The sequence below is a fragment of the Malus sylvestris genome, chromosome 14, assembly GCF_916048215.2.
Source record: "Malus sylvestris chromosome 14, drMalSylv7.2, whole genome shotgun sequence".
NCBI lineage: Eukaryota > Viridiplantae > Streptophyta > Magnoliopsida > Rosales > Rosaceae > Malus > Malus sylvestris.
In genome coordinates, this window is record NC_062273.1 from 23,628,213 (window position 1) to 23,733,825 (window position 105,613).

At 38.6% G+C, this 105,613-nt stretch overlaps 15 protein-coding genes and 2 pseudogenes across 19 annotated transcripts; 13 read left to right on the forward strand and 4 right to left on the reverse strand.

Annotated features, from left to right (window-relative positions):
* The first annotated feature begins 282 nt into the window (after positions 1-282).
* On the forward strand, positions 283-6,376 carry LOC126599559 (transcription factor GTE10-like). The gene is made up of 11 exons (XM_050265951.1): positions 283-619; positions 1,047-2,407; positions 2,514-2,562; positions 2,674-2,832; positions 4,284-4,357; positions 4,531-4,600; positions 4,691-4,771; positions 4,854-4,969; positions 5,086-5,152; positions 5,278-5,408; positions 5,490-6,376. Exons 2-11 carry the CDS (start codon positions 1,085-1,087, stop codon positions 5,859-5,861), a joined length of 2,442 nt encoding a protein of 813 aa, XP_050121908.1. The 5' UTR covers positions 283-619; positions 1,047-1,084; the 3' UTR covers positions 5,862-6,376.
* Positions 6,377-7,657: 1,281 nt separating this feature from the next.
* Positions 7,658-10,425, forward strand: LOC126599833 (3-oxoacyl-[acyl-carrier-protein] reductase 4-like). Its single transcript, XM_050266283.1, has 11 exons — positions 7,658-7,963; positions 8,054-8,202; positions 8,316-8,369; positions 8,689-8,769; positions 8,863-8,908; positions 9,000-9,094; positions 9,190-9,222; positions 9,314-9,448; positions 9,583-9,676; positions 9,896-9,978; positions 10,069-10,425. The coding sequence occupies exons 1-11, from the start codon at positions 7,804-7,806 to the stop codon at positions 10,099-10,101; spliced, it is 963 nt and encodes a 320-aa protein (XP_050122240.1). The 5' UTR covers positions 7,658-7,803; the 3' UTR covers positions 10,102-10,425.
* On the reverse strand, positions 10,339-14,458 carry LOC126599832 (protein PLASTID TRANSCRIPTIONALLY ACTIVE 10). Its single transcript, XM_050266282.1, has 12 exons — positions 13,639-14,458; positions 13,317-13,376; positions 13,206-13,235; positions 12,870-12,943; positions 12,687-12,768; positions 12,520-12,593; positions 12,330-12,396; positions 11,997-12,089; positions 11,655-11,831; positions 11,519-11,569; positions 11,208-11,359; positions 10,339-11,006 (listed from the first exon to the last, which is right to left on the reverse strand). The coding sequence occupies exons 1-12, from the start codon at positions 14,383-14,385 to the stop codon at positions 10,574-10,576; spliced, it is 2,040 nt and encodes a 679-aa protein (XP_050122239.1). The 5' UTR covers positions 14,386-14,458; the 3' UTR covers positions 10,339-10,573.
* A 4,600-nt stretch (positions 14,459-19,058) lies between these two features.
* On the forward strand, positions 19,059-22,511 carry LOC126600928 (uncharacterized). Of its 2 annotated transcripts, XM_050267636.1 has the most exons (9): positions 19,059-19,169; positions 19,352-19,872; positions 20,347-20,511; positions 20,628-20,726; positions 20,864-20,965; positions 21,087-21,203; positions 21,394-21,534; positions 21,645-21,932; positions 22,129-22,511. In XM_050267636.1, exons 2-9 carry the CDS (start codon positions 19,354-19,356, stop codon positions 22,417-22,419), a joined length of 1,722 nt encoding a protein of 573 aa, XP_050123593.1. In that variant the 5' UTR covers positions 19,059-19,169; positions 19,352-19,353; the 3' UTR covers positions 22,420-22,511. The 2 variants fall into 2 exon arrangements, with proteins under 2 accessions (XP_050123593.1, XP_050123591.1); XM_050267634.1 differs by having other exon boundaries at positions 19,076-19,872.
* An 884-nt stretch (positions 22,512-23,395) lies between these two features.
* On the forward strand, positions 23,396-26,653 carry LOC126600234 (lysine histidine transporter 1-like). Its single transcript, XM_050266801.1, has 7 exons — positions 23,396-23,578; positions 24,203-24,586; positions 25,304-25,697; positions 25,792-25,897; positions 26,028-26,119; positions 26,200-26,268; positions 26,364-26,653. Exons 1-7 carry the CDS (start codon positions 23,397-23,399, stop codon positions 26,460-26,462), a joined length of 1,326 nt encoding a protein of 441 aa, XP_050122758.1. The 5' UTR covers position 23,396; the 3' UTR covers positions 26,463-26,653.
* A 10,657-nt stretch (positions 26,654-37,310) lies between these two features.
* On the forward strand, positions 37,311-38,909 carry LOC126598530 (GRAS family protein RAD1-like). Its single transcript, XM_050264897.1, has one exon. The coding sequence runs from the start codon at positions 37,311-37,313 to the stop codon at positions 38,907-38,909; it is 1,599 nt and encodes a 532-aa protein (XP_050120854.1).
* A 3,886-nt stretch (positions 38,910-42,795) lies between these two features.
* LOC126600922 (nucleoside diphosphate kinase 2, chloroplastic) lies at positions 42,796-44,938 on the forward strand. Its single transcript, XM_050267626.1, has 7 exons — positions 42,796-43,082; positions 43,204-43,260; positions 43,539-43,625; positions 43,985-44,065; positions 44,189-44,301; positions 44,438-44,487; positions 44,587-44,938. Exons 1-7 carry the CDS (start codon positions 42,846-42,848, stop codon positions 44,652-44,654), a joined length of 693 nt encoding a protein of 230 aa, XP_050123583.1. The 5' UTR covers positions 42,796-42,845; the 3' UTR covers positions 44,655-44,938.
* On the reverse strand, positions 44,794-46,254 carry LOC126600923 (uncharacterized). The gene is made up of 2 exons (XM_050267627.1): positions 45,948-46,254; positions 44,794-45,556 (listed from the first exon to the last, which is right to left on the reverse strand). Exons 1-2 carry the CDS (start codon positions 46,039-46,041, stop codon positions 45,066-45,068), a joined length of 585 nt encoding a protein of 194 aa, XP_050123584.1. The 5' UTR covers positions 46,042-46,254; the 3' UTR covers positions 44,794-45,065.
* A 6,231-nt stretch (positions 46,255-52,485) lies between these two features.
* Positions 52,486-54,862, forward strand: LOC126600365 (cytochrome P450 736A117-like; annotated as a pseudogene).
* A 2,438-nt stretch (positions 54,863-57,300) lies between these two features.
* On the reverse strand, positions 57,301-60,346 carry LOC126600226 (26S proteasome non-ATPase regulatory subunit 6 homolog). Its single transcript, XM_050266792.1, has 8 exons — positions 60,088-60,346; positions 59,866-59,980; positions 59,073-59,163; positions 58,817-58,962; positions 58,504-58,723; positions 58,274-58,382; positions 57,891-58,059; positions 57,301-57,740 (listed from the first exon to the last, which is right to left on the reverse strand). Exons 1-8 carry the CDS (start codon positions 60,221-60,223, stop codon positions 57,566-57,568), a joined length of 1,161 nt encoding a protein of 386 aa, XP_050122749.1. The 5' UTR covers positions 60,224-60,346; the 3' UTR covers positions 57,301-57,565.
* An 8,247-nt stretch (positions 60,347-68,593) lies between these two features.
* On the forward strand, positions 68,594-69,103 carry LOC126599135 (zinc finger protein GAI-ASSOCIATED FACTOR 1-like). Its single transcript, XM_050265474.1, has one exon. The coding sequence runs from the start codon at positions 68,594-68,596 to the stop codon at positions 69,101-69,103; it is 510 nt and encodes a 169-aa protein (XP_050121431.1).
* A 3,993-nt stretch (positions 69,104-73,096) lies between these two features.
* Positions 73,097-75,510, forward strand: LOC126598436 (probable ubiquitin-like-specific protease 2A). The gene is made up of 7 exons (XM_050264803.1): positions 73,097-73,390; positions 73,898-74,183; positions 74,266-74,457; positions 74,551-74,682; positions 74,783-74,864; positions 74,940-75,050; positions 75,144-75,510. The coding sequence occupies exons 1-7, from the start codon at positions 73,255-73,257 to the stop codon at positions 75,213-75,215; spliced, it is 1,011 nt and encodes a 336-aa protein (XP_050120760.1). The 5' UTR covers positions 73,097-73,254; the 3' UTR covers positions 75,216-75,510.
* Positions 75,511-76,542: 1,032 nt separating this feature from the next.
* On the forward strand, positions 76,543-80,316 carry LOC126598439 (cytochrome P450 CYP82D47-like; annotated as a pseudogene).
* A 3,108-nt stretch (positions 80,317-83,424) lies between these two features.
* LOC126598429 (uncharacterized) lies at positions 83,425-89,536 on the forward strand. The gene is made up of 13 exons (XM_050264798.1): positions 83,425-83,740; positions 83,923-83,951; positions 84,071-84,173; positions 84,530-84,701; positions 84,857-85,042; positions 85,253-85,407; positions 85,570-85,846; positions 86,194-86,408; positions 86,628-86,726; positions 86,810-87,339; positions 87,471-88,237; positions 88,483-88,681; positions 89,209-89,536. The coding sequence occupies exons 1-13, from the start codon at positions 83,572-83,574 to the stop codon at positions 89,371-89,373; spliced, it is 3,066 nt and encodes a 1,021-aa protein (XP_050120755.1). The 5' UTR covers positions 83,425-83,571; the 3' UTR covers positions 89,374-89,536.
* Positions 89,537-90,314: 778 nt separating this feature from the next.
* On the forward strand, positions 90,315-94,286 carry LOC126598431 (elongator complex protein 3). The gene is made up of 9 exons (XM_050264799.1): positions 90,315-90,876; positions 91,104-91,173; positions 91,287-91,459; positions 91,604-91,778; positions 92,703-92,869; positions 93,040-93,259; positions 93,374-93,478; positions 93,715-93,867; positions 94,009-94,286. The coding sequence occupies exons 1-9, from the start codon at positions 90,404-90,406 to the stop codon at positions 94,165-94,167; spliced, it is 1,695 nt and encodes a 564-aa protein (XP_050120756.1). The 5' UTR covers positions 90,315-90,403; the 3' UTR covers positions 94,168-94,286.
* Positions 94,287-95,705: 1,419 nt separating this feature from the next.
* LOC126598433 (uncharacterized) lies at positions 95,706-97,790 on the forward strand. Of its 2 annotated transcripts, XR_007614825.1 has the most exons (3): positions 95,706-96,577; positions 96,662-97,482; positions 97,515-97,790. XR_007614825.1 is itself a non-coding variant. In XM_050264801.1 (2 exons), the coding sequence occupies exons 1-2, from the start codon at positions 95,787-95,789 to the stop codon at positions 97,284-97,286; spliced, it is 1,416 nt and encodes a 471-aa protein (XP_050120758.1). In that variant the 5' UTR covers positions 95,706-95,786; the 3' UTR covers positions 97,287-97,790. The 2 variants fall into 2 exon arrangements, 1 of the variants encoding a protein (XP_050120758.1); XM_050264801.1 differs by having other exon boundaries at positions 96,662-97,790.
* LOC126598437 (uncharacterized) lies at positions 97,710-101,154 on the reverse strand. Of its 3 annotated transcripts, none has more exons than XM_050264806.1 (10): positions 100,970-101,154; positions 100,394-100,419; positions 100,151-100,229; positions 99,852-100,061; positions 99,032-99,154; positions 98,882-98,939; positions 98,675-98,748; positions 98,401-98,489; positions 98,247-98,322; positions 97,710-98,129 (listed from the first exon to the last, which is right to left on the reverse strand). In XM_050264806.1, exons 1-9 carry the CDS (start codon positions 101,057-101,059, stop codon positions 98,253-98,255), a joined length of 819 nt encoding a protein of 272 aa, XP_050120763.1. In that variant the 5' UTR covers positions 101,060-101,154; the 3' UTR covers positions 97,710-98,129; positions 98,247-98,252. The 3 variants fall into 3 exon arrangements, with proteins under 3 accessions (XP_050120763.1, XP_050120764.1, XP_050120762.1); XM_050264807.1 differs by having other exon boundaries at positions 98,217-98,322; XM_050264805.1 differs by having other exon boundaries at positions 97,710-98,322; positions 100,970-101,153.
* Positions 101,155-105,613: the final 4,459 nt, after the last annotated feature.

Consider the following 105,613-nt stretch of genomic DNA (forward strand, 5'->3'; position numbering starts at 1 on the left):
GTGTGAGTTGTTATTCTACTCGAGAGAGTGAGATATGATTGTATTCTCAATAATTGGGTTTTTTAATGGGCCTATGGGCTGGGATGTTTAATTAATCAATACGATGTACACGGTAAAACAAAGCCGTCAGATCTGAACCTTGCGTGTGCGAATTTATTCATTTTTTGACCGTTGGATCGTCCAAGTGGATGATCAACGGCTAAGATTCCTTTTTAGCGGCGGGCGATGAGGCCTCGCGGGCCTTTATATATAGGCATCGAGGGAGAGGGAGAGCCCATACTCATCCAAGGCTTGGGATCCCAACTAACCCTCTCTCAGTCTCTCTCTCTTCGTTTTTTTCTTCCTCTCTCTCTCCTCTCTTTCTCTCTCTACCCGACGAAAGGGCTTTCTAGGGTTTCTGAGGCGCGCGCCTAAACGGCTCCCGCGACGAGATCCAGGTTTTGAATTGGGGATCCTCCGAAGGAGAATCTAGGGTTTTGTTTGACCAATCGCATTCAATTTCTCCTCCCGCGCATTTGTTTTAGCTTCGGGTTTTGCCCTAATCATTTGCGATCTAGGGTTTTCAGCTTTGGGGGTTTATAGAGAGAGCGAGAGAGACCCGAGTATAGGTTTTGCTCGTGTAAGTGTTTGAATTCCTTTTATCCTTCGTTGCTTTTTTTGTTGGGCTCTCTATTTCTTGAAGGAGCTTTCGATCTGAGCAATCGGAAAAAAAAAAAAAGCTGCTTTCTTTTGGGGTTAGTGGGTCGAATCCGAGTGTTTGAACATTCCCATTTGCTTAGATTTTCAGATTATTGTCAGAAATTGTTTGTTGATTTGTATATTGGCAACTTGTACAACTGCGAATTTTGAATTTCGAGCATTTGCTTGGACATCAAATAACCTGAAATTTTTTGGCCTTTGACAACAGAAAAGATATAGTACCAACAATTTGGTTAATTGGGAAATTTGGGGTTCTAGGTTTCGAACCCGAAGGCGAAAATTTGGACATTTTTGTATTTTGGGTGTCATTGGATTTAACATTGAGGTACTAAACTTAATTGCTACAGGCTACAGCTGATATGTGCAGTAATTGGGAGTGTATCTTATGGCACCAACTGTTCCAATAGAATTCACTGGACAGAAAGAAAGGAAGTGTTTTCTTTCGCAGATGATGGGAAAGTCACGGAAGTACTCTAAAGGGCAGTTGTCTGGTTTTGTTCCAGATTACCGGCATGCTGTTGAGACCTTGGCTGAATCGGAGGGGTTTGGAAGCTCAGGACGCGTAGACACAGAAATGACAGCTTCGGAGGATTCATGTGGGCCTAAAAGGAAATCCATTAGTTTGAATGTGGATGGTTATGATGGTTATGGGGTGCCAATGCAAGTATTGCCGTTGTCGCGGATGTCGCGGTCTGAAAGGAGGGATTTGGAATTGAGGCTGCAATTGGAACTTGAACAGGTACGGGTTCTTCAGAGGAGAATTGCTACTATGAGTTCCAGTGTTGCTGTACTATCCCCATCTAGTGATATTCGGAGTTGCAGTGATGGGAAAAAGAAACCTCCACTCGATAGATATCAAACATCATCAGCATTTTCTGCGCCTCAAGGTAAGAGAAAGGCTCCTCCTGGGCGTAATGGTGGCCGCACGAAAAAAAGCATGTCGAAACCTTTGGAGCCATCAAGGCCATTGGCTCCAGCCACCAATTCAAATGCTACGTTGATGAAACAATGCGAACAATTGCTGACCCGCTTAATTAAACATCAGTTTGGTTGGGTTTTCGAGAATCCAGTTGATGTGGTGAAGTTGAACATACCAGATTATTTTACGGTCATTAAGCATCCAATGGATCTGGGCACTGTGAAGAGCAAGTTGAATTCAGGCGTTTACTCTTCTCCATTAGAGTTTGCTGCTGATGTGCGGCTTACTTTCTCAAATGCTTTGACTTACAACCCTCCTGGAAATGAGTATCACATTATGGCCGAGACCCTCAGTAAATATTTTGAACAGAGATGGAAAGCCATACAGAAGAAGCTTCCAGGAACAACTGGTTTGCAGTCTTTGCCTTCAAGAGCAAGACCGGCTGTTCGTGAAGAAACCAATACTGCCCTATTGCCACCCTCAAAAAAGAAGAAAAGTACACCTGTTGATACTGCTATCAGGCCTGAATCTTTTAAACGCATCTTGACTGTTGAGGAGAAGGTTAAACTCACGCAGGAGCTGGATGATTTGCTGGGAGAATTGCCTGAAAATATTGTTAATTTCCTAAAAGAGCATAGCAGTAGTGAAGGGCAAACTGACGAGGATGAGATTGAGATCGACCTTGATGCCCTTAGCGATGATACCTTGTTCGCCTTACGGAAGCTTATGGATGACCATCTTTTGGAGAAACAGAAAAGGCAGGAGAAAGTTAAACCTTGTGAAATGGAGGTATGTTCATCTTTTCATTATATTTTAATGCGGGGATGTTTTCAATAGTTTCTCAACCCAACTTTTGCATCGATTTCTTATTATTGTACTCCTTTGGTTTCTGCAGATTATTAACGACTCGGGATTTAGCAACTCATCAATGCAACCCTGCAAAGGTTCATTTGCAATAACGGCTCTGTGAATTTTTAAATGTTAAAACTGTTCAAAAAAATTTCTTGCGCAAACTTATTTCTAACAGTGGAAATGGTATCACATTATGTACTCAGGCAATGATCCAATTGATGAGGATGTGGATATTCTTGGGGGGAATGACGCTCCTGTTTCAAGCTTTCCTCCAGTAGAGATAGAGAAAGATGCAGCTCACAGAAACAGTAAATGCAGTAGCGCAAGTAGCTCCAGCAGTGATTCAGGCTCTTCATCTAGTGGTTTGTCTTTCTCCACACTTCTCATATATGTGGTTTTAATTGTTTTCAATGTTCTGATTGTGGAGTTTGTTGGTCTTAGGATCTTCTTGCATTGGGTTGATGGGAACATTGCTTCTGTACTAAATGCCGTCTTTGTCTCTTCCTCTCTCACTCTCTCTTATACTCACACACGCACATGATGTTTGTTGTGCAGTGTGAGACTAACATTGCAATCTGCGATTGTTATCCCATCTCACTTGACCATTGAATGTAGTGTGAAGTTGCAGTCTGATTGTTATCACTGTCTTTCTAAACCATGAAAGTAGTTTCGACTGTCTTCTATTATTGTTTAGTTATCCTGCTTCCTCGAATGGTTTGTATTGCATTGCTGTAGTGATCTACGGAATTTGGTCAAGGAAAAATGGTATCTGAGTGCTCCTATTCCCAACCACCTTTTATCCATATCTTATGAATATGTGGTTGGGAAATAGGACATGTGGGTGGATTGGTAGCACTCCTGAAATATAGTGAGAGTTAGTACTAAGGTAAAAAAAATGAAAACACAAATAAAATTAAGTTCTCATGTTTTTGTCATTTAACCATATTACATTCATCGCATTTGAAATGCTGGTTTTGTGTTTCTATTTTTTTGTAGTTTGTTAGAATTATGTCCACTTTAAAAAGGTTTGTAGTTTGTTAGAACTATGTCCACTTTAAAATGGAAACAAGGGTAACTGAAGTTATATCCTTCTAGTTAAGAAATAGGTGTTTCTCTCTTTGAGCGTATAGTTGACTTCATTTGGTAACCGGGGCTTCATGGAAAAGTCTTGATAGCGATAATGAATGTGTTGTTGGAGATGTTTGATTAAGCTGTCTGAATAATTTTATGATATGGTCCTCTGGGTACAGAAATTAGTATGTTTACAATATAAAAGTGTCTTTTAAACTGAAAACATGTATATGTTAAAAGTTTACAATGATGCTAGACACAAATTTAGGGCAATATGGTATATCATGGGGTGGATTTGTTGTAACCTCATTAGTTTCACCCCTTAGTATATATCTTCAATTCAGTGATACTATAATTTGAAGCGTACAAAAAAGTTTGTATTTGAGGACTTTTCCATTTTTAATTTTTTTGCGATTTTAAAATAAACGTTCACATAAGCATGCATGCACATTCGCTCAATGTTCAAAGCTACAAATACAAGATATGAGTTGCTTTACAAGACTTATGATATTTATTAGGTCTGAATCAAACTATTGTGTTACTGGTGATCTTCCTAGCTGGGCTTGTTTTGATGAGCCGCAGGAGTGATTCCAGGAACATTTGTCTAGCCTCCTTTGAAACTATAAGATGCTTTTTGTTATCACAATGTTTCCATAGGTTCCAGCATATTATTCCAAATATAAATCATCCCCATTCCTACAATTTCGGGTGTTTGTTGCTGACATGATAGAAATTTTCACAGATTCTGATTCTGGCAGTTCTTCAGAAAGTGAATCCGATGATGCTAAAGCTCCAGCTTCTATTGGTGGAGGAAAGGTATACTGTAATATTTTGAAATGTGTTGATAAACTGGTTCTTCTGCCTTGGATATTTATTGTAATATATGTGACTTTACTAAGCATGTAGTTAGTATGGTACTCTGTCACTTCCCCATTCTCTCCTGTTTGTTTGTGAGTTGTGGAAAAATTTCTGACATCTTCATTTGGCAGGAAAATCTGGGTACTGGAGCAAATTCAGACCAAAAGAGAAGTGATATTGGGGATTCAGAAATTGGAAATAGTGAGTTGTGGATTTATGTTGCATTTTTTCTATTATTGAATTAGGTAGTTAAGAAGTTCTCTAAGAGTCATTGTCATGAATTTTGAGTAGATTCAATAAATTGGGTGGCCCCACTAGAGCAGGACGCCCCGTCTAAACCAAATCCTGTTGAGGAGGCTGGACATAGAGAGGGTAAGCATGAATAATCATCAAGAGAACTTTTCTGCTTGTAATTTTGGGGTACCATCTTACAAGTCATGCTGTAACATCGTAGGGGAGAGTGCTCCAACTGAGAGGCAAGTCTCCCCCGATAAGCTCTACCGTGCAGCTTTATTGAGGAATAGATTTGCTGACACAATACTAAAAGCCCGAGAGAAGGCACTAGAAAAGGTTGGTTTCCATTTTCCATGCTCGGTGCATTTTTCCTTGATGTATGCATCCAAAATTTTGTTTGCGTTTTTTTCATTTGAGATGTGGTCAGTTCTCGTCTAATATTTATGGTACAGGGTGAAAAGCTGGATCCCGAGAAATTGCGAATTGAAAGAGAGGAACTTGAAAAGCGGCAAAAAGAAGGTTTGGCTTTCAAAACTTTAGTTATCTTATCTGAGATTAGGTCTGCATTTCGTGCACCAGAAATCAAGGTGGTCAACAGTTTATTGATTGTTTTAAATATTCAATTTTACTTTGGGCGTCATTAGAGAAAGCACGCTTACAAGCTGAAGCCAAAGCTGCAGAAGAGGCTCGAAAGAAGGCTGAAGCAGAAGTTGCAGCCGCAGCGAAAAGGCAGAGGGAACTAGAAAGAGAAGCCGCACGTCAGGCACTGCAAATGGTAAGAATATCATTATGTCGGTGGAAGAATTCTACAAATCTTCTCTTAATTAAACTGCAGCTGATAATTGGGTTTGTGCAGATGGAAAGGACTGTTGAAATTAATGAGAATAGTCAGGTTCTAGAAGATCTAGAAATGTTTAGGGCAGTTGTTGATGAACATGTGCCAATTTTCACGGAGGAGACCACCCCGGAGCATATTCAGGATGAACTTGCCCGGCTTGGTAGTTTTAAGCTACAGGGTAGTAATCCCTTAGAGCAACTTGGTTTGTTCATGAAGACAGATGATGATATAGAAGAAGAAATTGAACCTCCCCAGAGTGCCCCAGAATCAGAACCAGAACCAAAACCGGAAAGGGAACCAGAACCTGAACATGAAGTAGAACGAGAACGAGAACCAGAACCAGCAAATGGTGTTGAAGCAAAAGACGTTGAAGAAGGAGAGATCGATTGATCTGTTTTTCTCTTCACGTTATTGTACCAACCGAGGAACAGAAAAATGGAGGTTCTGAGGTGCTGTGGGGCAGTGACTTGGGATACTTTTATCTGGAGTTGTTGGCCACAGTATCATCTCTTTCCTGAAAGGGGAAGAAGATCGACTTAGCCGGAGAAGAATTGCCAGCAACAGAAATTGAGTTCTGGGTTGGGTTTTCCAGCTTGTGTTATGTGAAACGATTTTTATGTTCTTCATACTTTCTCCAAGGGAAATGAAGGGTGGAATTTCGAACATAACTGGATTCGATCCAATCTTGCCCATGGCTGGGGGATGTATGAATCAGGGGAAAATCCAAATTTTTGTGTGTAAAAAGAAAAGTTTAATCTTAGGTAGAAGGGTCGGCTTAGAATTGTAAAATATCATTCTCCTCGGGACTATTTCGGCATTCTACCCATTTTTTACTGGGGAAAAAAGATGTCTTGATTTGTTGGGAGTTTTTAGGAAGGAATAATGGCAGATTTGGATTTTGGAAACGAGTTGGAAGATTTGGTTTCGTTTTCTCTCGTCTTCTTTCATTCATATATTTTGGCATCCTACCTGTATTTCTAAAAGAGTAAATTGTAGTAATGGTTTCTTAATATTAATCAATTAGAGCAATGGATTCTCAATTAAAAAAATTTATTACTATTGATTCCTTACTTTATCAAAATGTGTAATTATGGTCATTTTTGTCGACTTTGTCAGAATTTTGTTAAAATAAGTTATGTTGGAATGACAATTGCTACAATTGGGATCCCTCAACTCGTTAAAACGTGTATATATGGTCATTTTCGTCAACGAATTTGTCAAAATAAGTTATGTTTGAATGACCATTGCTACAATTCGATTAAAGTTGATGGATCATTGCTACAATTAGGATCTTTTAACTCATCAAAACGTGTATCTATGGTCATTTTCGTCAACTTCATCAGAATTTGTCAAAATGAGTTATATTGGAATGATTATTGCTACAATTAGGTTAAAGTTGAGGGACCGTTGCTACAATTGGGTTAAAGTTGAGAGATCATTTCTTTAGTTTAATTAAAGTTGAGAGACCAATGGTAATTGATTTTTAGTTGAATGATCATAACTGCACGTTTGATGAGTTGAGTGACCAATGATAATAAATTTTTAATTAAAAGATTATTACTCTAATTAAGGTAAAGTTAAAGAACCATCGCTATAATTTACTTTTTCTAAAATCTTTTAAGCTGCCACCCCCGTTACGTTCATCTCCACCTGCCACCCCAATGCTCCCATCATCCACCATCACTCCCGCCGCCATTGCTGCCACCGTCGCTTCCACTTTAGGAAGTATTTTTGCTCACCACCATTTAGTGTGGTGTATGCTCACCATCCTATTTATCACCATTAGATGAGTTTGAATTTAGAGATTTGTACTTATCTACTACACGAATCTCGAAATTCAAACTCATCTAATGGTGATAAATATGATGGTGAGCATACACCACACTAAATGGTGGTGAGCAAAAATGCACTCTCCACTTTACCTCTTTTGGCCCGGTTTCTAGCATCTCAAATGTTGACGCTGGGGGCAGTGATCGCCGCCACCTCCGCCTCCACCGCAATGTTGAACACGGTACTAAAATAGAAATCGAAGATCAGATCTGAAAGCTATTTTCTCGAATTGTCTAAACATGGGTTTAATTTGTTTTACAGTTTAACACGTAAAAAGTCGAAAAACGAAATAGTTATCAAACAATTCTCGCTTTAATACATTTAAGTCCATCAGTTTAAGTTCGATAATTTTCTTCCGTTAGAAGAAATAAAACGACGTCGTCTTGCAGATACGCATTGTTCACTCCTTTCTCTCTGAAGTCTGAACTCCGATTGATTCAATCTTCTGGCGACCATACTCTCCTCTCCTTCTTCTTTCGCGCCGGCCATTGTCCGACTCTCAATGGCGGCCTCGATCGCCTTCAACTCCGTCGGAGCTCCGGCGCGACTCTCCCGCCAATTCTCCCACCCGCGAAGCTCCTATCCGCTTCTCGGCGGGCTCCGACTGCGCCACGCCTCTCCGGCCATGTTTTCCAGCTCCTTGTCTTCCTCCTCTGGCTCTGGTACTCCAATCGCATTTTCATGTTATTGTGATGGAAGTTTGTATCGGAACAATTTGGCGATGTTTTAACGGAAATGCGATGAAATTGCAGGAATTAGGGCACAGGTGGCGGACGTTGAGCAGTCTAGCGCTGCTGTGTCTCAGAATCCAAAGGTGGAGGCTCCGGTGGTTATCGTCACCGGAGCTTCTAGAGGAATCGGCAAGGCTGTTGCTCTCGCCCTCGGCAAGTCTGGTTGTAAGGTCTCTCATCATCTTCCCCGTTCATCATTACCATCATCGTTCATCATATAACCATTCATCATCATGATCGTGATCATATTCATCGTTCATCATCAACATTTCAATGATTACAGGTGTTGGTAAACTACGCAAGATCATCCAAGGAAGCTGAACAAGTTTCTAAGGAGGTATGGTGCCTTTGTAAATGCCTGTATTTGTAAACAACGCAATTTTAGCAACTTTATGACTTGATTACATACCGATTGCTGACTGCATCGTAGTTGAAATGTTTGGTTAAAGGTCTCATTGTTAACAAATTTTATGGTGGTTTAATTAAAAGGAAACTAATGAAAAGGCTTGAAAACTTTGAGTTTTAATGATAAGGACAAAATAAAGGGTAAAGTGAATAGTACCAGGATTGACTTTTTAGTGTAAAAATGTGGTTTTTCGTTAAAGTGAACAGTACCGGGAGCTTTTCGTTAAAGTTCCCTTAATTAAATGCTGTAGATTGAGGCATCTGGTGGTCAAGCTCTAGCATTTGGGGGTGATGTTTCGAAGGAAGAAGATGTCACAGCAATGATTAAGACCGTGAGTTAATGTGCTCTTTTTTGGGCACGCTACGCGTTTTTTGGTTGAAATTACTTCTTGCAACATGATGTCATTTGAATCAAATGAATATAGGTGGTCGATGCGTGGGGAACGGTTGATGTCTTGGTAAATAATGCAGGTTAGTCAGCATCACTTTGCTTGCTGTATTTTAGAGTCCGTGTCTCGTCTTTCCTTCTGATTTCAACTGACTGGTCTACAATCCTTTTCAGGAATTACACGGGATGGCTTATTGATGAGAATGAAAAAATCCCAATGGCAGGAGGTTATTGATTTGAATCTTACTGGCGTGTTTCTATGCACGCAGGTGAGTGTTTGGGGGAATTTGTTTATCCAGTAATTCTAGTTGTTCAAGCTTACATTTGTCCGATTTCTGAGCAAGGTTATTCGTGCTTTCTGCAGGCTGCGGCAAAAATTATGATGAAACAGCGAAAGGTAAGCACGTACGTTCTTCCCTTGTTGTATCGTTTCAATTTGAAAAATCCTATTTGCTTTTAGATCCGCTTAGTTATTCATCATATTGCAGGGAAGGATAATCAATATAGCGTCTGTTGTTGGTCTTGTTGGCAATGTTGGACAAGCCAACTACAGTGCTGCAAAGGCTGGAGTCATTGGCTTCACGAAGAGTGTTGCAAAGGAATATTCGAGCAGGAACATTAATGTATGTCAGTGGTTACGCAGTTCAATCTTCAAGACGTTAAACATGAAAGCAGATAGATTTTAAATTTCTATCGTATTGCAGTCTTACACTTTGGGCCCGAAAGAACGTCTGTCTAAATCTTTCTTTTCTCCTAGGTCAATGCTGTTGCCCCTGGTTTTATCGCATCTGATATGACTTCCAAGCTTGGAGAAGACATAGAAAAGAAGATCTTGGGGAGCATCCCCTTAGGTGAGAACACAATCAGTTGGCTACCAGTTATTTAAGCATTAATATAAAACTTAAATTACTCATGTCATTTAAATAAGAGAGAAATTTCATTGATTCATAGGACGGATGATTGAAATTTGATTGACTCTTCTTCCCTTGTCCAGCTAATCTTAAATTCTTAATTTTGAAGATTATGACATAAATTAGATGAATTACGTATCAATTTTACGATTCTTTCAGGGCGATATGGTCAACCTGAAGAAGTGGCTGGACTGGTGGAATTCTTGGCGCTTAATCCCGCTGCCAGCTACATCACCGGACAGGTAATGTTTTCTTTAAGATCTGGTATTTTTCCTTCGATGGATACCGAAAGGGTACAGTATTGATCTAATTTTTCTGCTCATTCATTCTAGGTCTTGACCATTGATGGAGGGATGGTGATGTGAGGGGCTGAGTCCGGCACCCCTACGAGCTTCGTCTTACTTAAAAGTTTCAGAGGAGAGGCTTTTCTTTGCAGTCAATTCTCGGCAGCTTCTAGTTTCAATGAGGAATTGAATAGAAAAGTAGAAAGGATTTTGTTACTTATTAGTTTTAACGAGGATTGTTTTCGCTGATCACTCTGTATGTAAGCAAAAGAAGATTACTTTCGTGTAGTGGTTTCCATCCAAATCGGGCGAAGAGAGTTTGTAAAATTTGTAATTCATAACATATTGAAGCTTCTGTTATTTCTGGGTTGTAGGAAATGAACAGATATGGATGTTCGTCCCTAATTCCTCGAAAGAAAGAGAAACTATATCTATGCTGGCTCCTAGCAACAAAAATGGGACTCACCGTGCGTAAATCTTCTGCTCCTCACTTTTCTACCAACTGCTGTACAGATGACTTCGTTCCATCCGAGCCATCTTACCGGTTAGAGCCTTAATCCTCGAACATGCCTTCATCCGATATGCTTGCAGATTCGGTCCCGTTGACACGAGGCTGGTCCGACAAATCAACATTGGAGTCGTGTAAGAAGCTGAAATCAAAGTCGTCGTCGTCATCATCTTCATCATCGTCATTGAAGCTTGTCTCTTCTTCAATTTGTCTTGGTTTTATACCCTTAGCTTCTCTTTCCATCCGTTGCTTGATGCAATCGTCATACGACATTTCATACCAAACATTGCTCTTTCCCACAATTGCTTTGTTATGAGCGTCCGTCAGCCGCTCTTGCTTGCTCTTCTCTGAGTTCTTTGGTTCTCCCCAGTAGTCATACCGATACAGAGGGTTTTGCGGGTCATATTGATCCTTCCCAAAGTAACTGGATTCCACAAACCTTCCCGGCTCTTCAAGTGGTAAACCAAGAGCTTTACGGCTGCACAGAACGTCGCACCAGTTATTGCATAGTTTCAGGAAAAGCAATACAAATTAGCCACAGCCCAGTGAATATGATGCAAAGTCAACGACATTGCCGGATTACCACTTTAATGTTTAATTGCATTGGTGATATTATGGATTAAAAACCAGATTGTACATTTCTACAAAAAGTACAAAAATATAACACTGATGGCCATACCAGCTTATGTCTCTGATCAACGCTTCTCTTTCCTCGAAGGATCGGCGCCAATGTAAAAAGTCATACTCATCCATTTCATCATTCCGCCTCATATTGGTAACTTTGTATTCCTCTCCTCTCTCTTCCGCTTCCTTCTTTAGTGCATTACGTAGCTGCAGCCAAACATAAAAGTAAAAATAAATAAAGTGAGTGTTCTTTTCTTCAGCCAACTTATATATCGCATAGCAAAAAGAAACGCAACAGTCAATATAGTGCTTTGAGCAAATGTAATACTCAAGAATGTGAATCTAACAGGCAACGGAACAGCTGACCTGGCGCTCAGCAAATGCAGCCTCCAAGTCAAGTTCTTTAACGCTAGTTTTCTGCGTACAAAAATGAAGAACAATCAGTAAATTTCATATCATATATTCATAGAACACAATGCAATGTCACTGGAGAATCATTTACCAGAATCACTTTCGGTATTACAGTTTTCTTATACTGGGCTGTTGTATATTCAACATCGTTTTTTTCATCGTAATCTTCAGGATCAGATAACTCTGACAGTTTTTTGCCTTTGTATTTATCAGGATTAGCCTCCAAATCATTCAAAATCATTTGCTCAGCAACATGTATCTGCCACAACTGCATCAAGACGATAAAGCTAGTCAATGAGTAGCATGATGGTGATAGTGAAAAGTCAATTTTGATTTGAAGGACTCAAGACAAACAAAGAATATCCATATACATTAACCAAGAGTAAGGCACTTTAGATATAACACAACAACATTTCAGATATTAAAGATTTACCTTATCAACATAAGGGTGATTCGACAATAAAGGTTCCTCTACCGGATTGTCTTTTGGATCCTTCCTGGGGATAGGAGGCCTTCCACAATCACGCTGAAAAGTGAAACAGACCAGAGCAAAAGCATAAGCATGTGCTGATATTAAATACTAAGACTAAATGCTTCATAGAGCACTGAACTGTACGAAATGACTGAAGGTAAAAAAAATAAAAAAATAAAGACGTGATTGAAATTGTGAAACTGTGGATCCCCAGTTGCAACAATATACTAATGATAGGCATAATAACAGGGGGGAAAGGTGGAAAAAAATGAAACTTAAAGGAAAATCACACACCCGCAATTCATCGGGATTAGTATCTTCATCACGATGAAATATTGGCGAAAAGTCAAATCTGTTAAATCTGGAAAAGTGGACGGAAATATGAGATATCAAGAAGCAAATAAGCCTGAACAGAATTTAAACCTACGAGCATACTTAATCAAACGAAGGGGAGGACTGAAAGTCTGTGAGTAGAAGTACATACATCAGGTGGTCTATATTTGGATAAACAAAACGCATTTCAATGGGAAATCGGAAGCGGTAAGGATCTCTCTTTGCCTGCAAAAGAGACATTTAGTGAGAGAAAAGATCCACAAGAAATATGATAGAAAGTAAACAAACAATAGAAAGAAACTGAAGCACAGAACTCACCAGGATTTCAACAATGACAGGCATACCAACTTTTATGTGATGTCGGATCCAGTACCAATCATTATTTTTAATCGGGACCCACCTGGCAAGACATCAACACACATGAACGCAATGAACAAAAAACGTTCAGTGACAAAAATACTTTCAGTAACTCTAACAGGAAGCATAGGGATCGATAATCACCCATCATGTACACCTCCAATGTCAACAAATGCTCCTTGATATAGAGCAACGGCTGTCACCTTCCCTTCACAAATCTGCAATACACATTTTCCATTGTATCATCAACCATTATATTTCTTGCTACCAAAGACACTTCATTTACAGTTCTTTTAAGAATTCTCGACAAACGAATCTAATAATGAAAGTGCCATACAACTTAGCATGTTCTGTGTAACCGCAACATAATAATGCTGCGAGGATGACCATCTCAAGTTCTTAGCATTCTTTGGTGAGATTTAAAAGTTCATTTCCAGAATCACAACAAATAAAGTAAAAACAATATTCATAACAACTTACTTGTCCGGGATAATAAAATGGAAGTTCATACTGCACAGAAAAATGAAGACCATGTCAGAAAATTTGGGTAATTCAGAGCAGGGGCCAAAAAGAAATTAAAATCCATCATACCATGCCCTCTTTGTAGTCCTTGCCTCTCTTCCTCCTACCGGGATGGTAATCTTGGTCATACTGTATGTCATAAAAAATGCAGAATTTATGGCCAAATTCAACTAATTAGTAAATATCGAACTTAATTCAATTTATTCAATCCAACTATCATCCTTTTTCACCCAAATTTCCAAACTTTATACTCAAATCAAATGTGCTTGAAACTAAGTCAGAATTAGCCAATAGACGAGCTAATAATGCAAAAAAGGAAACAAATTAACAATACCAAATTAACCAAAAAACACAAAAAGATTAAACAAAAAAAGGTTTAATCTTTGCAGACCTTATAGGATTCCTCTTCCAATCGATCCTTATTCGCAGCGACCCACTCCTTATACTGCTTCAAGAACACCTTATACCTATCCAAGCACAAATCATCAGTCTCCATCGTCGCAATCGTCTTCTTACTCTCCAATTCATCCAATCGCACCCTCACCGCCTGCAACTTATGCGCCTCCCTTATATACTCCAGCTCCTTCTTGTCCACCTCCCACCCCCTCGGCGGCCAATCCCTCGGAGGAATCAGTCTGACGACCAGAGGAGCCGCCCAAACCGTCTTCAACGGCTCCGGTATATCTCCTCTGATTTTAAACTGTTCGCGGTAGTAGTCGTCTTCCGTCAGGCCCATTTCCTCCATTTTCTTCTTCCGGTAACTGGGTCGGAGCATCCTGAAGGCTTCAATCGCCGCCGGGGACTGGAGAGCCACTTCCTCGCCCTCGTTCAAGCTTTTTCGCGCGAAATCGGCCTCCGGCGAGAGAATCTCCTCCCAGGGGGCCCAGCCGCGCTCGACCCAGTTGCGCTTCCGGGCCTCGTCTTCGGTTTCTTTGTCTTTGGGGCCGAAGTTCTCGAGGAAGGTCTCGTCGACGGGGAACTCGTCGGTGCTGAAGGCCTTGGACTTGAAGAGAAGGGGACGCCATGGAAGGTGGTGATTTTGGTGGTGGTGGAGGTGCTTGGGGTGGGGATTGGAGAATTTAGGGTTTAGGGTTTTAGGGAAGGTGAAGAACTGGTGAGGGGTTTGGAGGACCTGCATTGCTGCGAGAGTGAGAGTGACTGAGAAGGGAGTGCATGTGAGAGTGTAGAAGCTCGGACTGAAAGACGTGTTTTATTTTTGGATTTTGGCGAGTGGATAAGGTAATTACCTTTTATTTTTTGAGAAACCAAATAATTTTTTTAAATGAAAACACATTACAAGTTACAACAAGAGAATTTTAACGAAAAATTCTTGAACTATTTATTTTAACGAAAAATCATAATTTTACATTAAAATAACAATCTTGATACTATTCATTTTACCATTTATTTTGTGCTTATCGTTAAAACTCAAAATTTTCAAGCTATTTTTATTAATTTTTCTTTACAACAATCTTAACCTTACACGTGGCATCTAAAACACCCTCGCTTTGGGGAAAGCCACAACACGTACGATTGGCCCTGATTTTTTACGCATGCCGGTCGGGTGCTGACCCGTGAAGGGATATAGAAGTGAGGGCCAAAGCAAATGAGACGCAACGCAGTTGGCTTTGAGTAAAGGATGATGAAGGGAATGGAATGTGAGAAAGAGAAGCAAATGAACAAGATGGAAGAGAATGGGTGTTGGGGGTTGAGGGAGGGTGGTTGCAGAGGACGCTGGAAATAAAAGTCGTGACCTCACAATCTGACAACCATAGGTTTAGAAAATGCAACCTAAAACTAAACAATCATGATCATAAGTTATACCTCAAAAGGTGATGCAGGGCCTAGACGATACTCAGAACAAATAAAACAAAGCTGAAAGGAAGAGATCAACTTATATGAAACAAGTTCATGAGCATGTGGAGTCGATCCAAGAATACAATGCAATGTGTTTTCCAACCTTACTTTGCAATGCGAGGGAACGAGGTAGTGGAACTTGATTCCTAAGCATTTGAGCTCTATAAAAAGGAGAGGAGTTAGAGAACAAGGTATGCGGTCAAAACCCCTTGACTAGAGAATACGGATTCAATTAACTAACTTGACTCTTGAGTGTTGGAGTACCTTTTGTAGGTACCCCTCACGTTAGTGAAGTTTTGGAAAAAATGACTTTCATGGACGCTTCTTGACGAAGAATTCGATGAACGTGTGGACAGTCAAAAAATTTGTGGAGGTATTTCTTTATGTAAGAAATCTCGCACCAACAGGTTCATTTCTTATACCTTTTTTTATAGGTAATTTGTAGTTTCTTTGTTTGTTTGAAATATGTTATGTGTGCAGGTTACAGATGCACTCCATTTTTGAAATTTCAAAAGAACCTTAGAAACAATAAATAATTCCTTTAAAAAAAACCGATTAAGATCATACAAATTTAAATCATAAGGACAATATTAGAAAAGAAAATTAATATTTAGAAAGAAAAAGCTGACTTATTAAGACAAATGTACAGTCTTCGGACCTATTTCAGTAAATAACAAAAAAAAAAAGACTATTCCTAATAAAGGGCTCACAAAATTGGGACTTACAAAGTTACAACTAGTTTCCTCTTTTTTTTTTTTTTTCTGCTACCTCAATCACAGATTAATTGTGTTAACTAATCTATGTTGTAGGTACCATATATATCAACATATATACTAGTATGAATTAATAAATGTATGGAAGACGAATTCCTTTTAAACTAGGTAATTAATTTTTATCTATTCTTGTAGATACCTCTATCATAGGTTAAATGTATTTTATCAACTTTTTTTTTTCCTTTTAAACTAGGTAGATTAATTTTTATCTATTATCGTAGGTACTTGTGATAGCTAATCTATGTTGTAGATACCATATATATCAGCATATATACTAGTATGAATTAATAAATGTATGGAAGACGAATTCCTTTTAAACTAGGTAATTAATTTTTATCTATTCTTGTAGATACCTCTATCACAGGTTAAATGTATTTTATCAACTTTTTTTTTTCCTTTTAAACTAGGTAGATTAATTTTTATCTATTATCGTAGATACCTCTATCACAGGTTAAATGTATTTTATCAACTTTTTTTTTTCCTTTTAAACTAGGTAGATTAATTTTTATCTATTATCGTAGATACCTCTATCACAGGTTAAATGTATTTTATCAACTTTTTTTTGTTTAAGGACATCGATATTTTTACACGAAGGGAGGGGGAGTTCGGTTAAACCACACAATGGGCAACCTAATTTGGTATCGAATTCGCCATACATGAGATTCGAACTTAAGACCCTTACTTCCAAGTGAAGAGGAACACCACCAGACTGTCGTACTAAGTGGCTGTATTTTATCAACTTATGGTATATGTATGATATATAATGACATATAATTTTTTTTTACCTATTTTCCATGAAAGTGGTTAGGTTTTCCTATATAAATATTTAAATTAAAAATTTGAGTAAAAAAAACATTAATCAAGAAATTGAATTAAAGTTGAAAAATAGGAAAACTGTACTAAATCCAACAGTGTCCCAAGAAAAAATTGACGTACGAATTAGGTGCAGCAAAAAAGGACAAACAATATTTAATTCTTATATTTAATCTTAAAATTGAGCAAAAAATAAGCCTATAATAAGGGAAGACATTTATTACAATTTAATAATAAATAAATAAACTGATGTAGATAATTAGTGTATGAAACTAATCCAAAAAAAAAAAAAACCTACGCAATAACAACTCACAAAATTAAAATTATATCAATTTTTTTATTTTTGAATTATAATATTATCTTGCCCATATGAAACTAAATATGCCATAAGATTGCAAAACTAAAGATTTCAACAAACATAAATAAATAGCAAGTGACCCTTTACTATTGGTGGAAAAGAGTTGAACTTTTGCATGACGGTATGTATTCGAATCCCATTGTTTGCTAATTGTTTGGGCTCAAATTTACACCATCGGTTTGTGCAATCGAGGCCGTTGAGTGAGCATAGCTCCCAACCGTTGGATGGAAAAGTGAAGATAATGTTGTTATTATTAAAAGATAATATTATGATTTTTATCATAATAATTATTTTTTAATATAAATGATCTTGACATATTCTTGAATAGGATAAATAGGGTGCAGATTATATCCTCGTAGAGACAGGCAGAACAGTTCAACTTAACTTGGATTTGTTAACAGTGTACCGTGTGGGTTAGAGCAACTTGGCTTGGATTCTTATCATGACGCATAGCATGGGATTTGCAAGACTTGTATAATGGTGAGATAGGAGACCTAAGTAAGCTAAGGTGTTGTCAGATGATGGACTTGGCCTGCATGCCATGTGAAAAGCTACCAATTATATATATATATATATAAAACAAAGATTGTCAATGGTGCCGTGTGAAAAGCTACCATATAGCCTGCATGCCTATGCCTAATTATATATATATATATATATATATATATATATATATATATATATATATATATAATGGTGGTTATTTTGATGGGCATTATCTGAACCAATCCAAGCGTGCATGTTATCTTGGGATGTGATAACTGATAAGACTAAGCATAAGGATCAGATTTGGTTGCATTTTTGGCTAAGTTCAGAGTCGTAGGAGTATAAGGATTATCTGACGCAATTTGTGGAAGAGTCCTAATACATGGCAGAAGCATATATCAGTTTATCAACCAACGTGTATATGTCCCTATAAATACGGAGGCAGTGCATCATTCAGGGGACCTTCAATTCAACACACAACTGCCCTGCGCAAACTCTCTCAACAACTTTGAGATTTTTATTTTCTCTTTTCGCTGACACATCTTCCGTTGGCATCAACAGCATTGTAAAAGCAACTGGTGATATCTTAAGTCGGCATAGATAGCTCTGTCACCGTAGAGTCAGCTGATCTCGCAGTATCTTCTGTTGGCATCAACAACACTGCGGCGAGGACGGTTGGTTACCTATCCAAGTCTCGGTCGAGAAGGATTCCTGAATCCTTATTGGTCGATGTCATCTCATCAGCCTTCTCGGCGAAGTGAGGTGTTACAAGTTATTACATTCGGCACATTGAAAGCCGAATTTGATATTGAACTTCGTAAGAATAGTAACTTTGTCTTCAGGTTCGAGAGCCCAAGAGGCCGAGACGTGTTCCTTTCTCGGCCGTAATCGCAAGACGCAGAAGTCAGCCGCGCACCCAACATCAACAAATTTTTACTCCTCGGCCGAGCTCGGCCGACGAGTTGGCACGCCCCGCATTTACCGAAGGACATAGTTAGCTTATAGATTACTCGGCCTGCGTGCCACGTAGGCTTGGTAGTTTTTAGGGTCAACACTAATCTAACAAAATCTATCATTTGTAAAAAAAGAAACATAAATAAATAAAGATTTTGTAACTGAAGTAAAAATATATAATAAAAGGGAATTGTTATTGACAATCCAAATTCCTCATTCAACACAACACTTCCCAAAAGTTGACGAATTCACACACAAATAGACTCCGTCAAATAAGTATTCAAAAAATAAATTAAAAAACCAAAAAGCCCGTCGACAAAATATTAAAGGGAGTTTTAACAAAACACTGCTGGTACTGTTCACTTTTAACGAAAAACCATATTTTAATTTTTAACTGGTACTATTTATTATACCTTTAAAAATGATTTTTTTGTTAAAAGAGAAGATTTTTTAGACATTTCGTTAGTATTCTTAATATTTAATGATTGAGAAGTTAATGTCCGGCCCGGCCCACGTGAGTCCGTTAACCCAAAGTCCGTATCGTAACAGCTCCGTCATTCAAATTCTCCCCAATTTTCGATCCATCCGCCAATCTTCCCCTCCATTACACAACCCCACTTTAAACCTCTCTCTCTCTCTCTCTCTCTCTCTCTCTCTACAGATCACTTTCTCAGCTACCTCGTGAGCTCTCTCTCTCTCCTCTCCTCTCTTTCTCTCGCTACAATCTGATTCCATCGTTTTCTTTGACAGCCTTCAAATTGGTTACCTTCAAACCCAAAGTCTTCACCTTCCATATATGAATCCATCAAATTTGTAAAAATTGATTGAATATTTGCTTTCTTGTTTTGTTCGATTCGTACCAGGAATGGCGACCTCGGCGTTCAAATCAACGACGAAGCGGACGCCGATCGGAGCGTCCAAGGCTCCGCCGGAAGACTCGGCTGCGTTTGATCGGAAGTCGTCTCACCGGCGCTCCCGCAGCCTGAGCTGCTTCTCTCGCGGGTTGCCGGAGCGGACGCCGGCGGCTGACGATTACGATGATAATCCGGTTCCCAGTAGAGGGAGGTTCGTCAACAAGGTCAGAGGCTCGGGATTCCCGGAGATCAGCCTCGACGACCTCGCCGTCGAGCTATTCGACTCCTCTGCTGACCGGAGCCGCTCGGTTGCGCGGAGCTCCGAAGCTACTCCTGCTGGCAGTGCCTCGCAGAGGCGTGGGAGGTCGGTGTCGAGGCACGGCCCGAGAGTTGGTGGTGGTGGTGGTGGTGATGTGAGGGGCGGTACTGGTAATAATTCAGCTGGAGGAAGGGTAGTTTCGGAAAGTAAGGGTAATTCAAGCCGAAGGCGATCGGTTTCGGTTGCCCGGTATCAGAAGAGCGATTCTGAGGTGAGAACTGGTGTCCTTATGCTTTTAGTTTTGCTTTATTTGATTTAAAGCACAGTGTAAAACGTTTAGTTACTATTGCTTTATGGCCTTATTTTTTTATGAAAACTAATGAAAAGGTTTGAAAATTTTGAGTTTTAACGGACAAAATAAAGGCTAAAGTAAATAGTATCAGATTTATTTTTTAGTGTAAAAATATGGTTTTTCGTTAAAATGAACAATACCAGGAGTTTTTCGTTAAAGTTACTTATTTTTTATACTAGTGCAAATTTGAATTAAACCTACAATTAGAATGTGTAATTAAAGATTGTTTAGACAGTATAATGCCATTGAACAAGAGAGTATTGGGATGGAAGAAATTGATATAATTTATTAATCGTGGATTCTTAAATTAAACGATTCTTGTTAGCTATGTCGGATTAGTGTAATTCTTCCACTCATTTATTTGTGGATCATTTGTTGTATTTTTAATGATAGAGTGATCTAGATCATACCCACAATCGCAGCACCGTTAAGTCGAGGAACTTCGTTAGTGGAAACAACCAGACACCCTTGTCCCGTAAGTCAACAGATTCAAATTTTAGACCAGCTTTGAGACGATCTCTTAGCCAGAAAGATTTTAAGTCCCATGATGGTTACTCTGTAAGTCTTAACTTCTTTAAATTTTGGTATTTTCATTTAATGCTGTTTAATGTGTTTTCCAGTCAGAATAGTTCTCAGAAATGAATTATTTGAGACAATTTATTTGGGCCTTGCAGAGCCAGTCTTCGGTCCTAACTGATGACGAGGGGACGGATGCTTATTCCAACAAAAATGGGGTTGAGAAAACTATCCGAGCTGTATATTCAGAGAAGAAGGTCTACTTTTGAACACATTATGTTAGGATAACCACCTCTGTGTAATTCTTTACATTAGTCGTTTTGTGTTATGATAACCACCTTGGTGTAGCTCTTTTATATTGGTTGCTTATTTTTACCTTCTTGTCACCCTTTAGGCAGAGCACCCTGCTGGTAATGATGTTAAAAGTGGACTTTATGAAGTAATGCGGAAAGAACTTAGACATGCTGTGGAAGAGATCCGGTCAGAACTTGAAATTGTATGTATTATAGCGTTCTTTATATCTTTATTGACATTTGCTTCATCCCTTTTGTTCGATTTTAGAGTTTTGTCCTCCTGTCATATGCTTCCTAACCTTGGTTCCTTTTTATCTTATTCAGGCAAATGAGAAAACTAAATCCGCTGTTTCAGCACCTGGTGATTTACGTTCTAACAGTAAAGATGTACTTCAGGCTGTTTCTTCTATCAGGAAGAATTACTCCTCCAAATTGGAACAGGTATTCACGTTACTATAAAGGCTTAGTTTAGTTAAGGAAGAGTATGTGGCCTTGATTATATAGATATAAAGGGCAGATCATTTATTGGTTTTTATTAAAGTTGTTAACTGAGGGTGCCGTATGCCATTTGAAAAAAGTTTGGCTACTATTTATCATATTTTTCTTTTTCTTTTTTCCATGTATGTGACAGTCAGAAAAACGAAAACAAGATTTATTAGCTGAAATAGTACTGGAGGAACAACATAGTAGGGAGCTCTCTAAGATTGTCAAAGAATTGCTTCCCGAGCCAAATAACATTGTTGCCGCAGACAAATCATCAAGAACCAGAAGGGTACCAATCTGTCTGAAACACTGCAGATTTGCATGTTACTGTGTTTTTCTTGGGATTTTTAATTCTCCTTGTTTTACTTTCTTATCAACTCCTGCTTTTCACTTTCACAGAGGAGTAACGACAGAGGTAGGATGTCTAAGCGACTGACTGAGGAGGCAGAGAGATACATTGAGGACTTCATTTCAAATGTGGAAGATACAGATATATCATCTATTGACGGAGAAAGGAGCGATACAAGTTCAAGTATAGGAGGAATAACAAAGCACGAAACTTATCTGAGTCCAGCCTTTTCTACTCCTCTTCCTGTCGCAATGGATGGGGTTGTTTTACCTTGGTTGCTGTGGGAGACTAGTAATGATGCTACGCCAATAGGATGCAAGAATAAGAACGAACCACAGGTGATAAATGATTAGCTCATCTCGCGATTATAAAGTCTAGCATAAGGACAGAGTTGACATGTGCACTTCTTATTTGTCGAGCCCATTTTGTCTACTATTGCAGGCTGATATATTCGTTCATGATCATACTATTTTTATCTTCGTTCATGGTTTTCTCTTCTCTTATCGTCTCAATTTCATTAAATTCATTTCTCAGGGAGTGATAAAAATGCAAGATCAAAGTAATCAATCTGTTAGCAGCCATGGAAGCTGGAGCCCTGGAATAGTTGACTCCCTGTCAATTAACATGGAAGATGCAGGAAGTAAAGTTGGAGGATATAGAAGCTACGAGTGCCAGTCACGCCTTGGTGGGTCAAATGGTTCACAGTTCGACATGGAAGAGTATCTCCAGCTCAAGAACAATGACGATTTACTCTTTGAAAGGTTGAAGCAACAACGGAGAATTAGTTCCGGTGGTCTCCTGCTATGTAACCGGATGCTTTTTTAGCACAATTGTTTACTTTCAGGTTGCTTATCACTCCATAGTAAACCAGTGATACTTTGTATAGATTTTTCATTTTTATCAGCCAAGTGTTTTTAGCTTTGGATTTGTTACAAATTTTATGAACCGTCCACGCGATTAGTGTTTGCACATCTTCTGCATACACTTAAGCGACTGAAAGGCCGTTCAAATTAAACGAATCCCAAGCGGTTGACAACTCTGATTCCTGAATCCGTGACTAGTGCGAGATGTACACTTGCAACTGACTCAGTTTTGTTACAGATGTTAGGAATAATCGTCCGTGGCTGTCCAAACCGAATCTCCGGCAGTTGACGACCTTAAACTCCGTAATAAATAGCTAATTTTTGGAGGGAGGGAGGGAGGGAGGGGTGGAGGTCATGCATTTCATCTTCTGAAATTGTTTCGTCTTCGTTCGTTCCCTCCCTCCCTCTTCCTCCCTCCCTCCCTCCCTTGACATTTCCTATTTTGACTCGATCCTTTTGGGAAAGATCTTCGCCTGAGATCGTGCATCAAATTTAGATCTGATTGCACGAACGCTTGACACGTGTCCCGAGACAATCAGGATCATAGATTCTGGGAGAGGAATTCCAGTTACACAATGACTCATTGAATAAAGATACGCTCCAGATTCCACAGCGGTTTTTTATTTTCTTTTGAATTCCGAATACTTTGTACTGTGGTATACGGTGAAAAATCACTAGGGTATATCAGATTTTTTTCGATCAAACGGCCGAAATTTCTTCCACATTTTTAGTTAAACAGAACCACTATACACAATTTCAATTTAATTAAGATACAAACTCCAAGTAACCAGTCACGTAATCATATTGGATTAGTGACCTAATTATTTGTCAAATTCAATCCGAAAAAATTGATATTTATTGTTGTTCAAGGAGATTTGTGGGATTAACAGTTTTGATTTCCTGCTGTCACTGAGCTTTTTTTGTGACAAAAAAAAAAAGATGGGAGGAAGTGGAGAAATTAGAGAGGAGCAGCAGCAGAAGGAGGTGCAAGATATCAACGACTGGCTGCCGATCACGAAATCGAGGAACGCGACGTGGTGGTATTCTGCATTCCACAATGTCACTGCCATGGTTGGTGCTGGTGTTCTTGGCCTCCCCTATGCCATGTCTCACCTTGGATGGTAAGCAACCCATACATATATATAGTTTCCTTACTTTCTCACTATCTCCATGGGAAGAATAAACATAAGTGATCAATGTTTTTATGTGATGATTTTGTGTTTGTGTTTGTGTTTGGGGACAACGTTGTGTTTAAGTTAAAAGTGAACTGTTATAGGGTTTTTTATTTATTTTTATGCAAACAAGGCCGTAGCCAAGAAATTTTGAAAGGGTGGACTCATTAATTTTTAAAGGGTGGTCATTGCTTGCTAACATGAATTTTGGGAGACGAATAAGGGAATATTTAAAGAAATCATGAAACGATAGAAATTTAGTACTAAGAATAAAGATCATGAGTGAATAATTAATGGTAATTAATTTTCTTTTTCATCTAAACTATCTATTTACAAGGAGAGGGATTCGAATTCAGGTACAAAAAGGCCAAGCACATTGAACTACTAGGTTATTTGGGGTGAATATCATTACAATATATTGTAATTTACTTTTCGAAAATGCAACATGAGCTATAGCCCCTTGTATACAAACGATGTGAATGCTCTTAACCGCTTAACCTACAAGCCCTCTTCTAAGCGTTTTTCGTTCTAGAAAATATAATCTAATCAATTATTATGTGTTTCTTGTATTAGGGGCCCTGGAGTAGCAGTGCTGGTTCTCTCATGGATAATTACACTCTACACCTTATGGCAGATGGTAGAAATGCATGAAATTGTACCTGGCAAGAGGTTTGATAGGTACCACGAGTTAGGGCAACATGCCTTTGGGGAAAAACTAGGGCTTTACATTGTGGTGCCCCAGCAACTGATGGTGGAAGTTGGGACTTGCATAGTGTATATGATTACAGGTGGCAATTCCTTGAAGAAGATTCACAGTACTGTGTGCCCTGACTGTAAGCCTATCAAAACCACCTACTTCATCATGATCTTTGCATCGGTTCACTTTGTTCTCTCCCACCTCCCTAGCCTCAATTCCATTGCTAGTGTTTCTCTTGCTGCTGCTGTCATGTCATTGAGGTATGTACGTATATTTCTTTATTTTTTGTTTAATTTTTTTAGGGATCTGCTATTTGCACTTCGAAAAGGTCTATCTGCTCTCCTTCTCGGTGTAAAAAATTGAAGACGAGAGCAATGCAAAACGACGTTTTCGAAGTGCTTACAACAATTCCGTTTTTAATAGATATATATCCAACTCTCTCTTGATGAGAGAGATGGAGAGAAGGGTTTCATGATCCTGTGATAGGGAGGTTTTCTTGGTACTGAAACCAATGTGTTATACTTTTAGGCTCACTTTGGTGTCAAGGATTGGATTAGAATGAATAACTGAGGATAAAATGAATGAATGACAACTCCCAAAACCTTTTCCAAGTTAATGGTAGACGATAGAGTAGTCGTGAAGAAAACTTATCCCTCCCTTCTAGTCGTCTCATTTTTTAGGGGATTGGAAAGGATAAGTTGCGTTCATGATTGATCCATCTCCTAACTTGGACAATTTTTTTAAGTTAGCATCCGCTTCTTCTTCCAATATACATCTAATCTAGTGAGCTATCCATTCTAGTCCAATCGTTGTTCAAAGCAAGCCCTTAATGTTAAGGGAACACTAGTTTCAATACAAAATTCTCTTAATCCATTTAAAGTAAAATAAAAAATTCAAATTCCATCTGGCTACAAATTAATCTGCAAATTCAGTTTGTAAATGTCGTTTTAACTGTGAATACTTGTCCAATTCAACAGCTACTCTACCATTGCTTGGGGAGCTTCTCTGCACAAAGGGGTGGAGTCACAAGTGCAGTATGGTCCCAGGGCTTCAACCGCTGCAGGGAATACGTTCAACTTCTTTAGTGCTTTGGGAGATGTAGCTTTTGCTTTTGCTGGCCACAATGTGGTTTTGGAGATTCAAGCAACGATTCCTTCCACGCCCGAAAAGCCGTCAAAAAAACCCATGTGGAAGGGGGTGGTTCTTGCTTACATTGTGGTCGCACTGTGCTATCTCCCCGTTGCTCTCATCGGATACTGGGTGTTTGGAAACCACGTCGAGGATAACATCCTCATATCGTTGGAGAAGCCTGCTTGGCTTATTGTTCTTGCGAATTGCTTTGTTGTTGTTCATGTCATTGGAAGTTATCAGGTACGCTACTATTTTAAATTTATGATCTGCATAAAAAACCTGTTGAGTTGCTGTTCTTTCTTGCGTAACAAGGTTTTCCAATACATATATGTAGGTCTACGCCATGCCGGTGTTTGACATGGCGGAATTATTTCTGTTGAAGAAGATGAAATTCAAGCCATCTTTGTTCCTTCGCTTCATAACACGTAATGTGATTGTTGGTAAGTAGCATTTTCCTGCTCGTTTATCTCATCTTAAATCTTGCAATGACTTCATATATAAGTCGTTCCATTGTAAGAGATGTGATCAACAATGTAAATAATATCGATACTCTGTGTTTCGCCGATCCAGCATTCACCTTGTTCGTTGGGATTACATTCCCCTTCTTTGGCGGGCTTCTCGGTTTCTTCGGAGGATTTGCTTTTGCTCCTACAACATACTATGTAAGGAACCATAAACCTCTAAATCCCAATTCCAATGCAAATTAAAATGTCTAAAATTTCTTTGTTCGATCGTTTTGCAGCTCCCTTGCATCATGTGGCTTGTCATCTGCAAACCAAAGAAGTTTGGCCTTTCCTGGTTTGCAAATTGGGTAAGCTTTGCTCTTAAGGAATCGAAGTTTATTTTTTCCTTTCATATTCTTTCATTTTTAAACTAACAATTTCGAGCTGCTTGTTGCAATGACAGTTCTGCATCATAGTTGGAGTGTCACTGATGCTTTTAGCTCCGATCGGCGCATTAAGGAATCTCATACTTCAAGCTAAGAACTTCAAATTCTACTCTTGAACATATGCAACTGGAGATCGAGTTTAGACAAGAAATTGTGTTATTTAAATTTAACTTTCTTTAATAATATTAGTACCTGCTTATTGCTTTGTATAATTCAGTATCCGTTCATAGCTAGTTTGGTGGATATGCAATTTAATACAGAACCTCTCTTATTGTTAATGGGAAACTCTTCAACAATATTATTTTGAGCTCTATCAATTGCAATTTTTAGATTCAATCTAATTCATTATTTGAAGAGAAAAAAATAATTTTCGACCGTCGGATCGAAGAAGGCTAAATATCTATTACGCTCCTGTCCATGAATCCGAGCTGTGACTGTGAGAGATTGTTTTTTAAAGTTACAAGGCATGCATGCATGTCAAAATTAGGTGTTTTCCTTTTGCTTTTGCTCTCTGCATTACATTCATATAATACCAAACATTTTTCTGTATATTCACTTAATTTGCATTGCATTCAGATTCCACTTTGATGCAATTGCCGTGAAGCCTGAATAATCTGGATTTGGTTTTTAATCAATTTTAGCACTGATAGTCTGAATTGAACCTGAGAGCATGTGAAGCAGCAACATAGAAGTTTAATAAAGCAAACAAACTTAGTTTTGATTGGTAGAGTTATATCTGATCTATACCGCAAAGCTTGCGGTCTTCTTGTCACGGCAATCACTCGGACAAGCGTGACAAGAAGTCTGATGCAAGTTTCAGAAATAAAAAGGAGCACCATTAAATATATATGTTTGTTCTCCGTCTATGCAACTAGTAATGGTCAGCAGGAGAGGAGGAGAATCACAGGAAGCAGCCGGAGTGAGTCTAATGAGAATACAACCGGTGAGGAGTATAATTAATCCTTAATGCTTACATCCTGAGTTCACAATTCACATCCATCTAAGTTTATTGGTACCAGAAGTTCCACCATAAAGCTAATTAGTTATATAGGAAGTAGTTACACTCCTTATAAGTCCTTGTAAAGTTTGGTCCATCACCAATTTGAGACTTTTGTCCTTCACATTCTCACAGCTACTGCTCCTTCCACATAATCAAACTACTCAACTCTTTTTTGAAAACACGCCAGAACATAAAGCAATCAAATAAGGAATTAAGAGCACATATAGCGCACGGCTAGTGTATTATTTTGTATCAAATATTCTCTGGATTATATAATTAATAATAATGTATAGACGCAGAAAACAAATACACTTGTTTGTTGACAAACTTTCTAATACAAGTTGATACTATCATTGTATATGAAATATTCACCTGTATTAGAGAATTGTCAATTCCGTCAGTTTTATGTGTCTAAATAACATTATTTAGCAACATAAAAAAAAAAAACTAAGACATATACCTAAAAATTAGGCTTAACCAATCATTGAGTGAGTAGTTTGACACAAAAAAAAAATCATAGAGTTAGTAGGGCAACTGAATTTAGTTAACAAAGAGCTAGGGAACAGTCCTAGGAATGAAGGAAAACGAAGACATCCACACTCTCTCATGTGGTGACTGATTTGTATTTTGGTGCCTTTAAAGAAAGAAGGGACTAAACACCAGCCAAAGCAAATGCCTATATAAATCCAAGGGTCAAATTAACCAACCCAAATGGCTTGTTCCCAGAATGGCCAACATCCCATATTCTGAAATATGGCCCCTTCTGCCCTGCATGCTAAGAATTATGAGTTCATGCACATGCCCTCTCCTTCTCTTACTTGTCCATTTCATTCAAATTTCAAAGCAAATATATCTGCATCTTCTGGTTGTGAAAGTTTGGTCCCTTTGGACCCTTCTGTTAAAAGAATTTTAACCATGTATTTTTCTCCATTTCATTTTATCAACAAGACACTATATCTTATGATTTATGCAAGGTATGTCCCCAATCATGTAACCCTAGATTTAGCTGTAAGTATAAAAGCCAAGTACCAAGATATTTCTAAAGCAAATCCCATGTGATATGTAACTTGTTTTATTGATTGTTGCAGAATCAAATCATTATAATGGTGAATTATTGTATAATCTTATTTCAGTTTTAGAAGAAATTTGTATATAAATAGATATATGCACCATTAGAATGATTTTTTTACAGGCTGTGAATCAAGATCATACATTCATACATGGAAGTGGAGGCTTATTTTGACATTCATCTTCAATCTATTGTGTCTTGGATTCAAACAATTTTTAATCCTCTAGTCTAGTGTAACTTAGAGAAATAGTATCGCTTGTGATTAAAAAAAAAATAACCATAAACACAATTTCATAAAAAATAAAAAATAAAACAATTCTTACGTGTAGTCTAAGAACAATACCGATTTTTAAGGCTCCTAATGTGGTTCCGTGGTTTCTTATGATGAATTAGAAGAATTGTCTCTAGCGACTTGTCAAATACGATTTATGTGTACACATATTTATAGAGAAGGAAATCAGGTTGTAGATATTTTAGCTTCTTTTGGGACAGATAGTTATACTTATTATTGGTGGTCCACGATTCCATTTTGTAGCCTCTGCTCATGCTCATGACATTTCTTTTTGGCCTTATTATAGTTTTCATTGATCATTTTTGTCTTTGTGGGTCTTGGCATAGTCCCCCTACATGTACCTTTTTCGTTTACTTTCACTTATTATCAATAAAATTGGTGGAAAAGGGACGAGCCAGTTGGGTGTTTCTGGGTGTTGTGGTCCTCACTCCTTTGTTGGAAGGTAGGTGTCTCGCATACGACCATTGTTGAAGAGCTAATATCGCCTAATCTTTCTTCATTTGAAAAAAAAAAAAAACATTACATTGCAAGAGAAGAGAAAATCATTTTGTGATTCATGAAACTAATTAAATCAAGGTCTGGTTTATAGATTGAAATTTAGCGCATGATATAGGGTAGAAAAATGTATGACATGTGGGTCATAAAATTAAAGGTTATATATAGGTAATGGAGGGAAACCTTCGGGCCCTATGGATGGAGGCTGATCAGCATGGAAGAACAAGAACATGAACACATGGTCTCATGGCCCTTGCACATGAAGACCTCTGTCACTTTATAGAACACGACAAAATACTAACTTGGGAAAGCCCTAACTAGTATAATAACGACCTAGACTTTCTTATCAATTATTGCATTGTCTTCTAATTATTTAATATTTTAATTTCTATAAAGCTTTCATTTTGTTGGTTTTTTGTTCTTCTGCCAAGTACTAGGCATGCGCAAATTGTATACTTTAGGATCTACACATATACATTATAAATATGAGATATTCTAAAGGCAGTTGCTTCGTCTGTAAATGTACGCTACATTGCATCAACAGTTGGGAGTCGCACGCTTTCTCCTAGGTCAAGCACAACCATCTTTAAATGGTCTTATACTTGTTAAGGGACTAGTTATACCTCTTAAGTCAGTTTATGTTGTACAGCTAAGAGATCATATTGGTTGATAATGATTGAGCATTGTTCCAACTACATTAAGAGAGAATCCTATGTGCCGGCTGGAATGCCAAATGGAAATGGTAGCTGCAACCTAAATAATAATGATGATGAAGATGAAGAGATATAATATAATACTAACAAGGGTTTCCGCATGAGGTTAAATTGGTTTACAATTTACGTACTTCCAGCCTGCAACATGACCTAACCTTGGACTTTAATCCCCAATTTCAAAAATTTAGGGTTTGGTAGTCAATTCCTTTGCACAGTTTTATTTTTATTCTTCATGTTTTTGAATTTCATGATCAACCAACTTTGCAGTGCACTTCACATTGTAGCTCGGTAAACCGTCTATCTTTAAAGTATCCATTCAAACATAATCATTGAGGAAAAAAAATTCCAAATTGATGATCATTTAGATATCTAATTACTGTGAAAACTTTATGTTATCATCCATTTAGTTTAATTGTAGTGCATGCATGTATGCGAGGCTGTTGTACTGGTGATTTTAAACGCATAAAAAGACCAGACACTGAAACATGTTGGCAATAATGGTCCCATCCATTTAACACAGAAATGTCCTCCTCCCACATGCAGTATTATCTTAAAATCTTCCCCAGGAACCCCCATAATAATGTATACCAAGGGCAATTTAGGCATTATCACAAAAGTTAGAATGCTTCCTATAAATTGAGAAGTGCATGTATGTCTGTTTCCCCAAGCAAAAATACCCTATCTCCATATTCTTCTTTGTCTCTCGATCGCTCTTTTAAATTCGTTATTGTTTAATTTGAAATTTGAATTTACGGTAAACTACCGCCTCTCAGCCCCCAACCGATTCTACCGTAACCAGTTAAGATGGTGTCTAAAGTGGAAGAAGCACTGAAGAGAAGGCAGCACCAGCAGCAACAGCCACAGAAGCAGCAGCAATTAGCAAAGGTTTGCAAGTTCAAGAGGAGCACCTCTAATATTGATGAGGATGGAGCTTCCACTGCCATTCTCTTGCTTGCTTGCATTGTCTGTGCACCTTCATATCCATAGCTAGCTAAACTAATAGAATAGATTACATTATTTTATAGATAAAATTAATTTTCAGCTTATTAAGCTAGTTAATCTTTCAATTCCTCATATATAGTTCCCCTTACTGTTTTTTCTTCTCCTGCTCTAGTATATAAAGTACGAATATTTTCATTCAATTAGCATATAAATTCTATGTGCATGTATTTGTAATTCTTCCTTTTGTCTATAATTAATCAAATTTGGACGAAAATTCTATTATATTCCGATGTATAGTATGCACTGGAGCAATGAACTGTTGAATGCGCGCAAGCGCAAAAGGATTAATGACCAATGGTCCAACAACGAAGGATTTCGATAGACACTATGCTTCTGTGCATACTAAAAGTACTGTAATGAATTATATTATTAAAACATTTAAACCACCGATATGAAAAAGCAGATCATGGCTCAGAAGTACTGGTAAACCTACTTATGCTGGCAAACTGAAAGAGATACACAAGCATCATTGCTTGGTCTAGCTAGAGACCTGCTTCTTGGAAATTCTGAAGAATATTTTTGCAATTGTTTTCTTTCTTTTGTCCTAACCCATGATCTGAACGAGTCGCACATACACCCTAGTACATGTTCCTCGTCGCTGAGGACATCCCCCAAGAGTGGAGGATTTTGTGAAATTTCTGATTGTTTAATTTCGCCCTCTAAGCGGCTTTGGGCTCCGTGACTCTATTTTGGTGTATTGTGTCACCTGAGTGCCAAAAATATTATGTTGCCTCATGCGGTACCGAGGCTACATGAGGATGGGATAGTCTGTTATGAAAACGAAATAAAAAAGAGATTACTTAGCTTACAGTTGGAGTAAACGAAACTTAAATTTCAAACAAGACAGGTAGACAATCATTTTAAAGATAATTTCCCCTAGTTTTACTACTTGGACTCAAGATTGCCAATTCATGGTGATCAAAGAAAAAAACAAAAGCGTCTAACTGGTTATCACTTTAGCTTATGAGTATGTGCTTCAAATCTGAATCCATAATGGGTTTCTGTTACGTGAAGCTAATGGGGCGTAGTCATTAGTCATCATGTACGTACCATAAATGGAAAATAAAAAATTTACATTATACAACGGGAGCAAACTTATTCAACTGATGCAAGAGGCTTGCAACTCAAAGTTGTTAAGAACATTTGCTCTTATGATGTAATTTCGTTTTCATGACCCAGGAGCGCAAGGGGTGTAGCAACAAAGCAGTTTTAGTCTTTTAGATGATTGATCAGCACATGTTCTCCATATAGTGCAGAACACATGGGGCAGCTCTATCCCAAATTCTTTATTGATATAATATCAAATAACAAATAACACATCTAGTGTTTACACATAAAAAAATAAAATGTTATTATTATTTTTAATTAGTATAGTAATATCGCTTGTACTAAAAAATTTATAAATTTAAGTTGTGTTTAAGGGTAATAAGTTTGAGATAAAATTTAGGGTAAATTACATAATACCCCCTCATGTTTGAGATCTATTACAACCACATACAACATCTTTAAAACATTTCACTTTCATACCTCAACTACTATTTTATTTCAATATAGTACCTCCGTTAGATATATAGATAACAACTTCTAATTTTGTCAAAGTAGAAGGTAGAAGATAAATCACAGGAGGAAAATGTTATTCATTTAATTCTCACAAAAATAGTTGGATTATAAAGGCTAACTTTCCTTCGGAATTACTACATGTTTTACCTTCAACTTGGACAAAAGATCATTTCCTCATTTCTCTTCTCTTTACCAAATCTCTCTCCCACCATTTTGCATGCAACTTCGATGGCATTGCGCCTCCTACCCAGATCCGTGTCATATGCCCCTCTCAAGGTCTCTTGCTTGATTTGAGGCTGGATTCGGGGTTGTTGGTGGGTTGGACCCACCTGCTCTATTGGATTTCGTGGTGGAGATACTATCCCACTACTCGCAAGGACAAAGACAGAAATTTAACTAAAAGGGGACACCTTAAAAAATTTGAGCTTATTTTTTGGACAAATAAAGCTAGTTCTTTTACAAATACTAAAAAAATTAATTACAAAATGCCTAATTTTATTACTCTATTGTCTAATTTTGTCTTTAATTGTTGACAATCTAATGCTCATTTGTACTAATTAACCAAATATATGCAACTCAACAAGGTTTAGACATTAGTGCGTGAGAAAAATATACAAGACGGAGGGGTATTTAAAAACTAAAAGAGGATTTTCACTATTTTAATATGATTAATTGAAGGGAATTTTTATTTGAACACATACAACCTCTTTCTACACCCAACTTACTTTTTACACCCATATTACTTTTAATTAAGATACCAATATCTCTTTAAACTCAAATTTATTACCTAAACTATCCTCACAAACCCAATTCAATTTGTAAATTTAGCTATACACCCATTTATCTACAATGCAAAATCTCTGCCTTCAATTTTGCAGAACCTATCAATGTAGCACTGCCTCATGCCCAATATCTGCATCTACAGGCAAGGCAACCCCAAATTATTTTAGAAATCAAACCCACAACAAAACTTCAAAAGGTCCTCCTTTAAAATTTTAAATTCTTACAACTTAATGTCATTTTGAGAGCTGGAAGATCTACGGTTCTATGGGCTTAAAATTTCTTTGAATTTTTAGCTCTTTAAAAATAGAGATTTCTGCTTCTTTTTTTTTTCTTTCTTTTTAATTTTTTCTTTCTTTCTATCAATTGCTTCAATGAATTTTTATTCGATCTTTTTCCTAAAGTTTCAAATTTCCAAATGGATTTTTGAAAACCCAACCCAGCAGAGACCAGTGATGTAGAAAGATTTCCTAATTTGATCTTTTTCTTAAAGCTTTGTTTTTAGGGAACTTTAACGAAAAGCACCCGGTACTGTTCACTTTAACGAAAAATCACATTTTTACACTAAAAAGTCAATCTTGGTACTATTCACTTTACCCTTTATTTTGTCCTTATCATTAAAACTCAAAGTTTTCAAGCCCTTTTCATTAGTTTTCCATTGTTTTTATTATAAGAGCTATTAGGGGTTTTGTGGGAATGAATGTAGGATAAACAATGAGTGATGACAAGGTTTAATTATAGGGTGTGGGTTTATTCATAAATTTTAGGTTTAAATAAATTTTCCCTTAAATCTGCAAAGCAAAAAAAATGGGAATGATTAATTGAATAATTTGTAATTTAAAAAACAAGGGATGAGAGGGGGGCATGTGCCCCCACTGGGCCTTACCTCCCTTCGTCCATGACTACTCGTCTGTTGCTGCCACCTTGTGAGGTCTGACGACGGCGTTGCCTTAGCTGAGCAAATCTGGCGGCTGAACAACTGTACAAATTGCAAAACTTACAATAAATCATCAAGTTTCACATATATTTAGATGCAAACACAAGAAAAAGATAGAAAACTTGATATATGGACTATCTCAACTACAACCACACAACTAGCATGAAACAAAACAATGAAAGCAGAAGTAAAGGCAATCTTTGAAAAATTGACTGAAAATAATATAAAGCCCACTGAATAAAAGCAGAATAATTTTGTAGAAAATGACATCACAATTTTCTTGATAACTTTAATATTTTTAGTCGTGCTAAAAACTTAGTGGGCTAGTTTCATTAAAAAAAAATCATTCTTCTTACATTTTTTTTTGTCTATTATATTAGATTCTACACTAAAATTTATACATATTGTTACAAACCCTCCCTGAACTACAGCCCACCGCAACCCATGAGGCAATCATATTTGACGTTTGCTCCACCACACGTGCCTTTCAAACATGGAGACCCTACCGCCTCCCTTGATGGTAGATATTGTGGATCCAACTAGAGTGGCAACATTGCAGATTGATTTGGCCAGAATGTCATCCATTGGAATGAGCCGATCAGTGGTTCCCTTCTCAGATAGTGTTGTTTTGTCGTCTCGCCTAGCGAATGTTATGGTCACGCTTCGACAATGGCTAGATGTGGTCTTCGTCTGAGAATTATATGGTCTCATTTTTCAATGATAATTTTACGTGTTCTTTTTAAAATTACCATGCATGTATTAGTTACTCTATCCATGCCAATCTTCTCTAATATAATTAATGCTTTAACCCTTTCAATGTGACATTAAGATAGGACAGAGAACAATGAAAAATCAAACTCCCAAGTCAATTTTCAATTAGATGGGTCAAAATCAAATGAACCAATAGAAATATATCCAGGCCTAATGATCCCTCCCTGGAGCCGCGTCATTCCCAGCTAGCCAACAAATAGACAGACAATTTTTAAAACTTAATACATTGCTCTTAGCAAGAAACTGAACACCCAGAACCAACAAATTCAAATGAAGAGGGAAATTGATGTTTCTGTTCTATTACTTCTTTTGGGCCAATTTATGTTTTTAGTGTATTTATTTATACATACAAACATAGAAAATTACCATCGCCCAAATCGATATCATTTCTATTTCTGTACAATTGATATTTTTATAAAGGTACTTAGTGGGTCTTTTTCATTGTTAATATATATATATATATATATATATATATATAAGTATATAAACATATACATATTGAATAAGTTCATTGTTCATATTTATTTGTAGTGAATCGATCCAAAGCAAATTTCTTCTGGTATGATTATTTTCTAGCATATTTAATTATATAAAAAAAATATCTCATAAGTAATAATTTTATTGTGTTGTTGCTTAATCTTCAACAACAACAACAACAACTATCAAGCCTTATTCCACTAAATGGGATCGGATATATAAATTCTAGAACGCTACTGCGCTGGGTTTTGCTCAAGTCTTTTGTCAGCTCCAAGTACTCCATATCTTTTCATAAATTTTCTTTCCAAGTCTTCATTGGTCTTCACTTACCCATTTTGCCCTGAGCCACAGTCTCATAGTTGTATCTTCTAACCAGAGCATTTGTAAGTCTTTGGTTTACGTGTTCAAACCACCTTAATCGATTTTTTCTCATTTTATCTTCAATTACGGCTACTCGTACTTTATCTTGAATATCCTCTCGTTCTTAAATAACCTTCCTGCTACATTTGCACAAAAGCTTGATCTATACAGCAGCTTCCCCTTATTCTAAATAACCTGACCAGGCAACATACATACGTGCTAGCTGTTTTCAATTTCTTGTTGCAAAATATCAAGCCCTTAGAATATGCTACACTGATAGTATCGCTCGATGACGCAAGTTGTTATTATAAAAATGAAGAAAAATCCACAAATTATTTGTTCTATAATCGGAACATAATACAAGGATGCAACATATAGAAACGTAGAGGGCTTTATTGCGTGTCAATGCACCTCCATTTTTACATGCATCTGCTTGTTTTTTCTCATTGTGTTCATGAAAGCCGGCAAAAGAATGATTTAAAGAAAAATGCATGGGGGGAGGCAGCTGGTCTGGTCTGCATGCTACAAAGTTCCACAATCCTCGTTGAATTGTTCATAAATCGGCTTACAATTTTCCCTCACACATGCTTATTAAATTGTTCGTAATTGAGTACGTAAATACGTGTAAGGGAAACGGAAATTCGAATCGGTGAATCGAAGACGATGAGAGTTGGAATGTACAATCGATGACAATGAAACTTAGAAAAAATCAGCACTCTAGGAATCATCAAAACCTAAGTACTGAAAAGGGCAGTAAGAAACAACCCTGTTTTCCGCAATAAAGAAACCTTAGTTTACCCAAAAACATTGGAGAGGTGTAAAGCCGATTGGAGCACTTCCTCACCAACATGGAATCTAGATTGATGTATTTGAAATGACTCACAAAACAACTTGTTAAAGGATGTCTCGCATCGGAAACGTGAGGAACATCCCTCTTATATTGAATGGTTCTACTAATTGCATCGAAGCTTTTTGTATAAAACCTGGCCCGCACCTACTGAATTATATAGGTGGTCAAGTTAAGGTCATTATTGATGTGCTTAGTAGTGGATCGTTGGATCGTCTCTTTAACTTTAAGATAGCTTATCTGTTGAGGGGTAAGAAAGATTAAAAGAGGTTCAATGGGCAGGAGGCCCTATAGATTAAGACAATGCAGAAAATGACATAAACCCTAATAGGTGATTTGATTATAGATAAATTACCTCCTAGGAGATGACAAATGTAAAATCCAAGATTATTCTAATGTGACATAGGCAAGCCTTGTCCTTGGAGAGGTCTATGCCGTAATGTTTATTGGTGACGTTTCTCATGATGTTTTGTGCAGGTACACACCATATGTCCAAACTCTTCCCTTCTTTCGAGTTTTGTAATAATCTCCCTTGTTATCTCCAAATAACAAGGAAAGCTGGCTATTTAAGTCCTTGCTGCTTGGGATTAGGGTCTTTCAGAGCTTTGTTGAATATATTTTGAGAAAAAGAGGAGGGAGAAAAGAAGGTTACGTTCGAGAAATGGCACTGAGCCGAAACTTCCTGCCTGAGGAGTACATGATCAATCATGAAAGGACTAATAAAATGAGTGTCCTTGATCTCATTACTCACTCAGCTGCCTCAGCCATGCCTTGCTATCCTTATCCACACACGCCCTTGCTGGAGGAGGGCGGTACAGCTTCTACCCCCCCTTACTCGGATGAAAGCGGAAACCATAAGAGGCTGAAAAGGACTACAAGTATCTCCGACTCTATGTCAAGTCATAACAGTCTTTATAGTGGTGGAGGAAGCGGAGATAGTTGCATTACTGACATCAGCCTCAGTCGCCGAAGCAGCACGAATAGCTTGAATACCTTGCCAAGGCTTCATTTCCGGGACCATATTTGGACCTACACACAAAGGTACCTTGCAGCTGAAGCTGTTGAGGAGGCAGCGACATCGATGTCCAATGCCGAGGGAAATGAAGAGGAGGAGGACGAAACCACTTATGGGATGAGGCTTGTTCAGCTCCTAATTGCTTGTGCTGAAGCTGTTGCTTGTCGCGACAAGTCACATGCCTCCGCGTTACTATCTGAGCTTCGGGCCAATGCCTTGGTCTTTGGCTCTTCATTCCAGCGTGTGGCATCATGTTTTGTCCAAGGCCTTGCCAACCGCCTAGCTCTGGTTCAACCGCTCGGGGCAGTAGGGTTCATTGGGTCCGCGATGAGCACAAAAGACTTTGCCTTGGACAAGAAGGAAGAGGCATTGCGCCTTGTTTATGAGATATGCCCCCACATTCAGTTTGGTCACTTTGTGGCCAATTCATCAATATTGGAAGCCTTTGAGGGAGAGAGTTTTGTTCATGTAGTAGACCTTGGGATGACCCTTGGTCTACCACATGGAGACCAGTGGCGAGGCTTGATCGAGAACCTTGCCACACGCACAGGCCAGCCGCCTACACGCCTTAGAATAACCGGTGTTGGCCTTTACGGTGACAGATTGCAAATCATTGGAGAAGAGCTCGAGGCCTATGCCGACAGCTTGGGAATAAACCTGGAGTTTTCTGTGGTGGTAAGCAACTTGGAAAACCTGCGTCCGAAGGATATTAAAATGTATGATGGTGAAGTCCTTGTTGTCAATAGCATTCTTCAGTTGCATTGTGTGGTGAAAGAAAGCAGAGGAGCTCTCAATTCTGTCCTGCAGATGGTCCATGAGCTTTCGCCGAAAATCTTGGTTCTTGTGGAGCAAGACTCAAGCCACAATGGACCTTTTTTTTTGGGGAGGTTTATGGAGGCACTGCATTATTACTCTGCAATCTTTGACTCCCTAGATGCCATGCTGCCAAAATATGACACGAGGCGCGCGAAGATGGAGCAGTTCTACTTTGGTGAGGAGATTAAGAACATAATCAGCTGCGAGGGGCCGGCAAGGGTGGAGAGGCACGAGAGGGTTGATCAGTGGCGCCGGAGGATGAGCCGGGCAGGGTTTCAGGCTGCGCCGATTAAGATGATGGCGCAGGCAAAGCAGTGGCTTGGGAAGATCAAGGTCTGTGAGGGTTACACTATTTTGGAAGAGAAGGGTTGCCTGGTTCTTGGTTGGAAATCTAAGCCCATTGTTGCTGCCTCCTGCTGGAAATGCTAATCAAACATTTTCGGGTCCGAAATCCCAGCTCAAAATTCAGTTAAAAAACCAGAAAAAAAAAATAAAAAAATCCCAACTCACATTTCACACCAATTCCAATAAAACAATTCCAGGGATCTTGGAAAGCAGATTTGGGTGACTACTTTGTCTTCTGTGTCATTGGCTGCAAAACTGTGTTGGAACAGTTAGAAAATAAGTGGGTTTGGCTTTGAACTTGAGCTGTTTTGGGTGATTAAATAGATGGAATAAAGAGGAAATGGACACCTTGGTGTGCATATTTTAGGCTGAAATTAACATTATTCAATTGTACCTAATAACAATTTCTTTCATTCTTTTTAATTAATGATCAAAGGTGACAATCTTAGTGATGGAAATTATGAAAGTTCCACACTGTCTCTCACAAAAAAGATTCTAAAGCCAATCTCAACTTTCCAATGTAAAGAGCTAAGATTTTGTAGAACAATTTGCTTGATTATTAATTATGTATTGTCAAAAATATTTAAGGAGCAAGTATTATGTTGAAGAACATACAATTTGCTAGTGCTCTTCATAACTGTCTTCCTCATTTTGCGGAACTTTTTTTTTTAATACATCGATATTTTTACACTAAGGGGAGGGGGTGGGCAGCCTAATTTGGTATCAAATTCTCCATCCACGAGATTCGAACATAAAACATCTCACTTCTAAGTGAAGAGGAACGGAAATATGCACAAATAGAATTAGTTACAAATAGAAACATCGTAAATACAACAATGTTTGTTAAAACTTCAGTTGAATATACAAGTTAGAGTACTGTTTGGAATACCAAATTGTACTCACAATGACATAGCAGTGTTTGATTAATTCCAATATGTTTCCAGGTTAAAAACCTTATGTATTACTAACAAGTAAACTATTAACACATAAATTCATAGATTATTTGGTGAACAAATTTGGTGACTGTAGCATTATTGATACAACATATTATTTAACTAAAAATGAAAATTCAAAGGTGTATGAGTTTCACAAAGGCTTGGCATTATTTGAAAGTAGGGGTGGGTTCAGTTTTATCTAGTTTAGTTTTTTGTTTAAATCGAAAACTAAATCAAAATTACTATTTGGTTCTATTTGGTTCAGTTTTCTATTCGGTTTGATTTTTATTCAATTTTTTCGGTTCAATTTGGTTTTGGCTTTGTTTTTTCTTCCTTTTAAAACACTAAGGTGCGTACAGAGGAGAGGCCGTGAGGGAGGGTGAGGACTGAGGAGGAGCACAAAGTGAGAGAGTGCATGATGCATGAAAAAACCGAGGGTCTCCAAGAGGCAAGAGACAGGGATAGAACTTGGGGATCGCTCAATCAGGGGCAACGAAGTTTTCTCGACGTTACTAATTGTGAATTCACTCGACACGATCAAGCCTAACACTTGATTTAGGAAGGAGAAACAACTAACTTCGATTGCACTAAGCAAATATATTTTAATTCATTCAAGTCTCCCAAATGCTTGTATTACATCATAATTTAAAGAGAGTAAAGATAAGGAAATCATAGATGTTACTACTTCCAAAAAGACTCTCATGATAACCTAAATGGACTTAACAAATTCCTATGTAATTCAATGCACACAACCATTATTATTCCAATTCCAATGCATATGAGCAATTTCTCCCAAGTTGTATGCTTGCTCCCGCAGCAGTGCAAACGATTGAAAGTGGAGGAGGTGTCGCGGAGGAGAGGGAGGCATGGGAGGAAAACTTCGAACCGCATTGTTTATTCATAGGATAAAGTAAAACGATAACGTTTAGATGTGTGTAGGTAAAACAATTTCGTTTTAAGGATTGTTTGGTTCAGTTTCCGAACCATTGAAACCGAAACAACAGATTTCAATTCCATTGGGGTATTCTAATTCAGTTTGGCTTTTTTCGATTTTTTAACTTTGATTCAGTGTTCGGTTTGGATTTTTAAGTTTCGAAAACCCACCCCTATTTGAAAGGCATATCCACAAGAGAAATTCCTTGGAGTAAATATAGTTTTTCCTTTTGTTAAGACTAGGGATGGGCAAATACCCATTGGTTATGGGTAACCGTGGTTATCTGCCCATTTAAATTTGACAGTTACGGTTATGGGTAACCGTTTAGATAAATAAACGGTTATAGGTTTAACCGTTTACCCGTAAAATTTAAATAGGCGGTTATGGGTATTACCTGCGGTTATAAACGGATACCCATTTAACCATTTATTTTAATATATGTAAAACTAAAAAAATAAAAAATAACTTCTAACTAAGTTTAGTATCCCGAGACATATTTGGTTATAAGGGGCCATATAATATATATATATATATATATATATATATATATATATATGTCTTACTTGAGAGAAAAATATAGTTGATAGAACAGTCCAATGTTTAATATATGTGATTGAATGTGCTAAAGCATTAGAGGGTTCAACAATTTTGTTTTGGAGTCTTTGGAGCTATGGCCAACTCAAGATAATGATTATCTTGAGCTTTTAGAAACATGTTAGTACATTTATATATATATATATATATATATATATATATATATATTTAATTGGCCTCGATTTTTCAATAAATATTTAACCCAAAAATTAGAAATCAATTAAATGGCTTGGATCAATGAACATATGTTTCTAAATAAAAATCCAAATATTTATCACATTAGCTTATTAGCAGACTGATGCATACTTACATACATACATACATACATATATGTATGTAAACACGAATATTAATTAATATATATGTGTATGTAAACATGAATATTAATTAACCTGCAACCATGCATGATCCTTGTAATAGATTGAGTGTCAAATAATTGGGAGACATCGCATATATTCATAAATAATATTGTCGTTAATACAAAAATTCATGTTAAATGTATTTATAACGGTATTTAATTGTTAGAAAAAAGAAAATTATGACAAATTTCTTTTTAACTTTTAAGTTGTTAAAAAAATAGGTAGACGGGTGAAAAAAGAAGAATGAGTAAACGGGTTAAAAATGAGTAAACATGTACGCGGTTATGGTTAAATGAGTATGCGGTTATGGGTAAATGAGTATGGTTAACCGTTTATAAACGGTTATGGGTATGAGTATACCCGTTTATATAAATACCCAACGAGTAAATGATTATGAGGGTAAAAGCTTAAACGATTATGGGTAAATAACCGCGGTTACCCACCCGCCCGCCATAACCGTTGCCCATCCCTAGTTAAGACCATCTCCAACCATTGTGTTAAAACCTGAAATTTTTAACCAAAAAAATTTAAGTTTTAACCTAGAAACAAGTTTTCTCTTCTGAGTTAAATTTTTAGTTTGAGATCATTAAAAATGAATTTAGGATTTTTAAAGTAATTTAAAAAAAAATTATGTAAACTATTGTAATTTAATTTTATGAACATTTTAACATAAAAATATTTAGATTTCGAGAAATATTAAAAAAAATCACTAAACCGACACCATGAAACTCATGGAACACTATGAAAAAATATAAAACGCATAGACAATAATTTTTTTAATTACTTTAGCAATTGGATTTAAATTTAAACCGTTAGATTTTTTTTTTTACCGTTAAATTTGATCATATTAGATTTTAGCTGTTGAATTCAATGAATTTATAAATATAAAACTAAAAAAATACACACAAAAGGTGGGCCAGCCCCACTAACCTAGGGGAATCATGGTCTAAATTTACCTTAGAAATGAGTTATGCTTAAAACTAATAATTACTCCAAGAGTTGGTGGAGTAAGTTGGGATAGATTTAGAATCTAAAATTTGAGTTTTCCTCCGAATGTTAGAGTAGGTCTAACTATTAACAAAAATAAATAGAGAAAGAAATTTAAAAAGTAAATTCCTCGTGCAAAAAAAATGCACTGTATAAACACGTGCAGAGAGAGAGGGGGAGGGAAAGGGAAAGAGAGAAGCAAAGAGACAGAATGGAAACCGTGGCAGTGTTTGGCGGAGCAAGTCCAAGCTTTTCCTCATCCCTACAACGCAGAAGAACCTGCAGCGGCTTATCCTCCGCCCACCGCAACTCTAACCTACGCACCCGCCACCACCAACTATCCGCATTCCCTTCGAACCTCCATCTTTTCTCATATTTCGCAGCTCGTCCCCATGCCAAAACCCTCGCCAAACCTCGCATCTTTCTTCCCCACTTGGTTGCTTCACTGGTTTGCCTCCTACCCTCTTCATATTTTCCAAAATTGTTGAAAACCCATTGTTTGATTTTCCATTTAGTAAAAACCCAATTGGAATATTTGGGATTTTAATGGCGGCTTTGTGTTTTTTCAGGAACAAGTTGATGAGACGTACATAATGGTGAAGCCTGATGGAGTTCAGCGTGGCCTTGTAAGCTAATTGAATTCTCTAATTTTGTATTTTTTGTTTGTTCAATTTTAAGGGTGATTGGTAGCTGGAAAACTTGGCGCAGTTATGAAATTCTGAAATTTTCGAAATTTTGGTTGTCTTCTGAAATTTTCGCTTCTGGGGTTTTGAAAAAACAAAAGCTTGAACTTTAATTTATTCCCATTAATTGACTGGGGAGGAGGAAGATCTCTCGGGTTTTCGATTTTAGCTTGGTGTTCTTAGTGTTATCCATAAATGTGATATGGGGTGAATTATTTTAGGTTGGAGAGATAATCTCAAGGTTTGAAAAGAAGGGATTTAAGCTTACTGGTTTGAAGCTCTTCCAGTGCCCCCAAGACTTGGCAGAGGTTCGTCTCTTTTCTTTTTTGCCTTATAAAAAACCCGAAATAAGCTTTCAAAAGTACATTGTGATATTCTAGTAGTTCTGTGTGGTGACTTTTTAATGCACCTACTTGATGAATTAAGCAAGAGGGGAATTTCATAATAAGCAGCTTGGAACCGAAAAAGCTTTGAGTTGTTTAGCTCAAGGCATAGAGGGTCATGAGATTCAATCTCTTATTCAGTATGATTTATGCATTCTTTGCAATCAATCTTCAGATACACGCAATTGTATTTCGTTTACAATGTTCAAGAGCATTATGTACTCATGGAAAAGTTAGTATAATTCGATTGTGTACCCTTATGTGCGTGAGTTTTGTTGTTTCAGGAACATTATAAGGATCTCAAGGGAAAATCATTCTTCCCTAAATTGATCGAGTACATTGTATCTGGCCCGGTTGTGTGCATGGTATGAACAAGTAATCCTAATTCTCCTCTATTCTGTCTGTGTCCCATGGATATCAATGAATCCGAGCTGTATTTTGGCCGTATTCTCGTACTACAATACTGACCATGCTGTTGTGCTAGCAAGGCATGGGAGGGTGTTGGCGTTGTGGCAGCAGCACGTAAGTTGATTGGGGCTACAAATCCTCTACAAGCTGAACCTGGAACTATAAGAGGGGATCTTGCTGTTCAAACAGGAAGGTTGAGCTCTTTAACGTTTTGGTAGTTGAGTAGTGATGTGTGCATTAAACCGCATCAGGTTACAAGTAATTCTTTATTTTCACCTGATGGCGTGTGGATTCTAACTGGGCGAGATCTTGTATGAAAATCTTGGCAGGAACGTGGTTCATGGGAGCGACAGCCCTGAAAACGGCAAGCGCGAAATAGGTAGGCTTGCTCTTCTTGCATCATTTACTCTTGTGATGGATATTTCTCGTCTTGAACCCCTCCCACTTTTCTTCCTCGTTCGCTATTTGAACTATGCAGCTCTCTGGTTCAAAGAAGGTGAATTATGTCAATGGACACCAGCTCAAGCACCATGGTTGAGGGAGTGATTTTCACCGAAATGATCAGTTCTGGCAACGGACACAATTTTGAAAGAGTTTGCTGAGCCGCTATGTCTCTGTGTCGGTTATGTATGTGATCTTAGACGATTCAATAACCCGTCATAAATTATCATGTGAAATCTGTGACTTTGAAGCTTGAAGAATTTTTTCGTATTCCTTGGGCGGTGTTGTACCTTAACATTCTTTCAAACTAGATGATGAACTACAATATGATTCCGCATACATAAACATTATTCATCCCTCAATTGGGTATATGAAGTTACAACAATAAATCGGCTTCCAGGATCATACTCTCCATTCTTCAACAAACAATATAGATAAAGACCACAACAGATCGCCGGTGCAAAATGAAGCAAGACATGAAATCCATCTAGACGTGTCGATATCGTAAAAACCAACTCAGAGCATACATATTTGACTAGCAGGTAAAGAGTTCACGCATTCCTGTTCCGATTGTTCTGTGCTGTTAAAAGATTGGCATCCGCCAGAACTCGGAGAAATACCTGCATTCTCTGTCATCATCGCATCCCCAGAGAACGAGCAGCTAGCCTCTTGAGCTCTCTTAAATTTCGAAAAGAGGTAGAGAACTGAAATGTTGGTGCCTTGTTGCTGTTTCGAGGTTCCTGCAGAATGACAATCACTGAAACTCATCGAACTTCTTGGTGAGGAACAATCCGTGTCTAGTGTCATAAACTCCTCCTGTGGATAGTTGGCGGCTTCAATACAACCCGGTGAAGTGCCAGCGGAAGAAGCACAATTTGCCTCTATCTTCATTGGCTCAGAATCGGGAGAGCGTGAAGTAGAACCGGTAGTATCTGTCTCCCCTACCTCATCAGAGCATGGACCTAAATTGCGTTTAGAACCTAATTTGAGCTTCATGAGTGTAGCCTCTGCATCAAAGAAAAGGGAAATTAATGACAACAATCGTGTTCGTGGCCTAGCAGATAGTTACCCAAGTGAAATTTTGTTCCAAACAATACACTAAGCATTCTTTCTTGCCCGAAAATGAGTGAACTTTACGGGACAAACTCCGAACCATTGATGAACTTGCTCCCCCGAAAAGAAAATAAATCGAATTGAGTAGGGAAAATAACGAGGTGGGAGAACATACAATACTGTATATCTGCCAAAGTTAAGGGGTTGCAACACGAAAAAGGATGTCAGTGAAGCAAGCGCGACGGAAAAAATTGTCGCCAAAACATTCGAAATCTGGAGTTGCTTAGCGAATAAGTTCAACAAAAAAAAAAAAAGAGTAATAAGAGGATAAACAGCGTGTGTTACCGTAGATAGAGAGAGAATCGTCTTTGAAAATCTTGGAAGGCGGTCTCTCCAAGCTTTCCGCCGGACAAGAAGACGCTCTTATCTTCCCAAACATCTCTCTCTCTCTCTCTCTCTCTCTCTCTCTCTCTCAGATCTGAATCGGGGTCTTTCACTTTGAGGAGAGACAAAAAAGGGCAGGGCGCGGCAAAAACTGAGAGCGATGGCGGGAAGCGTGCTTTGAACTCTTTCATTTTGTGGCGGGCCGAATAGTGGCCTGCATTGACTGGGCCAGACCTTTGCATTTTTTTTTATATTTTAAAACAAGAACATTGAAAGGTGGGAATCCGACGTGACAAAAGATCTCTCGTTTAAAAGTAAACAATTTGCGAATTTGTTTTTGTTTTAGAAGAAGATAAATCAAAGTAGAACTGTTTTTTTTATAGTTTTATGATTTAGGTTAACTACGGTAGTGGTCCTTAAACTTATACTTGTGTTACATTTTGGTGTTTCAATTTAGTTTGTAAAGTACATAGCATTTCCAATATTTGAGAGCTAATATAATCAAAACAGATGGAAGTGGGACATAATGACTCAAGTGAGACACGTGACGTAATTGGAGGTCCAGAGACTTTATACAGTTTCCTTTGATTCAATATGAGTATGAGAATCTATGTTGTAGCCGACTATTTGGATTCAAATTGGTGCAAAAAAGTCTAATAGAAAGAGATTTTGAATTGTTCAAGACGTTTTAGGATTGAAACACGGTTTCCATTATAGTTTTTGCACTCAATGTTGGACAAGGATTTCTTGTCATTGTTCCATCCAGATTCTAAAAGGAAAGGCAAGTGGATTGAACGTGTATATATAGTAAGCCTCTGCTCTCACAAAACACACACTCTATTTTGAAATCAAAGGCTTATTATTGATTTGAGCATTACGGTTTTGTCAGGGAGGAGAAGGTTAATTCCAATACAAATATTACTCGAGTAGTTTCTACGGTGGCACTTGGGGCAAACCAGAAATTCCTCAAGAGTAGAAATACCTGTGCAACTGAGGCTAGGGATGGGCAAATACCCATTGGTTATGGGTAACCGCGGTTACCCGTCCATTTAAATTAAACGGTTACGGTTATGGGTAACCGTTTAGATAAATAAACGGTTATGGGTATAACCGTTTACCGGCGAAATTTAAATGGGCGGTTATGGGTATTAACCATGGTTATAAACGGGTAACCGTTTACCCATTTATTTTATATATGTAAAACTAACGCAAAACATGCTCTCGATCCAATAATACTTAGCACCTAATAAATTAGCAAGGAATTCATCGGTCATTTTCTTAATAACACTACTACAGGAATGATGATTCTCATCATCAAGGAATTGGCCAAATTAATTTAAATTCCTTGCGGGTAAGCGTAAAATTGACAGAAATGCTTTGACTGAATTGTCTTCTAAACAATTTTTGTAACCCAATAATACTTAGCAAATATTATATTTACCTTCATTAGTAACAGTTAAAAATATTGTCCGTAAACTATTATTTCAATTATTGGAATGGTATAAGGACTTAAAAAATTAAAATATGGAAATATATGATGAATGTACCTATAACGGTGTTTAATTGTCAAAAAAAAAAATTATAACAATTTTTTTTTTTTATTTCCAAGTTGTTAAAAAACATGTAGACGGGTGAAAAAAGGGTAATAGTAAAAAAAAAAAAGATAAACGGGTTAAAAAGGATAAATGGGTAAATGGGTATTAAACGGTTACGGTTAAATGGGTATGCGGTTATGGGTATGGTTAACCGTTTATAAACGGTTATGGGTATGGGCATAACCGTTTAGGCAATTACCCAACGGGTAAACGGTTATGCGGATATGAGCATAAACGGTTATGGGTAAATTAACCGCGGTTACCCGCCCGCATAACCATTGCCCATCCCTAACTGAGGCAGAGCCGAGAGGATCCACATCGAGTCTTCCAAACACTTCACCAACATTTCGACCCAACTCCATCTCCAACATAAGTTGAACAGCATCAAATGGGGCTGCTGGAGGGTGTCACACAATGTACAAGCCGTTTCACACACGTTGCAACCAAGTTAGGAAGTTTAGAAGCCTAAAAAAGGGACTGCCGTAGAGGCAGCAAGGGTTCTTCTCTCCCAAATTCTCTGTAACAAGGCTTTTATGCCTCCCCAATGTAATATGTCTATGCATACTCAAATACACTACAATATACTACAATAGATGTAGTCCGATTATGGGTGAACTACTATAGTTCATTTTGTACCAAGCTTAGATTGCTCTCCGACTTAGACCCACTCGAATTCCTAGTTCGCGGTCTAAAAACGCAAGTCAACAAGAAGTCGATAAAGCATGACACAGAAGAATGTGTAGATATCGAAATTTCGGTGAAATAAATGTTTACCAACACATTAAATTTTGACATGTCCGGGCTTACATGGCATGCAACATGTCAAAACTAAACGAGTCACTAAGTCTTTATTAGTTCTTTAATTGATTTTAATTTAAATCAAACAAATTAATTGATGAAGTCAAATCACGAAACAAGTATCAAATCAAGTTCTGGTTCTTTCATCAATTAATCAAGTCTACAATCAAGGCCGAATCCATCCGTAGGTAAGGCTTGGAAAGTCTATAACTATAAGGCTCTAAGACAAAGAAAAGGGTCTAGAAAATTATTCCAACACCCAGACGCTGAAGCTCCCAAATTCCCAAACACTCAAAAGGCTCAAAAAACTCTCTGCGTTCTTCACCAAACCTTTGAAGAATCATCAAGCACCACCACATGTGTCAATTCTTCCATCGCCACACGCCAAAACCTTGCGACATCTGTTCATCCAAGATTAAGCCATTGCGACCCTTGGATCAACAATCCTACACACACACTTTTCAACTCCGGAGATCGAATCAGAGGATTCAAACATTCTAAATAGAGATTGTAAACCCTAATAATAATTTGTACGTGTGTTCTTCTTTGATTTGTCATAATAATTTCGTGTTTACAAAGTGAAAATCGTAAAATTAAAATAAAAGATTTAATTTCCTATGCCTACTGCCTAATCAAGAATCAGAGAACAAGAATTACAGAAGCCTTTCAAGAAGTAAACCCAAGCCTTAGCAACACAATAAGATAAAATCCACCCCAAAACAACTCCAGCAAAAGAAAATAAGCAATTAAACCTAGAGATATATTAAAATACTTTAAACAGTGGACGCTTTATATGAACTATTGATTAATTAATTTACTTTTAATAAACATTGAACAGTGGATGTGCTCCTTCTGAAGCTCTGACCCTATGTCTCCGGCATGAAATCTTCTGTCAAACTCCCTTCACCTCACGTGCCACCTCCAAATTTTCGACACATGTACGGTAACTTTAACACCCACTTTAAGTGTCTCCGGCATCAAATATTTTGTCAAACTCCGTGTACCTCACGTGCCACCTCCAATTTTCGATACCTGCAAGGTAACTTTAACACCCACCTAACTTCAACTAGACACTTTTTAAGTCTAAGATCACGTTATGATCTCCAAATATAAAATATAATTCGTCCTATGTAATCTCCACAACAGGACGGAAGAGGATCCTCTCTGGATCCATTTGGTGAGAATCTTAAGATTCTTACATTCTAGTCGTTCATTGTATATGTAAAATTAGTTTTCATCAAGTATTATTTATGTTTAATTTTAAATAAAATCTAGTCATTCATTGTATGTTGTACGGTCAGTTTTCGTAAGGTATTATTTATGTTTAATTTTAAATAAAAAAATCAAATAATTTTTTATTGCACGATGCACGATAAATGATTAAAATGTGAGGATATCTAAGATTCCTACAATTTGGATCGCAATCCAAATCCCAACTGGACTGCCGTCCATAATTTTAAATGGGAGACTTTAGATGCGGTCCCTAGTTATGAACAATCTTTGACTGAAACCTTGTTGTTTTTCAATTTTTGATCCAAGTCCCTAAAATTAATTGATAATTTATTTCTATGTACGTTACTATATTTTTTAAATTAAAAATTAAAATTTATAGTTGTTTATAGTAATGAGATTTTAAATAAAAAACCATAATTTGTGGGATTAAAAATATTAAAATATAAATATACTATTGTGTGTGTCTGTGTGTAAACATGGGTACATTCATAAAAAATAACCAAAAAATTATTGTATCAAAACATGGGTACATTCTTCAAAATGGGTACATTTAGCAAAAATAAAAATGGGTACAAATAAATAAAAAAATATGGGTACAATACAAATAAAACTTTAAAAAATATGGGCACAAAAAGAAATTAATATATGGGTACAAATTAAAATTGAAAGGAAAATTGGTACAAATTAAAAAAGGGTTGCAAATAAAAAATGGGTACAAACTAAAAATAAAAATATATGATAAAAAGTTTAGCCATAAATATAAATATACTAATTGTAACATTTTTAATATTAAATGAATATATTTAGAAATAAAAAATATTTTATTATTGAAATAATTAATGATATTATTAATACAAATGACCTTGATCAAAAATTGAAAAGTAATAAGGTTTTAATCAATAGAGTAGTAAAAATAAGGATGAAAACCTAATTACTCCATTTTAAATTGAGTACGTAGTTGGGAAAATCTTATTTGAAGCCATGCATGCATCCGATCTTGCGTATACATGTAATGAATAACATTGATGAAGATATCAATTCTCCAGGTCATGTAAATAATTGTTTAACTGGAACTACTAGCGAAGTCAAGAATCATCAGGGCATGGCCAAAATTTGAAAGATAAAATTTTAAAAGTTTGGCCACATTCGATAAGTTAAATTTGATAAATTCATATGAACATAATTTAATTCAGACAAAGGTTATCCCTTATTCGAATCGAATATTAGCACTTGTAGTTTGGTTACATATGGTTAAACTTGATAAATTAATATGAACATAAATTAATTCAGATAAAGGTTATCCCTATTCGAATATTGGTCTGTACATAGATCTTCTTTAGTGTATAGAACCATTTTAAATAAAGTAAAATGGAAACGGTAAATTGTGAGTTCGTCTTGGCTAGGGTGTCTATTTTGATTCTTGATTCTCATCGTGTAGATGAGTCTAATTGGTGATTTCCGTTCTCAATTTAGTGTAAGTCTTTAGTTTGTATCGTGCGCGTGATCATATCTCGCTAAAAGTGATGTGACTTCACTTGTAAGCAATAATTTATTTTACTATTTGGTTTATCTTTTTTCTTTGTTTATTTCTTGATTATACCGTGTTATTTATTTATTTATTTGTTTGTTATTAAGAACCGGAGCTTAGTATGCACCAAATTTTTATTTTTTTAACAAAAGCATGCACCAAAATTTTAAATTAGTAGATTCTTTTGACTTTTTGATCAAATAAAAAGAATTTAGATCATTCACTCTCTGCATATCATACACTGAAATATGATAGAATTTTCAATTTATAGTTATGCAGATATTGACAACATTTTGTTCTTAAAAAAAAAAAAAAAAAAAAAAAAAACCAACTGGTGGTTTTGTCAGGATAGTCCATCCTTTCGAGAGTCGGAAAGACTCACAGAGGCATTTCAGCCTCTTCCTAACCACCATTATGCGATTCACCAGCATCATGAATCGAATTAAGACGTGTTGTATAAAATACGGGCCTGTAAATCGTCTTCAACCATTGACCACCCGTGGTTACATGTTGACAACATTTGAAAAGTACTAGTTATGCGCGAGAATTTCTGCACATTTTGTTTCGCCTCTAACTTGAGATGCTCTCTTAATTTATTTTTTTTATTCTCCAATGAATAATATTGTTTATGAAAATTTTTATACGATCATAGTATTATTTACGAGTATTTTGTACATTGGATAAGATTTGTTCGAGACTGTTTTTGAAAATAGATCTGTAATTAAGTGTTCTCCGTTGGTTAGGGTTCATCGACTTGACCGAAATTTTGTTTTGTAAGACTTATAAAAAGGGGAAACTTTGTGGTATATTTTACAGAAAGAAGAGTACCAGTACTTTTTTTTCTTCCAATGAACTATTAGATAATTAGTGGGCGACATGAATTTATCGTCATTAATTTTTGGACTCTGTACTTTCACATTAAGATATTACAACATGACCAGAAAATTCAAGATTTCACTTAAACTTAGTACCAAATATTCAGGAAATTTGCTGTGTTTTGACTCACCCAAATCCTCAGTAAATCACAAAACCATGAAATAGTATTAAGAATTGCTGAGAAAACTTCTAACCAAACGACATCGAGCTGGAAAATGAAGGGGTTATTTTTCGTGATCAATTAATGCATGTTAAATGTATAAAAAGATTGTTTAGTATTTCTTTGCATGCAGATCCTCTGTATCTATGTCCTCCCCAAGTTTTCTAATATGATTCAGTGTTTTTTAAGTCGTCGAATATTTTTTAAATTAAAATTCAATAATTAAGATTTAGCGATCAAAACTTAATAACTTAATGGACACTCCATGTAAAAGTGTACAATTATAGATGCGTAGCTAGCTGAAGAAAAAAAATTCACACAAAACACAAACAGGTCGATCAAATTAAGAAGAACAAAGAGATGCTGAAGCTTGATAACCTCCTGCCAATAATGCAGGAGCTGATCAATATTGAATCCTTCTCAAGCTTGTTGCACCAACGTCCTAATTTTTTCTTCACACTCAGACTAGTACTTCTTGTTAGTTTGATCATCATCCTATGCAAATATTTCTCCACTACTAGTATTAATTCACCTCCTTCTCCACCAAAACTCCCCATCATTGGAAACCTTCACCAACTAGGCTTGCGCCCATATCGCTCGCTTCATGCCTTATCCCGTTGCCATGGCCCTCTTATGCTTCTCCACTTCGGAAGTGTCCCCGTCCTCATTGTCTATCCGCTGAGACTGCCCGGTAGGTCTTGAAAACTCATGATCTCATATTCTGCAACCGGCCCAAGATCACTGTCTTCGGGAAGCTTTTATACAATTACAAAGACATGTCAGCGGCACCTTACGGAGAGTACTGGAGGCAGATGAAGAGTTTGACTGTTTTGCATCTGCTGAACAATGAAAGGGTTCGCTCTTTTCGTTCGGTGAGAGAAGAGGAAATAAAACTCATGATCAACAACATAAATAAGCAGTCATTGTCATCATCATCAAAGGAAGTCAATTTAAGCAAAATGTTTACGACGCTTACGAATGACGTGATCTCTAGAGTGGCTTTCGGGAGGAAGTACAGTGATGGAGAAGATGGGAGGATGTATAGGGAACTTGTGGCGGAGTTCATGGAGTTACTGGGAAGTGTCTATATCGGGGACTATATCCCATCACTTGCTTGGTTGAGCCGTGTCAACGGTATGGATGCAAGATTGGACAAGGTGGCTAAGAAGTTTGATCATTTTTTAGAGAAAGTTGTTCAAGACCATGTGGTGGATCATATCTCTAATGTGGATAGCAACAAGGATCAAAAGGATTTTGTGGACTTTCTGTGTTGGATTCAGAAAGAAAACTTGTTTAGTTTTCCTATTGAAACAGTTACCATATCATGGTAAGCCTCTCTCTCTCTCTCTCTCTCTCATCTTGAGCTGTTGAACTTGAAATTTTTAGGGCTTTTCACGTGTAAGTAACTGACAACTTTACACTTTAGAGGTAAACACTTCCAACTCCAATACGTTATAAAAACACACTTGAATTTTTTTTCCTCTAATTGGGTTCCTTAAATTTTTTGTTGAAAACTTAAAGTTGTTAAGAGTGTCTTTGTTAATTACTGAATTGTTACGACCACCTGAGAAGCTGAAAGGCAGTCAGAGTATCACATTAATTAGATAGCTATATTATATATAGTTTGCGTATTAAGATTAGCTATAGGTTATTTTTTCTATTAGGATTTTGAACCCAGGACGTAGTCTACTACCCGTCACCTTACATGCCCTCATAGCTATCCACAGTGGCTTAAGATTCGCTATAGGCTAATTTAAGAGGTTCTGTATTACTAGGTGACCATTAATTTACTTCGATTTTTGCAGGATGTGTTTGCGGCTGGAACTGATACATACTCAGTCATAGTCTGGGCAATGTCTGAGCTTTTAAGACATCCAATGATGATGAAGAAATTGCAAAATGAGGTGAGGGGGATTGTTGGAAACAGAAAGGAGATAATAACAGAAGACGATTTGGTTGAAATGCATTATCTCAAGGCAGTGATCAAGGAGACTCTTCGCTTATATCCTATTCTTCCAATACTAATCCCCAGAATATTAACCCAAGATGTGAAAATAAATGGCTACGACATCAAAGCTAACACACAAGTTATAGTCAATCTGTGGGGCATTGCAAGAGACCCAAACTATTACAGCAAGCCGGATGAGTTTGAGCCGGAGAGGATCGTGAATAGCGGAATAAATTATAAAGGGAATGACTTCCACTACCTTCCGTACGGATCTGGCAGGAGGAGCTGCCCAGCAATTCAGTTTACCACAGTTATTATTGAGCTTGCTTTGGCAAATGTAGTGCAGAAGTACGATTGGAAATTGCCAACATGATCAGCTGGAGGTTTAGATATGACTGAATCCAAGGGTTTAACCATGCGCAAAAAATCTCCTCTTACCGCCATCGCTGTTCCACATCGGTCATGAGCTTGCTAGGGTTTGCATATTTTGAGTGAGCAGATCATATGGAGGCCTTGGCTACTCTTGTGGGTGTGTATTTGGTGCAGCAGCTCTCTCAAAAAATCCTCGGATTTTGTTTCAAGGTCGATTATTGCTGCCTTTGTGGTAATTAATTGCTTCTGGGTTTCAATATTGTGGCATATGTTAACTATTTATGAACTAACCACGCGTACGCTCGTACGTGGATGGTGGATGATTGTCAAATAAGAATCAAGTTTAATATCAATGGGAAATTTGAATTTGGGCGTAGCACATTAATCACGTCAATTCAATTTTTGCCTATCAACATCAGATGCTTGCTTTGATCTTCTTGATATTCAGTGACACTTAACATTAACAAATTAAGTAAACAATATTAAGAACTTATCAAATATTTGAAGGGTTTTAGTAATGCACAATTATCCATTGGAAGCTGAATTGGACATTATTCCGAGCTATCTTGCATTTGAAGGATCTTCCCAGGAATACGTAAGTACTTTTGGTTTGGAAGATACAAGTACATAACTTGATGAACTTAATATACAATAATGCTGTAGATTTGAGTTCCTAGTAGTGGACATAGTGTCAATGGTCTGCTATTATATATGTTACTCGTCTTTCATTTTATTTTTCACAAGGGCTAAGTAAAAGCTTTATGTAGACATTTTAGGTCATTTCATATTTTGTCTTTTTTCTTTCCATATTTGAGCCTTACTCGTTGATACGAATGCGAGAGAACAAACAAAAAGGAATTTGGTGTTCAAATAAAAATTTTACGGAACTTTAATGTCAGGTACAATTTAGTAATGTTACCACTTTCTAGATCTTTACTATTTTGTTTGTTGATTTATGTGTGACTACGACCCATCTCCTCTTTATTTTCTGCAGCACACTCCCTCTTTGTCTTGCTCCTACCGATTCTCTCCTCTCACACCCCCTTCCGCCAACCCTCACTCTCTCTCTCTCTCACTTCGCATGGAGGAAAAAGGTAAAACCACCGCTGTTCTCCGACGAGATCAAACCTCCTAACTATCACCATTGTGATTGTGGGACTGATTTTCTAGAGGTGAGATTTGAATTCTACACCCTCGAATTAGTCTAGATTGTGAATTTGATAAAAAAAAAATGGTTGGGTTTTGGACACTGGTGGGTTTTTGGAAATTTTCCGACCAATAACCAGATTCTGACAAAGTCTGGCCGACGGATGGCGATCGATGTGAGGTAGGAGATGAGCGAATATTTTATAACGACGAAATATTCTCTAACGACGTCAGTATATTTTGTTAATAGCAGGTATATTCCTTCCCTGGCTATATTTTGTTAGGTGACCGGAATTTGGAAGATCCAGGCCAATGGCAACGTAATATTCCACATGTCGGTGACCATTACAGGTACCAGTGCATGGTGATGCATGACGGCTACTGGCCGGCGAGTGAAGATGCGTGAAATCCCGTGAGCCCAATTTTAAGTACTTTCACTGTTTTGAGCAAACAAAGGGAATTTTGAGTCATTTCATTAGTATTTATGAGCTTTGAGTAGCATAATGATTAGTATAGTGTTTGATATATAGGAGAGACTTATCCAAGGAGTTTAGCGGCCAGGCCAGGCAAAGCGGCTACAACCCGATGGCATATCAGTGAGTGGGCTTTCTTTTCATACACATTATATTTATAGTTTCCATAATGATTTTAATGAATTCATACCATATTTTTACTTAGAAATGTTACATGTTGAAGTTGGGTAGAGATTTATGAAATTTGGATGTTATGGTCGTACATATTGTACCTGCTCATCATGCATGCTTAAACCAGTGTTTAAGGTACTCGTCCGAGTCAGGACCACCGTCATGTGATGTTCACATCGCACCATTACGCTCACATTAAATTCATTGTAGGTTCCAGCTTGTACTAGTTGCTCTTGCATCTATGGCTCGTATGGGACGTGCTTAGTGTCATCTTCACGTGTATGTAGTACTCGATTGTAGATTATTACACCCATCATGTTCATGTAGCTACTTTTTACATGGACTTGTGTCTGTTTTTTATGAGTACATTGTGTTACACTTGTTGAGATATTTGTGATTTCCTTGTACCCTCAACATAACTGCTTTTATATTATGATCCTTAACTTTTCATACTTATTTGTAGTATGATTTCAGAAACTATACGGTTTTACGGTAATGGGTTATTATGTTACGAAAAACAAAGATTTTAGTAAATCTTTATATTGTCCACTCACACTTTCTGTTTTGCGCTCATCCAGAACTTAGTAGCTAGAATTTGTGGCAAGCAACGAAGACTGGTCTAACATGCGTTTCAGTTAATGTTAGAAAATTATTTCCTTTACTGTACTTTTATCTAGGCTCAGACACTGCATGCATTGTTCGTAACAAGGATTCATCCAACAATGCACTCTCACTCTTAATTTAATTTAGTTCTAGACTTTGATTTTAATTTACTCGTACTTTTTACTCATCACTTGCTGTATTCTAGTAAACGACTATAATTTGCTCTGGATTGTATTGGATTCGGTTACTTCTGTTGTATTGCATCTCTATTCTTGTAATGGTTTTGACTAGAATATATGTAATGTTGTTATATGCTATCATATGCTTGTGCATCTTTTATCGAATCCAACGACGCTTCAAACATTGAGAAATTAGGGGGAAAAAAAGCAATTAAACAAAGCAGGCAGCAGGTGTTCCAAGTTCTGGCACCGAGCCAGTTCAATAATTCCGCAGCAAGTGTCAAGAATGCTACGATTTTGCTTCCACAGAGTCAAAAAACTACGATGAATAACAATTAGAAGAGAAAAGCAGAAACTCGATACAGAGTACTTGAATTCTACATAAATTTGGAGAAAAGGAGAAATACAACTTAGTTTCAACGAATGAGAAGTAAAACGACACAAGTTGCTATGCTCTGAAGTTCTTTGTGACCACGTTCCAAACGCAGAAAGCCTATCTACAGGTCAATGACACGAGATAGCTTCTGGATGCGGTTCAATAAGAAGTCCCCTTGTTTGATGGTTGCTTGGTACAGTGAATTCTTAGCATCCGGACGGTTAGTTTCTAGTACACCAGCAACTTTGTCAATCTTGCAATGAAGCTTCCCTGCCGCAATGAAACGAGACAACTCCCTGTATATAGTAGAATCGGTTATGTTTATGCAGAAAGCAAGTATACGTAAAATACTGGACAACAGCTTCATCACAAAATCAGGGACCAGAACTTATAAAACAACATATAATAAACCTGATACGAGGTAACTATAAGACTCAGTCACTTACAGATCAATGAAATCCACAGTGACGCCAAATGCTTTAGCCATTGCTTCAATAGTGACACTCTTGTAGGATTCCAAGAACTGGGAATAAACAACAGTTCGGATCTCCCTCATGTAATACCGGAAGTGTGGATGCAAATAACGGTCCAACTTTATCTGCTCTGTCAGGCCAGCTGAAAAACAAAAAAATTACAGTTCCGGTAGCTCAGGAAAATGTTGGTTTGGTTGAGATACGACTGGACCAATTAACGTTCCGGTAGCTCAGGAAAATGCAAAACTGAAGCACATTATATAGTCGAACCAAAGTTCTAATATCATGCAACCATATCATGTCAGACAATAATCACTGCATAGATCTCTTATGATTTAAGTTAGTTGTCTACTTACCAAATGCTTTGAAAAATGATTTGTATTGGCAATCATAAAGAGAGTTCAAAAACTCGGTAAGGTACGGAATCTTCCCAATCACTGTCAATATCTCTGGAGCATCCACGACCTGCAACATATTGTTCAAAATTATTAATTTCTTGTAAGAACACGCATTAATTAACACAATGGGAGAAACATATAAAACAGGAAAGCAAAATCACAAAGCATGCAGTAAGAAAGCAGTTTACCTTTTGTTTTAAAGAAACTCTGTCCAACGATATAATGCTTGTAAGGACGGTATAAAATATGAAGATATCATATGGAAATATTTCATAAGTGGTGAAGGTAGAAATCGAATCCAAGAACAAATCAGCAGCCTTCTTAAAATTCCGAGTGGACATGCAGTACAAGCCTTCATAAACCTTCAAACGATTCTTCCTTTCCCAATCACCTCCCTCTTCAAATAAGCTGCCATCATGATACAATGGTTACAAACAAAGCTCAGCTACCAAATTTAGAACCAAAAACTGCAGCTCATAAATCCACGTCACTACTACTTACTTCTTCGCTTTGTCAATACTCTTAGAAATGAGGTCAAAATCCATGTAAAAGAAACCAAGTTGCAGTGTATGGAAGACCAAGTCCATCTTTTGCCCAACTGCAACTGTCTTGCTTTCCGTTACTTTGAGTTGTTCCAATGCTTTCTCCTAGGTTCATAAGGGAAGAATTTTTGAAGTCAAACTGAGGCATACCACTAAAAGGGGAAAAATAAAATGCAGCTATGACTCGTATAACAATTAAGTTACCACTTATCTACCTTGTCGCCAATACGAATGAAAAACAGGGACTTGGCCAAGTGAGCTTCTCGAACCTCACTTTCCCCTAAGTTCTCTTCCGCGTCAGCAATCCTAAACAAAGGCAACCAGATAAGCTTCTTGGTAAAGGAAACCACTTTATCACGAAAAAAAGTTCATTAAAATTCAAGATCTAATAAATCAAATCAATTGCAGTAATAATAGCACAAATAACAAAGTTCTTCAAACTAGAAAATTCAAACACATCTTGTCATTCCACTTAACCCACTGTGAAAAAAAACCAACGGTTGGCCAACAAAGAACTCATACTCCATTAGCATCCAATCCCGCAAAACTATATCACCTGCGTAAAGCCTAATTCAACAAGTTATCAAAGTTCTTTTCTGCCTCAGCAATCCTAAACAAAGCCGACCATATAACTTACTTGGTAACAGAAATTACTTCATTGCAATGACTATAATAATAGTACAAACAACAATATTTTTCACCCTATACAATTCAAACAAATCTTGTCATCCGACTTAATTTACAATAAAACTCCAACGGATTACGAATATGTCAATGAAGAATTCATACCCCATCAGCATCCCATCTCACAAAACTACATCACTTGTGCAAGCCTAGTTCAACAAGTTACCTAAGTAATAGCAAATTTTTGTAGCTTCGTATCTCACGGTGAAGCGTCCAAAGCATAAATTTCAATCCCTAGTTCTCTTTTCGCATAATTCTCAGTAACCAAACACAATCTGGACCAAAATCAAAATTTAAAACGAGAAAAAACAATAAAGAACTTACTTTTCGTCAAGCTTCTTGAGCTCCTCCTGGTTCTTCGCCCTCATCGAGTCCATAACGCCCTGGTCCAGCTCAAGCACCGATTCGGAGACTAGGGTTTCGTACAACGGCGCCATATCTACAAAACATCAAACCGAAACTCAATCCGCGATACGCAAAAACCGAAATTGAAAACACAGGCAATGCAAAAATGGGTTCAATTTAGTGAAAAATAGGCGATCTTACCGTCGGCTTTGACGGAGGTGAAAACCTCGTCCCTGAGTTGGACCTTTTCGATGTCCGGGACATCGGAATGGGAAAGGAGGAAGAGCTTGTTTGCGAGCACAAGGTGCGGCTGCTGCGTCCCCTCTTGGGCCTCCATTTGGAATCGGTGGTGGTGGTGACTCGGGTGAGTTAGGTCTCCGAGTCGGGAATTCTTTGTGCTTTGCTTGAAGGAGGAGGAAGTGAAACGACTGTGTGTTTTGGCCTAGTGAGTATCTTTATTCTCTCGCTTGGTAATTAAGGGTTAAGTCTTTTTCAACACGAAAGGTAGATTGGGGGAAGGGGATGTTGTTAAATTAAGATTTGATAGGATTTGATAGTATTTTAATAGATTTTAACATTCAAGAGTAGTTAATTAAATTTTACAAGAGAATTTTAAAAGATTTTGAAATTCTGGTCTAGTTAAATTAGAATTTTAAAGGATTTTAAAGAATACATCTAAATCTATAGGTAGTCGATGAAGATTTTAAAAAGTTCAGAAGTCTAGGTGTGTGAAAATATCAAAGATTTGCTAAGATTTTAATGGATGAAGGATTTTGATGGATTTGAGAGTAGAAGTATAAATAACAAATGCCATAAATAATCCAACCTCCATCCCAATGATTTCATTTCAAGAACAAAGGATTCTATCTGTAGAAGAGGAATAGTCTTCCTCATTTTTTGCCTCGCTTGAGAACCCAGTGAGCAGCTCACCATCTATACATAACATATTTCCAAATCCTCATTTCTCTAACTTGCTTTCACCACACCTCATCCCTTCCCGTGACCCACCCATTGCCATATTGGATGAACAATCCCACCCATGCACTGCCAAATGGGTTTGATTTTCGTGCTTTGCCTTTATTGGATGAACAATCCCATGCTATTGCAGGTAAGGTTGTGATTAAAGCTTGTGAGTGTTTGTTGTTGCTCAAATCCAATACAAATCATGGATGGCATTGAATAAAGATGGACAAGTGAGTCACTCTTTGATTACTATGTATGCAAGATGTGGTGAGTGGGTTTTTGCACGGAAAGTGTTTGATGAAATTATTGAGAGGGATTTGGTTTTGTGTATGACACGCCCGACCCTGATATTTACCAAACACCAAGGTAAGCATGTGTGGCCGACACCCGAAGGTGATGAAGCCATATTAGGACGCATGAGAACTAAGAACAATTAACTGACATAAATAAAACTTGAAAATTTAATTATAATGAATATGCATTTATGGAATGTATTCAGAGCATACAACTAAATCCGAGACACTAAAAATGAATAATATGAAATTGAATGAACAAGGAGATGGGTCCTACACCAAAAGAATTCAAAGATGTCGATGCGAGAGTGCCTTGACGTTGTGATTGTATGTCTCGATTCTAAGTCCTGAGGGGGCGCAAAACAAAACATGAGTGGACCAAGTTTATATATAAGTAATACTGAAACAGTTATTCATCAACGTACTAACCCCCAAGGTTTATGATAACTCAATAGTATAATATGTAATAAGTTTTTCAAAAACCCTAGCATACCATAAAACCTTTGGGCAAAAACATATATCGTATATAATGTTGTGTTTAGTAGTAGTATCACAATCGCCCGTAGGCACTACATCTTCTGGCCGAAGCCAATATATAAGTATCTTTCGGCCGAAGCCACTAACCAAATACCCTGCCGAAGCCCATATAAATATCTTCCGACCGAAGCCACCAACCAAACACCCAGCCAAAGCCAATATAAGTATCTTTTGGCCGAAGCCACCAACCAAATGCTTAGCCGAAGCCAATATAAGTATCTTCCGGTCGAAGCCAATATAAGTATCTTTCGGCCGAAGCCACTAAACAAATACCCTGCCGAAGCCCATATAAATATCTTCCGACCGAAGCCACCAACCAAACACCCAGCCAAAGCCAATATAAGTATCTTTTGGCCGAAGCCACCAACCAAATGCTTAGCCGAAGCCAATATAAGTATCTTCCGGTCGAAGCCAATATAAGTATCTTTCGGCCGAAGCCACTAAACAAATGCCCGGTCAAAGCCAATATAAGTATCATTCACTCGTAAGCAGTATCATATGAATAGCCATTAAATAAGCACATAAAAATTAAACATAATATTTCTAATATATATATATATATATCTTAAATCGGAGCTCAGTAACTAAAATGTCATATCGTAAAACCACGTTTATCAATGGGTATATAGTCATCAATCATATATACCACTAAGAACGTAAAGTCGAATGAGCATGATAATTCATAAAGCATGAAACCAATTTACTCATAAACGTTTCATAAAACATAGACATAAAATCATGTTTTTCATGTATGCATTTCCAATAGTAAAACATGCATTTTGGAAAGGGTCCACTCACAAATACTTTGCCGTCAAAGAGCCGTACAAACTAGAGAGGATGGAAACGTCATAAACACTTGCACCTAAGCACATAAGGGTACCAATTAATAAAATTATACTAAAATAGTTGAATTTTGGGAAACAGACGTCATAAACGGATTCAGGACGTCGAAAAATATATAGGGGAACCTCGGGTACCCCCATGCGCCGTTGCACGCACCTTCACGTGCTGCCGCATATGCCGATTTGGGTTATCGGAAAAGTCACCATTGTGGATAGTGGCGGAGTATAGTATCTCCAGTGAAGGAACATGTGCTCCACACGTCGGCCAAAACCTGCGTGTTCACAGCCTGGGTTCAAGGATTGGTTATGGGTTGGGCCGATTTTCCTTGGGTTTGGGCCTGAGGTAGTTGGGCTTGGGCCTAGTTTATTGGGTTAGGCCCAGGCTAAAGGGTTGGGCTGGGTCTCATTTAGGTTTAAGCTTGTAACTGAGCTGGGTTCAATAGGTCACAATTATGGATTGGGCCGAGAGTTTGGGCCAAGTTCTATGGCCCAATAACATTGGGCCGGGTAAGGTTGTGGATCGGGTTTAACTCGTTTTCAGGCCAAGTTTGCCTAGTTTCTGGGCACAAATTCAAACGCCCATAACTTCTTCGATACTCAACCAATTCAAGTGATTCAAAAACCAAAGTTGTAGTACTTGATGAGATGAAGAGAATGGTACCTTGCACGATGGCTAACTCGTCGTGGTTTGGCCGGAAAACGCCTAAAAAATGGCGCTGTTAGTTGGAAAACTAGGAAAAGCTACTCCAAGCTATTTTCTGCAATTAACACATATGTACAACTCAAAACAAGCTTCGATCTAATCCTAAAACACATCCCAAGGATTTCTAGAAGCTTACTAACGTCGAAAAATCATGAAACACGTCGGGGAAGACGATGAATAGTGACACCGTCACTGTAGGGTTTCCTGGTGCTTAACTTGGGGTTTTCGAAGCCTCTCCATCCAAGTGGTGGTGGTTTGAGGTAGTTGTGGTTGCTTTGTGTGTGTGGTTCAGAGAGGAGATGGAGAGTTGCAGAGAAAGAAAGCTCGGGGAGAGATGAGAAATAAAGAGAATGAGAGAGTGGAGGCAGAGATGAGAGAGAGAGAGAGAGCTCATGGATCCAAAATGAAGAAAGGGAAGAGGGCCGGGAGACAAACCAAAAGGAGTGGGGCCCACTTAGGCACATCAAATATAAAATAAAGCCCAAAAGCAACCCATTTCAAAATATCTAGTCCAACCATAATGAAAATACCAAAATACCTTTCCGTTCCAAAATCCGTTATATTAATTGGGACGAGTTGTTACAATGTAATTCCATGATTGCTGGGTATTGCAATATGAGGTGTGCTGGAGATGCGATGAGGGTTGTTTCGGGAAATGAGGGGTGATGGATTTGAGCCTAATGAAACAACTTTGGCAACAGTTCTTGAGCATCCGGGGACATGGGGGATTTGAGTTTGGGTCCGTGGGTGGAGTGTTTTGTAGTTGAGGAGAAATTAGAGATGAATTCATATGTAGGCTCTCCATTGATTGGCAGGATAAAAGTCCTAAGAAATCCTAGAAAAAATCCATACAAATCCATAGAAATCTATAGGTGAAATCCATATAAATCTATCAAAATCCGTATACGCTTGTAGAATATATTAAAATCCTCTAAAATATGTCACTTAAAAATGTCTATTAAAATCCTCTGAAATCCAAGTTGACTACACCCCCATAGTAAATCAAGGGAAGCAAAAAGTAAAAAAAGGTAATTGTAGTGTGTTGCGGCCTATTTTATTGAAGGGAGAGAGTGAAAGATGGTGAGTCAAAGAAAGATGACAGAGTTGAGAAATTTATGTTATGTGCATTTCTCATTACCGTGCTTTTATTTATAGTAGTACAAAATATAATCTACTACTTATTTACAAAATCGTACTTGCGCTAGAATTTGTGTCACAACATAGTCTTTATTGTGTTTTTTTTTTCTTTTTTTTTTGTGGTCAAACGATAGTAGATATTATTAAATATGGATTGAAACGTTTACATTTTTGGCCAAAATTTTAGACAATTATCCCAAGAACGTCATACCCAATCTATAGTGCCTCTATTCCTCATTATAAATGAAGCCGCTAAGTGAGCCGCTCCATTGCATTTTCGAGAAGCAATAGAAAACTCAATCGACTCCAATTATTAGGTAATTGTTGGATATCAAAGGTGAACCAGACCAGACCAAACCAGTAAATGTTAAAAATTTGGACTTGCATTTGGGTATATGAGGTTGTCTTCGTTTTAGAATACAAAGGTTAAAAGTCATATTTGACTCCAAATGTAGCGATGCAAGTGATTAAAACTCCAATGCCAAGTCAATTTTGAATTTAACTTTTTAATCTTATGTATTAGAGAGAGATTAAGTCCAATTTAGAGTTGTTGATGCACAAAACCGGAGGTCTTGGAACAACGTAAATCCAACCGTGAATTTGCATGTAATGTAAATGACACAAGATGTATCGTGGTTCACCCCAAGGTTTGGGCTACGTCCACACTGAATATGTATTTATCTGAGAGGTGAGAGAGAGCTCTAAGAGTGAGAGCTTGGAGAGGGGTGAGGAGCCTTAGGAATTGGCATCTCCTAATTGTGAGGGTGAGGGGTCCTTTTATAGAATAAAGACTCCTCACTTCTTACATATTTGCCCTTTCCTTTATCACATAATTACATTAAAGTCCCCCGAGTATTTATACGAGGTCTAAATACGAGGCCCTAAATATGGTATAAATAGTAGTCCCCCAAGTCTTCAGTCAAGAGAGTCTTTTGGCTAAAGACTTGAAATTCAATCCATATGTGGGCCGAAGTAACTAGATGCTGTCTTGAACTGATGCTCGATATGAGGCAGTGCTCAATCTGAAATGACGCTCAACTAGAAGTAGCACACGCTGTGAGGCTGCTCGGCTCGTGGCTTATGTTGCCTTGGTTAGCTCGGCTTGCAGCGTTTGAAGGTGAGGGAGTCCCTTTTATAGAATAAGGGCCCGCTCCTCAATACATGAATGATGAGCTAGAGTTGATGCTTTCTAATGATGGTGAGGGAGTCCATTTTATAGAATAAGGGCTCGTTCCTCAATACATAAATGATGGGTTATAGTTGATGCTCGCAGCGAGACGGTTGCTCAGTAGGCGGCGATGCTCTCTAATGGTGGTGAGGGAGTCCCTTTTATAAAATAAGGGCTCGCTCCTCAATACATAAGTAATGGGCTAAGTCCCCCAAGTATTTTTCATGAGGCCCAGTTGAGGCCCAATATATGGTACATAATGTAGTCCTCCAAGTCTTCGGTCAATAGAGTCTGTTGGCTAGAGACTTCAAATTGGATCTATGTATGGGCCGAAGTGGTGGTTGTTCGGGGGCGGTATTTGTATACCTTGCACTGAAGCTTTATAGGTGAAGCTTTGCAAGTGAAGCTTTGAAGCTGGAGCTCTGTAAATGAAGCTTTCGAAGCTAGAGCTTTTGTAAATGAAGCTTTTGAAGCTAGAGCTCTGTAAATGAAACTTTTGAAGCTAAAGCTCTGTAAATGAAGCTTTTGAAGCTGATTTAACATGAGTGATGCTCATGAATGTTTGATTGACATGAGTGATGCTCATGGATGTTGACATGAGTAATGCTCATGGATGTTGTCATGAGTAATGCTCATGGATGTTGTCATGAGTGATGCTCATGGATGTTGTCATGAGTGATGCTCATGAATGTTGACATGAATGATGGTCATGAATGTTTATGTATGATTGTCATGAGTGATGCTTATGAATGTTTATGTATGAATGACATGAGTAATGCTCATATATAATTTGGAGTACTAGGCGTACTTTTGATCACCTGGTTGGTGGCATGAATGGGAGTATAAGTTGTACATTTCATCACCTAGTTGGTGGCATGGATGGCTAGTTGCCAAATTAGAGTACGGGTTGTACATCTCATCACCTGGTTGGTGGTAATAGCGGCGGGTTGCCGAATAATTTTGGAGTACTGAACGTACTTTTGGTCACCTGGTTGGTGGTAATAGTTCAGGTTGCCGAATAATTGTGGAGTACTGGGCGTACTTTTGATGACCTCGTTGGTGCTATTTTGGGCTTATGGGCCTTCGCTATCCACAACATGCCAGCCCATTTATTTTGGGCTTTGCCGTTTTTTTTTTTACCTTTTAACGAGGTTTATACAGATGTTTCCGACAGATAAGAAAAATAAATTACATCACTCAAAAAATAAAGGTTTCGACAGTTGCAGATCGTTGGTGCGTACTGCGCCTACTACGTACTGGGTTGCTTCTGTTGGTAGCGTCAGTTGGCTTGGATTGTATTTTAGAGACTGGAGTAACAGATGTTGTCAGATCTGAATTCGAATGAGCTGGCTTGTTGGCCCATCATCGTCATGGTTGTGGACTGCACCACCCCACCATAAATCCCATTAATATTATCTGCTTTTGCTTTTGTTTCCTTTTCCATCGCACCTCTCTCACTCAGTCACTTTTTCTTTTCCACCTACAGACACTTTCACCTGCATAGATTTGCTTTTTTTCTGGTTATCTCCCTTTTCTTTTCCTAGCGCTCCATGGCCATGTCCCACCACAAATGCATGTTGTCTACCAAAGTGATCAATGAGGCTAACAAGGTCGCCGACAAGGTGGAGAATGGAGTAGGAGGTAGGGTTGAGAGGGTTGGCCTCGGAGCCATCCACGCCGTTGATTTCAGGGTTGATTTTCTTCATCCACCCCAGCATGTGGTTGAATGACTTGTTCTTCATCACTAATGAAGCGGATGAAGGAGCTAAGAAGGCGAGAGAAGAACGCCATGTATGTTATGAAGCTATCCCTCATAGAGGATAAAGTCCCACAATCGCATTTGTACTCTCTGGTGCCACAAATTTTCGAATAAGCTTTCCAATTTGACTGAACCGTATACTTCTTAGAGCACTTATCGCATTTCCACTTTTTCTCACTGTGCTTTCTGCAAAAGTGCTTTTTAATCCCAGTGATATCACCCAAAGCTCTGGACGGATCGTGGTGTACACAAGAAGCCTCCGGGTAGACGTAAACTCACTTCTTCACTTCTTTGCCCGACCTTTGCTGCAACTTCCATGGCAGATTATGGCCCCGTCGGTGGAGCTGCAGGTTCTGGTCCTGCTAGAAGCCATTGCTACAGATCTCGCACACGAAACGGTTCGTAGCAAGCAGGGTCGTCGGTGATAGCGCGATCACCTCCGCCTAACATCGGCACCGGACAAGCCACCGGCTAGGGCAAAAGGGACAGTGAGACCGTCGGATACAACGAAAATGACGTCATGCATAATTTCACTCGACATGAACTTCTGGCTCATAGAGTAACAAAGCTCGAGAGCCAGCAATGTGCTACAGAGCTCGGGGATCTCTTCGTAGCTGAACCCATATCTCAGATCCAAACACCCATTAGCCGTCCCAATCTTCTACCTTTCTTTCCTATTTTGCTTGAAGGGCATGTGGAGGTGGCGGACGATGATGATTTGTCGATGACCAAGAGCTGGGTTTCGCCAGCTGCTCTAGGTGCAGGTCCTGGAGACTGAAGCACGGCCCAGCTGTCCATCTTATCCCTCACCTCCATTATCATGGTCTACATCTTAAGTTTGGTGTCGTGGAGATGTAGACCATGGTGAAGAAGTATCAGCAGAGGTTTAGGAATGTGAGGGATGAGATGGACAGCTGGGCCGTGCTTCAGTCTCCAGGACCTGCACCTACAGCAGCTGGCGAAGAACACAAGATGACGTTGCGGGCGGGTCCACCGTCGAAACTCGGCTCTTGGTCCTCGACAGATCATCATCGTCCGCCACCTCCACATGCCCTTCAAGCAACATAAGAGGAAGAGGTAGAAGATTGGAACGGCTAATGGGTGTTTGGATATGAGATATGGGTTCAGCTACGAAGAGATCCCCGAGCTCTGTAGCACCTTACCGGCTCTCAAGCTTTGTTACTTTATGAGCCAGAAGTTCATGTCAAGTGAAATTGTGCATGACGTCATTTTCGTTGTATCTGACGGTCTCACTGTCCCTTTTGCCCTAGCCGGTGGCTTGTCCGGTGCCGATGTTAAGCGGATATGATCGCGCTGTCACCGACGACCCTGCTTGCTACGAACCATTTCGTGTGCGAGATCTGCAGCAATGGCTTCCAGCGGGACCAGAACCTGCAGCTCCACCGACGGGGCCATAATCTGCCATGGAAGCTGCAGCAAAGGTCGGGCAAAGAGGTGAAGAAGCGAGTTTACGTCTGCCCGGAGGCTTCTTGTGTACACCACGATCCGTCCAGAGCTTTGGGTGATCTCACTAGGATTAAAAAGCACTTTTGCAGAAAGCACGGTGAGAAGAAGTGGAAATGCGATAAGTGCTCCAAGAAGTATGCGGTTCAGTCAGATTGGAAAGCCCATTCGAAAATTTGTGGCACCAGAGAGTACAAATGCGATTGTGGCACTTTATCCTCTATGAGGGATAGATTCATAACACACAGGGCGTTCTTTTCTCGCCTCCTTAGCTCCCTCATCCGCTTCACTAGTGATGGAGAACAGGTCATTCGACCACATGCTGGGGTGGATGAAGAAAATCAACCCTGAAATCAACGGCGTGGATGGCTCCGAGGCCAACCCTCTCAACCCTACCTCCTACTCCATTCTCCACCTCGTCGACGACCTTGTTGGCCTCATTGATCACTTTGGTGGACAACAAGCATTTGTGGTGGGACATGGCCATGGAACGCTAGGAAAAGAAAAGGGAGATAACCAGAAAAAAGCAAAAGCAAATCTATGCAGGTGAAGGTGTCTGTAGGTGGAAAAGAAAAAGAGACTGAGTGAGAGATGTGTTGTGGAAAAGGAAACAAAAGCAAAAGCAGATAATATTAATGGGATGTATGGTGGGGTGGTGCAGTCCACAACCATGATGATGATGGGCCAACAAGCCAGCTTATTCGAATTCAGATCTGACAGCAGCTGTTACTCCCAATCTCTCAAAAACCATCCAAGCCAACGGACGTTACCAACAAAAGCAACCCAGTACGCAATAGGCGCAGTAAGCACCAACGATCTGCAACTGTCGAAACCTTTATTTTTTGAGTGATGTAATTTATTTTTCTTATCTGTCGGAGACATCTGTATAAACCTCGTCAGAGGGTTAAAAAAAATGGCAAAGCCCAAAATAAATGGGCTGGCATGTTGTGGATAGCGAAGGCCCATAAGCCCAAAATAGCACCAACCAGGTCATCAAAAGTACGCCCAGTACTCCACAATTATTCGGCAACCCGCCACTATTACCACCAACCAGGTGACCAAAAGTACGCCCAATACTCCAAAATTATTCGGCAACCCGCCGCTATTACCACCAACCAGGTGATGAGATGTACAACCCGTACTCTAATTTGGCAACTAGCCATCCATGCCATCAACCAGGTGATGAAATGTACAACTTGTACTCCTCTTCATGCCACCAACCAGGTGATCAAAAGTACGCCTAGTACTCCAAATTATACATGAGCATTACTCATGTCATTCATACATAAACATTCATGAGCATCACTCATGACAATCATACATAAACATTCATGACCATCATTCATGTCAACATTCATGAGCATCACTCATGTTAACATTCATGAGCATCACTCATGACAACATCCATAAGCATCACTCATGTCAACATCCATGAGCATCACTCATGTCAATCAAACATTCATGAGCATCACTCATGTCAAATCAGCTTCAAAAGCTTCATTTACAGAGCTCTAGCTTCAAAAGCTTCATTTACAGAGCTCTAGCTTCAAAAGCTTCATTTACAAAAGCTCTAGCTTCGAAAGCTTCATTTACAGAGCTTTAGTTTCAAAGCTTCACCTACAAAGCTTCAGTGCAAGGTATACAAATACCGCCCCCGAACAACCACCACTTTGGCCCATACATAGATCCAATTTGAAGTCTCTAGCCAACAGACTCTATTGACCGAAGACTTGGGGGACTACATTATGTACCATATATTGAGCCTCAACTGGGCCTCATGAAAAATACTTGGGGAACTTAGCCCATTACTTATGTATTGAGGAGCGAGCCCTTATTCTATAAAAGGGACTCCCTCACTTTCACTAGAGAGCACCCATTGTTCATGTACTGAGGAGCGAGCCCTTATTTTATAAAAGGGACTCCCTCACCACCATTAGAGAGCATCGCCGCCTACTAAGCAACCGCCTCGCCGCGAGCATCAACTCTAGCCCATCATTTATGTATTGAGGAACGAGCCCTTATTCTATAAAAGGGACTCCCTCACCATCATTAGAAAGCATCAACTCTAGCTCATCATTCATGTATTAAGGAGCGAGCCCTTATTCTATAAAAGGGACTCCCTCACCTTCAAATGCTGCAAGTCGAGCCAACCAAGGCAACATAAGCCACGAGTCGAGCAGCCTCGCAGCGTGTGCTACTTCTAGTTGAGCATCATTTCAGATTGAGCACTGCCTCATACCGAGCATCAGTTCAAGACAGCATCTAGTTACTTCAACCCACACATGGACTGAATTTCAAGTTTCCAGCCAAAAGACTCTCTTGACTGAAGACTTGGGGGATTACTGTTTATACCATATTTAGGGCCTCGTATTTAGACCTCGTATAAATACTCGGGGGACTTAAATGTAATTATGTGATAAAGGAAGGGGCAAATATGTAATAATTGAGGAGTCCTTATTCTATAAAATGACCCCTCACCCTCACAATTAGGAGAGGCCAATTCCTAAAGCTCCTCACCCCTCTCCAAGCTCTCACTCTCATAGCTCTCTCTCTCACTTCTCAGATAAATACATTTCAGTGTTGACGTAGTCCAAACCTTGGGGTGAACCACGATACATCTTGTGTCATTTACATTACATGCAGATTCACGGTCGGATTTACGTTATTCCAAGACCTCCGGTTTTGTGCATCAACAAGAGTTAAATATAATTGTGCAATGGACTTTTAACTCTAAAGTCAGATTCAAAGTCAAATATGATTTCACATCATATATGAGATTGTCATTGAAGAATGACACTATAGATTGTCGTCAACCACTTCTACACTTTGATCAGAGGTCAATGACAACAAATTTGAGGGTTGGAGTTGTCATCAATCATCCTCGGGCTCTATGACGAGGTAAGAATGGGAGAGGACAAAGTGAAGAGTAGGAAACGAGAGAATTAATGGGGTGTCTTCAATTTTCATGTTAGGATTTCACTATTGTGTCGCTCATCTATCTCATTTTTTTCACATATGACGTAGTTGGTGTTATTTTAGATGCGGAAGAGTGAAAGAAGGAAGCGCCATTTTATTAAGAAAAGTGACTGGAGAATTTGTAATTCAGGGGTTAAAATATTATTTGTTGCTGCCATATCCAGAAGTGGATGTTTCAGACTTTTTAGGTTGTTCAGATGAATGCTACTTTCATTTGGTGTAACTTTCTCTCGCTAAGCCATAAGGCGTTCGTAGAAGAGGTGTTCCTTTCTCCTTCAAAAGTGGCTAGCCAGAAATCTGTCAAAGCAATTCTCTCACAAAAGTGGTTTGAGCCATCTTTCGTAGAAATCCGTCAAAACTGCAAGTAACTAATAAATGAGGTTTTTTATTGTTTGTCTTTTAGGGTTTCATGGGTTTTATGTTCTTTATTGTTTGCCTTTTGGGGTTTCAAGGGCTTTATTGCTTATCTTTTAATTTTCTTGAGCAAGCTTTATAGTCTATTCCTAGGCTTGAGCAACCTTTTCATTCAATAAAAATTCAAAAGCAAGAGTTTCTATCACAACTTTTGGTATTTCAAAGTTCTATCCAAGGATGGCCGTTCGTGATTCCTATATCCGTAACATTATTCACTGTGTCATTTTCTCCTAAAAATTCTTTTCAGTTCCTCTTGAAATTTTATAGCTCAACCCTAAATCTAATTTTAAAAAAAAATTGGTTTGAGTAAAGATTCAAAATCCACGCCATCTGATTGACTAATTGATATTAGGTATCTCGTATGCATAGCGGAATATCGCTCATGTTATGATTGATTATATCTTTTGGGTGCATTGCTTGATTATATTTTATTTTTTAGTTGATTAAAAAGTTGTAAAACGATAGTTTTGTTACTTGAAGATGTTGATTCTAATTGATGATGAATTTCTATTGAAATTTTACCTTTTAGTTTTAGTGTATGATAAAAAAAAAAATCCTAGTATTTATATGCAAGGGCCTCCCATTTAATTTCTCGCTCTGAGCCTGCAAATTCTTAAGACCGGCCTGATAGTAGTACTCTTAATCACAAGAATTTCAAAAGATAAACAGTTATTTTCAGGACTAACCCTGATAGTAATACTCTAAACCGCAAGAGTTTCAAAAGATAAACACTTATCAATTACTCGGTTTAGTTACCTAAGCCAAACCCTTCTAAAATGTCGATTGTCCTACAATACCCAAGATTATCAATAGCTATGTAAATTGGCCATGATCAATCTATTAAGCACATTGCATAATGCAAATTGAACAACTAATATTGTATTCAACTTTCATTGGTTGATTTAAACACGTTTGGATAAAGTTTATGGACTGATCACAATTCGCGAAGTGAAGAACCAAAAGCCCCGGTGATCCAGAGAATCGCGAGCGTCGTTGGACAACAAAATCGACGGTCCATATTTTCCCCCACAAATGCAATGACCCAAGAGAAAGCCTCTGGGAAAGCCCTGTAACTCTGTTGCAAGCAACCTCCGTAGTACTTGTGTTTCAAAATGTCACGGACGAGAAAGTCCAACAGAAACAAAAAACCCACCACCGTCGAAATCGTCCTCGACTCCTCTGACACCATCACCGACACCGACTCCGACTCCGACTCCGACTCCTCCGACCTAAACTCTCCAATCTCAGGTATGTTCTCCTTCGCCTTCCCGACCAACCCATCTAAGTCTTTTACTCTTCTTCTGTCGCTGCCATTTTTCTTGCTTTCCTGCGTTTACCTACTCAACGTACAGATAGTTATTGTTCAAAGTTTCCAACTTTATATCATTTTTCTTCGGATTTTTAGGCAACAGGCGAAGTTTTTGTTTTTAATTCAAGAGAAAAATGGTGGGATGAGATGAAATATTTTAAATAAAACGTAAAAAATGGAAATTAGACGAAAATTTCTATCTTTTTAAGCTTTTTCGGATGCCAGTGTGCCCGCATTGAGCATTTTGGGTTAGAATATGAGCTCCCGGAACCTTTCCCTTGCAAGCCGGTTTCTGCAAGGGTTTAGGGTTTGGTGATGGAATTTAGATTAAAATCCGAACCGTTTCGGTTGAAGAATTTTTTTGTATGATTTGTTTTGTTATTGTTCTGGTTGTAAGTTCAATGCTGGTGAATGGTTGATGGGTTTTAGTGTTTGTACTCCAACAGAGCTTTTCAGACAAAATGTGTCGAAACATCGCTCGTGCTGGAGGCATGTTTTTGCGTCTTCGATTGTTCAAAAGAAGAGAATAACTCTAGGGGATATTAAAGAGGTAAAGAAGAGTTCAATGTGCCTTTTGGAATGCCCTCCCCGCTTCACTCGCCACGAGAGGTCAAAGAGATTTGGGAAAAAAGAAGAGGTGAAAGAGCTGATGAGGCCTCACAAGGTTGCCGAACGTGCAGTTTCACGAAAAAAGGAAAAGCTGGACTCTGGAGATTTCATGCGTTACTTTGAGTGAGTCTTTCAAATTATCGTTCGTGAGTAAGTACCCTTTAATTTGTCGAATTGGATTTAAAAATTTGTTTGGAATGTGTAGGAACTTGTGGAACAGCTTTTCAGAAGACAAGAGGACCTCTTTCGCTTACCTTGACTGTTTATGGTTTAGCTTGTACTTGCAACAAAACATTCACAAAGAACTTAAACGAGACATTAAGACCAAGGTGCTGAAGTGGATTAAGAATAAGTGTATCTTCTCAAAGAAATATGTCATTGTTCCTATCGTTTGCTGGTAGCTTTCTTCCATTACCCTGAGCTAAATTCGTTCCATTCTCTGAATGCGTGGAGTTCCAACATTTTCTTTTCTGAAACGTTTCCTTTTCAGGAGCCACTGGAACCTCTTAATTCTATGCCATTTTGGTGAGAGTCTGCAGTCGGAAACCCAAAGACCATGTATGCTGTTGCTTGATTCTCTTCAAGGTGCTGATCCGGGGCGGTATGAAGAATATATAAGAAAGTATGGTTTTCTTTGGCAAGTTGTGTATCGCATTTGTATATTTTTTTTAGGCTACAGTTCCCTTATTAGGTGTTTGATGTGTGTTTTTCATCGTTTTCAGATTTGTACTGGACATTTTTATGGAAGAGGGAAGACCTGAAAAGAAAGATCTTATCTACCGAATTCCTTTGTTGGTGCCTGAGGTGATCTTAACAGTCTCTTTGTTACTTTCAATGTTCACATTAAAAAACCTTTTCCTAAAAAAGAAAAAATTTCAGGTGCCACAACAGCGAGATGATTTCGAGTGTGGTAATTTTGTTCTCTACTACATTAACTTGTTCATGGAAGGTGCTCCCGAGAATTTCAGCACTGAGGGCTACCCCTACTTTGTAAGTTTTACCTTTTGTCATATGTTTTTACTTACGATGCAGAATTAAAAACAGTATCGATTATGGACTCTACCTTTCATTTGGTAATTGCAGATGAAGAAGGATTGGTTTTCCCCCAAGGGCTTGGATTATTTCTGCCAGAAACTGTACACTTCTGCAACGTGATGTTCGTATGCTAACAGTGAAAGAGAGGTCCATAGGTTCTTGTTGACTTAATGCAATTGTTTCTGTAAAGTGAATAAGATATAATCAGGTGATTTAGGTGGATTAAAAGTTAGTCTTAGGATGACAAAGTAACGGAGGAAAAGTGTGCACTGAGAAACCTTTTGGTTAATGAGAAAGGGAAGCCCATATGTTATAGATATCGGCTCCTTCTCGACTGGCCTGTAATTTTCTTAGAGAGATGATTTCGCTAAACGCAACTTAGAGCTGTTAATCAAAGTGTTAAGATTACCATCAAGTGTTGTGACATGATCAGCTTTTGTGATTAAGCAGGGATTGCTTCCTTCTACTTATTGCAAATTACAATGTAGTCTCGATGATATGAACAAGATGTGGTTTCATCTTCCTTTTTTCTTTCGGGATGTGGTATGTTGTGATGGTTCTTATCAAGAGGTTGAGGCAAAAAGAGAGTTTTCTCCATTAAAAGTCAATCCAAGAAGAGTTTTCTCCTCCTTAAAATAAGCATTTGGCTTGGTCGTGTGAATCATCCATCCCTTGTTTCCCCGAGACTCCTTGGCTCGTCCTGCGTCAGATGCAGCTATAACTCGACTGAAATTTAGAGCTGTAATCAAACTGTTAAGATTACTATTTAGTTGGGCTTCTGTGATTAAGTAATTTGTACTTAATCAACTCAAAGATGCGGACTCAGAAATAATACATAACTGAATATGACAACCTAAAGCTTAACCACTAATACATAACTCAAAGATGCGGACTTTGCTTTAATTATCTTGAATGAGTAAGAAGAAAATCCTCTTCTCACCAGAAATGGAAAAATTCTTGGATACGGTCTCACCCATAATTCTTTTAAGTGGAAACGATTTATATTGATGAAAAACTTCAATCGCAAACGAGTCTTGGAAGAGGGCATCTCGTGTAACATCAGGTAGCTTCTCGAACCAAACTTTAGAGGTATCAATTGAAAGACCAAACTTAGCTAAGCGGTGAGCGACACCGTTACAAAGCCTAGGGATATGGTTAAAGGTTATTTCCTGTACCTGCACAGCAAGTTGGTCTCACTCATAATTTAAAAAAGAGAAGTACGTAAGAAAAAATACGCTTCCATTAAAACATTTTTTCCAAACATATAAATTTCAAATCTGTTGGTTTTAAATGAATAAAATTTATTTTTGGTGAATTAAATGAATAGAGTTGAAATTCACAGTTCTGAACAGATTTTGTTCACTAGCGTCATGCCTTCCTCGTGACATTAATTCCTGATAAGAACATGCAGAAAAGGCAAAAAAGAGTCGACTGTGTTATTTATTCTCTTTCTTCTTGTAGTCTTGTTTAGATAGAAGGTCAATCTTCTGCTTCTCTTCTTTCAATTGCAGGTTAGACTTCCAATCTATCTTTCGTTTATGATTATGTTCTGATATGAAGGTTGTGATGCGTTTGTTAAAGGATCTTTAATTACTTCAGATGAATTTTATGACTGAGATTGATTGTAGTTTCTTGAAGGTTTCTTTGCGAAGTCCCCTCGGTGTTCTTGAAGGTCTCGTTCAGTATTTAGGATTTGATTGAAATAGATAACTCGCTAAATTCAAGATAAAACCGTTCTCTCTAGCTTGCTTTTCTCCTAAATACCTCACCTTCGTCTTCTCACTTTACATTTTTAAACATGCAATCCTACTTTGTCACTTCTTTTTCTCCAGTAGCTCGCTCTCTTAAGCTTCCTTTCATCTCCATATGAGAGGATTACGATTTCATGAACTCGCAAACCTCATTTTATACTCCGTAAATGTGGATTCGAAAGCAGCTGCTAGATTTTGTTACATTTTGTGGTAATTGCTGTTGCTGTTGCTGCTGCTGCGTGTGTATATATATACAGTGAAAATAATCCCTCTGATTATTATATACACACATTGGTTTCAACACAATTTTCGTTTCACTGTATCTTAGGGATTGAAATTGGAGAACTTTTTTGCTCTTCATAGTTATCTTTGCATGTCGAACAAGAACTAAAAACTAAGCTTTGCATGCTCTTAGTATTTTCTCATTGTGATTTGGTTTTACTCCATTGGTTTGTTAGTGTATTTGGTTCTAATCCATTGTTTTGCTAGTTGACATTGGTAACATGTTGTAACAAGCTTAAGAAGACAAACATGATCTTCAACCAAAAAAATTTGCAATTGTCCGGTTTTAAATGACGGAGATTTGGATCCCGTAGTTTCAGAATTCCTTTTAATTTGCAATTCCTTTATCCAAACGCAGGGACAACAATGGATCTCTCTCTCTTGTTCCTAAACACTTCCATAGCTGGACTCTTTGCCATGCTTGTGTTTTCCTTCTCTATGATCACAATTTGGAGGCTTAGAACTGCTGCTGCAAATGCCAAACTTCCCGAACCACCAAAAGTGGCAGGCGGGTGGCCTCTAGTAGGTCACCTCTACCTATTCAGACGGCCCCAGTTCCACCCCATGTAACGTTGGGAGCATTGGCGGACAAGTATGGACCAGTCTTCAGCATCAGAATTGGCATCCACTCCGCCCTTGTGGTAAATACTTGGGAGGCTGCAAAGGAGTGCTTCACCAGCAACGACTTGGTTATTTCTTAACGTCCCAAAACTATAGCCGCTGAAATCTTGAGCTACAACCACGCCATGCTAGGGTTAAGCCCGTATGGTGCATACTGGCGTGACTTGCGCAAAATTATAGTCCAAGAGCTACTCTCAAGCCACATGCTTGAGCAATTCAAACATGTTCGAGAATCCGAAGTAGTGATGGCCACAAAAGAGGTATACAATCTATGGACTAAAAGAAACGATTCAAAAGAAAATGGTTCCGGACAACTTTTGGTGGAGCTGAAGCAGTGGTACAACGATTTAACTCTAAAGGTGTTTTTTAGGATGGTTGCTGGAAATAGATATAATAATTTGGGTGACGAGATAGACGAAGTTCGGTGCCATAAGGCCGTGAGGGAGCTCTTTCGTTTTATTGGATTGTTTGCCCTTGGGGATGCTGTTCCATGGCTTAGGTTTTTGGATATTGGTGGGCACGAAAAAGCTATGAAAAAAACTGCCAAAGAGCTCGATACCATAGTTATGTCCTGGTTGGAGGAGCACAAGCAGAGAAGAGCTAAAGATGGAGACAATAATCGAGATTTCATCGACCTGATGCTTTCAGTCCTCGACAGACAAAACGTTGCGCAACATGAATCATTTGATGCTGATACCGTCATGAAAGCAACAGTTTTGGTACATAGTATGAATGTTCTTAATTAACTCGCCATGCTTTGAAGAAAGTCTATGAAGAACTAGACAACCAAGTTGGCAAAGGAAGACTAGTGAATGAATTAGATATCAATAATCTCGTGTACCTGCAAGCCGTTATTAAAGAAGTGTTGCGTTTATATGCAACATTCTCTGGCTACAGAGAATTCACCGAGGACTGCATTGTGGGAGGGCACCATGTCCCGAAAGGCACGTGGCTGATAGTGAACGCGTGGAAGATTCATACTGACCCGCAGGTTTGGGATGACCCGATGGAGTTCAAGACGGAAAGATTTCTCATAAGCCATAAGGATGTTGATGTCAAGGGTGTTGGAGAACAATTCAGAAATAAACAGAACTTGAAATTCACAATTTTTATTTCACAAAAGGTACTTGCTATACATAATGAAAAGTATACAATAAATACAAAAATTAATATAAGAATGTCAACGGTACTAACTTGATTACAGAAGGTAGAGGCTAGCGTAAAAGCTATGTCCTTCGAACAGTAATTCCGTCTCACTCTTGTGCTTGTGGTTCTATAACGTCTGCTCGACCAGGATACAACTACCTAATCCTATAACCCGCACTGGATTATAGAATTCTAGCGAATTGCTTTGTGTGTTTACTCTCTCTGGAAAGTTTGTACGAAAGAAAAGGAAGAAGAAAAGATGATTCATTTGGATACCATGGATTGCAGATATATAGGCTGTTCAACAAGATTCTCAAGCGCCTTTATATAGATTTAGTGCTTCAGTCTAGTAATTAGAATATGGGCCATTTGGAAATGGATTGAAGGCTTGGGCCTTATGGTTGTGTGGATTAGGCTTGTATAATATAGCCTAAATACGATTAATATTAATTAATCAAGACAAGGGCCTTGGGCCTTGGGGCACTTGGGGCCTTGAAATTTAAAATTAATCTGATTCATTAATTTTAATTTTTGGATTAAGTTTTTAATTAATTTATTATTAATTAAAAGCGTTTTGATTAAAAGACACAGCTCTTAGAAAAGAGTTGTGAACCTTCAAATACACTGAACTGGTATTTGAAAGGGTGTGAAACAGCCTATATATTTGCAATCCATGGTATCCAAATGAATCATCTTTTCTTCTTCATTTTCTTTCGTACAAACTTTCCAGAGAGAGTAAACACACAAAGCAATTCGCTAGAATTCTATAATCCAGTGCGGGTTATAGGATTAGGTAGTTGTATCCTGGTCGAGCAGACGTTATAGAACCACAAGCACAAGAGTGGGACGGAATTACTGTTCGAATGACATAGCTTTTACGCTAGCCTCTACCTTCTGTAATCAAGTTAGTACCGTTGACATTCTTATATTAATTTCTGTATTTATTGTATACTTTTCATTCTGTATAGCAAGTACCTTTTGTGAAATAAAAATTGTGAATTTCAAGTTCTGTTTATTTCTGTTATTCTATTTATTTCTGAATTGTTCTCCAACAAAGGGTCGGCATTTTGAGTTAATGCCTTTTGGTAGCGGTCGAAGAGCATGCCCTGGCATAAATTTGGGCCTTCACTTGACGCTTTTGATCCTGGTTAGTTTTCTGCATGCGTTTGAGATCTCTACTCCAACAAATGCAACCGTTGATATGTGCCAAGGATTTGGAGATTCCAACAAGAAATCTACCCTACTTAAAGTCCTCGTCGAACCTCGCCTGCCTCCAAATCTCTATGAATAAAGAATAAAGATTGGGGAAGCATCTCCAGAAATTTCTCATGTATGAATAAACAAAGACTGGGCAATTTCTGTCGAAGTTTTACTTATATGGATATTTAAACCCCCAAAGAGGAGTTGTATCCTTTTTCTTATCTCTCTCAAATGGTCTTTGGAAAAAGATGGAAAGTTCTTCATTTTGCATGGACACATCTAGATCGTCAGTCCCAAAGAGAAACCAAGTAGATGAATACTAACACAATACAATAGATGCGTACAAATAATTTGTCAAAAAAAAGTTTAACTAAATTTTACACTCTTCAGGTTTCTGAGTGATTTTTCGTAGGAAAAGGATGCATAAGACATTCGTCCCAGTATTTTCTCACGCAGGAAAGGCCTAAAAAATGGAGGCTAACACTGTTGTTGGAAGTTTGGTGATTTTATAACGAGAAAAAGCCTCCTTCCCTCTATCAATTTCTTTCATTCACCTTCAATCCTCTCTTTTCGACTCGAAAAGTGCACCATCATCAACAAATCAGGCATCATTTTCGGCTCATCTGATTAAGGGTGGGCAAACGAGCCTTGGGCCTGCGAGTTGGGACGGGTCCAAGTGGTTCGGGGCGGGTCTAAAAATTCTAAATAAAAAACGGGATTGGGTGGGACGGGTCCAAAATTTTGAGAAAACAGGCACCCGGCCGGAACCGTTTCCACCTTTGATTTAATATCACTCAAATCAACATCGTTGATTCCCAACCCTATCACAAGTCACAACACTTTATCTCTCTCTGAATCTCAATCTCAAAGACTCAGACTTGTAGTGGCGCAACCAGTCAAGCTCATCCTTTGTCCCCATTTCTCTCGCTCATGTCTCCCAATCCCAACTCGATGTCTCTATCTCCCGACTCCGGCAGTCGAAGATGGTGTCGACGATGAGATGAGGCTCCAAATCGGGGATGCTCCGAGGGACTTGAGGGATAGCAAAGATCGAAGATGGACGATGATGGTGCTACGACGATAGCGAACCTCGTCGATGACGATGGGCTCTAGATCGACGAAGATGGAGTGAGAGACGTGTTTTCTGTCGACGGTATAGCACTTTCTACAAATCATCTTCTTCTGATTGTACTTGTGAAACCATGAGAGAAGGCTCGATAATCCCTTCGCGGAGCCTCTGCAACCACAACCATTTTCAAGCCCATATTCGGCGAAATTGAAGCAAAATAGGAGAAAAATCTGCAATCGTTCCATTTTCAAAACCAGATCCAACCCCAAAATTAGAACTTGAATCCCAGAAAACCCAAAAAAAATCTGTAGTGGGATGAGTTTGAAATTTTCAATTACACATGCACCCAGAAAACCCAAACCAGATCCAACCCCCATCTCCTACCTTTGAGCCAATCACACATGCAGTGGGATATATAATAATTTTAGTTAATTGACCAAAAAACCAAAAGGGTTCTAGTTAAACCTTAATAAACCCGAGCTGAAGCGTAGAAATGGTGGTTCCAGTTTAACCTCTTTTCCTCGCTTCCCTCTTCTCTTTTCTCTCCCATGGCGACTGTAGTGCTACTAGTATCCGAGCCCACCCGAAAGCAACCCCGGCCGGGTCGGGGCGGATTCAAAGCCCATGAACTATCCGAAGAAAAGGCCCGAGTGTAACGCCCCAGCTTCGAAATATTTATTTTCGGGAAATAATTCTAATGATAGGCCCAATTCAATTCTCTTGTTTGATTTATTATCAGTACACTTTATTCTTTAATTAAATTTTTTTTCCTAACTACTCACATAAGTATCCCCCAAACTTACTTAGCAAAACGTACGTTTATATTTTTACTTTAACACCAATACCTTCATATACACTCTATTTCCCAAGAAGAGATCAAACTCAATTGTCCAATTACCATAATTACATAATTTCCTGCTTAAATTTATTAAACGTTCACACAATTTATAACTAGAATTTATATATACAAAACATAAGATTTCCTTTTATAATAAAATTCCAAACTCCTTAGTTAGTTCAATTTCTCAATCAAAGCTTTGTCTCGTTTATTTAATCTCACTTATTGTGTGGCTGCATCTAACATCTCGTTAGACTGCTTACGTACCCTAAACCGGGATCAAGCCATTCACATTTCCAAAAATCAAACCAAATCCAAATATATTCATTTAATCCAACATATACCACAATCGTATTAATATTCAAACCACATCAGTTAGGTCTCAAAAGCATAATTAGAATAACAAAATTCGCGTAAAAACACAATGTCGGCTCCCTGACCATGCCCCGCCGCACCCACCTTCGCACCCAGCTCGCCGGAGAATTCAACTATTTCTAAAAATTCTAAAAAATCATAGAAATGAAGATCTCAAAGAGTAGAGCAAACTTTATACCTGTGGACAAGTCCAATTTGGCCTGGAAAAGCTCCAATTTGCCTCGAACCCGCTGGAAACCCTATAAATGGGTGGCCTCAAAACCTCACCTTCGGTGCTCCGCCGCCTCTACCATTGTTTGGTTTTTGTTCCAGACCTCAAGGGGAGTCTAATGGTGGTGGAGATGGATGTAGTTTGCTTCAGATTTAGTTGATTCGAACACACACCCGCCGCACCTCATCGTGCGGTTTCTCCTAATTTAAAGTCCAAATCCCTATATTTTTGGGATGTAATAGAAAGAGGGAAGGTCGTGGAGGAGTTTCCAAGTGGTTGTTTGATGTAATATGATCCTCCGTTTCTCTTTTCTCTCCTTTCTCCTCCCAGTTCTCTCTCTCCCTGGTCACCCCCCCTCCCCCCCCCCCAATTCCTTCTTCCTTTTTCTCATTTTCTATCATTTCCTTACCAAAATGTCTCTGACTTTAAACGTTAATAACTCCGTTTCACAAACGGTTTGCCCCCACGCGTTCGTGAGATCAAGCTCTATTCAAAAATTAAACTTGTGACCTTGAAAGGTCTACACATTTTAAATAAATAATTTCCAAACTTCCAACTTCGTAGCTAGTTTAATTTAAAACTAAACTAAACTAAATTAAATTATTATAAATTCTCAAAAAATCATATAAAATCTCAAGAATACAAATACGTAATTTAAAATAATTTAGGAGGTTTGGTTTAACATTTCTCTAAAATCTAATTATTTTCAAGTGAAAAAGATAAAAGAAAATAAAAAATTCATTAGATGATCATTTTTACCAAACTTCCCCCCCCCCATTAAATTGCTAATATTAAAAGAAAAAAAAAGTTTAAATAAAAACTAAAAAGATTAAAACAAAGTTAACAAAAGCAGCCGTGAAGTCTCGAACCGTCTCTTCCGAAACTGATTATTTCTGCCGCCGAAAAGCAGACTCGCTGCATATCGGCCAACAAAATTTCGGCCGCGAAAAGCTTCAGATTGTTGTAGAGAGCAACAAACAAACATGGAGAAGAAAGGTCCGAAAACACGAAGCGAAGTAGAAGAGAAACTTCTTGAGAAAGTAGGAGAAGCAATCGCAACCGTGAAGAAGGCGAAGCACGTAGACCAAGTCATCTGCGCACTTCACTCCCTCGCCGTTCTTCTCTTCCCTCTCGACGCCTCTCTTCTCTCAGGTAACTTTTCAGCTTCTGCGTTTCACCCGAAAAGTCTCGATTTTCCGAGTTCCTGAACCGGCTGTTTGGTTTCCGAGAAAATTCCAAAACCGAAAGTTTGCAAATTTGTTCACTTATTGTGTCGTTTGATTGAAAATGAAACAAAAGAAATGTTTTGCGAGCTGAATGTTTTGGAATTTCAGGTGCTATTGACGAGCAATACAGAGAGCAGGTGAGCTATTGGCTGATGTGAAATTTGAAATTTTGAAATTTCACGAATTTTTATCGAAATTTATTTGTTGCAGCGAGTTTTCTTAGAGATTTGAGCTTCTGTGGTTGTGTTGTGTGCAGATAATTAGTTCCGAGGCTCCTTCTGCAGCTGAGAGAAGAGAGTGGTGGCAGGCATTCTACGGAGGAGCTGCATTTTCGACATTTGCTCGGTTTCTGTTAATTGGTACTTTTCTTAGCTCTATTTTCTATTGCCTTCATGTTTTCTTGAATTTTTGTGTGTGAAGTTCTCTTATATATCTCAGCTTTTATTCATTTGGCCGTAAGTTTCAAAAATTCGAGTTTTGGGAAGAGAAATATATGTAAGTCAGTCAAATCACCAACACTCTAGGCGTGTAGAGAAGGGCGTTGAATCAAATGGAGGTTTATAAAACGTAAAGATTATAATTTATAGCTGATTTTCGTGGAGATTCTTGAGGAAAATTTGGCATCTCTTTCATTGGTTTTGGCTCACCCATTTTTTTTACTGTTGATGCTTTTGTGCATGCCTTTACATATGATTTGTTTTGGTGTTGTGTGCAGATCTTGCTTCCAACTGGCTAGCTTGTTTCCCCTTATCAGCACGTAAACATGTGTATGATGTTTTCTTTGTTCATGGACTTGCCTCCGAGGTAGTTCAGACCCTGGTCCCTTGTTTGCAGAAGAGTGGAGGTGATGATCTTGATGTTAAGGCCATTCACTCTAATACTGAAAGGTACGGAATAAGGGCATGTTACTGTCTGGTGGTTAGTTGAAAACAATAAGGGGTTCAGTCATTCCACTATCTATCGTGTGGATTTAGGATAGATATCTGAAATATCATTCTTTACTAACACTTAACCTCTCGGACTTTTTTCTACCATTACACAGATTACTCATACTCTGCTTGCTTGAAAATAATGGGGTGCTCCGGGTGGCTAGAGAATTCGGTGGTTCTTGCCAATCTGAAGATTATATAAACGAAAATCTTAAGCCAGCTGTATCTAGAGTGGCACAGATTGTTGCATCCATACCTGACAAAGCACAATTGAGAGCTCCAACTTCTCTTTCTTCACAGTATCCTTTTGTCTCTTGTGCTGGATAATTGTACCAAATACTTGTGTATACTTAGAAAAAGTGTATTCCGTGATAATGGTTATAGTTTAAATTTTCTATTTTGATTATTTTAACATAGTGCCGTTAGAAATATGATAGCTCTACTTATTTGCAGATCAAAATTTTTCCGTTACTGCCAATTTTTTGTTTATCTTGACATAAGTACTATAGTTTGTTCTTCAAGCAAGTTACAGTTCAGCTTCTTTCTCTAGCAGAAGAGAGGAATACAAATCTATTAGATGGAGCGTTTCTTAAAAGTGACATGAATGGGACATTACTATTTGCTGGGGAAACATTTTCTCGTATATGTCGACGTGGATCTGTAGGTAACTATTATAATTTTAAGCATCACAGTGGAGAAACGGTTTGTGCAAGAATTGCATTTATTCTCTGGTCAGTAGAGCATGACAATTGATATGCAAGAGTATTCTGGTAAGATGTCGATGGATTTGTAATCAAAGTGTTCTTCTTTTTTGAGTTTTTCACAGATGTACTTTTAAGCGAGATAATCCCCCGGATTCTTGGTCACGTACGGAGCTTATTATCATCAAATATAGAGCCAGTTGTCTCAGATGTTTTTGAATCAAACCCAGAATCCCAATTTTGGCTGAATGTGATACAAGCAATGAACGATTCATATGCTGTAGAAAGAATGTCTGAGCAACTTTTGCATCAGCTTGCATCTGAACGTGTCAGTGATGTTGAAGCCTACTGGATTCTTTGGCTATTATTTCATCGGGTTTCTCAATACCAGATATCAGTGAGGTCAGTGAATATATTTCCTTTCCTTCACCCTCTTCTCCCTGGTTTTATCTGAAGTCGAAATTGATTTAGCAGAATTGGTTTTTTGCCATCAATCTCGACTTTTTTTTTGGGTAGTAATTTCTGAAATATTGGATCCAAGCATGTGATTACTGTTATGTCTTTTATTACATCATCAGATAGGCATATAGTAGAAAAAGTTCATGTCAGTAAGGTTTCTGAGCGAATGAAACTCACTTCGTTGAAGCTCTATTATCTATGGGAAAGAATGCATTGTTTTGCTACTAGTTCATTTTGCAGTATTGTTTTGTGTTATACAAGGATTTAATTTCAGATTTCCTGTTTATTAGGTCAATGTTTTCTGACAAATTTTTACTCTGGAAAGTATTTCCTGTTTGCTGCCTGCGATGGATCCTTCAGTTTGCTATTCTTGAACGCCCACCTGATAGTAATTCACTCGCTAAAGGTCACAATACCCGAAATTTCTTGGACACATTGCAGCATCTGGTAGCAGTATGGTCAAAAAAGGAGTTTGTGCAATCAGCCCCAATGGAGCAGCAAACTTGTATCCTTCATGTTTTTATCCGGCATCTGATATTAGTCTGCAATAACTCCTGATGATTTTTACGTCTGGCCTTTACATTGGGAAACCTTGTAGACACTACAAGCCTACAACATAAATATGAAATCCCTGCAACTTATACCTGTAACTTTTCTATAGAAACTACCATTGTTTTATTATACTTATTTTGGAATTTGTTGTCCCTTAATATTGCAATATTAGATGTATCTGCAGCTGTAGGCCTTTCCCTGGAGAAGATGTCTAAAGAGGAACTAGACGAGACTAAGGATGTGATGCACTCAATTCTCAAAGGAGTGAGCTGTAAATTCTTCACCGTTGTCTCTATCAGTATACTGTCTTGCAAAGTTAGCGATCATTATATATCTTATATTCTTTGCTGGCAGGTAGGCTGGAAAGCCCAAATCATTTAGTTCGGAAAATGGCCAGCAGTGTTGCTCTAGTGTTCTCCAAGGTGATTGACCCCAACAATCCTCTATACCTTGATGATAGCTGCACTGAGGACACTATCAACTGGGAATTTGGGTTGTCTACCCCTGAGAAAGTGACTTCAGGAACCTCAAGTTGCATACAACAGGGTATAGACAATCCTGAAGCATCTACTACCTCAGTGCTGGAAAAGGACTTAACCCGTAAAGCCAATGATGGTATATCAAGTAATGGGAAGAGTAAAAATAGGAAATCATATGAACCGAAGTTGGTTGACCCAGACGAGATCATCGATCCAGTTACACTAAATTATGAGTCGGGCTCTGATGACAATGAAAATGACGATGCTAGTGAGAGTTCTGATGTTTCAAGTGAGTCATCTTTACAGCCATATGATTTGTCAGATGATGACACAGATTTGAAAAGAAAATTTTCACAGTTGGTTGATGTAGTTGCAGCACTTCGGAAATCCGATGATGCTGATGGGGTAAGTAAACCAAGTTCGTAGGTTTAAAATTTAGTCAGATGATCTTCTTACAATAATCAGTAGTAAGTTACCCAAGTGGGATGAATATTATCCCTGGCTCCTTGATCATTAATTTTACTTTCATATTGCAGGTGGAGAATGCTCTTAATGTTGCTGAAAAACTTGTCCGAGCATCACCTGATGAGCTTAAGCACGTAGCGAGTGATCTTGTGAGAACTCTTGTACAGGTTCGTTGTTCTGACTTGGCTGTAGAAGGTGAGGAAGATTCAGCTGAAGACAAGAGACAAAGAGCATTGGTTGCTTTGCTCGTGACATGTCCATTGGAATCTCTGGAGACATTAAACAAACTACTGTATTCTCCTAGTATAGATGTCAGTCAACGCATAATGATACTTGATGTCATGACGGAGGCTGCTCAGGAGCTTGCTCATTCCAAAATTATGAAGCCTAAACAGGCTAAGGCACTCATATCAACCACGTCAGAGACCCAGGCTTGGTTCTTGCCTAGTGACATAGGGCCTGCTGGAGCTGGTTCCTGGAAAGAGATTTCAGAATCAAAATCTTTACTGAATTGGACAAATCGTTATGAGAGGGAACTTCCTTCAAAACCTGGTCAGATTAAGAGAGGAAAGACGCGCCAGAGGAGCCTAAAATCAGCAGATTGGCAAGAAGCCCAAATAGAATGGTCCCATAATAAATTTCCAGTGTATGCAGCAGCGTTTATGCTCCCTGCCATGCAGGGCTTTGATAAGAAAAGGCAGGGTGTTGACTTGCTTGATAGAGACTTTCTCGTCCTGGGGAAACTCATCTATATGCTTGGAGTTTGTATGAAATGTGCAGCCATGCATCCAGAAGCATCTGTACTCGCTGCCCCTCTTCTAGATATGCTAAGATCCAGGTACTGAACAGAGAACAAAAACAGCAAACAACATTTCAAAATGTTACCAGACCCTTTATGTTGACCTTGAGGCGCATACCTTATGTCTGCAAACATATTTAAAACGGTCTTTTGACTTGGCTGCAAAAAAATTCTGAGAATAAAATGATGATTAGGTTATGGTTTTCTAACAGCACATTTCTCATTGAACTTATGCATTCAACTGTATTTTATGTCACTAAAACTGTGGTTTTAACTACATGCAGGGAGATATGTCATCACAAGGAAGCTTATGTTAGAAAAGCTGCCCTTTTTGCAGCTTCGTGCGTACTGCTATCACTTCATCCCTCTTATGTAGCAACCTCTTTGGTTGAAGGAAATGTTGAAATTTCTAGCGGGCTTGAATGGGTGCGCACATGGGCCCTTCATGTAGCTGAATCTGACAGTGATAGAGAGTGCTACACGGTAAGCAACTAATCCTTGAACTCCCCAAGGGTTTGCAAATCATGCGGTCCTGTTATCTTCATCTCTGTTGGCATGTTATACTCACTAATTTTGAACGTGCACACGACCATACATGCATTGGAGAAGGTTTGGGGGACAAGATTATAAGTTTTTGAACCCCTCCACTCCAAATTGGAGATGGTCGAAGGACATCGTGATTTTTATCAAAAACCATTTCTTGAACTTTATACTCTTACTTTGATTGAGGAGGGTGCATTTGCTGATGTCATATTTCTTAAATTGCGTAAGTTTTGAAATGGAGCAACCGTATTCATCCCCCTATCACAGCTACCATCACATGCTGTTCATCCGATGTGTGGTTTTGAATAGGTGTATGCATGAACGTTCTGCCCCCCCCGCGCCCGAAACCTTTCTCCATGCATTGCCAGCTCTCTTATCTTCGTTGATTGTTTCTAATTGCGACAACGTCCATTGAATTTACCTGTGTCCCCATGACTTGTTGCTCACATGCTTTTTTCGTGTTGTAGATGGCTATGGCATGCCTGCAACTCCACGCTGAGATGGCCCTCCAAGCTTCCCGAGCACTAGAGTCAGCGGAAAGTACATCCATGGCGAAGAAGAATATCGGGCTACCTTCCAGTCTATCCAAGGGGACAATTATCATCCCCCACTCCAATGTCATCAAATACTAAAGCTTATTGGTTTTATCAACCAAAATGATCGAAATTATGTCGGCCTTCTGTTTGTACAGTTCACGCCGCTGGTTAATATCACTGTTTTTCTTCTCTTTCGAAATTGTCGATTTGTATTTTCTCCTCAGAAACTAGCAATGAAGATTTACTTCTCAAGTTTGAATCCCCCTCTCTTTTGAGCATTATTCTATTTTGAAAGAGGCAAATACGACAAACAACAGATTTTTTATAAATTTTTACTATTATTAGGGGAGGAGAGAGTTCGAAACTATTACAATAATTTAGGGGGACGACAAAGTTTTGATTTTGGACGTATGGGTAGAAACCCAAAAATCTTATGCATTAAGATATTGGACCGCATGCACACAAATAACATATTCTACAAAAGGATATAACGAGTTAAAAGAAACACATTTATCAAATAAAATCTTAATACATATGGATATGTATGTGGTAGCTTTGCCCTGATGAATATGGTCTCCCGAGGTTGAAACCCTATGTCTTAATCTAGCTTATAGAGCGTTTGTAATAAAAAGAAGGGCTAACTCCATTTTACACTTGGAAGTTTGGGTGTGTTCTTCAATTTACACCCTAAACTTTTTATAAATTATTTTTATAGTTTCAATTCGTACACCTATAATTAATGAAGAGAAACAGATGCTTCCAAGTGATGAAATATCTCTGTGAGTCTTCTCAGCCTCCGAAATGAGTAGATAACTGTGACTTGCCACTAGTTATCCTCCTTAAAAAAAAAAAAAAAAAAAAAAAACGCATTCCTCTTCTAGGAATACATTTTAATAAAAATAAATAAAAAAAATCTATCCCTACAAATTACTGTTTCATTGTTATAATAAGATGTGTTTGGATATTTACTTGGAGTCTGTTTAAATGACCAAAAAACCAAAAAGGTTTGATAAAAAGAAAAAACCAAAAAGGTTCTAGTTAAACCTTAATAAACCCGAGCTTAAGCGTAGAAACGGCGGTTCCAGTTTAACCTCTTTTCCTCGCTTCCCTCTTTCCTCTCTCTCCCATGGCGACTGCAGTGCTACCAGTATCCGAGAGAAAGCAACCCCGGCCGGGTCGGGGCGGATTCGAAGCCCATGGACTATCCGAAGAAGAGGCCCGGGTCCGAGCCATAGCCGAAATCGTCAGCTCCATGGTCGACCTCTCCCGGAAAGGCCAAAACGTCGACCTAAACGCCCTCAAGACCACCGCGTGCCGCAAGTTCGGCCTCGCACGTGCGCCGAAGCTGGTCGAAATGATCGCGGCTCTGCCCGAGTCCGACCGCGAGGCTCTTCTCCCCAAGCTCCGGGCCAAGCCGGTCCGAACCGCCTCGGGCATCGCCGTCGTGGCCGTGATGTCGAAGCCTCATCGGTGCCCCCACATCGCCACCACCGGGAATATTTGCGTGTACTGCCCCGGTGGTCCCGATTCGGACTTCGAGTACAGCACTCAGTCATACACTGGATACGAGCCTACCAGCATGCGCGCAATTCGGGCCAGGTATGGCTTTCTTTAGTTCGTTGACGCATTTTATCGAACAGTTGATAGGCAATTCAAGTTTTATGTTATTAATTGATTCGTTTCGTAGTTTAAATTTTTCGGCTTGATTGATGTTTCACCATGAAAGTGAAAGCTTTGTAATTAAGAGATTATTTGAAGGAGTTGGTGTTTAAAATCGGATTAGTGAAGTTAATTTGGTTGTTAAACTTTTGGTTTTGTGTGTTTAGATACAACCCATATGTCCAGGCTAGAAGCAGGATAGATCAGCTGAAGAGATTGGGTCACAGTGTAGACAAGGTTCGGACTGTTTCTAAGAGCTTAAAGAATTTATTTTCGGCTGCGTAGATTGCCGTGATAGAGAAATATGCATATGTGTCGGGTTCTCACTCGTAATGGATTTGTGTTTTCAGGTTGAGTTCATCCTAATGGGTGGTACGTTCATGTCTTTGCCAGCGGATTACCGTGATTACTTTATTCGGAATCTGCACGACGCGTTATCAGGACACACTTCCGCCAATGTTGAAGAGGCGGTTGCCTACTCTGAGCATGGTGCTACTAAATGTATTGGAATGACCATTGAAACGTGAGTCTTATTATTGAAGCCGTTAATTTCTCATTCTTGTATTTAACTTGGTTGACTGTTATTTTTTAACTTCCCATCTATTGATCAATTGATCGGGCCAGTCCAGAAAGTCAACAGAGGTGATTGTAACTTTTTGCCTTGCAGGAGGCCAGATTATTGCCTTGGACCTCACTTGAGACAAATGCTTTCTTATGGTTGTACAAGACTAGAGATTGGTGTGCAGAGTACGTATGAGGATGTGGCTCGTGATACCAATAGAGGTCATACTGTTGCTGCAGTGGCTGATTGCTTTTGCTTGGCAAAGGATGCTGGTTTCAAGGTCAGCCTAGTTCCCTATCTTAAAACTCACTTACCTTCATTGGGGAAAAATTGCATTTTGGACCTTTCTGTACCAATAGAAGATTAATCTGTCATTATACGTCAGCTTGGAGATATTTTTCAAATTATGTTATGCTCTTGCGAGAATATTTTATCGAAACCTAGTTGGTTTTGATGCTACCATTAATTCTCTCTAAGTTCAAGAAGAGGCGTGTGTTTGTACAGCCATAGTACTATGAATTGCAATATGTACAGTCTTGAGGACTATCTATTTACAACATGCATTTATTGTTGAGAATATCACGTTTAAGAAAGAGAAAAATAGAATAAATTCTGGAAATCGAAAACAAATAACCAAGATAAATAACATCAAGAATTTACGTGGTTCGGCAATATGTGCCTACGTCCACGGGATAGCAACAACAATCTTTCACTATATCAATAATGAGTACAACCAATAATCTTGCCAAATCTCTAGAACTAGGACTTGACAAAAAAACCTGAAAGAACAAGAACAAGAAATACACTATCTCTTTTCTTTTCTCTCGCACACACAATATTCTCTCACTCTAATCTCTTGAGCGGTATACAATTTATTGTTTTGCTCCCTTCTTAAAACTAGTACAATAGCCCCTTTATATAGACACAATAAAGGTCTTCTTCAATAAGGATTATTAATCCTAATTGGAAACTAGTTATAAAACCTACTCCAATTGAGAAATTAATTCCAATTGGGTAAACAACTCCAATTGGGAAAACAACTCCAATTGGGAAAACAATTTAATCCTCTAAGATTATTAATTCCCAATAGACTTAGGACGACTTATCATGGGCTGGAAAAAACCCAACATTTATGCCGTGTATTCTAGTCATTCAGGTTGATTTAATTTTGTTTTCACACTAATAATTTTATGCATTTCTCTAGGTGGTTGCACACATGATGCCTGATCTTCCAAATGTAGGAGTAGAGAGAGACATGGAGAGTTTTCGGGAGTTTTTTGAGAGCCCCTCGTTCCGAGCAGATGGGCTTAAAATTTATCCAACACTTGTAATCCGTGGAACTGGACTTTATGAGCTTTGGAAAACTGGCAGGTATGATTTTATTATGAATTTTATACAAAACTTATTACAAGGAATTCAGATATAGAGCATTATGAAATCTATTACGTGTCTTACTAAACGGTGCAACACTTATTCGAAAATACTGATTGCATTTAGGTTTGTGTTTGGAAAGTAATTGCAGTTTCCTTTCTTCTTTTCAGGTATAGAAATTACCCACCTGAGCAACTTGTGGACATTGTAGCAAGGATCCTAGCTATGGTGCCCCCTTGGACACGTGTTTACAGAGTTCAGCGAGACATTCCAATGCCTCTTGTTACTTCTGGGGTTGAGAAAGGAAATCTTCGGGAGTTAGCTTTGGCTCGGATGGAAGACTTGGGCTTGAAGTGCCGTGATGTTCGAACACGAGAGGCTGGAATTCAGGTATGCCGGTAGTCATTCTTGTTTGAATATGCTTTATACTAATGAGGCTTCAAATTTGACCTTCCACCCCTACCCCTAGAATGAAACTATACTGAACATTCTTGATGGTTCTAGGACATACATCACAAAATTAGGCCGGACCAAGTGGAGCTTGTTCGTCGTGATTATACGGCAAATGAAGGATGGGAAACATTTCTTTCATATGAAGATACTCGCCAGGTATTCCTTCTATAAATACCTGAAGATGATGATTGTAATATTGAGTAGAATATCTAATTTAATTTTCGCTTCAGCATATATAGATGAACTGAGGATCTCACTTTCCAAAACTTCCTTGTTTCTCGGATTTGCATAGTGATTTGTGCACAGAATCTTATGGCTTGAGTTTTACCCGGTGGGCAGGTTGTCTATACTGACACTTTAACATGATTTTGTTTGATTCTTATTGTAAATAGGACATTCTTGTCGGGTTACTGCGTTTAAGAAAGTGTGGCCGCAATACTACTTGTCCCGAACTCATGGGGAAGTGCTCTATTGTTCGTGAACTCCATGTTTATGGAACTGCTGTTCCAGTTCACGGGCGGGATTCTGACAAGCTGCAACACCAGGTAATGTAGCTCGTACATCAATTGTTTTATGTTACCGTAAGTGTTGAAATGAATATGTTGGGGTTGATCTGCCTCATCAAACTTCATAAATCATAGGAGTATTCTGTCTAACATGTTCCATGCCCTAATTGATTCAAACAGGGTTATGGTACCCTTTTGATGGAGGAGGCCGAGCGGATTGCTAGCAGGGAGCATAGGTCGAAAAAGATTGCTGTCATTTCTGGAGTAGGAACTCGTCATTACTATAGGAAATTAGGCTACGAACTCGAAGGACCTTACATGGTGAAACATCTTGTGTGACGAGATAAAAAAACTAGTTTCGTACAGTTTTGTAACTTGATCCTAAACAAGTTGTAACTTCCATTGCATAACCAGTTTGTATGTTTTGAGCTTCCAATACACAATTTGTTTGCTATTTACTCTCATTGTGGTCATCGCTTTAATTCCATTCTTTTCACTATGGTCCTCCCAATTTTTAGATTGTTTTCAATTTCATCCACCCACTCACCTTGCTGGCTCACGTCTTTTCGTACATTTTGTCTGTTTTGGTCGACTTTGGAGGAAATGAGTTACATGGAATGGAATGAGTTACCATTATGCAGCGTTTTGGTTTAATAATATATGGGTGGGGATGTTGGCGATGATTTTATTTTATGTAAGTTGTTTTCCAATTTGAAACCCAAAATAGTAACTCAGATGTAGGACGGGGCCAACATGGGGCAAGATATTCACAAAATGGATAAAATGACACATTTTTGAAGTTGTAACTAAACTCTTCAAATTGATATCTAATCTTTATATGTATCTATCTTTAATCTATAATATCATCAATATATAGTTGGTATTAAATTTTTCTAAGTCGATATCTAATCGTTGCCTGTATCAATCTTTAATATGTTATGTCATCGATATATCATTGATATTAAAATTTTATCTGTTGATGCAATTTAATTTCTAATCATTTTACACAATGTTTTGAGCTTCCATTTCACAATTTGTTTGCTATTTACTCTCATTGTGGTCAACTCTTTAATTCCATTATTTTCACTTTGGTCCTCCCAATTTTTAGATTGTTATCATTTTCATCCATTCACTCACCTGGCTGGCAGCTGGCTCACGTCTTTTCGTACATTTTGTCTGTTTTGGTCGACTTTTGAGCAAATGAGTTGCATGGAATGAGTTACCATTATGTGGAATTGGATCCTCTTCTGAGCTCGGGCTAAGAAGCCTACTGATTAGATCGTTGGATTGATCTAACGACTACAATTATTATAATTTTTAGAAAGATGCTCTATTTATAACAATTGGATTAAAATCTAACGATCCTTGTGTGTTGGTCAGGAGGCTCTTGAGCGCAAAATCAGGAGAGGATCCAATTCCACCATTATGCAGCGTTTTGGTTTAGTAGTATATGGGTTGTGATGTGTTGGCGATGATTTTATTCTATGTAAGTTATTCTCCTATTTGAAACCCAAAATGTTCAACCCAGATGTAGAACGGCCAACATGGGGCAAGATATTCACAAAACGGGTAAAATGAGACACATTTTTGAAGTTGTAACTAAACTCTTCAAATTGATATCTAATCCTTATATGTATCTATCTTTAATCTGTTATGTCATCGATATATCGTTGGTATTAAATTTTTCCAAGTCGATATCTTATCGTTGCCTGTATCAATCTTTGATCTGTTATGTCACCAATATATGGTTGATATTAAATTTTTAGCTGTTGATGCAATTTGATTTCTAATCATTTTACACAATGTCGCGATAATATTTTAACAACGATAAAACGTCGTCGTTCACGTGTTTGATATAGACCAGTAAACCGGCAAAGCCATTGCCAATTTCGCAATAACGGGCAGAAAGCTATTTGCTAGCGCTCCTCGCTTTATTATCCCGGCTAGGCGGCTCCATTATGCTTAAATCAAGCTTCGCTCCCATTTTCTCAACCTTTCCCGCCAAACGCCTATCGCCGCCGAAGCCACCGCCGGGCACTATCTTCACCTGCTTCGCACACACTGCGCCAACTGTTCGACAAAATGCCTCAACCAAAACCCCCGCCACCATTCTCCCGCTTCCCACTTCCGCCTACATCCACCTCCCTTTCTGCCGGAAGCGCTGCCACTACTGCGACTTCACAATCGTTGCCCTCGGCTCTGCTTCCACCCAAACGGATGATGACCCGCGAATGACGAACTACGTCCAGTTACTCTGCCGAGAAATCAACGCCACCAAAGCCGAAAACAGGACCAACCCGCCTCTGGAGACGGTGTTTTTTGGCGGCGGCACGCCGTCTCTTGTGCCGCCAAAGCTCGTTAATTCCGTTTTGGAGACGTTGAGGTTGAAATTCGGGTTGAGTTCGGAGGCTGAGGTGTCAATGGAGATGGACCCGGGGACTTTCGATGCGAAGAAGATGAGGGGAATGATGGAGCTGGGTGTGAATAGGGTGTCATTGGGAGTTCAGGCGTTTCAGGAAGAGCTGTTGAAAGCTTGTGGGAGAGCTCATGGTCTTAGGGAAGTCTACGAGGCTATGGAGATTGTTGGGGAATGTGGGGTTGAGAATTGGAGCGTGGATCTTATCTCTTCTCTGCCTCACCAGACCCCGGAAATGTGGGAGGAGAGCTTGAGGCTGACGGTTGAGGCTCGTCCGACCCATGTTTCGGTTTATGATTTGCAAGTCGAACAAGGCACGAAATTCGGGTTGTTGTAAGTAATGGTACAAGTGATGAATTATGTGGTTTGAGTTTCGGAATGAATTTGGTTTTGAAGTTGGAATCTTTTTGCTTGCAGGTACACACCAGGGGAGTTCCCGTTGCCTTCGGAAACACGGTCAGCTGAGTTTTATAAGATGGCGTCTAGGATGCTTTCGGATGCGGGTTACAACCACTACGAAATTAGCAGTTACTGCAAGAGCGGATATCACTGCAGACACAATCTCACTTATTGGAAGAACAAACCTTTCTATGCGTTTGGCCTCGGCTCTGCTAGCTATGTCGATGGTGTGAGGTTTTCGAGACCAAAGAGGATGAAAGAGTACACAGTTTATGTGGAGAATTTGGAAAATGGATTGGTGGATCACTGCGAAAGTAATCGTACTGCACAGGATATGGCCACGGATGTTGTTATGCTCTCTCTTAGAACTTCAGGAGGTCTGGATTTGAAGTCTTTCGGAGAAGCATATGGTAGCTCTCTCGTTCTTACTCTTTGCAAGGCCTATAAACCTTATGTTGAAAGTGGGCATGTGGTTTTCTTGGATGAACAGAGAAGGCCCATCACTGCAGATGAATTCGACGCCTTGCAAGTGAACAAGGACGAGACTGAAAGAAGTCCTGCCTACATTCGGCTTAGTGATCCAGACGGTTTCCTTTTGTCGAATGAATTGATATCGCTTGCATTTGCAGTTGTAGCTCCATAAGCCAAGTGCAATTCCATGCACCTGCAGCATCTGGTGGTAGAGTGAAACACACACACCCAAGTAGCAGTTTCATGACATCATCCGAAGCTGAAGGTTTCGTATTTTCTTTAGTGTAGCGTCGGAAGAGACAATTAAACTCTTGCACCTTCCGTTGTCATGGTCGAGGAGAAAATGGTACGGCAGAGAATTGTGGCCGGTACATGCGTCGTTCAAATGATAAGCGACCAGCTGAGCATGTTGATCCACGCACTAATCATTTTCAGGGTGAACCAAGAAACCACGCATAAGTTCCCGGCATTGGGGAGGCATCGCGGAGCAGAATACGATGAGGTTGATTAAACATGAGTAGTAGAAGTTCATCACTCATCAAGGAGATGATTCTATAAGGAAGATTAGATCATTTAAAGGCGGCTCGTCGTAACATTTGTAATAAAAGATCATTCGCAAAGAGAAGCGAAGTACTTGTTCTCTTATAAATTAAGAAAATCTTTGTTTGTTAGAAAATCAATGTTCCACGGACCTTCCTACACAGAGGCCGAATGACAAGTTTGACGATGAATTACAACAAACTTTCGACGATAAATAACACAGGTTTATCGAAGAAATACATTGTTTGCACCTGATTCTGCTTCCATCATCCACCAGAGCCTTTGATTAACGGAATGAAACGTCACGTCTGGAGTAAGTTCTAAGATGATGGTCTAGAATTTGGCGTTCTTGCACCATTCGTGTGCAACTTACTCCTCTGTGTGACGTATAGCATGCAGATCTATAAGCAAATATGTTGAATCGCACGTTTGCGCCTAAAATCCTTGATCTGTTCATTGCAACAGCTTCAAGTGCCTGAATTTAAATATATGAAACATATAAAGTTAGAAATTGGAGTCGCATTTTGTGATTTACTTGCACATTTTTCATAGTAGTACAAACCGTTCATAAATGAACTTGCATATAGAATACCAGCTACTACGAGGGTTTTGTTTTCTGCCCAACTCTCGAGATGCGCCTAAGCTCTTGGGTTCCTTTCCTCATCTCACTGCAAATTGCAAACAAATTAGGAAAATCTTGCAATGAATCCAAACGCGAATTCCAAGTGTCCGAAAAAAAGTGATACCTTTGGTGCAAATAAACTATCAGATAGAAAATAGGGAGAAGCATCAAAGTCAGTATGGAGATAGCCATGTAGAATACACTTGAATGCTTCTGCAAAAACAAAACGATGTGACAACATATTTCTTCGTGAAATCTTCGAAGAAAGAAAAATACGATATCAAAAATCACAGACAATCATGGCAAAACTGCAATGGAAAATAAGTCCGGAGATTGAAACTACGGCACAATTCATCCTTTATAGTGAAATCTACTGCGATAGGAGACTGAAACCTTACCTTTCCTCCTCTAGGAAAAAGTTTCCGTTTCCCCAAGCAAGTATGAGCGTGACAAAATTGGTGCAAGAAAAACTCTACCAATATATCAAAATGTAAATCTGAATTAGTACTAACACGAACGACACCAAGAAAAGAGGTAAAATTAGGGCAGTCGAATAACATTAGAGCAGAAGTGGTAGAACTTTGGTTCAAAACAAAGAAAAATACCATTAAGACGGCGTGCTGAAGGACTGTGGTTGATTGGAAAACAGCTATTGGCAAGACCCTGCAATATAAAAGGGAAAAGGGAAAAAATATTTTAACAAGGTAACGTATAAAATTGAAAGAATATGAACAATGATAGTGCGTTAAAGCAACCTCACATAGGTGGTGATTCCTTGCAACAGCAGCAGGATTGCATTTGGTTTTGCTTGACTTGGTATTCAAAACAGCATCACAATGCAAAGCTCCGCATAAATCAGCTAAGCACTTGCTTCCACTCTGCATTCATGAATTTTTTTTCAAACTGAGCAAAACGAACCATCTAGAGGAAACAAAAACCATACATTCGATTGAAGATATAATAGAAAAGACAGAAATCGAATAAGTTTATAATCATGTCTTGATGTATTCTGCAAGTTATATAGACCACGTGGCAAGTTATGCTTGAAGCAGAGGCAGAATAGTTTTTCGGACTTTGAAACAACTACAGATGCTAACTGCCCTTGCCAGGATTACCAAAGAACAAGATACAGACCTTATGAAAGGAAAGATTATCACTTAGACGTTTCTTTATCGGTGTTAAACGATGCCATCTTGTAAAGCGGTTTAAGCCATGTAATTCTTCTTCGTCAATTTTTAAGAAATAATTTCCTGATCTAATTTATTGAATCACGCTACAAGCCTACAACTAAAATAACACCTTTAAAGATGCGTAATTATTTTTTGGAAAGCGGGGGTTATGAAACCCCAGACCAACAGGAAACTGATAAACATGGACTAGATGCAAATGCTTTTAAAAGAAAAGTTCTTTCATTTGCAGATAAAATTGATTAGAGATAACTTGGGTTTATAAATCAGAAGAACTAAATATAAATATAACAGAGAGGGGCAGCTGAAAATGAAATTCATCTTTCACTTATTGACCAAGTGTTCACAAGTCCTAACATATTAAAGCACGGAAACACAGTCAACATACTATGTTCAGAAGATTGTAGTGTCTATTGTCAAAATGTTGATCAAGAAACATTTCAGCACGGAAGCTGTTCTTACAGTATCCGCACTGCCATTCGTTTATATCCAACTGAACCTTGTGCTCTTCCTGATCTCTAAATAGATCATTGTCGGGATGAAGTCGACAGTTACTTGGAATCTCATAGTGTCCTTGTTTCACAAATGGCATCAAATACTACAAAACACAAATCAGAACTGGCTTTGAGTACACTATTACGATATACGCATGGTAATTTTGTAAAAACACTCAATTTTTGTCAATACCTTCTCGATAATTTGCCATGCTGCCCTACTTCTTTCTCTGGAACAATGCACTTCATGAGCATGCTCTTGTTCAAGAGTTCTAATATAAAGAAACACGTATTAAGCATATAACACCAGCCCAAAGAAAGAAACACCATATTCCAAGTTGCATAATTGACCATACAACTTCGAGCTTGTAACAATATAACCAATAGACGTTGTCAAAATAATCTAAACGATTAAAGGAGCCGTCAGCCGTATTACCTTAAAGATTCAGATTTTTCAAAATCCTGGGTCAAAAAATGCAGAAAATAACATTAGCTAGGAAGGACTACAGAGCAAAATACATTACTAAATTCCCAGAAGAAGCAAATTTGAGTCTCTTTAAACTATTCTAATCCACAAGGGTGGGGTTCAAACTTAGTGCCGGCCAACTGGCCTAAGACGTTCTAAAACTTGAATAAAAGGTAATTCAAGTTAGGGTGAAGCTCTAAAGCCTCTTTTGATCGAACCCTTTGCTTTTTTCTGTTGAATGGGGTTCAAACCATGGAAATTTCGAACCTTTTTATCTAAACAAAAACACAATTGGTGTATTTTTCTACTTTCTGTAAAGTCCTCTCTAGCAGAAACCAAAATTTGATCGGATAAAAATCATTACTTTATAAAACCCATAATCCAATATAGAAAATCGAAGCTACCCAGCAAAACCCAACATCTAAACAGGTAAAAAGCTGGATCATATGCATATATACATACACACACACACACACACACACACACACATATATATATATATATATATATATATATATATATATATATATATATATATTGAAGTACCTGGTTTGCCTGCGTAAGGGAGGAGACTTGGAGTGTTTGTTGAAGGTATAACAAGAAAAGGATTGAAACAAACAGGTTGATTTTCTTCATCTCTATCAGAAATGGACCAGTTTGATGAGCTTTTCTGGGCAAAGCTATATACTGGGAAAAGCTTCGGGAGTGCAGCTGAATGACAATATGGGTATGTTTGTTTGTTGGAGGTCGAAGCTCCGGGTTTTCCTTATTCCGGTCAAGAATAACCTGCTATCCAAGGATATTGGGTCGTATTTTCATTTTTTGATGAATATTATAAGGATTTTTCTTTTTTAATTTCGGTTTCACATAAGTTTTTCTCCTTGAGTAGCTCGTTTTCTTTATCATAAACTAATACATAATTGATTTTGTAATTGACTCTTTCATTATTTACCGCTCAATTTTGATTCAGATAGTTGACCTAAAAACCAAATAAAAAGAAAATGTTACAAGAGATAAACTTAAAGAAAAAAAGCTCAAGCGAAGCACATGATGGCCTAGTTAGACTATGTTGGTTGATACAAACCGTCTTCGTTGTACCATCATGTACCTCACCAATTCGTCGTCTGAATCAACCGATATGCAGTCAGCACCAGCAAAACACAAGGGTCATAAAACAAGCACCAACAAACATACAAGGGCCATAAAACAAAACCACAAATGCAGATAAGTCCCGAATGAAGGACACCATTTGTTTGACTATTCGCCAATTTAGATTCATAGCATTTTTGTATATTTGAAATAGGGAGTTTAAGGAAACACTCCTGGTATTGTTTACTTTTAACGTTAAGCATATTTTTAGCCTAAAAAAATCACTTCTAGTACTATTCACTTGCACCTTTATTTTGTCCTTTTGGTTAAAAGCTAAAGTTACGGGTCGTAAATCGGAGAATTCATGAATAAAGGAGAATAACTTGTGTACATATATTAAACTAGTGTACCTCTTCCATAGAGCCTTGCATGCAAATTGCAATGCGTTCAAGAATATTGAGAGAAAGAAATGTGATTCTTTTAACTTCTCTGCTGTTGCTTTTTTCGGAAGCACTTTGAGCATGGTCATGAAATTGAAGGATATAAAAAAGCAAAAAATGAAATGTGGTGAAAAAATGAGGCAAAACCACAAAGTTTTTTAAATTTATGTGAAAAACAGTAATTACGGTAATTCTCGTCTCGATCAAAATTTTACAACTATCTTGAAATACACTCAATGTAGCATTACTGTGTAAACCGTAGCGAAAATTAAGGTGAGTATAAAATGTATATTGTGTTTCTATATTATGATTTACAATAGAGATGCTCTTTATAGGAGCCAAAGGAGCGGACAACGACTAATGGAAATAGTAAAGAAAGACTAATGGACAATTAGTGGACTAGACAAAATTATGAAAGGCATGTCTAATGGAATTACTCATGAAAGGCTAGTGGACAAGCAATCAATGTGTTGAGAAGAAGATTCCCTTTTACGCCCCCGCAAGACGGTGGTCCCGTTAGAGACACTGATCTTGGATCGTAACAATTGGAAGCGTGGACGAGGAAGAGCTTTTGTGAGGACGTCTGCAAGCTGATCCTGAGTAGAAACATGTGAAACTTGAAGAAGCCCGCGATTGACGCGATCACGAACAAACTGAAAATCAAGTTCAATGTGCTTCATGCGAGAGTGAAGAACAGGATTGACACTATAACAAGTTGCCCCAATATTGTCGCAGGAAATGGTTGGCTTATCCATTGAGGAGACACCAAGCTCATGGAGAAGGGATTGAAGCCAAGCTAGTTCAGCAGTAGTAGAGGCTATGGCGCGGTATTCTGCTTCCGTGGACGATCGAGCGACAGAACATTGTTTGTGAGAGCTCCAAGAGATTAAGTTGCCACCCAAATAGATGACATAACCCGTGGTGGACTTACGGTCATCACGATCACCAGCCCAGTCAGCGTCTGAGAAGGCATATAGACGAGATGAGGCACTGCGGCGGAAGAGAATGCCATGAAAAATAGTGCCTTTTAGATAGCGGAGGAGACGTTTCAAGGCCTGCCAATGAGACTCAGTTGGTCGATGCATGAACTGTGAGAGTTTGTTGACGGTAAATGAGATGTCAGGGCGGGTGAGACTGAGGTATTGGAGACCTCCAACAAGTTGTCGAAAGGTAGTAGCATCAGTGAGAGGAGAGCCATCAGAGAGAATCAAAGGAGTAGAGGTAGCCATTGGTGTGGTCACATCCTTAGCACCATCCATTTTAGCTTTAGCGAGAAGATCATGGATGTATTTATGTTGAGAAAGAAACAAACCCGTGGTGGTGGGTATCACTTCAACCCCAAGGAAATAATGAAGGTTCCCTAAATCTTTGACAGAAAAACGATTTGCCAAGGCTTGAATGAACGTAGAGAGGAGACTGGTATTATTTCCTGTAAGAACAAGATCATCAACATAAACTAGAAGGAAGATCACATCATTATCCTGACGAAAAATAAAGAGAGAGGTATCTGAGATGGCATTGACAAATCCTTGATTGAGCAAAAAGGTGCTCAACTCCTTGTACCATGATCGGGGTGCTTGCTTGAGGCCATATAAAGCTTTGCGAAGTTTGCAGACATGTGTTAGAACAATAGATTCACCGAACCCGGGGGATTGAACCATGTAAACATCTTCAGAGAGTGATCCATGCAAAAAGGCATTGTTCACGTTTAATTGACGAAGAGGCCAACCATGAGTGAGAGCCAAATGAAGAACAATACGGATGGTGGTGGGTTTGACAACTAGACTGAAGGTGTCTAAGAAATCCACGCCATGACGTTGGTGAAAGCCTTTAGCAATAAGGCGTGCTTTGTACCTATCAATGCTGCCATCAGAATGTCTTTTGATGCGGAAGACCCATTTGCACCCGATAAGATTTTGTGAAGGTTGAGGAGGAACAAGCTCCCATGTGCCATTGCGGATTAACGCATTGAACTCGTCGGACATTGCTGCACGCCAAAGAGGATCTTTGATAGCCTGAGAAACACATGTTGGTTCAATGGGAAAAGGAAGTGGGTGTTTGGTGGCAGTGCAAAGTTGTTTAGGTTTAAAGATATTGTTTTTGGTTCTGGTGGTCATGGGGTGATGGTTGAAATTATTTGGTGGTGGTGGTGGGGGTAAAGGAATGATAGATGTGGGTATGAGATGATGTGGGGATGGGGGGTGAGCAGTTGTAGATGGTGATGGTGCAGGGGAGAGACACAACTTCGAGACCTCCGAAGATGTATGAGTGGCAGCATGCTGAGAAGAGGTGTGTGATGGAACCGGTGGCACTTCGGCAATGTGAGCAGGAATGGAGATGGCGGCTGGAGTGACAGCAGACCATGCAGTGGAGTCGGGGGAAGGAACTGAAGGGATGACGGAGTCACGAGAAGAAAAAGGAAAAGTGTTTTCATCAAATCGAACGTGACGGGAAACAAACATACGACGGGAAGGGAGATCAAGATATAGATAAGCACTTTGAGTAGAGGAGTAACCAAGAAAGAGACATGGACGAGATCGAGGAAGAAGCTTGTTGGAATTATAGGGTCTTAACCAAGGGAAACATAAGCAACCAAACACACGAAGCTTAGTGTAGTTAGGAAGATCACCAAAGAGAGCTTTGTATGGAGAGATATTATTAAGAACATGAGTGGGCATCCTATTAATAAAATACACAGCAGTTTTGAAAGCATATGACCAATAAGTTAGGGGTAAGGATGCTTGGTGGAGAAGTGTTAACCCTGTTTCGACAACATGGCGGTGGCGGCGTTCAGTAACACCATTGTGTTCAGGAGTGTGTGGAGGAGTGGTGAGGTGAGTGATGCCATTTGTGGAAAGAAAATGTTTGAGTTTAACATATTCTCCTCCTCCGTCAGAGTAGAAGGTGATTATTTTGGTGTGGAAGTAGTTTTCTACAAGAGCTTTAAAGGTTGTGAAGATTGAGAAAACATCGGATTTGTGTTTCATGGGATAAAACCAAATATATTTCGTGAAATGATCGACAAAGATAACATAGTATGAAAAACCATCAGTAGATAAATAGGGAGCAGGACCCCATACATCACTATAAATTAGTTCAAGGGGACACTTACTAACAAGCGTAGAATGACCAAACGGGAGCTTGTGGCTCTTATTGCAATGACAAGAAGTGCAAACAAAAGGAGTTGAAGACATAGGAATGGAGGAGGTACGTTGGATTTGAAGATAGGTTCGATGGTTGGGGTGACCAAGCCTATGGTGCCACACATTGGAGGAGTCTATCACACTGCTCATAACTTGTTTTTGAGGCATCAAGCACGGCCACTCATATGTATCGTTCTTATTCGGGCCTTGAAGAAGTGCCGCTCCAGTGTTGAGATCTTTGACAAGAAAGGAATCAGGAAAAAATTCAATAGAGGTGGCATTTTGTCTATTAAATTTGGCAATGGAAATAATATTACGGGAAATGGAAGGAACACACAGGACATCATTTAAGTGAAATGGGGTGGTAGAGGAAGAAGAGAGTGATGTGGAACCAACATGTGTAATACTTAAACCTGTTGCATTACCAATAACAATCTGATCAGGACCATCATAGGTAGTGGAGTCCGGGATGTTCCTGGAGTCAGAAGTGACATGGTGAGAGGCACCCGAGTCGAGCA

What these genes read in the sequence shown, in the direction of transcription:
- LOC126598429 (XM_050264798.1), top strand. Translation starts at nt 83,572, where the DNA reads ATGGAGAAGAAAGGTCCGAAAACACGAAGCGAAGTAGAAGAGAAACTT. An exon ending in CCAACTTCTCTTTCTTCACA is followed by an intron (nt 85,043 to 85,252) that starts GTATCCTTTTGT and finishes TAAGTACTATAG; the next exon opens with TTTGTTCTTCAAGCAAGTTA. An exon ending in ATGTCGACGTGGATCTGTAG is followed by an intron (nt 85,408 to 85,569) that starts GTAACTATTATA and finishes AGTTTTTCACAG; the next exon opens with ATGTACTTTTAAGCGAGATA.
- LOC126598431 (XM_050264799.1), top strand. Translation starts at nt 90,404, where the DNA reads ATGGCGACTGCAGTGCTACCAGTATCCGAGAGAAAGCAACCCCGGCCG. An exon ending in ATTGGAATGACCATTGAAAC is followed by an intron (nt 91,460 to 91,603) that starts GTGAGTCTTATT and finishes TTTGCCTTGCAG; the next exon opens with GAGGCCAGATTATTGCCTTG. An exon ending in CAAAGGATGCTGGTTTCAAG is followed by an intron (nt 91,779 to 92,702) that starts GTCAGCCTAGTT and finishes GCATTTCTCTAG; the next exon opens with GTGGTTGCACACATGATGCC.
- LOC126598530 (XM_050264897.1), top strand. Translation starts at nt 37,311, where the DNA reads ATGGCACTGAGCCGAAACTTCCTGCCTGAGGAGTACATGATCAATCAT.
- LOC126600928 (XM_050267636.1), top strand. Translation starts at nt 19,354, where the DNA reads ATGGCGACCTCGGCGTTCAAATCAACGACGAAGCGGACGCCGATCGGA. An exon ending in TCCGGTCAGAACTTGAAATT is followed by an intron (nt 20,966 to 21,086) that starts GTATGTATTATA and finishes TATCTTATTCAG; the next exon opens with GCAAATGAGAAAACTAAATC. An exon ending in AGAATAAGAACGAACCACAG is followed by an intron (nt 21,933 to 22,128) that starts GTGATAAATGAT and finishes TTCATTTCTCAG; the next exon opens with GGAGTGATAAAAATGCAAGA.
- LOC126598437 (XM_050264806.1), bottom strand. Translation starts at nt 101,059, where the DNA reads ATGAAGAAAATCAACCTGTTTGTTTCAATCCTTTTCTTGTTATACCTT. An exon ending in ACTACAATCTTCTGAACATA is followed by an intron (nt 99,155 to 99,851) that starts GTATGTTGACTG and finishes TCATGAATGCAG; the next exon opens with AGTGGAAGCAAGTGCTTAGC. An exon ending in ATAGTTTATTTGCACCAAAG is followed by an intron (nt 98,323 to 98,400) that starts GTATCACTTTTT and finishes TGCAATTTGCAG; the next exon opens with TGAGATGAGGAAAGGAACCC.
- LOC126600226 (XM_050266792.1), bottom strand. Translation starts at nt 60,223, where the DNA reads ATGGAGGCCCAAGAGGGGACGCAGCAGCCGCACCTTGTGCTCGCAAAC. An exon ending in TCATTCGTATTGGCGACAAG is followed by an intron (nt 58,963 to 59,072) that starts GTAGATAAGTGG and finishes TTATGAACCTAG; the next exon opens with GAGAAAGCATTGGAACAACT. An exon ending in AGTATTGACAAAGCGAAGAA is followed by an intron (nt 58,724 to 58,816) that starts GTAAGTAGTAGT and finishes TCATGATGGCAG; the next exon opens with CTTATTTGAAGAGGGAGGTG.
- LOC126600234 (XM_050266801.1), top strand. Translation starts at nt 23,397, where the DNA reads ATGGGAGGAAGTGGAGAAATTAGAGAGGAGCAGCAGCAGAAGGAGGTG. An exon ending in GCCATGTCTCACCTTGGATG is followed by an intron (nt 23,579 to 24,202) that starts GTAAGCAACCCA and finishes TTCTTGTATTAG; the next exon opens with GGGCCCTGGAGTAGCAGTGC. An exon ending in TTTCCTGGTTTGCAAATTGG is followed by an intron (nt 26,269 to 26,363) that starts GTAAGCTTTGCT and finishes TTGCAATGACAG; the next exon opens with TTCTGCATCATAGTTGGAGT.
- LOC126599833 (XM_050266283.1), top strand. Translation starts at nt 7,804, where the DNA reads ATGGCGGCCTCGATCGCCTTCAACTCCGTCGGAGCTCCGGCGCGACTC. An exon ending in TCGGCAAGTCTGGTTGTAAG is followed by an intron (nt 8,203 to 8,315) that starts GTCTCTCATCAT and finishes CAATGATTACAG; the next exon opens with GTGTTGGTAAACTACGCAAG. An exon ending in ATTCGAGCAGGAACATTAAT is followed by an intron (nt 9,449 to 9,582) that starts GTATGTCAGTGG and finishes CTTTTCTCCTAG; the next exon opens with GTCAATGCTGTTGCCCCTGG.
- LOC126598433 (XM_050264801.1), top strand. Translation starts at nt 95,787, where the DNA reads ATGCTTAAATCAAGCTTCGCTCCCATTTTCTCAACCTTTCCCGCCAAA. An exon ending in GGCACGAAATTCGGGTTGTT is followed by an intron (nt 96,578 to 96,661) that starts GTAAGTAATGGT and finishes TTTTGCTTGCAG; the next exon opens with GTACACACCAGGGGAGTTCC.
- LOC126600923 (XM_050267627.1), bottom strand. Translation starts at nt 46,041, where the DNA reads ATGTTTGGGAAGATAAGAGCGTCTTCTTGTCCGGCGGAAAGCTTGGAG. An exon ending in CGATTCTCTCTCTATCTACG is followed by an intron (nt 45,557 to 45,947) that starts GTAACACACGCT and finishes TCTTTGATGCAG; the next exon opens with AGGCTACACTCATGAAGCTC.
- LOC126600922 (XM_050267626.1), top strand. Translation starts at nt 42,846, where the DNA reads ATGGAAACCGTGGCAGTGTTTGGCGGAGCAAGTCCAAGCTTTTCCTCA. An exon ending in ATGGAGTTCAGCGTGGCCTT is followed by an intron (nt 43,261 to 43,538) that starts GTAAGCTAATTG and finishes GAATTATTTTAG; the next exon opens with GTTGGAGAGATAATCTCAAG. An exon ending in AAACGGCAAGCGCGAAATAG is followed by an intron (nt 44,488 to 44,586) that starts GTAGGCTTGCTC and finishes TGAACTATGCAG; the next exon opens with CTCTCTGGTTCAAAGAAGGT.
- LOC126598436 (XM_050264803.1), top strand. Translation starts at nt 73,255, where the DNA reads ATGTCACGGACGAGAAAGTCCAACAGAAACAAAAAACCCACCACCGTC. An exon ending in TTCCTTTGTTGGTGCCTGAG is followed by an intron (nt 74,865 to 74,939) that starts GTGATCTTAACA and finishes AAAAAATTTCAG; the next exon opens with GTGCCACAACAGCGAGATGA. An exon ending in CTGAGGGCTACCCCTACTTT is followed by an intron (nt 75,051 to 75,143) that starts GTAAGTTTTACC and finishes TGGTAATTGCAG; the next exon opens with ATGAAGAAGGATTGGTTTTC.
- LOC126599832 (XM_050266282.1), bottom strand. Translation starts at nt 14,385, where the DNA reads ATGCAGGTCCTCCAAACCCCTCACCAGTTCTTCACCTTCCCTAAAACC. An exon ending in TGGAAGAGGAATCCTATAAG is followed by an intron (nt 13,377 to 13,638) that starts GTCTGCAAAGAT and finishes TATGACATACAG; the next exon opens with TATGACCAAGATTACCATCC. An exon ending in CCAAATATAGACCACCTGAT is followed by an intron (nt 12,397 to 12,519) that starts GTATGTACTTCT and finishes CCACTTTTCCAG; the next exon opens with ATTTAACAGATTTGACTTTT.
- LOC126599559 (XM_050265951.1), top strand. Translation starts at nt 1,085, where the DNA reads ATGGCACCAACTGTTCCAATAGAATTCACTGGACAGAAAGAAAGGAAG. An exon ending in TTAAACCTTGTGAAATGGAG is followed by an intron (nt 2,408 to 2,513) that starts GTATGTTCATCT and finishes TGGTTTCTGCAG; the next exon opens with ATTATTAACGACTCGGGATT. An exon ending in CTTCTATTGGTGGAGGAAAG is followed by an intron (nt 4,358 to 4,530) that starts GTATACTGTAAT and finishes TTCATTTGGCAG; the next exon opens with GAAAATCTGGGTACTGGAGC.
- LOC126599135 (XM_050265474.1), top strand. Translation starts at nt 68,594, where the DNA reads ATGATCGCGCTGTCACCGACGACCCTGCTTGCTACGAACCATTTCGTG.